General features: G+C 41.2%; 2 protein-coding genes across 10 annotated transcripts; one reads left to right on the forward strand and one right to left on the reverse strand.

The window, feature by feature from the left end:
- Positions 1 to 897: 897 nt before the first annotated feature.
- On the reverse strand, positions 898 to 71,044 carry LOC119732391 (protein polybromo-1-like). Of its 9 annotated transcripts, none has more exons than XM_038205870.1 (37): positions 70,861 to 71,044; positions 70,174 to 70,308; positions 68,670 to 68,767; positions 66,417 to 66,564; positions 63,952 to 64,098; positions 62,387 to 62,551; positions 59,880 to 60,128; positions 58,097 to 58,275; positions 56,566 to 56,896; positions 55,473 to 55,637; positions 53,022 to 53,159; positions 51,882 to 52,013; positions 48,550 to 48,703; positions 46,806 to 47,041; positions 45,140 to 45,307; positions 43,218 to 43,459; positions 41,785 to 41,914; positions 40,516 to 40,674; positions 38,712 to 38,811; positions 36,781 to 36,850; positions 34,604 to 34,742; positions 33,326 to 33,505; positions 31,597 to 31,755; positions 29,817 to 29,977; positions 27,654 to 27,826; positions 25,607 to 25,938; positions 23,154 to 23,207; positions 17,810 to 17,926; positions 15,268 to 15,529; positions 13,967 to 14,030; positions 13,365 to 13,460; positions 12,379 to 12,530; positions 9,308 to 9,529; positions 7,329 to 7,421; positions 5,394 to 5,505; positions 4,034 to 4,258; positions 898 to 3,089 (listed from the first exon to the last, which is right to left on the reverse strand). In XM_038205870.1, exons 2-37 carry the CDS (start codon positions 70,297 to 70,299, stop codon positions 3,041 to 3,043), a joined length of 5,727 nt encoding a protein of 1,908 aa, XP_038061798.1. In that variant the 5' UTR covers positions 70,300 to 70,308; positions 70,861 to 71,044; the 3' UTR covers positions 898 to 3,040. The 9 variants fall into 9 exon arrangements, with proteins under 9 accessions (XP_038061798.1, XP_038061799.1, XP_038061800.1 ...); XM_038205871.1 differs by having other exon boundaries at positions 59,880 to 60,125; positions 62,387 to 62,554; XM_038205872.1 differs by having other exon boundaries at positions 46,806 to 47,005; positions 62,387 to 62,554.
- A 149-nt stretch (positions 71,045 to 71,193) lies between these two features.
- LOC119732393 (guanine nucleotide-binding protein-like 3 homolog) lies at positions 71,194 to 94,562 on the forward strand. Its single transcript, XM_038205878.1, has 15 exons — positions 71,194 to 71,411; positions 72,783 to 72,838; positions 73,283 to 73,420; positions 73,940 to 74,056; positions 78,525 to 78,753; positions 80,618 to 80,721; positions 82,190 to 82,334; positions 83,244 to 83,331; positions 84,394 to 84,505; positions 85,269 to 85,334; positions 86,425 to 86,567; positions 88,125 to 88,261; positions 89,955 to 90,187; positions 93,553 to 93,754; positions 94,197 to 94,562. The coding sequence occupies exons 1-15, from the start codon at positions 71,390 to 71,392 to the stop codon at positions 94,304 to 94,306; spliced, it is 1,902 nt and encodes a 633-aa protein (XP_038061806.1). The 5' UTR covers positions 71,194 to 71,389; the 3' UTR covers positions 94,307 to 94,562.
- The last annotated feature ends 12,880 nt before the right edge of the window (positions 94,563 to 107,442 follow it).

A 107,442-nucleotide genomic window follows, 5' to 3' on the forward strand; every position in this document is an offset into this window, starting at 1 on the left:
ACACAACACACGGGACCTATGGCTTTACGCCCCATCCGGAGGACGAAGCAATAATGGTAAAGTGCCTTGCTCAAGAGCACAAGCACCATGTTCCCACGGTCAGGATTCGAACCCATGTACCACGGCACACGAGTCGAACACCGTAACCATTGGACCACAGCACCCCACTTTTAAGCGAAAAGCGAGTGAAAATTTAGTCCAGCAGGTTTCGAGCCCGTCTCAGTTCATAAATGGGACGAGTTTCAGACTTTTATCGGGTTTATCTAAGTTGCAGGATTCTGAACAACTTCCCCACAATCTTCCCGCAATTAAGGTATCAGTATTGGCGAGTCTGGGACAAATGCAGAGCTTCTTCTCAACAAAGTGAATGATTCTACCCACAATTTGTCCAGAACTCGTACTGGATATAAATTGAGACAAGTTCTTCCCCATTTGGTTTATTTGATGATTTGAAGTAAGTTTTATTCTCTCAGAGTGATCTGGACTACTATTTATCAACTTGAAAGCGTTGTTAAACTTGCAGGTCTCATGATTTGGGCCAATTGATCTATCGCCGTTTATGAGTTAGCCACGCCCCTTAGACAACCGTATTGAGTTTTTGTACTGTAAGTTTTGTTTGAATCAGACTTTGGGCATGCTGCGTCCATTTGTATACATGTATCATGTAATTTGACAATATTTCACAAGCTGCGTTGACGTGATTCTAACGCGATAGGTCAATTGAACCCTTCACTTTTTTGTATGCCTAATACCACTTTTCTGCAACTTTGTATCATCAAATGCTGGAAAGAAATCTCAAATCTGGGAAGGTTAACATTCCAAACAAACATCGGGATATTTTGGGAAGTCGAGCGTTAGGAGATAAAAAACGAAGACTAAGCAATAAACACATGGAAATAGCAGACAGGCAGACATCTTTATTCACTTGTACTCCGAAGCAAAGTAACTTCAATAGCTTTAACTAAGCATTCCTGAAAATGGAGAATCTCTCATCTGGAATGTACCATACAAGTAGATGCTTTTGTAGCGATTTATTCAATATTGCAGTAGATTAAAGTACTGAATACTCCACATATTTGTGTTTAATCAATTCATGACAGCTTGCTATACTAGGTTGTGTAGCCATGCACCATAGTGCTGTGTAGAGAGAAGACAACATTTCAAGTACATGTCTCAAACTATAAAGCATTTGTACAAGAAACTCAAGTTAACACATTAGCATATCAGGCCAGCATGAAACGTTTGTAACAAACACATATTCATAAATACATGTACATAAGACAGTTTACCCATTCCTACTGGTCGAGAGCCCGTCACGAGAGTGGTTTTAAACTTTTTTCCTGGCACAGCTGCATTCTGCGCCACATCGCACAGTATGCGGCAGGCGTACCAATCTCCATATCAGGAGTGTTTTAGTACTACTCGCGCGAGGCACATACCATAAACATAGCCAGAGGGGTGTTTCACAAAACATGAAGTAAAATTGTTAAACAAAATCGTTGGAAATTTATTGTTTTGACTTGTTGACAGAATTGTATTTATGAATGGGAATAAATATGCGCTAGGCCGGGAATAAATATGCGCAAGGCCGGTAATAAACAAGTACATTTAAAACCAGCTAGGGGCCTCGACTCGGGCCATATTATCGGCGACCAGGCCTATACCGGCAAAGCATGTATTTATTCCCTTATTAAAAGTCTGTCCTGCAGTTAGCTAGTCATTCAATAAAAGGATAGTACTAGTAAGCATAGGTTACATATGCAACCCCCCCTCCAAGCTTGTTAGCCCCACCTCTACCACAATTTCAGCCTTCCAAAGTATTACAGGCCCAGCTATGGATCCCATTAGCAGAAACTATTGCTTAGCAAATATATGGACTGAGCAAATATCAACAAAGTACCAGTTACAAGCAATACACACTGCATGGCATTTCGACCGGTAACCATTTTTGCTAAGCGACTATTGTCTGTGCTTACCACAATATCCGCGCTTAACAGCTCCTCGAAATTGTGCTTAATTCAAATCACCAATGTGCCCACCTGCCTATTACTAAACAAACATTCATCTGCAGTACTTGTCAACTTAAAAACAATACAACAAAACAGAACCACTTTTAAATAAGCTACAAAAATGCAACAAGAAAACTAAAAGACAAAAAATATTTACACAGGAATGATTGGTCAGACTTCGGGAAAGTATCCCAATTGTATTCTGAAGACCTGGAATGGAATAGACCTAGGACATAATGACGTCACGCTTTTGTTTATATGTGCGCTTTGCTATGGGAGCCAGGTGGAGACGATGGGTTCAGCAAAGCACACATATAAACAAAGTGTGACTTCATTATGTCTTTTCAACCAAAGTTTCAAATAATAATGTTCCAAACCACTTCTTTTTCAAAGCAGAAAAGTTCATCGCACGGTTATCTGCAATCAGTATGAAACAGGATATTTTAGTTGCCAGAAAAACTTTGCACAAGGCAAATAAAAATTGCCATGCTATGACAATACACTGAAAATACTGACATAAATAATGTTTTTTTTTATTAAAGCTGAAAGCAAGTTCCGGCTCTAGAGTCAGCTGAGTTTGACTATAACTTAACTACTTTTCTACCACTTGCAACTCACAATACCAAAATCGAAGATTCAGTTGATGCTTCTGGACTTGGACATATTTATGCAACAATCAAGTTGTGTTTTGCTACTTAAAACGTTCCACTTTGGCACACTTTTGAGCGCAGTTTTTTTTGCAGTTTGTGCTAAGAACCCCATGCATTTAGCACCTCTTCAATGGCGCCCTCTATTGTTCCTGGACAATAGAAAGCCATTCTGGCGCCCTCTATTGTTCCTGGACAATAGAAAGCCGTTCTGGTCACTTCTACAAAGTTTGTGTTTACAGTGGGCCACCATTTTTTTGTTGATTTTTCAGGAATGTGCAATTGTTTAGCGATCGGGAGCCAATTGCAGAGCCTTTTACTTGGAATGACAAGGGGCTCAGTAAGCTTCCATGTGATTGGTCGATTCAATTTTTTTGCAGACTGCTATGTCTCGATAGTAATCACTTCAGGTTTTTCCTCTTCCTTGATGTCTCTGAAAATGAAAGAAAAAAATTAATAATTTACCAATATTTGTGCTCAAAGCACTTCATTATTATTACCCCTGCTTATTGAGCAAATGAAAACATTTCTGAGGCCATCTCAGTTCCCTGGAGAGAACACAGCTCAATGCTGCTATTTCGGCGCAAACAGCTATAAATTCAAACACAGCAACCATGTCTGCACCTCAGAGGAAAGCATTCTCTTCCTGGGTTTTGGAGAAGCAAATAATGACAAAGTGTCTTGCCCAAGGGCACACACATACACTCACCCAGCTCGTTTTTACTATTCTCATGAGGACCTGCCCCTTTCCTTCTTTTGTTCCCTTTTGTTTGCACTTTAACTTTTTCTTGTAGCTAGGTCCCATAAGGTTTGTACACAAGTTCTCCCGAGGACTAGTTCCAAGGTCCTCGGACCCATTGAAATCACACACCCCCCACTGTTTTAAGTCCTCAGTCTGAATGGATAATCAACCCACACAAGTGTGTAATAAACACCAGCAATCGTGGACCCCCTATTGTCCCTAATCCTCATTCCTTTGTTTGTACTTTTTAGGAAGACCTCCCATATGTTTTGTATACAAATTTCAATTGTGGACGTTCGGTCAATGGTGGACCCTTTGTTTGTGCCCTTACCCTTTTGTCCCTAGTCCACGATTGCCAGTGTTTACACACGCACACACACACACCACAAACTAAACTACCACATGCGGCTACCACACTACCTTGTAATTCAGTTGGCCATCCACCATACATCTATTGTTATCAATAAGAGTGGTAAGACATCTGCACTAGTAAGCAGAAGGTTTGGGTTCGAGTCCCCTTAGTAAGCTTTTGAATTTTTTCATGCAAGCCCTCGGACAACAGTGCTTATGAAATGAAGGGCAAAGAAACGCAACGTTTTTCCCCTGATGCCAAATTCCATCAGCCAAGAACTCACATGTTATAAGCCTTGCTTATCCTGAGCGAGTCGTGTAGCATGAGGTCTCGTAGCTTCCACAACGCCTTGACTGTCTCGCTCTCCTTGCTGGGTTTGTTGGCAAGCCAGTTGGTGGGCAAGCGGGCCCTCTGCTCTGGAGTAATGGCGACGTCCTCGGGACGAACGGTCAGGTTACGCTGCCAGTCGCTGACGTTCTCGGTGTTGGTGCTCAGCCCTTCGATGTATCTACACGGCGACAGGGGAAGATATGACACGGAAAGTTGTAATATTAATAACCTTAATGATGTGGTGCTAATATATCACTTTATACCAAAGTCCCAAAGCATTTCACAATAAGCCTCTGTACTGAGGACGTCACACTTTCTTTACATGTGCACTTTCCTATAGAGCCAGTGGTGCCCATGGTCCACTGAGCACCATAGGGAAGCACACACGTGAACAAAGTGTGATGTCATCAGTACAGAAGCTTATTATTTCCGCTGTTCATCAGGTCATGAGACCATTTTCTTTGCAGCAGCTCGAGATTCAGCGCAATCTGGTGTCTACCCTCACAGGTACACATTTATGCTCCTGGGTGGAGAGAAGCAATTGTAGTAAAGTGTCTTGCCCAAGAACACAAGCACCATCTTTCCGGTCAGGATTTGAACCCACACACCATCACACATGAGTCGAACACCGCCCATCCTCGTCGCCAATATGATGCCTGACTAAGACTAAATGAAGATAAATATCGGAGCCGAAATGAATGGACAAGGGAGACACGATTGTGCAGTATGGATATCTCGTGTGAGAGTGTGTAATTTAGTACATGCCATTCAGGTCAAGGGTCATAAGCTTATACTGCTCTAGAACACATGCAGAAGAAGGTGGCTATACAAATGCATTGCAATAATGTAAACATTACACACTGGACCAATGCATCTCATGAATCTCAATTGTACAAAGTCACATTAGAAAATCAATCATGTTAGGTTACAAGTAACAGGGACTGAATGAAGACAAATTAATACTTTTGTCACAATCTATTTGAATAGCTTGAGGCTTGATTTAAGACTAGTTGACTCATGATTGACCAGTGATACCCTGTGAAGACTTGACTTTATGACCTTTCGTAACTTGAAAGGGCCCATATAATGTAGTTTTTGGAATGGAATCCTTAAAAATGCACCTTGGTGTCCCATTTAATATTATTTTCGATGAACATTTTGCCATTTTTAAGGGCATTTTGGTGCTTTTTGGTTTTCATGCAAATGCAGGTTGCCATATTCATTAGCAAAAGTGTGATGTCATTTCGGGCAGGAGTAGAAAGTTGCACAAAATGTGTTCCTAAGAAAATCTGATGGGGCTATAAACACTGTACCTGATGTATGCCTCCGAGTGCAGCAATCGTTGAGTCCTTGGGGGCGGGGGCACAAAGAGTGGAGGGGGCGGCACCATCGGCTGTTGCATTGAGGAGCCTTGACTCTGCATACCTATTAGAACATTAGTAAATTCAACAGAGCTTAGCAAGTTTTGGATACTGTCATTTCATTTAAGACTGCAGACAAGAGAAGTTCACTGTCAAATTTGTTACATATCTGTGATAAAATTTCAACTGGGTCTCACGCCACTACCGGTAGTGCCTGTACCTTCCCAAACCGCCCTGCCTGTTATTCCCTATGGGCTCCGTGCGCCAACAAAAGAGGGCGCATTTTTTCCACTTTTGAAAGCTCCATGGACAGGAGCACGTTTTGGCGCTGTGACCGTAAACATGTCTCTGGTTCGCGGCCGTTTTGGCGCTTCGGTTACACTGAAATGACGTCATTGTTTCGACCAAAGTTGAACCGAGGTTTTCCGGTCGGTTCACTTATGTTTCAAGATGGCGGAAAGGTAAACAAGCTTAGCAGACGACGTTACCTTTTACAATAAATGGGGTTTAAATAGTGGGTTTTTACCTTCAATTAGTATGAAAGTTGATACAGAATATCAGGCCTACTATTTTTAGAACTTTAGGGGAAACGCTATAAAAAAACCTCCCACTTCTGCTTTGAATGTTATTGTTAATCATGTCCGGTCGTCGCGTGATTTTTTTGGGGGGTTGTGGAGTAACGTAGGCAGTAACATGACGTCATGAACAATTTTCCGGTCAGTCGTTTTCGCGGTGCACAGGAAACATGTTTCAGGTCACGGCTGTGACGTCAGAAACATGTTCCAGTTCAAGGGCTGCCAAAACGTGCTCCAGGACACACAGCATGCGCGTACTGTACTGTACTGGTTCGCGCGTGAAGTACGCACGACTTCCTGAATGTGCCAAAGCTATTAGCCACAGCGTCTTTGCGTGAGCGTCAGGCGTCGTCGGCATGTGAATACGCTCAAATTTAACTTGCGATGGTCTCCCAGACTACTCCCCCCCCCCAATTACTTTGGATCACTCAAAATACACAGTGGATGGACCGGGAACCAGTCTAGGTCATTCCCAACTCTCCTTTTCTGGCCGTTGAAGGGGTACTTGTGCACGGAGCCCATACCAGCAGAAACTACCACATCGTTCATCAGGGAATAGATATAGTGTTAAACAATGTAATTAAAAAGAGCTAATCCTGTGCTATACAGGGTGAGTAAAAAAAAAATGCAACCCAAATGGCAGGACCAATTTTTGAATGAAGTTTTGCCTGTAGCACTTTCAAAATCTAGGATATGAAAGCCCAGTCATTAAGCTTTCTTTTAGAACAAGAATCATTCAAATCACTTATGTACTTTTCAAGTTACGGAATTTTAAACACATCCACCGTTTTTAAGTTCTGTCCACGGATCACAAAAAAGGTAAGTGTTTTTTCAGCAAAACGAAAACAATTCTCATAGGGATGAATGTGAATTGTTTTCGTTTTGCTGAAAGAACATTAACCTTTGTTGTGATCGGTGGACAGAACTTTAAAATGGTGTTTATGTTCAAAATTCCGTAACTTGATGAGTACATGAGTGATTTGAATGATTCTTGTACTAAAAGAAAGCTCATTAATTGGGCTTTCACATCATAGATTTTGAAAGTGCTACAGGCAAAACTTCACTCAAAAATTGGTCCTGCCATTTGGGTTGCGTTTTTCGACTCGCCCTGTATTTGAGTTTCACTTTTAGCAGGAAAATCTGCGCATGTTTATTTACGGTACTTGCAGCCCAAAATTAAAGCCTTTTTTTTTAAAACTAGTTGTAGATGTCCAAATAAAAGAAGGTATTATTTTGTTAATCCTAAGTCCTTTAGGAGGAAAACAAGTGTAATTTGTTGAACAACACGGGCAAAGTGACTGGTGGTTGATACCTTGGTTCAGCGCAGGGCTAGGCGCTCCGCGAGGGCTCGGAGCGATGCCTTGCTGACCACGCGGTGACATCATCAACCCCTGACCTGCAACACCTAACATCAAAACATAAAAAAACGGGTTTTCTTGCCACGTGAAACCACAACCACAAGTCGCAGTGTTACGGAAGCCGAAACTTTGACCAAACAGTTTAGGACATTATGATGATATGACAACATGCAGACAAGCACAGTGAGGTGCAATTATGGAACTTGCAAGCACACATTCATAACAAAATAATCAGACCATGCTTTCGCTTACATTGATTGTGTGAACCATGCGGGTTGCAATGCTTCCAATCAGTGAAGAAATAGTTCGATAAATTTTAATGATCAAAACTGTCCCTCCCCCCCCCCTCAAAAAAAGTAGAATATGAAACTCTACTTTCCATACGAAAAAGTAAAGTCTGTCCCGAGCCTATACGGCCCATCGGGCGGGCGTTTATCTCCGGTTTCAGTGGCATGAAACGACTAAGAATATTTCTATTCCCCCTGGACAGGATGCCAGTCCATCGCAGGTTACTCCCTAGCTAATACCGGTACCCATTTATACTCCTGGGTGGAGAGAGGCAAGTGGGGATAAAGTGCATTGCCCAAGGACACAACGTATGGCCAGCAGCTGGATTCGAACCCCTGACCCTCTGATCATGAGTCACAAACCCTAACCGCTAGGCCACACTTCCCAATACGAAGGCCCCTTTCAATGGCGAAGCGTTGTGCTAGCTATTGCTCAGATAATCCGTCACGGGCAATTTGCTTTGTACAATAGCACGCACAGTGGTTTCTCCGTTGAAAACAGGCCTTGTCTGTGTACAGTGATCCTGAGCCCGGATTCATGTCGAATCTTGGTTTACCACAGCTTACAATTAGATTTGCAGTTAGTCATGGATAATTCTTATAAATTTGTAAAAATGCCAAATCCTTAGATATTGTATTCGGTGCTTAGAGAAATCTGCTATCTTTTTTGGCACTTGGCACATGTTACTGCATGTATTATTTTTATGTTGGCTTGCGTCACAGAGTGGAAACATTCAAAGTTTGTGCACATATTTTAAGCCACTGTTAAAGGGACACTGGGTCCTGGAACAGCCCAATTGGGCTACAAAACCTGCTCTGATTGAGATGATGTTAATCGGAACAAACTTTTAAAAGTAGGATATAAACATCCACACAACTATCCTTTAAAAACTGGGCGTTTTTGTGTTATTCCTGTATTATGCGTGCGAAAACGAATTTCGGGGTCCACTTTTGCGACCCCATAAATTCGAGCTGTTTTGATGCTAGTTGTGATTTCATTCGTAAAGTGTTCGCCTTTTGCGGACGTTGAAGAAACCATATTTTTTTGCATTGGTGATTGGTCACTGCTGTTCCCGAGACACACAACCTGTATATCATACACTGAAAACGACACGAAAAACGTATTCGTACTCCGTCGTGTCCGATGTAAACAACTGAGTCTTTTTCGTCTTTCCTCGGGAACGGTCAGACATTAGGTTGGTTTCCTTTCAACCAAGTATTTGAAATAGGATAAGTAAATAATCCAAAACATGAAATTTTCCGGGATTTCAGGACCTAGTGCCCCTTCAAAAAGATCATGATATGACTTCATGTACTGCGTAATAATGATTTCATTCATTACAAGCCCTGTTAGACATTTTGACACATGGTGGACGCAATTGGAAGGTGCTGATTGGTTTAAAACCTGTTTGCAGCAATATAAACAAATCGTAACCTTCTATTTTGCTTCCATATCTCATAAAGGATGATTAACACATTCACTGCTTCACTTAGGAGGGATTGATATGGTCATAATCTCATTTAGTTACTGTACGTGCATTTCATGCTGCTGGGCACCAGGGTACTGGTACCCAGCAAGACAACTATGATGAAATACATATCAGTGACCAAAACGTGACCGTGAATTACAAGCACGAACATCTCACCTGCTTGCTGTACATGCATTACATGCTGCTGGGCACCGGGGTACTGGTACCCGATCCCGGCCGGTTGCATGCCCATGGACATGGGTATAGCGTGCTGCATACCGCCAGGCTGGGCCATGGGGGGTACCATCCCTTGCATGCCAGTGGAATGGTAGACCCCGCCCATGTGACCGTTGGGGTAGGGGTGAGCGTGCATGTCGAGCATCGACGGCATTGCCATGCCTAGAGGGGTGGGGAAGTTAGGAGAGGGGGAAAGGGGAGGGGGTGGGGAGGGCAGATGGGTAAATGAACAGACACACACAAGGAGGCAGACATTTGGTTATCAGGCAAAAACATAACACATACATGCTGTTGGTCAAGACATGGCCTTACAAATGTACTCCATGCAAACACTTACTGGGTATCAGTTTACTTGTACTTGCCTGAGAAGGCAACAGTCATATTTTAGTGACATGGAACCGTTTTCTTAATAAGTTAAGGGTGGATGATGTTATTGTTAAGTTTGTTTATGGGTAAATTCTAAATGGGGCACTTTATAAGATTTCCACCATTTTCGAAGGCTTACAATTGTTAGGATATTGAAGAAAATCTTGAACAGCAGAAAAGCTATAAAGTATTTTTGGAATTCCTTTGCAAGTAAGTAATCAATGGTTTCCATAGAAACATCAAAATTTTAAAATTTTAAAATCAAAATGAACAGTTTAGTATCAAGCTGTCAAATAACGGCATTAGTATTAAACCAGAATGGTTTAGCTTCTTAAAAAAAGACGTTTCAAACAGCAATACACTTCCTCTGAGCCCCCCCCCCCATATTTGGCTTTATCAATAAAAAATTTGAAATGAATTAGTTTCAAATAAAGCAACAAAAACTTTGATTCACTATATTTGTTCTGACCAAACACAGAAGTTTACATAGCGTAAATATGAGTGCGAACTTTCACTGCGGCCTTCAGACCCTAAACATGCTTTATTTTTAAGTCTTTGTCACCCCCCCCCCCAAAAAAAATTTGTCTACAAGCATAAGTTCAGCAGTACCAAGTACCACCCAAACATTAAACAAATGCATTTTTGAAAATTTTTCAATGTCCAGAATACTTCACCCAAAATTTGTAAATGAAGATCTTGATTTCAATTTTGCCCAACAATCCGTTGGAGTAAAATTCATGTAAACAACACAGTAGTGCCAAAAATATTGCTTAGCGTTTCTTTGCGATGCTAACGAAAGCTGGAAAGCATGCCAACGTCAACAGTGCAAATGCCACGAATATCACAATATTGAAAGATTTTCCAAACAAAAACCAAGCAAATAATGTCCGCAAGCCAGCAGCTAATTAAAAAAAAAGAAAAAAGAACACACCAAATATTATCCAGAACTGTGCATAGACCATTAAACTATTGGCCTGGTCAAGGCATTCAACAATTGTCCTATGATCTATGGTCGGCCGCTAACAATAACAGTAGCTGCACGCTTTGCACTCACACGTACTGTACGAAGTGCGAACAGCGACCTAACGGGGCTAGGCTACAATATGCAATCAGTACGTACTGGTAAAACACCTTGGCACAACGGTCGCTTTGGCCTATTTTTTTTCGGTAAATTTGCATTTTTTGTCGCTGGAGTTACATCCAGTTATATTTGGTCTGCGAACTCCAAACTTGTTGGAGAATGCAGCCACACTTTTCAGCTCTATGTCCATGTAAAATACTAGCCTCCATGACCAAGTACTGAATAATAATCTCATCTTTATTCACATACGAGGTCGTCACTGGAAATCCAGACAAACATAAACCGTAAAACCAGCACCAACTGATTTGCATATCGTAGCCTAGCCGTGTGAGGTCGCTGTTCGGGCTTCTTACAGTACGAGTGAGTCATATCACAGGTTAGTGGCTGGCCATCGATCATCGGACACTGTCGTTGAATGCCTTGACCAAGGATATTAAACTAAAGGCCTTGTTGTATTTTAAGCAAATACTAATGCGTCACAAATGTGTACCATTAACAGCAAACGTTTGCGTTGCCAATTAAGAAAAGCTGACGGCATTCTACTCCAACAAATTTTCACTGTTAGGCCAAAAAAAAAAAAATATTCGGTCTCTGGTCAGACCAAAGTTCCGGAATTGACGCGGCCACGCAACTTTTTTTTTTTTTTTTGCTTTTTTTTTTTTTTCTTCAAGCTTGGATTGTACAGACAAGGTGGGGTACTATTTTGCTTTTTTGGTTTCCTCATGTACATTGGTGTCCTCCATAATTTGCCTTTGGTGCTTTCGATCATTTGCCTTGGTGCAATTTACCATTCTTTGGTAAAAAAAATTGAGGAGGTGCGCAAATAGAGGGTGCTGTTGGAGCTACCGCGGAACATTTTGGAAAAAAAAGATCGACGCGCATGATTAAAATCGACGCGCGCGCTGACCAGAGACCGACTTATTTTTTTTTTTGGCCTTAACGTCCATAAATATTGAACTCATTTCAATTTTACATTTGTAGCTTAACTTTTCATTGCCATAAAAAAAATAATAAACAAATAAACAAAAAAACAAAAAGCCATGCCTTGGGGGGTAACGTTAAAATAATAGTGGAGAAAATTAATAAATTATAAAATTTGCTTGTGTTTTTCTTGAGGGTGTTAGGGTTATTCGGTTAATGTTACAACGAAACGCAACTCATAGGAGGGGGATATTTTTGGGGGGGAGGTTTGGTCGAGAATGGGTTATGTGTTATCCCATGATGGGAGGCTGGTGGGTCATATTAGGTGCAGCTGCGGTGCAGTGGATACGTTGTCTTAACTTCCAGGGCAAAACGTTTTGAACCTAATTCGCTTAAAAACTAAACTATCCATGTTCAACGTATCAAAGATAACGTGTACCTATCTTTGGCAAAAAATTTAAAAGAATATTTTTTAGGTATACAACAAAACTCCTATTCATTTCAGCATCTGATTTGCAAAGAAAATAAAATTTTCTGCAGGTCTGGATTTATTCCTACTAGCAACAGATTTGTTTTTAAATCCTTTTTACCTGTGACCCTTGACCTGGTAGCCATGGCAACAACAAATCCACAGTGCACCTACCTTGCATGCTTGCATGAGATGAATGTGAAAGCTGTTGGGTTGCCATCCCCACGGGGGTAGGGGGACCGACAATACCCATGATAGCTCCCCCACCTGGTGTGCCGGAGCGTCCCTCCTCCTGGCCGTGAAGGGCGAAGCGCGAAAAGTAGTTCCTGCGGGAGAAGTCAAATTTATCAAACACAAGTTGAAATCAAAAATTTACATTGGGGTTAAAAGAGAGGCTGTGCTGGCCTATCTGTATCTTGACCAATGAGGCTTCAAGCGAATTCATGAATATTTATGAGCAACACTGCCTCATGCATATTAACCTACTGACATCCTGAGGTAGATATGTATTTTGCCTGTTGATGCAAAATCATGAATATTTATGAGCAACACTGCCTCATGCATATTAACCTCGACATCCTGAGGTAGATGTATTTTACCTGTTGATGCAAAGTCATGAATATTTATGAGTATTACTGCCTCATGAATATTAACCTGTTGACATTTGTGGAGAGATGTCCTTGTCCTTTCATGCAAAATCCAAAATATTAATGTGTTTCACTGCCTCATAAATATTAACCTACTTGTGTTTTTACGCAAAAATCATAAATATTTATGAGTTACACTGCCACATGCATATTAATCTACTGACATGCTGAGGTAGATGTATTTGCCTGTTCATGCAAAATCATGAATATTTATGAGTAACGTTGCCTCATTAATATTTACTGGCTGACATTCTGCTGATAGATGTTCTTGCCCTTGATGCAAACTCATGAATGTTTACGAATTTAAACTGCCTCATGAATAATTACCTGCCGACATTATGATGATAGATGTACTGCCCAATGAGGCTTCAAAGCAGAATCTTGAATATTTATGAGTTACACCCCCTCATGAATATTTAACTACTGACACTCTGGGGATAGATGAACTTGCCAATGAGGCTTCAAAGCAAAATCATGAATATTTGTAAGTTACAGAGCCTCATGAATATTTACCTGCTGACATTCTGGGAATAGATGTACTTGCCCGTTGCCGCCTTCATGTGGACTTCCTTGCAGTGTCTGATCAGACGAGACAAAGCCGGGAATGGCCTGGTATCAAACAAAAGAATGAGCAAAAATCAACGGTTGCTATGGCAATATGCAAATGTAGTCTGAACGCAGCCTATAAAACTCGTCACTGAAGCAGGAAGGACTCAACAGCTTATAATTAACTGGTCATCACTGGTTGACAAAAATTACTCGCTTAATCATACTCTGGTGAAAGAGATTAAAACTACGTTCGCGATGATTTTAACGTGCCATTTCCATCGACTTTTCATCGACTTTTCTTCGAAATTTCTTCGAAATTATGATTGAACATTTTGTGAGAAAAATCCTTACACAAAATCAAATTTTGTGGGACACACTGTAAAAAAATCGGAAATTTCGTTGGAAAATTCAAAAAGTCGGTTTTCCGATTAAAATCGGAAAAGTTTCATCTCTGCACTGCGGATCCTGAACATGTTGAAACTTGTGCGACTTTATTTGAGTTTCGTGGAAACAAGGTCTGATATACATCAAGGATATTGTGAGTTTCTGGTGGTCTCTTGACTTACTGGTTTTTGCGGTATCTGACGCAGCTCTTCCAGTAGCAAGGGTAGGTAAGCTCATTGGGTTCACCTGAATAAAAAAACAACAAAATATGAAAAATACTCAAACCATATCAACCAAAACAATGATTTGAAGCTTTGCATGGTGAAATCAGCAGTAGGATTAAGCCAGTTTCTGTGGTAAGCAGCTTCACCAACTTTGGTGAAGCTGGGCCCAATGTCATGCCGCTGCTTCACAGTAAGCAGAAAAGTTGCGCAAACTATAGCAGAAAATTGTGCTAAGCTTAAGCACTATTTCATGTTGTGGATGTGCTAATGCCTGCGCGTGCATGGCAACTTCCATCGTTCTGTCAGTAATTGAACCCTAACCCTCCAGGGTATTTTGGCTAGAAACCCTGCCAAACGCAGCAACATGCAACACTTGTCTAAGCGTGTAACCTTTGTCTAAGCGTCAAACTGCCCAGCGCAGCAAGATCCATCAGGCCAAAAAATCTCAAGGCCAAACTGCCTCAGAGTCTGTGGTCACCCAATGCAGCAGGATACAACTGTGGCATTGTTCAATAGGACTAGCTCTCATTGTCTCAGAAGTGGCCGTTTATGCACTGGTGTTGATAGCTGAATGCATCAAAGTGCACCAGACTCTTCCACCTGATGCACTTTGTTGCGTCTGACAGGATTAGGGTTAAAGCTATAGTCCATCATTTGCAATTAGTGCATTTTGTTCGTTTGAAGCAACAAAAGTGTTCAAAATCTAATGAAGGATACCGAACAACTTACTTGATGAAGTTTCAGCTCAGCTTCAGCTTCATATTCCGAGAAAAACAGCATTCTAGGATCTCAATTTAAAATCAATAGTTGCTAAATCATGTTTCGAATTGTTTTGAATTGCAGCTTTATGCGATGTCGCGCACTGATCCGACGAATTATAGCAATGGCGCGCGCCTGTGCGTCGTTCCAATGCTTGTGCGCGCTGCGCCGAATAACAAAACGAACAACTAATTTAAATTTTCCTACAGTGCTTCTTAAGAAGCACCGTTGGAAATGCCTTCTTTCGTTGATTTCTTCAAAATGAGAGCTTGCCAGAAAGGATAATTTCACAGGGAGTTTAGTCCCCTTACTATCTTTCAACCAGTATGTTTTTCAACAATAATTACGCCAGTTACTTTTTTGGAAAGCTGCAAATGATGGACTCGGGCTTTAAGCAACTTTTTCCACTGAGTTAAGCGGGCCTTTTGTGAGCTTACTGCTTACGAACTCCATGGAATAGATGGAGGTCTCGTTAGCAGAAAATTGTGCTTAGCGCTTACCGACTGCCTTGAGATGGTCGCCAGTCTCCACGATGTGATTCAACAGATCCTCCTGGTCTTCATACTGATGGTCGCAGCCGTCCCAGCCGCAGTCAAAGATGTGGATGGTATTGGAGCCTGGGCCCTTTGCTTGGCCAGGGGTCTGGCCCGGTACCGGGGGATTGGCAGCCTCTCGGGATGCCCGCTCTATGGCCTTGACCTCGGCGATGGCCGCCGCGCGTTCCTCGTACTGGTTCTTGTCAGTCGAGGGCAGCTGTCGCCACTGTTTGCGAAAGGAATATTCAACAAAAAGTGTTGATTTCACGCTGATTCTTCCATAGATATTCAATTAACCGTTGATTCAGTTTTGAAGTCACAGAAAGGTCAGTGAACACCACCTCTGAAAGGGGTCAAGGTTTTTTAAAATTGATGATTGCAGATGGTGAAATTACATGGACGGTCAGGCAACAGATAATTTCTGAGAAATTTTCAGACAAGAAAAAATAAACCAATTTCTCATTTGCTCGCTTCCTTTTTCCCACCCGCCTTTTTTTCCCCCTGTATTTTTTTTCTAATCATACATTTCCATTCAAAATCTGGTAGAAAGGAGTGAAGGCTCCTTGGACACATAAGTATCAGCAAACCAATCCCGTTAGCTCGGTGGTCAAGTGGTAAGACATCTGCACTAGAAAGCAGAGGGTCACGAGTTTGAGTCCCACCCGAGTGATTTTTTTTTCAACTTTCACTTGGGAGGTAACACACTGAGTATACGGTGTTTATACAGCGTGAAGGCCAAAACCTAATTTGATTTATCACTGTAAGAGAACCAAGAAAATGGAAGGATCTATCTAGTCACCTTGGAAAATCTGCCATCTTGAGGGGGGGGGGGAGGGAAGGCTGCCTCCCTCCTTTTTTTTAACAGCTGGGAGGAAACACTATTTTTCCCACTTGGCCTTTTACCTGAACATTAATAGATGTGGTCAGTCACATTTGTGGTCAGTCAAAAGTGTCACCTGAGTTTGTCAAGGAATTGAACCCCTTAAGGATGGGGCGTAATGGGGACATTCCTCCATACATAGAGCAAGTGACCCGCATGACTGCACAGCCTTTGTGTGGTAGCGGGACTGCACAAAAGCAGCAGCTGTGGGAACTACCCACTGGCTCGTGCCACGGTATACCACAGCTGGCAACTGCATTCCAGTGAGGATAAGCGGCCGCGGCCATGACCGCTTCCCGTACCCGAGGGGTTAAACATTCTTCATGTGACAGCTCAGAACTGACTTGTGCTGGTTCTGTATGTCCGAACACTGTTTGTTTCTGATTTCAATGAGTGCATCTTACAGATCATACAATGCTGCCAACCTGGGAAATGGCACTTTAAGATCACTCAAAGAGAGCACATAAATTGAGTATTGTTTTCCAGGTTTGTGTGAGCAACTTTTTTTTTTTTTAGGGATGTTCATTTTAGGATTTTTTTATTTAAACCCTAACTCCCTAGGCCTTTTTGCTAGGATGTAGCCTCAATCCTGCAAAATCCTCCAAGTGGCCTCATGGAAAAATAGCATATCGCCTCAATCCTGCAAATTCCTCCATTATTTCTTGAATGTGGTCCGTGGAGGGGTGACCACTGCCTGAATCCTGCAAATCCTGCAGCAGTGACTGTCAATATGTTCAGGCTTGGCCAGTGACATCCTGGAGCAGTGCGGAGGATTTCACGCATAATCAAGGCCTATATTAATGCATGGCTGAGCAAAACACAACACAAGGTCTGGCCCAAGACCTTGACAAAGTGCATCCTTCAAAATCAGTAACCCAGTTTTGCCAAGTAACCTCAATCCTCCAAATTCCTCCAATTTGGCAAAGAAGAGTTTGAAGAATTCAGGGCGGTTAGGGTTAATTTGAAAATGTGTCCCGTATCGTATTGTCTTTTTTCCAAACACTGAATTGTTATAAAAAGGTACTTGCGATTGCTAACGACTTAATTTGCATGTTGACTGTACTTGCATCATAACCTCAATCCTCCAAATTCCTCCACTTTGGCAAAAGAAGATTTTGAAGGATTCAGGGCGGTTAGGGTTAATCTGAAAAAGTGTCCCATATCGTATTGTCTTTTTTTCCAAACACTAAATTGTTATAAAAAGGTACTTGCGATTGCTAACAACTTAATTTGCATGTTGACTGTACTTACATGTACATCATAACCTCAATCCTCCAAATTCCTCCACTTTGACAAAGAAGAGTTTGAAGGATTCAGGGCGGTCAGTGTTAATCTGAAAAAGTGTCCTGTATCGTATTGTCTTTTTCCAAACACTGAATTGTTATAAAAGGTACTTGCAATTGCTGACCGACTTAATTTGCATGTTGACTGTACTTACATCATAACCTCAATCCTCCAAATTCCTCCACTTTGACAAAGAAGAGTTTGAAGGATTCAGGGCGGTTAGGGTTAATCTGAAAAAGTGTCCCGTATCGTATTGTCTTTTTTCCAAACACTGAATTGTTATAAAAAGGTACCTGCGATTGCTAACGACTTAATTTGCATGTTGACTGTACCGGTACTTACATCGCTCCCAATGAGTCGACTGATCTCCCCAAATGACATCTTGGGGTTATTCTTCTTAACGTCGGCTCTCTGCTCACTGGCAAACAGGATGAAACCACTGGCATGGCGAGGCTTGGGCTGTAAGTACAAGCAAACATGAAAACACATGAGGAGAAAATGTGAAAACTACTGAAGTTGATTAGTACAATGATGAAACTTCATGTATGGGTTGTTAAGCATGGCTGTCGACAGGATTTTTTCTGGTTGGGGAAAGGAGGCGGGGGGGGGGGGGGGGGGGGGGGGGGGGGGGGGGGGGGGGGGGGGGGAGGCGGGGGGGGGGAGGCGGGGGGGGGGGGGGAAGGGGAGCAATTGATGGCCATGGAAAAAGTTGGGGGGGGGGGGGGGTGGACATCATTTGATGCTTGAGGCGCTGTTCAAAACTGAATAAACTGAATAAATTTATACCGAACATTTCATGGCCCACTCTGTCAGTTTTGATAGTTACTCATACAAAAAATTACAGTACTTAAACCATGTTCTTTTCTTTCGCTCCTTTTTGACATGGGCTTTACAGAGGTTTGGGTGTTTGTTTTGCTTTTACGGCAAGAAAGATGCGTGCACTTTATGTAATTATCGCAGGATGTCAACATCTAACATGCAAAATCTCCAAATCCAAGTTGTTTTAGTATGAAATAAAAAATGTTAATACTGATGTGCTCAGTGTGGGGAACGTAATAACTGTTTCAGTTTCAAGCAGATTGATTTGGGCAAAGCGAAGAGGAAATATTTTGGTAGATCGATATATCTGGTCAATGTTTCTCATTAGAGCACAAGACAATGAGACAGACAGATAGATAAACAGTCAGACAAAAACAAAATCACATAATTATTGGTGAAATGGCTGGTTAGGCTATGAAAAGAAGAATCAGTTACAATCAATATTCTCAGGCACTCAAGATACAATGTTTGTTTCTACGAGATGGCAATATATTTCCAGATATTTTTGTTTAGTGAAAGGAACCAAATAACATAAATTCTGTCCTTTGTTTATGTATACCTTAGTAAAGGTCCAGTGCTGTTGACACCGTTGACCATATTTGGCCTTTTGTAAACAAACATGCATATCTAGTCCTACACAACACAATCATTTGTTACGCAGACAAATCGAATGAATCTGCAATCGTTTATTGCTTAACTACACAAACCATGCACAAGTCCTGCCTACAAATATGAATCCATATTTGTTTATGGTTAGGCCAAAAAAAAAATATTTGGTCTCTGGTCAGACCAAAGTTCCGGAATTGACGCGGGGACGCGGCTTTTCTTTTTTTGTGGCTTTTTTTTCTTTTTTCTTCAAGCTTGGATTGTACAGACAAGGTGGGTACTATTTTGCTTTTTTGGTGTCCTCATGTACATTGGTGTCCTCCATAATTTGCCTTGTTGCTCTCCATAATTTGCCTTGGTGCAGTTTCCCATTCCTTGGTGCTCTTTGGTAAAAAAAAATTGAGGAGGTGGGGCAATAGAGGGCGCTGTTGGAGCTACCGCGGAACATTTTGAAAAAAAAAGAAAGATTGACGCGCATGATTAAAATCGACGCGCGCGCTGACCAGAGATCGACTTATTTTTTTTTTTGGCCTTACACGTAATTGGTTAATGCTCAAGTGTGATCATAAACACTGCAGTAAAAGAAAGTCCACACACATTGGATGGGTCATAATTTGAATCTGATCGTCCTATGATATTTTTATTCATATAGATCTTTGGGGAATTTTGTTGCTCAACATTTTGATACCCTGTTTGCTACCAAAGACTGTAATTGTCCAAGATCGACAAGGGTTTATGCAAAATGATGCAGTCTGAAAAGGCTGCAAATTTAAAGAGTACGCGAGTGAAAATTGTTGCATGACAATGTCACACTGACTGAAACGAACGGCAGGGAATACCGATCACACAGTGCTTGCATGCATGGGAGCACGCAAATTGAATTACCCGCGCTTTGTTCGGGCACTGAACTTTCGAAACTGCATCATTTTTCACAAACCTTTGTCAATCTTGGACAATAAATTTACAGTCTTTGGTAGCAAACGGGGAATCAAAATGTAGCTAACAAAATTCCCCAAAGCTATAAATTACGTTATCGTAAGATGATCAGATTTAAAATTATGACCCCTCCAATGAGTGTGGACTTTCATTTTTTGCGGTGTTTAGTATGCATAATGGATCTGTAGTGTTTGAGTTCCACACATATCACCACAGTGCATTTACTGCAACACTTTTGCAGTTTTCTTATTTTTGGTATCATTTTTGTTTTGTTTCTGCCGTATGCAGTTTTGGTAAATAATGTCTCAGCCATCAAATTCTATCATACAAAAAATAGGTTAGAGTGATAGAAAGCACAGGATTGGACGAAGAAGGTTAACCACTAGTACATGCACATGTAGGAAAAGTCGAGTGAGAAAAGGATTGAAGACATCGCATTGATGTATGAGCAGAATCACAAGGGATTGAGATTACAGCTAGCTTATAGACTCTGTGCATTAAGAACATGTACCCCCTCAATGGTGACGAGAGAGATATGACCATAGAGCTATATTAAATTACTAGAATGCTAACTCGCTGTACAAATGAAGCCTGCTGGGCGCATCCATGTTTGTGCACAAACCTATGGAAAACACGAATTTTAGTACGGCTTCAGTACGGTTCTGTGTTTGTATTCTATACCAGTGCATTATCGAAGCCGATACACCAAAAACTGCAACCCACATTCAGTAAATGAGCGTTTCATTTTGCTCTGGGCAAATAACGCAAACATACGCATGCTGCGCATATACCCGCTGCAAATTATTTTGCTGTGACTTTTTTAACCGTCATTACGCGCTTAAGTTGTTTGCGTAAGTTGTATTTGCGCCTTGCATTTTTAGTACACTTTCAAAATTCACTCCATAACCAATTAATTTCATTATGTTCTACAAACACGCACATGAATTCAAAATGTCTGCTCCCAGGAAGGATTCAAAGTATCTCCGCGCGTAAGAATGAGGAGTTAGCACTCTAGTAATTTAATATAGCTGTAGAACAAAACAATTGCAATTTTGTTAACTCTTCATCTTTTTTGTTTTTGGTTTGGACTGAAAAGGTATCAAAAGTGGTAAGAATGTGATGGAGCAGTTTAAACGTGATGTTTAAATGAGCATTTCATTTTGCTCTGCGAAAACTTAAGCAAACGCAAATGCGTCTAGGCACTGCAGATGATTTTTGCTGTCGTTTTTTTTCACCCTCATACTCACAGAAAACACCCTTAAATTGTGCATTTAGGTGAGGGTGAATGGAAAGTTTTCTGCCCCCTGTACAGTACATGCTTACTTGTGCATCCAAGCATTGTGACCTGCTCTTGCGGCTCTTATGTTTAGGAACATGTAGTCTTTTTCCAAGAAAAGAATTGCTTTTTTGCTCCCGTACTAATGCGACTGGTTCCAATCCCTGGCTAGCATTGTAAAGTCACCGTGGGGCTACAGGGCATCATCAACTGGACAAAAATTAATCAAATCCTGTTTTGGGAACTTTGGTACTGCTACCCAAGAATTGCTGAGCATACATGCCAGCTGCACTGTGTATGCCAGTAGTGCTTGTGCATCGCAGTGTTGTAGTCGAGACCAGCACAAGACCAGCAACAAGACCAGCAACAAGACCAGCAACAAGACCAGCAACAAGACCAGCAACAAGACCAGCAACAAGACCAGCAACAAGACCAGCAACAAGACCAGCAACAAGACCAGCAACAAGACCAGCAACAAGACCAGCCACAAGACCAGCCACAAGACCAGCACAAGACCAGCAACAAGACCAGCACAAGACCAGCAACAAGACCAGCAACAAGACCAGCAACAAGACCAGCAACAAGACCAGCACAAGACCAGCAACAAGACCAGCAACAAGACCAGCAACAAGACCAGCACAAGACCAGCAACAAGACCAGCAACAAGACCAGCAACAAGACCAGCACAAGACCAGCAACAAGACCAGCACAAGACCAGCAACAAGACCAGCAACAAGACCAGCAACAAGCAACAGGACAAGAACAATGACAAAGGAATGCTTTTGTCACAGTTCATTTGAATAACTTGTGACTTGACTTGAGACTGAAGGTCTTGTGTTGGTCTTGTGATGGTCTTGCAGGGTCACACTGGCATAAGGTAGGCTCAGGATTTCTGAGGATGGTGTGTCAATATTTCCAAGACTGGATATGATTAATCTTTTTGACAGCGCACTCTACCACCTTGATGGCTTAATGATCTTGACAGAAATTGGGAATGGCTGCAGTATGGGATCAAGTTAGGTCCAAATTCATGACATTAGGTAAAGGATCAAGGCTAGTTGCAATCAGACTAATGAACTATTTCTGCACAGGGTCCAAACAGAAGTAGTAATGGAGGTTGTAGATACAACCCTGACACGTGTTGGGTATGACATTTTATTGGGGAGGAGGGTTAATGCCGATGCTGAATTACATCCAATGTTATTCAGTGGGTTTGTAAATCAGTAGTGCAAATGTGTGATGTGTTCTGGCAAAATGAGACAGAACTGGGCAGAGGTCGAAATGAGGGTTTGCAGGTATTAAACTTCTCTTTGCAATACTGTTTGTTGCACTTCAATCGGCCATTCTGTTGACAAGTTATGGCTGTTTAAACTTCGCAATATCAACATGTCCAAAAAGTAAAATACTGAGAAAAAGGCCATGAAAGTTTCAAGTTAAGTATTCATGAAAATGAAAGATGCCGATTGTTTCCCCTTAAAAACACTTTTATTCCACATTTTTATACTAAGTTTTTAACATATGTGTAGTAGACATATAATGATTACAAATATGAATAAATCTGAAGATAGAAAAAAAAAATCAACCCTATTTATAGTTTCTTGCATGTTTCCCCACTATGCCTTTGCCCATTTTCATCTCGTTTTACCAGAACGCCTCACATATAAGATCAAGGAGAACAGGAAACTTCCATGGCATTTTTGATGGATCCTTTCTGAATCCTACCCCCCCCCCCCAAAAAAAACCCCCCATTCATTCAAAGAAACCTGTGCCATGTTCTTTCAACTTTCCAGTGGTATCCAGCCCAAAGTAAAGTAATAGTAGCTGGGCTCTACCTTCCTCAATCCTACAAAATCCTCCAAAAACCTTCTGGCAAATGTTGAAGGTTCTGTGAATGTTAGGGTTAATATTACCAGATGTGAATCTTATTAGAACCGTTAAATGGAAGTGAGGATCAAGGTTTTGGTGACGTCTGTGAGTGGGAAGGTTAAAGTATGGATTTAGAGGCGGTTCGTAACCATGGAAACTGGAAAGGATTAATTGTTCGGTTACCGCTTTCTGACTACTCGATGGCCGAGAGTCCACAGTAGGGCTTGCCTTCCAAACCTGAAAGACAGTAAAACTCACCATGAACTCCCAATTTGCATCACAAGTAATTTCCCTTTCCCAAAAGTTGGGTATTTAATTAATTTTCTACATGTAGGTCTTGTCAAAACAATAATTCAAACAGTACTTTTATTTGGCCATGGAAACTGGAGGCGTTCCTTAAAATCTAAAACAGTTTTTGGGAAGAAAGATAAAGAGATTATTGAACAAAGAAAATTACACAAATATGGATCAAAACCTGGAACTCTGTTAAACTGAGCGATGTCGGTACTGTCTCGCCAACAGTGGGCTTGGTAGCTCAATTGGAAAGTATTTGAGAGGCCGCTGGTTCAAATCCTGATTAAGTCAATTTTCTTTGTTCAGCCACAGATGAATCCAAAGTGAACCAAATCAGTTTCCCTTTTGGTTTACTGAGCAACTAGCCCAATTGGGAGACAATTGGTATGTTTTTCAGAGGGTGCAGGTTCGAACCCAGTGTCAGCCAATTTGTCCTGGTCAACTTTGGTCAATTATGACAACATTTGGTGTCGTTCAAAGGTACCCAGCTATTGAACGACACCAAATGTCGTCATTCTTGTGTCACTTGCATTTATTGTTTGAACCTTCAGACCGAAAGAAATTAGTTTACAGCACCCCCAACATGTTACAGATACAAAAGAAACCCAGAAAAGCTGATCAGGTTTAATAATGAACAGAGATAGCTTTTGCACATTTAGATGATGGAAAAAGTGCGTAACGTTTTCCAGGAGCAGAACAACAAGCTTCTCTAAAGATGGAAATTGCCTGTTATGTAAAATGGAAATTCAAAGGAAAATTGTTTTCTGTTTTTGAGACATGTAAAGACCATTAGAAGTAATTGGGCCAATTACACATACATGAAAGCGTACAAAAATGAGAACGTGATCTTGAAAAGATATAAGAGAATCAAAAGACACTTTTACGTTTTGGGACTTAACACCCATAACATTTGGCGATGATACAAGCAGGCACAGTCACATTATGCCTTTGGCATCATCTTAAATAGTTTTCTAAGATACCATGTTCAATATCAACCAGCTTAAGTTTGTGGAAAGAGGCCGGGGTTGTGACTTATGAACGGAACTTGTACAATATGAGGTGTTCTAAACTACACGATTTCCCAAAAAGCCGACAGAGAGAAATATTCACAAGACATTTAATGATACAAAGGGAGTCAAACACCATATTCTTGACTACAAATTGGAGAACAAACACAATATTTTTTGACAGAGCACAACACAAATTGTCCTCTACTACATGGGAATTTTACAAGGGATCTGTGTGCAAAATGATTCGGCAAAGTATTCCAGTTGACCATCATTCTGTTTGGAGCTTTTGCTGATCAGTTTCTGCAATGTAGGGCTGTGCAGTTTTGAATAATTCAAGTATTCTGCCTTGTACTTGATCGTATATTCAAACATTCCAACAAGGATAAGCAAGATTAAATGGAATATGCAACATTTGCAAACTTCAAAAAACAAAACTACCAAATTATTATGAAATACCTTACTGGACGGTTAGTGAATGACAGGCTAAAGCATCCTGTAAAATCATGGCAGCTGATGTGTTGACATTTTCAAGAAAGGTTGCATTTTACGGAAAGGCGTAAAAGTAGGTCAAGAGACATTTTCATTTTCACGAAGAGCCACACATCTTTATTACATTATAAGTTGCACGCGCGAAATACTTGTGCTCCTCCCATTTGGAAAAACACGTTCAACAGAAAGGTGCATAAATGTGGGAAACATGGACTTTCATTTTCACCAAGGAACACATCTTAACTAATTAATTTTGGCTAATTAACTATTGTGCTGATTCTAATTACTGGGTTTACCAAAAAAAATTACCTTTCAAAAAATCATGTGAATGTTTTCTTACTGCATAAAGGTGCTGCAAAGTAGTATTTTTTGCGGTTCTAAAATGGGAGCAAATTCTCTGGCGATTATTTTGAAAACGTTTTTTCTTCAACATCCACATGTGCGGCTCTTCGTGAAAACAGTGACGATATGGCAGACTGGCAAAGTCAGCGTATGAAGATCTGACCTCGTATCACAAGTGTTTATGAGGCCAGCAACACTCTCAAAGCTTTTGAAAATGTACATGTTGCAGCTATGGGCGCCGTGCGCCAACAAAGACAGTTCTTACCACTTTTGAGAGCACCGTGGACAGGACACACAGCGTGTGCGTGTACTGTTCCGCGTAAAGTTCACGCGTAAAGCACGCATGACTTGCACGACCCGAATCATGTTCACAAAGCTATAGCCATAGCGTCTTCACGTGAGCGTCAGGCGTTGCCGTCGCGTGAATACGTTTGAATCTACTTGCGATGGTCCGAGCAGTTCTTCTGTCTAACGTCACCCTTTGCAGCTGACTAGACTTACCTTAGGAACTTCTTTAGGTGTAGCCAGAACTGTGCTAGCTTCCGTTTCCTCCTCCGTGGTCAAGATCACTGTCTTGTCGTCATCCTCTTCCACTCCCGGTTTCTCCTTCTCCGCCTCCCCTTCCTCGCTGTCCTCCGAGGCCAGCTGGAGGAGCGGGGAGGCTTCCTTGAAGGGCGTGATGGGCTTCTTGAAGAAGTAGACCTCGTCGTCGATGACTTTGTTGGAGACGGAGTAGCGCTTGAGGCTCTTGACTTTACGGATCTGCCGCTCGGCCTCCTTGTACTGGGACTCGCAGACGAAGATGTCGGCCTCGGCGTATTCTGTCGGACGACCTGCCGGGAGGAAAGGATTGTGAAGCCAGCATGACCAAACAAGCGAACAGTTCATGAAAATAAAACAAACAAGTGTTTGGTGTTATTGGCAGTGTCGTAGTTGTGTCCATCACAAGTCGGATCACAAGCAAATCACAAGTCCAGTCACAAGTGTATCTTGTGTATGATCTGAAACTGAGTGGCACGTCAAAATTCTTCAGAGTACCATGCAAGTTGCACATCAAATAAACCATTATCATGTTACGGCCATCTTGATTTTTCCCCATTCAAATCAACATAATCAAAGAGAGGCCGGAAGGAAAATAGTCTGGTTCCTTTTAGCACAAAAAACATTATCATTCAGTACTGTTATTGGATACAGGGAACATGACTGAAATGGTGGCAGCATGATAAAGGTCTATACTCTAGCCTGCAGTACTGTTATTTCACCTCATGAATTTAATAATAATAATAATTTATTCACTTATAAAGCGCAAATTCCAATATGATTTTGTTCAAATGCGCTGTACAGTAAAATATTAATTAAAATACAAGAAAATACACTCATAAAATGTACCATGACGTGCTATTACACACATTAAAAATAAAAAGTAACAGCAAAAAATTACTCGCAAGGAGCTTAGAACGACCCACCATTTCACATGTTAAAATACAAAGAAGTAACAATAAAATCAGTAAAAGGCCAACTTAAAAAGATGAGTTTTTAACAGAGACTTGAAGTTATCAACACTGTTAGCTCTCCTAATGTGAATCGGGAGGGCATTCCAGAGTGTAGGGGCAGCATTAACAAAAGCACGATCCCCAAAGCTAACTTTGGTACGGCGAAAAGGGTAGCCCAGGAGAGTGTTATCGTGAGAACTACGAAGATTGTAATGAAACAAATGTGACTTCTTTCCGTGGTTGAGTCCAATGTGTTGGGAAGTAAATGTAGCCATCCTACACAAGCGGTGCATGTACCATTGCAATGTACCACTGCAGTAGTACTATGAAGTCGCAGCATCCCAAGATTAGCTCCCAGAGTCCCAACTATGCAACAGTAGTGATCACAAGTGAGGTTGCTGGTGGTACCACACTAAAACCTTCACGACAAACAAACCTTTGCACATGTATTCCATGTGTTGGAATTCCCATAGAATTTTTCCACTTTTGATAATGAAACTCAATAGTTGGGAGGTGCAATAAAACTACAGTACACACATAGAGCTATATTAAATTACTAGAGCACTGGCTTGATGTACAAAGTGATGCCTGCTGAACGCATCCATGTTTGTGCACAAACCTATGGAAAACTAAAAATTGTGTTTACGGCTTTTGTACGGCTATTTGCATATCTGCGTTTATATTCTATACAGGTGCGTTATCAAAGCCGATATGCCAAAAACTGAAACGCACGATCAGCAATTAAGCGTTTCATTTTGCTTGGCGCAAACCGCTGCAGATGCTTTTTGCCGTGACGTTTTTTTAACCGTAATGACACGCTTAGGTTGTTTGCGTATGTTCGACTTGCGCGTTGCATTTAGCGTACACTTTCAAAATTAACTCCATCTAATTTCACAATGTTCTACGAACACGCTCATGAAATCAAAATGTCTGCGTGCAGGACAGCTTCAAGTATTTCCGCACGTAAGAATGAGGAGATATCTCTCTAGTAATTTAATACAGCTCTTATGAGTACACAGCACCTTACCACACCCAACTTGACGGCTTGTACTTACTAGAGACGTAATCCTTATACAGCATGACGTGGCACTTGCCGCAGATACTGCGCATGGGGTTAGTATCTTCAATAGAACTCAAGAAGACTTCGTTCTTGTAGAACAGACGAGTCGGGGGATGAACCGTCTCCGATGGACGCACGAACCACGGGCCGTTGAACCAAGGGTCTCCACTACCAAAAGTAAAGTTTCATGATTTTAATAACACAGAAACCATTTTTCAACTACACTTGGTTAAAGGTATAGTCCATCATTTGTAATTTGTGCATTTGTTCGTTTGAAGCAACAAAAGTGCTCAAAATCTAAAGAAAGGTGCTGAACAACTAACCTGATGAAGTTTCAGCTCAGCTTCAGCTTCAGAGAAAAACAACATTCTAGGATCTTGATTTCAAATCAAAAGTTGCTGAATCATGTTTTGAATTGGGCCTGAATTCAGTGTCCGAGACACGTTCTCACTGAGCCGATTGCAGCTACGCGATGTCGCGCACCGATCCGACGTGTGCTTCGTGTCAACGCTTGCACGCGCTTCGCCGAATAAAAAAACAAAATACTAATGAAAATTTCCAACGGTGCGTCTTAACCCTAACCCTGCCAGACGCAGCACAGTGCATCAGGTGGAAAAGAACTGGTGCACTTTGATGCATTCAGCTACCAACACCAGTGCATGAATGGCCAGCTCTGAAACAATGAGAGCTAAGTCCCATTGAACAATGCCACAGTTGTATCCTGCTGCGTGGGGTGACCACGGACTCTGAGGCATTGTTGCCTTGAGACTTTTCCCCTGATGGATCTTGCTACATTTGGCAGGCTTGGCTCTTAGTCAAGTGTTGCATGTTGCTACGTTTGGCAGGGTTCTAGCAAACATACCCTGGAGGGTTAGGGTTAAGACGCACCGTTGGAAAGGCCTTCTCTTGTTGATTTCTTCAAAATGACAGCTTGCCAGAAGGAATAATTTCACAGGGAGTTTAGTCCCCTTACTATCTTCCAACCAAGTATGTTTTTCAACAATAATTACATCAGTTACTTATTGGATAGCTGCAAAGGATGGACTATAGCTTTAATGAAATAATTTTGTAATAAAAAAGGAAGCCTTTTATGGAAAGATAACCTTTTGTTGATTGTGATGAAAAAAGTAAACTAACACCAGCCACGTTCACGTCCAAGATCAAGAAGACGTGGGGACAAAAACTTTAAAACTTTCTTGTTTTGGGGAAGGCATTATTAACCCTAACCTTCCCAAATCATCTTTGCAAAATAGAGGATTTTGCTTGATTGAGGTTATATGGCAAAAATGTGTGGCCGATTTTGGAAGATGCACCGTGTCAAGGTTTTGGGCTGGACCTTGTGTTGTTTATGCTCAGCCGAGCTTAAATTTTGGCATAGATTATACTTGAAATCCTCCGCACTGCTCCAGGATGTCATTGGCTCTGCCTCAACATATTTACAGTGATTGACGGAGGATTTTGCAGGATTGAGGCAGTGGTCACCCCTCCTAGGACCAAATTCAAGAAATAACAGAGGATTTTGCAGGACTGAAGCTGTACGCAATTGTTACATGGAGGCAGTTGGAGGATTTTGCAGGATTGAGGTTACATCCTAGCAAAAGTGCCTAGGGAGTTAGGGTTTAGAAATCACATGGCAGTGTTCAGTGTCCATCCATTTTACTGAGACCATAAGCAATACCACATCAAAGAGCATGTTAAATGTTACATGAAAGGAAAAATTTGTTTTAAAACCATGCCACAATGATAGAAATCTCCATGGGTGTAGAACGCCATGGTCCAGTGGTTACGGTGTTTGACTCGTGTACGAAGGAGCATGGGTTCAAAACGTACCAGGAACATGGTGTTTGTGTCCTTGGGCAAGACACTTAACTACAATTGCCTCTCTCCACCCAGGAGTATGAATGGGTACCTGTGAGGGTCGAGACCCGAATGTGCGCTGATATCGGCTGCTGCATGGTCCTGTGGCCTGATTAACGGGGTAATAATTGTAAAGCGCTTTGAGATTGTCGATACGATGGAAAGCGCTATACATTGTGTAAGCACAATTATTAAATAAGCTCTAAATATATACATACCAGTATAATTTTCCTGCTAAGTTTAATGCCATAACTTTCTGTCAACCATTAATTAGAATAAACTTGTTACATGGATTGCTTACTTGGCATCTTTCCATATTTTGTCAATGCGGGCGATGAACGGCCTAGCTTGGTCTGATCTCAGGTACACGCAGTCTCCAAGCTTGTAGACATGACCTTCAAATATCAGCTGCTCAAAGTATGTGTTCTTGTCTTCTTCTGTGGGAGTTTCAACGATAACATCCTGCAAAAAACAAAAACAGAGTAGACAATTGCACAAAAATGGATCTGTGAAGGATTTATAAGGCCGAAGCTTGTTGAAGGATGCTTAAAGTAGAGTAGATCATATGCAGCTATCTTAAAAGTAAGTGTCAAGCGACGCAAACAAATGTGTCAAGTGACCCATTTTTGGAAATTTAGGTTAGTAGTTGGTTTGTAATTCGGTGAATGCGTGAATGGGTGCACGGAACATTGAAACAACGCATGCGCGGGTGCGGTTGCTTTTATTCAGTGTGCGGTTGCTATTATGACATCGCGCATCTGCAATCGGCTGAATGAGAACGCATCTCGGACGCTGATTTCAGGTGCAGTTCAAAACATGACTCGGAAACTCTTGAATTGAAATCGAGATCCTGTAGAATACTTGGGATGTACAGCATTCACTGAGCTAAAAATTTCAACAAGTTAGTTGTTAAGCACCCGTCTTTAGATTTTCAGCACTTTTCTTGCTTCAAACGAAAATAAATACACACATGACAAATGGTCTACCCTACATTTAAGCCCCATTACCACTGTGTGTTTACACTCAAAATACATTCCTACCACACAAGATGTTACACACATACTGAAATTTGTATCCTTGTGGAGACATTTCTTTGTTCTCGTGTAGTAAAGTTTTCGAGTTTGAAAGTACAGTTTGAAAATGCTTTAACCAGAATTAATTTCCTAGGATGAAATTCGGCCTTAATATCCCTTTTCTAAAACTCTTCCATTTGCGACAGATCAACCCACCTTGGAAATTCCTACTTTTTGAGTAAAATCCATATATCTATTTCGTGAAAACCTTGTGGAGACATATTCATCTATAGGAATTGCCCTGTGGAGACGTATACAATCTTTTGTTCCCTATTGTGTGCATGTCTCCAGAGGGCACGGTGTATCAGATCAACTCTGTGCGCATTCAGTCTACTCTATCCGTGCCAGACTTGTAGTCCATTACAAGTGAAATCACAAGTTAGGTCACAAATAACAGGGGACGAACACTGACAAGCGATTGCCATTGAGAGAACTAAATGACTTGTAACTGACTTATGAGCAAGGGCGTCAATCGCTTCTCTAAAGTGTGGGGGGGGGGGAATACCTTGATCAGAAATTATGTGAGCACCAAGCCCTTACGGCGTGGGGTTCGGGGCCTGTTTGAGGGCCCGACACTTTTTGGGTTCCAGACTCTCTGTGGTGCGATCTGAGGTAATTTCTGACCACTTTAACTAATTTTTGAGCCAAAAATCATTATTTAAACACCATTTTTGAAATTGGAGATTCTGAGCTATAGAATCAAAATATATGCTACAATTTTTATTCGGGATGAAAAAAGCGGGGGGGGGGGGGGGGGGGGGGGAATGATACAATATCTCCCCCCCCACTTCAAAAAGTGAGGGACTTGTCCTCCTGATTGCCGCCCAGGCTTATGAGGACTGGTTGGGACAACCCTGATTCGGAGAATTAACTTTTCAGGTTCCAACAAGTGATTCGCTATTTGTCAAAATCTCCAATGAGTACATTTCCAACTACTAATTCCCTATTTGTCAAAATGTCCAACGAGTAAATTTCCAACGAGTAATTTGCTATTTGTCCAAATCTCACCTCTCTCTCCTTGTCAAAGACTTGGTACACCCCATCAGTGTTGTCCGAGTCCATGGTCTCTGTGCCCTGGCTGTCAGCGAAGACGGAGGCGACGCGGACACGCGACAGCGGTTCCTCGCGAGGAACGATCTTGACGTTGCTGGGAGGCATGGCCCAGATCTGTGCGCAAACATAAAAAACAGGTTTTACCATCCATGTATGCTTTCTTAAGCACATGCTTTCAGATGCCACTTGGCAAATGGATGCACTTTTCTTAAGCCATAAATCGACTCGCAGGAAACTAGAATTGGCTACTACAAAGATTCATAAGATGAAATTTGCGTAGGGGCAAATTCCATCTCGGCGCAAATTCCGTCTTGTGAATAATTTCATTGCGGTACCCACTGCTACTTCAGATTCGAACCAGCCAATCGATCCCGCAGGCTCGGTGGTGGAGTGGTGAGACCCATGCACTAGAAAGCACGAGGTCGTGGGTGCGAGTCCCACCCGAGTGATTTTTTTTCTTCTAACTTTCACTCGGGAGCTAACAGTTAGTAACACACCGAGTATACTGTGTTAATACGTTGGTGAAGGACAAAACCTAATATTGATTACTACAAAGAGTTGATTCCTACAACTAATAGCAACGTGTGAACGTCTCTAGTCAAACGCTGGTCAAAATGTCATCGCAAAACTTCTCGGTCCTGGCTCCCTGCTGCGGATGTATGAGGTGTAATAATCAGTAGAAACATTTCTGCGATGTGTTCCCAATAAGCCGGATTCAATCGCAGTCGTGTAGCCAATCAGCATGCAGCGAGAACGGCTGAGCAGCTGGTGTGGCCATGGAATGTCATTTGATTGTAATCAACATGCTTTCACTATTGTTAAAGGGAATATACATCATTTGCTTTTGCTGTAATTTTCAGAAATGGATGGAATTGGGGGGTTGGAAATATATAGCAAATATTGTTACACTGACTTTTTTGAGGTTTTGGGTTCGAAAATGCTATAAAAACCAAGAAAAACAATCGTTTTCCTGTAGTCTGGTTCCCTGACTCCAGATAAGAAGAAACAGAGCAGTTTACATACATTGGGGAATTGTAAGGTCAGGGAACCAGTCTAGCTGGCTTGTACCCGTTCATAGGTGTGTAATCGATTGCAAACAAGTGCGATGGTCAATTGGGGCCAGTATTTGAAAAAAGCCAGTTTTTTTTCCAACGCTGGTCGGCCGACCAGCATTGGAAATTGATACAAACATACCACTTTTCTTGAAAATGACAGTATACCAGGTGCCATGATTTTACAGGATGCTTTACACTGGCATTCACTAACAGTCCAGCAAGGTATTTCAAAATGATTTGGTAGTTTTATTTTTTGATGTTTGCAAATGTTGTATTTTCCCTTTAAAGAAGTCACATGACTGTCTATGCCGTGGCATCCTTGTCGTGTCGTGGGTGACATGAGGATGGTTGCGATTATTTTGCATCCAGATGCCGCTTGTCCTAAGACAATCACACAATTTCTCAGTTTTCTCACTTGAGCATTATTTTTGTATTTGATGCTGACGGCTTTGTCGTGGCGCAAGTGAACCGCTTGTCAACCGGAGGGCACCTTAAGTCTTCTCTGAATTCGAGAATTTTTTCAATTTCCCCTGAGTTCCCTCACTGGAAAAATGGAAATCCATTTTCAAGTTTTCTCTGAGTTCAAGGGTGGCTGGGAACCCTACTGGAATGTACTCAGCCCAACTTACTTTGATCTTCTTGAATGCCTTGGCTTTAGCCGAGTAGCGAGACTCCAGGGTGTAGACGTCTTCCTCATTGAAACCCTCGGGTTTATACTTGAAGTAATCCTTGACAGACATGACGTGACACTTGCCGACTACGTGCTGTGAGATCTTTACTTTGTTGTAGTAGTCACTCTTAAATACTTCCTGAAAATACAAAAAATAAATGTTATTTCAGGCCCCCCAAAAAGTCTGCAGTTTCTGGTATGCGCAGGCGTCGCCGTAGCCATGCCCGTCGGCAAAATTAAAAAGTTTTTTTTTCAATGTAAGATGATGTCTCAAAACCGCCAAACTCACTGGTTTGACTGGAATCCTGCTGCTGCACAATTCTAATGTGCTTTTAAGATGGGGTTACGATTGAGTATAAGCTTTATGTGGCCTCTCTAGGCGCCCATGCATTTTTCACTAAATTAGTCGGGCACCATTTGCAGTCATCGGCCGAAATTTGACGGGGAAAAAAAAAAAAAAAAGAAGCTGCGTCCCAGCACCACTTTTGGGGCAAGCTCCATACCAGAACATGGCAACACATTTTTAGCTGAAACAGACTTTGTTTTTTGTTAGAGGTTTTTTTTCATTCTTATTTACTTTTTTCAGACTAGGCTTTCTCAGCACAGATGTTTATCGCTCTACCTCATGGTATGCATGGGAGCAGCATAAACTATTCCAATATTACCAGCAAATTTGTGTGGAATCTCGTTACTGAGTGCAGTGGTTATCGGCCCTTAGAAGCATGTTTTTCTCATAGAGCTACATTAAATTACTAGAGCGCTAACTCGTCATTCTGCGCATGGAGACGCTTTGAAGCCGTCCTGGGCGCAGACATTTTGAATTCATGTGCGTGTTTGTAGAACATAATGAAATTAGATGGATTGACTTTGAAATTGTACTCTACATGCAACGCTCAAGTAGAACATACGCAAACAACTTAAGCGCGTCATTGACGGTTCAAAAAAACGTGACGGCAAAAAGCATCTGCAGTGAATACGCGCACGCGTTGCGCTGTTTGCGTAGAGCAAAATGACACGCTCCTTTGCTGATCATGCGTTTCGGTTTTGGGTGTATTGGCTTCGATAACGCACCGGTATGGAATACAAATGCAGATATGCAAATAGCCGTACAAAAGCTGTACAAAATTTTTAGGTCTCCATAGGTTTGTGCACAAACATGGATGCGCCCAGCAGGCATTACTTTGTACACGAAGTTAGCGCTCTAGTAATTTAATATAGCTGTTTGGTTTTTCTTTACCTTCTCAAGGAACTTGCGGGTGGCCAGATGGAAAGTCTCGTTGGGTCTCAGAAACCAGTTGCCATGGAGCCAGCATTCCCCGTCCGGATCGCTCCATAGCTTCTCGATGCAGACGATGTGCAGCTTCAAATTCTTCTCACTACCATCCAGAAATAATCGGTAAACCAGGGGAAACATATTAAACAAGACAAAGCTAGTCCCAGATCAATCAGGGGTCAAAATATTCATCAACGTCAACGTGTTGGGCCAAGGTCAGGGGCCGTATTCACAAAACGACTTGAGTCATCAAAACGTAAGCACCCCACTTAAATATGCGATTTAGACGAGTCTTAATATTTAAGCAGTATTAATGAAACATTTTCACTAAGTGCGCCTCTTATTTTCATGACTTAAATCTACGTGTGGTCGGACTTGTCTTAAGTCAAGTGGGGCACTAGGGTGTCATGGCGGCTTCAATTCTGTCCGCTGGTTTGTAAATTTTAGGCACAAAATTGGACTTTCTATTGAATTATTGTAGAAGGAAGCCAAGTTGAAGTTAATGTGTGACAGCGCTAGATTTGCAGTTCGTTAAATTCTAACGGATATTTTCGATTCATTTGTTGATTTTTAGGCAGGCGGGGTGGGTGCTAATGATGACATGTATCCAATGACATGCACTGTTACCACAGTGACTGACGACTATAAAATGCAAAATAACTGTCTTACCTTTCAGCATGTATGAGAGAATGGGAATAAATCACCATTAACAATTTGTTTCACACTCGATAGTAAATAAAACGAACATTTCACTGATATTTGGGTTGAAACAACTAAAACGTTGGGAAATAACTGCATGCACTGAGTGCATACGATGTGCATGACAAACTCGTTTGACACAAGCGTGACGCAGGCATGTTCCGTGCACTATCTTGGGCTTGGAGACTGCGTGGCTAAATATGCACGCTCATGATTATGTTAAAGAAACACGTACAAATCGCTTGAACTGCCTCTGTGTAGGAATGTTAATGACGTAAATGTTTTTGTGCATGAGCAAGAATCATTTCTTTCAACGCTTAAGTTAAGCTGAGCACTAAGATAAGTGGGGTGCTTAGATCTTTCGTGAATACCAAATTAAGCACCCCACTTAAGTCAGCAGGGTGCTTAGATTTAAGTCGGACTTAATTATTCTCTTAAGTTTGAGTTTTGTGAATACGGCCCCTGGCCTACGTAAGTCTAATTCACAAGCGGCAGTCGTCAGTGACTCGGTCAGTGAGATAGGTACAAAGGGGACTGTAGATTGGTCCTGTAATTCACAAGTTGCGGTCAGTTAGAGAGTAAGTCCGGCATAAAGAGGACTGAAAAAATAAAAAACTTCACCAAAAGCTTGTTAGCTGCAGCTGAGCAGCTCTGCAAGTAGTCATGTCAAGCAATATAGCAATATTTTTTTTTTCTTTTCTTGATGTTACAAGATAGATCCAAATTTTTCGTGTTCACTGAATCAATCTTATAGCAAAGCATTCACACTGTACATGTAGTTATAATAGTTTTAACATATACTGTATTTATAATATTTGCTTAACACCTATGCATTATTCAAATAATGTTTTATCTCACTGTATTGAATTTTATTGTATTTGTAATGTATTGTATAATCATACATGTTTGTAGTCATTATTTATTGTATGCAGGGCCCCAATGGAAACCAGTTTTAAACTGTTTGGGCATACCCTGGGTAAAGAAATGGAATAAATAAATAAATGTCTCTCCATTGGTTGGTTGGTTGGTTGGTTAGTAACAAACTTCACAAAATGCCTTTTTTTGGCCATCAATCACCTTGTTCCTTAGGCCCTCGCCACAACACGTGCTTCAGGTCTCCACTGACCAGAGCTACCAATTTATTGCAGTCATGGAAAATTGGGTCATGAGGTCACTCATTTTGCATTGGGGCTAGCAATGTACTGCACACAAATTGGGTGTTCGACATGCTACAAAACGCTCCATGCACCAAATGCCGATCGAACAAATAATGTGAATCTTTTTCAATTGACAGTCACAACCACATGATGACTTATAGGCTACAGCAGGTCTACAGTTCGGCCGCAGCTTCAGAGATCAATTTGAGCTTGTTTTGTGTGTGAAGATACTAAGCTACCTTCAAAATATAAGACAACTGGCAAGACATAAAGTTACATACTGACCTTGGTTCAACGTATACAAAGTCGCCAACACGGTATGTTTGCCCATTCACATTTAAGCCGTTACTTGCCTGCAAACACAAAAGAAAATGCATTTTGTTCAATGTTGAGGCAATGCCTGTTTTTTTTTATTTGAGAAAATTATTTAACAAATCTACAAATGAAGTTACCAAAGCCAAAAGCTAAACTTTACCCCAAACATACCCGAATCCATCAAAATCCTTTTTTGGAGGATTTCGGCCGATTCAGGAAACCTCCATATTGAAAAAGTTGGGGGATTTTGATGGATTCAGGACAATAAGCGTAGCGGTACTGCAGGATTTTGATGGATTCAGGATACCACCATATTGAGCAGTTGGGGAACTTTTGATGGATTCAGGATCTCAACAGTTCAACTCCTTGGCTATATGTTTGGTGTGCACGAGGTCTACCACACTGCTGGATTCTGATGGACTCACTGGTGGATTCTGATGGACTCAGGACACCAACATTTTTTTTGCATGACAAAATTGGTGGATTTGGGCGGATTCAGGATACTTTCTAGTAAAAGTGCTCAACGGGTTAGGATTAATCCAACTGGACAACAATTATCATAATTTAAGATTTGAGGCTTTGCATGGTGGGGTATCGGTATCATTTCGGTTTGCGGTAACACCATGTGGTAATAACTACTGCTTAGAAGATATTAGTTCTGAAAAGAAGTTGTCCTGCTTATTATCAACTTTGCTAAGTAGTTTTTTTTTGTTCTGTTAAGAACAGTCCTGCTGTAAGTTCTAAACGAACTTGTCTTTGGTCTCAACGTTTCGACTAGCCTGCTCTAGTCATCGTCAGGAGACTGAAGATAGTTGGAGATGCTACTCCTCAAGTAGGATTTGTTAGGATTGGGAGTGCTTGCTGGGCATGCCCTGCTCGCTCGGGTGTGTCAGTTGGTTGTGAGCCATGGGCATTGTGTTGAGGGATGCCCGCTGAGCGTCCTGCTCGCTCGACTGTGTCAGTTGGCTGTGAGCCTTGGGCATTGTGTTGAGGGATGCCCGCTGAGCGTCCTGCTCGCTCGACTGTGTCAGTTGGCTGTGAGCCATGGGCATTGTGTTGAGGGATGCCCGCTGAGCGTCCTGCTCGCTCAGGTGTGTCAGTTGGCTGTGAGCCATTATCATAATTTATCACAATCCACAGTTGCCCTGTATTTGCCAGACACCGACAATTACCACATCTGTGGTATACTGTGGTGGTAGAAAGAGTAGTAGCTCATGGATATGGAAACTGGCATTAGTATAAAAACCAAAAAGGCACCAAATAGATATATCATCGAAAATGGTCAAACAAAAGTTAAAAATAGGGTGTTAAATGGGACCTAAAGGGGCATTTTAAGGGATGGCGTTAAAAAATGCACATTAGGCCAAAAAAAAAATAGTCGGTCTCTGGTCAGACCGAAGTTCCGGAATTGATGCGGCGACGCGTGTTTTTTTTTTTTTTTTTGGTGGCTTTTTTTTTTTCAAGCTTGTATTGTACAGACAAGGTGGGTACTATTTTGCTTTTTTGTGTCCTCATTATACATTGGTGTCCTCCATAATTTGCCTTGGTGCCCTTTATCATTTGCCTTGGTGAAATTTCCCCATTCCTTGGTGCTCCTTGGTACAAAAATTTGAGGAGGCGCAGCAATAGAGGGCGCTGTTGTAGCTTCCGTGTTAATTTGAAAAAAAAAGAAGGTTGACGCGCATGATTAAAATCGACGCGCGTGCTGACCAGAGACCGAGTTTATTTTTGTTTGGCCTTACATGGGCCCTTTATCCCTAACAGAACTCAACCCATCAAACCCCAACAGCATGTTTTGTTGGAATCTGTCAGGATGGGTACAGTACCCCTAAACTGACATTGGGTTGGCACACCTCCGGAATCAAAGTCAGAAATATGTGTGTGCGGTCATATCAATCTTACCAGTTCATTCATCTCCTGTGCATCCTTAGCTTCTCCTCCTGCTGGGTCTTGCTGCAGCTGTTTTGCCTCTTCCTCTTTCTTCTCCGCATCTTCTTTCATCTATCAAAACGAGACGGTCAAAACAAATTCCCAATGGGTGCAGGCTTAAACACAGTCACAATGTCTATCTACATGACCAAATTTTTCATTCATACACATCCATAAGCGCATTGTTTCATGGTTTGCTGGAAGAACACTTTATGTGATCCGTGGACAGAACTTTAAAACAACGATTGCGTTTAAATTCCGCAACTTGAAAAGTACATGAGTGATTTGAATGATTCTTGTTCTAAAAGTTAGCTTATGAATTCCTAGAATTTGCAAGTGCTACATCAAGAACTTCACAAAAAAATTATATGCACAAAATCAATTTCCTGCGCCCACACAAAACATGAATTTAGTCAGAAAAATGACTCTACTTTATTTCACACAAAAGGTAGTTCTACACAATATGCGATAGTGTCATTCTTGTTCCCCCTTTCATCACTCTATTTGCAAAAGTCGACAAGTTGTTGGTGTATAATTAAATTTTGTACAACGTAAATAAGTTATTTTTATTAAACCTACCCACATATCAGAAATCTATTCAAATCTGTTTCTACAATAGCGGTTTACTTTCTGAAACTATAAAGCTAGGCCAACATTCGTCGTTACCGAGAAGATATTGCAATGATTTTCAGACAATTATACAAATTAATGCACGCATTAATGAGATAAGATGACCCTCAGACCGGTCTTAAGTTAAGATGAGTTTAGCCGAGTTGCTAAGGAAGTTAAAACGTGTTGAACGCGTCTTAAGTTTAATAATAACAATAATAATTTGGGAGGCTAATCATCCTTACTCACAGCTGGTATGCTGAATTGCGAAGGACGCGGCTACAACGTGGTCGGGCCGCTGGCATGTAAAGGCGCCTATGGCTGCCGACCCATATATGACCACGGAGCACAGCCTGAGATCGAAAGTGTTTGATTTTTCGGGAGGGAGGAAAACCGGAGGGCACGGAGAAAAACCCTCGTGGCACAGGAGAGAACCAACGCACAACTCCACTCACATGTGATCCGCGGCCAGGATTCGAACTGTGGTCACCTTGGTGAGAGGCGAGCGCTTTACGCACAAGCCACCCATGCCAAGTTTGGTGAAATCGACCCTATGATGAGTCGCGAGATAAGATGAGTAACATTTCCTAAGACGCGTCTTAGAGTTTCGTGAAATCGGCCCCAGGTCAGCTTAGGGACCCTGACCATTCAGCCCTGGTATGAAAAGGGCCCTCCGGTACCTCGTCCGGTCCAGGGCCAGTCCGGTCTTCAGCCCAATCTCGTCCGGTACATGGTCCTGTCTGACCAGAAGTTTTGAAGTCAGTCAGGCGCATCAATTTATTGCCCTTCGGAGAACGTCCAGAGCAGAACAATAGCAGACTTACCGGATTAAAGATAAAATCCTTCCAAATGCCTTGGTAATTTACGGTCCCATTGTGTGCAAAACCGCCTTCCAGGGGTTTTGATCTGTGCCGACAAAAGTGTTCTATTGTTTTGCGCTGAGAGATGAAAACCACAAGCAGGTTTCTTCTGGGATATATTACATGTGTCAATACTTGCAAACAATAGACCCCAGGATAGAGGAGTTCCTGATTAGCAACCGGACCAGCTCCTGGGTCGGTAGCTGGGACGGTACGAGAGGACTTCTTGGGAGGGGACGAGCTTACCAGGGGGCCCTTTTCATACTTGGGCTGAATGGTCACAGGCCCTTACAGAGACAGAACTGACCTCTTTGGGTAGTTTCTCCTTCTTCTGTTTCTCGATGTCATTCTGCATGTGTCTGTGAGTATAACTCAGTGCCGGGGACAGCAGGATCTCCCCATTCTTACAGATCTCATCTCGGATGTTGATGAAGAACCTCTGCATTTCAAACGCATCTTCATACACCTGTGGGAGTCCCCGATAAGACAGTATAAGGCATTCACATCGGTTATCAAGTTAAAAATATTTGAAAGCAAGTATAATAATAATAATAATAATTAACCTGGATTGGACATTTGGGAGACATCCCCATAGACTTGTGCACCAAATTTGTCAAACTTAAATGTGCCCTAACCCAATATTCCCTTGTCCTTTTTTCCCCAGGAATTTCAGCATGTTACTAATTAGACCACAAGCAACACATAAAACCTAATAACGACAGTAAAATTGTGCCTCTAAAGGGGGGCTGTGACATTAGGGAGACATGAAAATGTCTCCCTAAGGCCCCCAAAAAAGTCTCCGGTTTCTGGTATGCGCGCGCGTCACCGTAACCATGCGCGTCGGGCAAAATGAAAAAGTTTTTTTTTCAATGAAAGATGATGTCTCAAAACTGCCAAACTCACTGGTTTGACTGGAATCCTGCTGCTGCACAATTTTAACGTGTTTTTAGATTGGGTTATGGTCGAGAATAAGCTTTATGTGGCCTCTCTGGACTCCCGTATATTTGCACTAAGTTTAGTCGGGCACCATTTGCAGTCATCAGCCAACATTTGAAGCAAAAAAATCAGGTAAAAAAAAACCCCAAAAGCCGCGTCGCCGCACCACTTTTTGGGCAAGCTCCATACCAGAAACCGGAGACTTTTTTTTTTTGGCCTAAGGGTACATTAACAGGAAAAATAATTATAATAATAATTTGGGGAGGCAGCTGGGAGCTGGGTAGCTAAATTGCGAAGTTTACGTGCGAAGGACGCGGCTACAACGTGGTCAAGCCGCTGGCACGTAAAGGCGCCTGTAGCAGCCAGCCATACGACCCATTATGACCACGGAGCACAGCCAGAGATGAAAAGTGTTTGACTTTTCCTGAGGGAGGAAAACCGGAGGGCCCAGAGAAAAACCCTCGTGGCAAAGGAGAGAACCAACTTACTTACTTATGGCATGTATGGTCCGCGGCCAGGGTTCGAACCAGAGCCACAGTGGTGAGAGGCGAGCGCTTCACGCACAAGCCACCCATGCCACAAACATTTGGACACAAACATTTTTGAGATAGAAACTCAGTGGCCTTAGACATGAACTGACCTGGGAGTCTGTTCGGCTGAGATTGCGAGCTCGTTCCAGGACTCCAAAGATGTGATCCTGGAAGCAGTCCAGACGACGGTAGCAGCCCTTGTCAAGAAACCTCCTGAGGGTGTCCAAATCCAACGGTTTCCTACAAAAACAAAAGCCAAATAACTCTCCGACTTTTGCCGACAGACTGAACGAAGCCCTCTCAGAATCAGGATTGACTGGCTGTGACTGTTCGTTACTCGATACAGTTGCTATTACTGTTGGTGATTGATATAAGCCAGCTGTATTTACCAGCTGCAGTGGAATCTCGATAAGTCAAACCTGAAGGGAATCGGCTCAAATTTTGAGTTAAGCAGAGTTTCGAATTATCCAATGGATTTTTATTCAACAACAATTGACGGGATTAAGTATTTACTTTGAGTTAGAAGGGTTTTTGATTTAACAAGTTTTGACTTTAATCGAGATTTCACTATACCTGCTTTTGTCTCTCAATTTGGGCAATTCACAATGCAGTGCGCCACCAAGAGTTTACCATGGAGAGTCCATTTTTCGAGTTTACGGTCGACAAAACATGGCCCATTTGAATGAGTGTCAGTAGACAACTTGAGCTAATATGTTAAAGATTGGGACATAGTGTTCTGCCGCCTTAAAAAGAAAAGGGCAAACAGTGTCATGGCCTAGCGGTTAAGAACACCGTACTCATGCCCTGGTGTTTCAGAGGCAACAGTGGCGTGGGTTCGAGCCCGCAGGGTGGACACTTGTACCCTTGAGCAAGGCACTTAACCATTATTGCTTCGTCCTTCGGATGGGACGTTAAGCCGTAGGTCCCGTGTGTTGCATAAATGCACGTAAAAGAACCCAGTGACACTTATTGTTAAGAGAAGGGGTTTGCCCCGGTGTTTTTAGGAGATGAACCAACCAAGAAGAACCAAGATACCTCGAATCATACGCTTACGCAACTACTGTCCGGAAAAACTAACAATTTCAAATGTCTCGCGCTGCGAATATGTCGACCATCTCCCACAATGCACTGGGAAAAATGAACTCTCCGTGGCAAACTCTTGGTGGCGCACTGCATTGTGAATCGCCCGAATGGAATTTGACTAGACGCAGTACTAACTGCAAATGTGATCTGACTGTTGGTGACTAGCTTGTGTAACAAGCAGGGTTCCCACATAATGAAATACCATGGCTTTTTGATGACTTTCCCAAAACAAAATTAGGGCTCTCCCAATTCCTATGCTGTTATTGACATCTTAGGGGCCTATTTTACTACACACTGGCCAGTCATCACACTGAGGCCTTTCAGTTTGACACAAGACCACTGAGCCCCACAAAAGCATCACACCATGCAAGAAGTATAGAGCAAACATACACACATTGTACACAGAAAGTACAGTAAACTGGAATTTAAAGTGTAATTAATGATGACCCAGTGTGTTTACTTCTGTCCCTGCTGCTGCGGCTGTATCTCCCCCTCCGCCCCTGGCTCCTCCTTCACTGGAGGCACCTCAGACAGCGAATCACTGAAACACCTCCCCTCCTCGTCCTGATGATTGGCCAACGAGACGAAGAGATTGGTCAGGATCTCTCGGACGGTGCTCTGGATGTCGGGCATTCCGGAGGTCTCGTCGCCCATCAGCTCCGATTTGGTTTGGAGGAGGACTCGTTGTAAAGTCAGAGCATCCTAATAATGATGATAAAAACGCCGATTTTTTTTTGTTGCCACATACCCATTAGGTAACTGTACAGCATAGTTATCTTGCCGATCAGGCCCATACAATATTCTGAAGACTATCTCAGCTCCCTGGTAGTATAAATGCCATGGTCCATTGGTTAGGGCCCGTGACCATTCAGCCCCGGTATGAAAAGGGCCCCCCGGTTAGCTCGTCCCCTCCCAAGAAGTCCTCTCGTACCGTCCCAGCTACCGGCCTAGGAGCTGGTCCTGTTGCTAATCAGGAACTCCTCTATCCTGGGGTCTATTGTTTGCAAGTATTGACACATGTAATATATTCCAGAAGAAACCCGCTTGTGGTTTTAATCTCTCAGCGCCAAACAATAGAAAACTTTCGTCGGCACAGATCAAAACCCCTGCCATGCGGTTTCGCGCACAATGGGACCGTAAATTACCAAGGCCTTATGGAAGGATTTTATCTTTAATCCGGTAAGTCTGCTATTGTTCTGCTCTGGACGTTCTCTGAAGGGCAATAAATTGATGCGCCTGACTGACTTCAAAACTTCTGGTCAGACAGGACCATGTACCGGACGAGACTGGGCTGAAGACCGGACTGGCTTTGGACCGGACGGGGTACCGGGGGGCCCTTTTCATACCAGGGCTGAATGGTCACGGTCCCTTACAGTGTTTGACTCAAGCACAATAGTGTGTGGCTTCCAATCCTGCCAGGAACGTGGTGTTTGCGCTCTTGGGTAAGACATTTAGCTACAATTACCTCTCTCCACCCAGGAGTACAAATGGGTGCCCATGAGGGTCGAAGACCATTGAGCGCTGATATCAGCTGCTTTGTGGTTTCATGGCCTGATGAACGGGGTAATAATATTCAAGTGCTTTGAGATTGAAAGATTTGAGATTGATAGGATGAAAAGTGATCAGCGCTACGATTATTATATAGCTCGGTGCTGCCATTTTTTAGCCACATCCGGCTAAATCAGTTACAATAACCATTTGACCTCTGGGTGGAGAGAAGTAATTGTGACAAAGTGTCTTGCCCAAGGACACACACCCTTCAACCTAGAGACTGACCTTTAACCCCCAAGCTGCAGAATAACCAACTGCTTTAGCGTTTAATGCTTCAGACTATGAGCCTACACAGTTTTTTCGCACGTGGGGCATCTTGTCAGATTTATGTCTGACACTGCTTTCCTTTATTCTATAATTTGCTCTTCCCTTAAAGGAAAAGGTTAATTATTTTCGTCCAAATTAGCGATTCTCTTTTTTTATCTTCGTTTGTTTTGTTTCTCTCCCTCTGAGCCTTTCTTAGTAGTTTTTTTTAGCCTTTTTATGGGGCAACTTCAATGAAAAACATGATTTGCTATTATTATTATTATATTTCTGGTAGTGAAACCAAGGATTCCTCAAAAGTGCCCTAGGCAATGTAACTCGCAAGCCTGACAGCAGCCTGTACAGAGAAGACAATGAGAAGAAAGTTTTAGAGGTGGAAGGAAAACACCCAGAAGAAAATTCTGGGAAAAAAAGCCACAGAATCAGATAGGGACTGAAAACCCAACCCCATGTGGACCAGGGCAGGAATCGAACCCGGGTCACAGAGGTGGAAGGCGAGGAATGAACCGCTACGCCAACCTGAATCCTTATTTGTTTTACTCAGCAAACCGCACCGCGCCATTTTACCTTGTAAATGAGTGAGTCGGGCTCGTTGAACTTGCAGGCATTGTCAAACATGAGCAGGAAGTCGGTGACCATGTCGTCCAGCTGCTCGTACTGCTTGGCACCAAGCCGCTGCTGAATCTTCTGCATGTCAATCGGCTTCTTGATCACTTGGTAGTACTCGGGGTATTCCTACACCAAAAGAAAATAGCGCCAGGGCGCGGCGTTAGTCACACGCACTGGAACAATAGACAGATGCATTACCCGATAGATTTTGACGTATACGGTAACTCCGTACAGATTGTCACCGGGGGAGGGAGGATTAGTCTTGTTAACAGCACCCGTAACCACTGTGGTGGATACACTACGCCTGTTACGGACCGGCTGATTAGGGAAAGTAAGCCCAAATCCTTGTACCAAGACTACAGGGTGACCCCAAAAAATGCAACCCTGAAACATTTGCCTTTTTTTTTAAACACATAATCGATGAATTTGTATGTTTTGGATATTAGATTGAAGCTGAGAGCTTTTTCTTTCAAATACTGAAAAAAATCATGGAAACGGAAACAGAAGTGATTTTTCACCCTTTCCAAATGTGATTCAAACAATGAATCATGTTACTGTAAGCCCACTGTGCAATTGTCTTTCATTCGTGCAATTTCTTTACTATTTTGACATATTTATTATGCCGTAAAGGTTTATTAATAGAACTAAATAGGATAAGATACTTGTTCAGGTGAAAAATAAAAGGTTATTTCCATCAAATTCACTTGTACTCTTGTCGTATTATGTGCAATGTTGTTTGTTGTTTGTAAGGATTAGGACAAAATGCGCCACATGTATTTCATGCACATATAGGTACAAGTGTAAATCCCTTTTCTGTGGTAATGTCACTTGAACATGTTGAATGGATTAAAAAGGAATTGTGTCACATAACTGGTCTTTTTCAGCAACCCAATGTGCTGCTTTCATGATTGAAAGAAAAAGCTCTTAGCTTTATTCTGATATCCATAACAAAATATTCACAGATTTTGAAAAAAAAAGGCAAATGTTTTAAAGGGAATGTACATCATTGGCTTTTGCTGTAATTTTCAGAAATGAACTATTTGAGAGGTAAGTATAATATATCAAATATTGTTACACTGACATTTTTGAAGTTTGGTGTTCGAAAAGATTGGAAAAACCAAGAAAAACAAAAATGTTCAAGTAGTCTGGTTCCCTGACTCCACAAAAGATAAAATGTATCAATTTATAGATGATGGAAAATTGTAAGTCAAGGGAACCAGTCTAGCTGGCCTGCACCCATTCATGAACATGTAACCAATAGCAAACAAAATTTGAACTGAAAAAATGGTAAATTTGGAGCAGTAGTTGAAAAATAGTTAGGTTTTCCCAACGCTGGTCGGCCGACCACCGTTGGAAATGTTTACAAAAATACCATTTTCTTGAAAATGACTTCACACCAGGTGCCATAATTTTACATGATGCTTTAGACTGTCATTTACCAACATCCTAGTATTTCGTAAAAACTTGGTAGTTTTATTTTTTGATGTTTTTGCAAATGTTGTATATCCCCTTTAAGGGTTTTTTTTGGGGGGGGTAACCCTGCACAGCTTTTCAAGCCACAGAGTTAGGGGCAATTTTGATGAAGAATTACCAGAATAATAACAAAAATGCTAAAAAAATTTACGTTTTTGGTTGGCAGTCTGATGAACGGGGCAGCCAGCTCCCTCCCATTGGAGTCCGAGTAGTCAAAGATGGTTCCGTACAAGTCGTTGAGTTTCTGCTCCAGAGGGGTCATCCCTCCCATGGACCGGGGCCGCTTAGAAGGCAGTCGCTTGGGCGGGTCCACGGGCGTGGTCTTGCTCTTGGTTGGGCCCTTGGCAGCGTCTGAAACGCAAGAAACCATTGCTGGCTCTGATTGGACTACCAGAATGGGCAAAACTGGGGTTATCAACGAGAATTGAGGATTTGAATGGCGAGAGAACAGCTCAGAAGAAGCTGCCCGTTGCATCATGTGTGGTCACAGAAACAAATGGTTTTGAGAAGGACAAGAGGTGTTAAAAATGGTTTGTGCTTTTCAACAAATTAGACTTCTTTCCCTCATTAACCTCCCTAGCTCCACCAAAATCCATCCCCCATTTTGGTGGATTTTGAGGACTTGGTCCTGCAGGCCCGGTTGGACTAACAATTGACAAAGTATGATGGACTTGGGCCTGGAGGCCTAAAGCAAAGTAAGTAAAGTGTTCTTTTAGCAAAACGAAAACAATTCACATGCATCCCTATGAGAAATGTTTTCGTTTTGCTGAAAGTAAACTTACTTTTTTTTGTGATCCGTGGACAGAACTTTATAACGGTCTTTGTGTTCAAAATTCCGTAACTTGAAAAGTACATGAGTGATTTGAATGATTCTTGCACTAAAAGAAAGCTTAATGATTGGACTTTCATATCCTACATTTTGAAAGTGCTACTAGCAAAACTTCATTCAAAAATTGGTCATGCCATTTGGGTTTCATCTTTTTTTACTCACCCTGTATTGATAGCAGAAAAAGCAATTTACAAAAACATATCTTTTTGAGGATGAAATTTGAAACTAGCACGGACAGTATATTTGGTTTGGTTTATTTGGCACTCGCATAAAAATACAAAAGAAAAGGGAAAAACAATAGACAGAGATACATTTAAACAGTAAGAAAAACAACAAAACAAAATAGAGCACAACTACAGTATACTAAACAAACAAAAAAAGGGAACAAAATTAAAGAAAAAAAACTGATGCCTGGACAGCTAATAAATCCAAAGGGGTATTTCCAATGGGGTCCGACAGGCCTTTTAAAAAACAAAACAATGCGGGCGATTCACAATGCAGTGCGCCACCAAGAATTAGCCACGGTCAGTTCATTTTTCCCAATGCATTGTGGGAGATGGTCGACAAATTCGCAGCGCGGGCTATTTGAAATTGCGAGTCTTTCCGGTCACTTAGTTTCGTAAGCGTATGATTCGAGGATCTGTTTACCCTGTCCTTTTCTTCTTATCAATATGGTGTATTTTGTAAGGCAGCAGACACTATGCTCCAACCTATAACAAATTAGATCAAGTCGTCTTCTGACTCTCATGCAAATGGACCATGTTTTGTCGACCGTAAACCTGAAAAATGGACTCTCCATGGCAAACTCTTGGTGGCGCACTGCATTGTGAATCGCCCGAATTGTTGTTTTTGTTTTTTTTAAGAATATTTTGGTCATTATGCTTTGGCAACTGGCTATCATCATCTAGTGATGGTTCTCAGAGCTAACTGAAATGTTGAGCTATCACCTAGGGATCTTCTCGGCCCCATTTTCCTGTGAGTGAAATTCACTTCACACGGTGCACCTGCGAACATCTCCAAAGTTAAAATTGGGTTTGAATAAACTTTGGTATTTTTTTTTAGATACCTGCCACGCAAATACCCAATTCCCGGCATCTGTCTTTGAGGAGTCTCTCCAGTAAGTTAGCGTCTTCATACACCATTGAGCCTTCTTCGTTGTACTGCCTAGCGTTGTTGAATAGCAAGTCAAAATCGTTCAGCACCGTTTCCTCATTGTTGTACTGCACAGTGGAGAAAATGCAATACACACGTTATTAATCAAAACAAGCGACGCGACATTTTTTCAATTGTATTTATTTACTCCTTTGGCATTATTTAACAAAATCGTCCAAAACTTCCTGGATGATTGCGAATCATCTGGGAAGGCTACAGATCAGGGCTGTCTCGAATACAGGGCGAGTAAAAAAACCCCGAAACCCAAATGTCGGGACCATTGTTTTAGTGAAGTTCTGCATGTAGCACTTTCAAAATCTAGGATATTAAAGCCCAATTCATAAGCTTTCTTTTAGTACAAGAATCATTCAAATCACTCATTTACTTTTCAAGTTACAGGGTTTTAAACACAACCGCCGTTTTTAAGGTTCTGTCCACGGATCACGAAAGCGTTCAATGTTCTTTCAGCAAAACGAAAACAAATCACATAAGGATGTGTGTGAATTGTTTTCGTTTTGCTGAAAGAACGCACACCTTTTTTGTGATCCGTGGACATAACTTTAAAACGGTGGTTGTGTTTAAGTACATGAGTGATTTGAATGATTCTTGTACTAAAAAAAAGGTTAAGAATTGGCTTTTTATATCCGAGATTTTCAAAGTGCTACATGAAGAACTTCACTACAACAATGGTCCCGCCATTTGGGTTTCGTTTTTTTTAATCACCCTGTATACCAAAAATTCAAATACTCGATAATCAATCAAATATTCAAATAGCTTTTTGCCGGTTTGAATATTCAAAAACACAAGAAACTACGCACATACACACACGCTTGTTATGTTATTTTATCACAAAGTTGCGGTGCTTTGTTACAACTGATAATGTAGTAACCAACTGATAACGTATCACCAACCACAAATTGACTGATATTGTATCACTAAACCGATAATGTAACAGAAAATGTTGGATACTGTAGTAGATGTTACTACACTATCAGTCAATTTTTGTTACATTATCAATTAGGGCTGATCATGCAACAACTGACTGATAGTGTAGTACCATTACTACACTATCGGTCAATTTTGTGTTACCGGTTTCTGGTATGCGCGCGCGTCGCCGTAGCCATATGCGCGTCGGCAAAATGAAAAAGGTTTTTTTTTCAATGAAAGATGATGTCTCAAAACCGCCAAACCCACTGGTTTGACTGGAATCCTGCTGCTGCACAATTTTAACGTGTTTTTAGATTGGGTTATGGTCGAGAATAAGCTTTATGTGGCCTCTCTGGACTCCCATATTATTTGCACTAAGTTTAGTCGGGCACCATTTGCAGTCATCAGCCGACATTTGAAGCAAAAACATCCGGTAAAAAAACAAAAAAAGCCGTGTCGCCGCACCACTTTTTTGGCAAGCTCCATACCAGAAACCGGAGACTTTTTTTTTTGGCCTTACTGTCAGGTGGTACTTTTTTTTGTCGGTTGTAACTTTTTTGTCGACGGCGGTTCATTGTTCACATCTTTTCAGCAGGTTAATTCTCTGTGTCCTTGGACTCAATCCCTGTGAGTTTTAATTAATTTGACATTGTGACAAAGGTCCTTGCCTCGACCAATTTTAGTGCCTTGTTATGTACGCTGTGTAAAATCCTTCATAATGTGAAAAAGGGCTGCGGCTGTGATTGGAATCATTTGCCCTTGAGCATTAAACTGAGGTCTTGCCATGATGACTGACAACCATGATAATAATAATAATAATAACACAGTTTTTATATAACGCATCACACCAAGGTCTCGATGCGCTTCACAGGAAACAACAATTAAAAGCAATTAATGGAACAGGTAAGTTTTAAGGAGTGTTTTAAATTCATTTTCGGCATTGACAGTTCTTATATGGTGTGGGAGAGAGTTCCAAAGCGATGGTGATGCATGCATGAAGGAACGATGTCCATAAGTCTTAGTGCGAGTGACCGGTGTACTGAGCAGCAATGTGGAGCTAGAACGGAGGGTGCGTTGTGGCTGGTATACTTGAATAAGTTCTCGGAGGTATGCTGGTGCTGAGCCGTGGATGCATTTGTGAGTTAGGAGTAGAATCTTGAAGGCGATTCGCTCATTGACAGGTAGCCAGTGAAGGGTGCGAAGAATAGGGGTTATATGTTGCCTGGATGATGTACGTGTAACAAGTCTGGCGGCGGAATTCTGAATGCGCTGAAGTTTCGAGGTTTGAGAATCAGGAATACAGTGTAGGAGACTATTGCAGAAATCGAGGCGGCAAGAGATAAAAGCATGGACAAGCTTTTTCGTTGTTTGTTGGTCGAGGAAATTTCAAATTTGTCCTATCTTGTGGAGAGCTAGGTAAGAAGAGCGGCATATTGATGACTGATAGCCAGGCTAATAATTCCAAAACCCCACCACGGCCCTTTTTCACAACATGAAAAATTTCACACATCTTACATAAGAAAAGCCCTGAAATTAATTAAGGCAAGGAACTTATTCACAGTGTCCAAAAATGTTGTTTTAATCAATTGACCATTGTGTAGTGAGGCGCGAAGGAAATTAAATAACATTCATAGGGATTGAGGCCAAGGATTAGGAGTATCTACACAAATAAAAATATTCCTCGTGGTCTTGTTGTTATTCAAAAGTATTTAGATGGACACTTTTCCCCCGGACATACTGTACATTAATATTTCACAGATTTGTGGTGGGATCATTGAGCTATATTAAATTACTAGAGCGCAAACTTTGTGTACAAAGTAATGCCTGCTGGGCGCATCCATGTTTGTGCACAAACCTATGGAGACGTAGAAATTTTGTACGGCTTTTTATATCTGCGTTTGTATTCCATACCGGTGCGTTATCGAAGCTAATATGCCCAAAACCGAAACGCACGATCAGCAAATGAGCGTGTCATTTTGCTCTACCCAAACAGCACAACGCGTGCGCGTATTCGCTGCAGATGCTTTTTGCCGTCACATTTTTTTAAACCGTCAATGACGCGCTAAGTTGTTTGCGTATGTTCTACTTGCACGTTGCATGTAGAGTACACTTTCAAAATTCAATCCATCTAATTTCATTATGTTCTACAAACACGCACATGAATTCAAAATGTCTGCGCCCAGGACGGCTTCAAAGCGTCTCCGCATGCAGAATGACGAGTTAGCTCTCTAATAATTTAATATAGCTCTATGGGTGGGATCTAGTTGCCCCCTCCCAAAGCCCCAAGATCTACCAGTGTCTACCCATCACCCTCCTCACCTTGTCTGATCTGATGTTGCTCTCAATGGTCTTCATGTCGATGGGTTCACTGATTACTTGGTAGTAGTCGGGGTACAGTTTCTTAGACGGTTTCTCCATGAAGAGAGTGATTGGGTAGCGCCCAATCTTGTCCTATCCGAACAATAACAAAACCATCAAGAACAGACTCTTCTGGGTAAAGATGAGATGTCTACATGTTTTCACGTTTAAACAAAAAAAGCTAAGTATCCGTTCATAAACACTAACAATTGTTTAAATGGAACCAAATATTTTTCTTAAAGGGACCCTGTTCTTTATTTATGTGATCTGACTTCCAGTTTTATTTTTCAATGAATGCCTGTAAACCTTTTCAGTTTTCAAAGAACTAGAACTGCATCCTGGGAAAATATATTGGACACTTTTTGGAATATCATAAAAAGATTTTTGGGTAAGAATTCTTATGAAAATAACTATTTCACACAAAAAAGATCTTTTGTAATTACGGTATCTTTTGAAGGAAAAATACTGCTCAACAAGATTTTTAAATGGATGAGTGAAAACAGCAAGTGGGTAAGTACTGGATAAAGGGTTTAAAGGAAAGATACAACATTTGCAAACATCAAAAATTGAAATGATCAAATTATCACAAAATACCTTACTGGACTGTTAGGGAATGACATTCCAAAGCATCCTGTAAAGTTGTGGCTCCTAGTGTGCTGACATTTTCAAGAAAAACAGTATTTTTCCAACGCAGGTCGGCCGACCAGCGTTGGAGAAAACTATTTTTTTTTAAAAATTGTTCCTGATTTTTCACATTTAGTTTGTCTGCATTTTCTTTTCAATTGATTACACACCTGTCAAGAGGTACAAGCCTGCTAGACTGATTCTTTGACCTTACAATTCTCCAAAGTCTATAAATTGCTCTGTTTCATTTTAAGTTGGGTCCGGGAACCAGACCACAAGAATATGATTGGTTTTCTTGGTTTTTCCAGCATCTACGAACCAAAAACGTGAAACAAGTCAGTGTAACAATATTTGCTATAGCAAACCAGTCCTCCAAATCCATTAATTTCTGAAAATTGCAGCAAAAGCAAATGTTGTACATTCCCTTTAAAAGTTAGAATGCGAGGCTTGCTGGATTCTCTACTGCAGTCAACTGACCTGGTATTGTACTAAGGTGTCACAGACCATCTGCAGGCGCGTCTTCAGATCCAACTCACTGTCGGGCCCCTTCTTGATGCTGCTCCTACGCCGTTTGCCGCCTCCTCTGTCACTCTCCTCATCGCTCTCGACATCTCTCTGTAAAACAAAGAATGAAACAAACAGACAGACCGGCATCAGACAACACAATGGCAGATGTTCCAATTAGTTTTTTACCTTAGTTCTCTGTGTCTAATTTTAGGGTATGCATCGGAACCGGGTGCCCGAGTTCCCGACCGCTGATGTCAGGAACCGGTTCCAGATTATGGGATCGGGTATTGTAACCAATTTTACAAAGTGCTTCTTCCCAGACAATGAAAGAGAAAGATTTGAATGCCAGCCTAGTTTTCGGTGTTGAAAATTCCCTACAAATGGCATTTGTAGGGAATTTTCAACACCGAAAACTAGGCTACATGGAAGAAACCAAAACACATTTCACGTTTATGTGCATTTTAATGTTTGGCAGATGACGCGATGATTTGCAGTTCACACCGTAAAGCTATAAAGCCCTTAAGACAACTTCCGGTACTTTTTAATTTTTTTTGTTTACGGTAACCCGTGTTTTACTTCAATTGTTATTTATTAGTATTATTATTTATTTCTGGTAAAAAAACCAGGGATTTCCTCAAAAGCACCCTAGGAACTATAGCTCACAAGCCAGAAGAAACCTGTAGAGAGAAGACAATCAGAAGCAAGTACAGTTTTAGAGGAAGGGAGGAAAACCCCAGAAGAACATTCTGTGGAAAACCCACGGAATCGGGCAGGGACTGAAAACCCAATCCACAATGGGGTACCCCGTTCCCATAATACCCATAAATAAGCACCACTAGTCTGATTTTGTTGGCAGTCAGTTAGATCCCACAATGCACTCCAAATGGCAGTGTTGCAGTCACACTTGACAGTTGGATACTGTATGTCAATTCACTCCAGTTTAAAGAGGTTGTGGAATGCTCGAAGACATTTCCGTCATTTTTCGGGTATATGTAGCCTAAGGTGTGATGAAATAAAAACGACTATTGTTTCTGTCATAAAATGAGTACAAAAGGTACTTTTGAGAGCTGTTTTTCAAGTCCTGTCATGCCTGTTTCGACCCGAACTTGCAGAGTAGCATAAACGAGTCCTGTTTATTACGTCACGATTTACTGTGTTTTGTTTGCTGCCCGCAACGACGACTTTTACACAAATTGCACGTTCGGGTCGAAACAGGACCTGAAAAAGAAACAATAGTCATTTTTATTTCATCACACCTTAGGCTACATATACCCAAAATATGACGGAAATGTCTTCAAGCATTCCACAACCTCTTTAAGAATTGAAGAAAGGTGCTTTGGCTCACTAGAAGACCTCCAACTAGATTAACCCTCCCTCTCTGGCTGGCAAATTCAACAAAGCCAGCCCAGCAGTCAAAACAAATCAAGTGACTGTTCTATAAAACAGTTGACTGCTCCCTTTTCACATATAAAGCAGGATTGACTGGCTGTGATTGTTATGAAATTTGATACAGCTATGCGTTTTGGCTGTAGAAGATTGATAAATTGAAAACAATTTTGATTTGTTTTGTAACCAAAACCTGGCATTTTATCTGCCTTACCTAGTCAGACTCATTAATAAACACCTAATGTAGTGTAATAAAATGGTTATGTCTGGATGTAAAACAAAATGCATTCTTTTTATCACTATGTGATAGAAAGGGGTGTAGATGTACAAAACACGGTTCTTTTTTTATCTAGTCTGGGTAGCATTTTAACATTTTTTAACCCTAACTCCCCAGCCTAATTTACTAGGAGCCATACCCATTCAGGCAAATTCCAACACCCACATGGGAAATTGTACACACACACTGTTGGACTTAGTTTCTGGAGGTATGCCAACCCCAGTGTAAAAGACCATCAGTTTAGGGGTACTGTACCTATCCCAACAGATTTAAACACTAACCTACTGTTGGAGTTTGATTGGTTATGGGCTGTTAGGGTTAATCCACGTTTGTATAAGAGTCTTTCTAGAATATTTCTCTGTTTTAACATTATGCGTAAAAAAAAATAATGGTCTTTTTAGAATACTTTAATGTTGAACATATGTATAATTTTTTTTTTTTCCAATGATTTCTGTTAATTGTAAATTGTAAACCATCGCAATTCAGTCTTCGGACTGCGAGAATGGTACGAACAATAAAAAAAAACCCTTCAATTCAAAATAGCCAGCGGTGACTACCAGCTACCTGCTTTTGGCTGTTGACGGAGTACGACTCGTCACGATGACCATTGAAATATTATCGGACTGTTGGTGACTAACCTGCCTTAAAGGCATGGAAGGGGAGGTGGAATGAACTTTTGACTGTCTGTGACTGGTCAAACAAAAGGAGAGTTGCACAAGATTGTGACATTTAATCGAAAGTGTCTAGGAGCGTCTCACCATGGCTTCCATTTTCTCCAGCTCCTTGTACTTGGCGCTCATGGCCTTCTGGAGCTTGTCGGCGTCCTTGTATAGTCTGGAGGACGGCAGGTTGTAATGCTTGGCATTGTTGAAGGTCAGGTCCAAGTCCTGGGCTAGTTCAGCCAGCGATTCATATCTATCCATCTGGAAAATATTAAAATAACAAAGAAAGAAAGAAAGTCCTTGGTTAAAAATATCATTATACTGTGTAATTCATTTTACGAAAAGGACATTGTCTTTAAGGTCGGATATTAGATAGTATTATACAGGGCGAGTAAAAAAGAAAGTGACCTGGATTAAAGGTTGATTTCTTAAAGGGAAAATACAACATTTGCAAACATCAAAAAATAAAACTACCAAATCATTTTGAAATACCTTGCTGGACTGTTAGTGAATGACAGTGTAAAGCATCCTGTAAAATCATGGCACCTGGTATACTGTCATTTTCAAGAAAAGTGGTATTTTGGTATCAATTTCCAACGCTGATCGGCCGACCAGCGTTGGAAAAAAACTGGCTTTTTTAAATACTGGCCCCAGTTGACCATCGCACTTGTTTGCAATCGATTACACACCTATGAACGGGTACAAGCCAGCTAGACTGGTTCCCTGACCTTACAATTCCCCAATATATGTAAACTGCTGTGTTTCTTCTTAAATGGAGTCAGGGAACCAGACTACAGGAAAATGATTGTTTTCCTTGGTTTTTATAGCATTTTCGAACCCAAAACCTCAAAAAAGTCAGTGTAACTATATTTGCTATATATTTCCAACCCCCCAATTCCATCTATTTCTGAAAATTACAGCAAAAGCAAATGATGTATATTCCCTTTAAAAAGCAGTCAAATTTCATACACCAATGAAGTATGTCTTCCACTCATCTGACATGTCTGAAGAAAAAAAATTCAAAATCGATTAAAAAAAAGATAAAAATTAAAGTTATGCTTTAAGGGTAGATGAAAACTGATCTGTTCTTTCCACATAATCTGTAACTTTGTCCCTGGAATTGTCCTTAGCCGCGCATTGTAACTGCGCTATAAATCATGTTATTATTATTATTATGAATAAAATTTACCTTGAGTTTGCTCCTAATCTTACACAGAGCCATGGGATGCTGAATCTCCTCGTAGTAATCCGGGTAGAATCGCCTGAAGGGCAGCCTCATGAAGGGTTCCGACAGGAGCTGGCCCAGAGAGTTCTTAGCGTTCAGCACCGTGTTGAACAGCACGTGCTTGGCGTCGCTGGAGTTGGCCAGGAAACTCTCGGCCCCCGACTCGTCATCGTTTTCCTCGTACTTCATTTCGTTGAGGGTACCGCCCTCTTCGTTGTCTTCGTCCGACGGCAGGCTGGCAGCGACCTGGATAGCTGATTCAGTCTGGTCGGCACTAACAGGGGGCGCTGTTTTACTGCACAGAGGTAGAAAAAAAAAAAAACAGGGATTGTGAGTTGTAATTGTGACGGGTTCTGTCAAAATCAGACACTTCTGCGCACTGCTTGTAAGGTCGGCACTAACAGGGGGCGCTGTTTTACTGCACAGAGGTAGAAACAAACAAAAACGGGGATTGTGAGTTGTAATTGTCACGGGTACTGTTAAAACCAGACACTTCAATGCGCTGCTTGTAATGGCGATATGACTTTAAAAAAAAATGGGGCTTATTTTGTTTTGAGTTCCAGTTTTTTCAAAGTTGTGATTCTAACCATGTTCAGAATATACTGTAAAATTTTACAGTTTTAAAACCCACTGTCACATGAAAATCCGACTCCTATGAAAATCGGACCCCTATTTCCCTATTATTGGTTGATCCCTCGCACGTGACAGGTCACTCTCCCGAAACGATCCTAAAAATAGCATAGTATTGTACTCACGCGTGCGCAGTACTACCAATGAGTCCACATTTCATGGAGTCGGATATTCACGCTACACCCACCTCTAAATGGGATGTTTGGATGATCTGTTAAGGTGTAATAATTTGAAAAATGCATAACCCGAAACTTTTATCAGACAATTTTTTGTTTCCGCGTTTGTGACATCACAAATAAATAAACATGAAGTATGGGTATCATTTTGCTGAGAAATGTCAATTTTCGAAAAATTAACCATCATTGTAAAAAGGGAAGATTTGTATTTTATCAATATTAAAAAAAAAAAAAACTATTTTTGGCCAGTGGTCCCTTGCTTCTAATCATTGTGCAACAGTAGTAGCAGTAACAGTGAAATTGCATTCCTCTATCTTAACCACTTCGTGCGGAGATTATTTTTGCTGAAAATTTTGACTTTCGCAAAAAGGCAAGATATAGCAGCCAACTTTTGATATACAGCCAAATGCCACAAATAGTGATTCGCAAGACTCTTTTTAACAGTGTTTTTAGACGTCATCTGGAGGCGAGATGAGACACGCTTGACGTTTTAACCCGTCAGCCGTGCCGGTGCATAGAAACAGCAAGATCGTGTTAACACTCATCCGACGCAAAGTGGTTAATATGTTTTTGATCATTCACATGCATTCCTGTGCCCGGGATGTGTTCAAACTAATCACAACAAGGAAATGAGGAGTTAGCACTCTACTTATTTAATATAGCTGTATGATTATGGAGAATGTTCTGACCTTGCCATCTCTCCCATCCTGACGGCTCTGTCCAGCTCCTGCTTGGTACTCGCGATCAGTTTCTTTAACACCATGGCATCCTTGTAGACCTGGGACCCGGGCTCGTTAAATGTCTTGGCATTCTTGACCATCAGTAATAGGTCCTTCTCCAGATCAGTCAGGGTGGCGTAGTGACCAGACTACAGTTTGAATTCAGGAAAAACATTCCAATAAATCGGAAAGGGAAACTTACTAGCTGTATTAGGCCAAAAAAAATAATAAGTCGGTCTCTGGTCAGCGCGCGCGTCGATTTTAAGCATGCGAGTCGATCATTTTTTTTTTCAAAAATATTCCGCTGTAGCTCCAACAGCGCCCTCTATTTCCGCACCTCCTCAATATTTTTTACCAAAGAGCACCAAGGAATGGGAAATTGCACCAAGGCAAATGATCAAAAGCACCAAGGCAAATTATGGAGGACACCAATGTACATGAGGACACCAAAAAAGCAAAATAGTACCCCACCTTGTCTGTACAATCCAAGCTTGAAGAAGAAAAAAAAAAGCAAAAAAAAAAAAAAAAGCCACGAGGCCGCGTCAATTCCGGAACTTTGGTCTGACCAGAGACCGAATATTTATTTTTTTTTGGCCTTATAATCATTTTTTTCACCTTGAATAAAGAAATTGACTTGAGTAGAGTTTGAAATTGCAGATTACCGTTCCAGCGCTCTACCAACTGAGCTATCCAGCCCTATGTTGGAAGTTCCCAATTTTGTCAATTTCTTTGTTCAAGGGGTGCTAGTCAGAAGCCACAAACCATTATGCCATGTAGCCAGGGATCACGCTTAAAGTCACAATGCTAGCAATATTAGCAATGCTGCTAACTTTGGAAATAGCAAACAGTATCACTCAGAGAGGGAACAGGGTTTATCACAAATTTTCAAATAAATCACAAATTTTCAAATAAATCACAAATAAATCACTTCCAACACAGGGGCGAATCCAGGATTTTTTGCAGGTTTTTTTCCCATCAGCAAATCAATGCTGAAATGTAGACAGGATTTTTTTTCTCCGGACACTTGGCCTGCGTAAAACTATTAGGGGAGGGGGGGGGGGGGGGGACTTGTACCATACTTTCAATCGCAGCGCTGTTTTAATTTGACTATCATGAACACTATATCTAACAGAATAGTGTACAAATACCCCCATACCCCAGCTGGCTTAGTCTGAATGTTGAGCACAAGCGGACATTATTACCAGTATATTTGTCATATTTGTGTCATTATTTTTTAATGTATTTCTCTGAAAAAAATTTGAGTGAGAGCTGGGAGGGGGGGTGGGTTGTTTTGGACCCCCCCCCCCTTCTGGATCCGTGCCTGCAACATAGGGCTGGATAGCTCTGTTTGTAAAGCGCCTAAAAGGTTAATAATAATAATAGTGGATATTTATAAAGCGCACGTATCCACCAGGACTGGTGCTCAAGGCGCTATATCATTATTACCCCTGCTCATTGGGAACATGAAACATTCCAAATACCATCTCAGCTCCCTGGGGAGTATACAGCTCGATGCAGCCTGTTAGGCGCAAGGAAGCTAATTCAATCACAATAACCATCTCTGCCCTCACAGGTACCCATTTACTCCTGGGTGGAGAGAAGCAATGAGTGACAAAGTGCCTTGCCCAAGGGCACACGCACCATGACTCGCCAGGACTCGAACCCACAACCTGCAGCTTTACCCGCAGACCACGAATCAGTGCCCTTAACCACGAGGCCACAGTACTCCGCGCTGATAGGTTGATAGCATTACCCTTATGTTCTTGGCAATGACTTTCATGTCGATGGGGTTATTGATGATGTCGTAGTAGTCCGGAAACTGGGACCTGGGAGGCAGCTTGCGGAATATCAGACTGATGTTTCTACCGGTGTCTTCCTCCTTGTGGGCCATGACGGCCGTGAAGAGCTGCTCCAAGGGATCGGAAGGATTCTCCATGGCAAACTCACATTCCTGGGGTTCTTCCTTCGGTACTTGAGCTTTGACCTCTTCCTGGACAGACTGCTGAGATGTACAAATAAGATGGCAAGTTGATAAAAAAATGAAGTAAACAAAGTTAATTGAATGCAGCCTTTTAAAGGGAAAATACAACATTTGCAAACATCAAAAAATAAAACTACCAAATCATTTTGAAATACCTTGCTTGACTGTTAGTGAATGACAGTGTAAAGCATCCTGTAAAATCATGGCACCTGGTATACTGTCATTTTCAAGAAAAGTGGTATTTTTGTATCAATTTCCAACGCTGATCGGCCGATCAGCGTTGGAAAAAAATTGGCTTTTTTTTCAAATACTGGCCCCAATTGACCATCGCACTTGTTTGCAATCGATTACACACCTATGAATGGGTACAAGCCAGCTAGACTGGTTCCCTGATGACCTTACAATTCCCCAATGTATGTAAACTGCTCTGTTTCTTCTTAAATGTAGTCAGGGAACCAGACTACAGGAAAATTATTGCTTTTCTTGGTTTTAATAGCATTTTCGAACCCAAAACCTCAAAAAAGTTAGTGTAACTATATTTGATATATATTTCCAACCCCCCAATTCCATCCATTTCTGAAAATTACAGCAAAAACAAATGATGTATATTCCCTTTAAAGTCAAGTGAACCGCGACGTTACAAAATAAATCATGCTGTCTATAAAAACGGCAACTTGTCCTTTGTAGATCACCAGCCGGTCTCACCAATATGGCGTCTAATTCATTCATTGTGCGGCTCTTTATTAGCTATCCAGTCTTTATATAGAGATCAGTGGATGAAACGGAGCAATTTATAGACGTCATGGAATTGTCGGGTCAGGGAACCAGACCAGCTGGCTAGCACCCATTCATGGATGTGTAACCGATTGCAAAGAAAATGTGGACTAACTAAATTTGGTAAATTGGGGGCAAACCATCACTGGAAATTGATACAAAATTCCTGTATTCTTGAGAATGACAGCACACCAGGTGCCATGATTTCACAGGCCAGGTCTGGCAATGACTTTTACACACCCTGTACAGCAATAGCTGACATTGTTTAGTTTAATAAAAAAAAGACAAAAAGGACATAATGTAGGAAAGGAAATGATGAAAGTGAAAACAAAATATGATTACTTAAATAACAAAAGAACATTAGGAACTACTTTCACATATACAAAGCATCTACCACATCTACTATACTCTACAAATGTTTGCATGCATGCTACAGATAACAGTTTGTAGGTCAAACTTTTAAAAAGATGTGCTTCTCTACAGATCTTTGTAGATTACCAAAAACAATTTTTCTTCTTCTATAAAAACAATCATAACTTAAAGCATTTTGTTCCAGTCCTCACTCCAAAATTCCAATTGTTTCTTTGTAATTTGCAAGGTTCATGTTTGTTTTAGGGAAAGTACATGTATGTACGATCTTACGAAATTATCAGAAACAGTACTGTTAAGCCCCAGTCACACATTCATGGTTGGAGCTACGAATATCCACGGTTTACCAAGAATCAATCGATCACGATGAACCATCGACGTTCGGGGAGAAATCGACTTTCTAAGAATGCGCTACGGTGTAAGAACAGATACATGTAGCCACCACTGTCCTATAAGGTTTCTCTACGAATACACCATGGTTTGTCAAGAATATGGACAGATTGTTGAAGAATATCGACGGTATTACTAAGAATAATGACGTTAACGCCACGGATGACCAAGGTTTTCCTACCGGTACTAACAAAGCATACATATTCATAGTACCTTAGCAAAATCCTAGCATATCCGCGCATATCCGTAGGACATTCATAGCTACGAATCTCCAAGAATATGTACGCATAGCCACGAATAACACTACAAATTAGTACGGTTGTCCTACATGATGTCCTACGGTTGCACCACGGATTGATTTTCATGACGATTCACCACGGAAGTTTGGAACAGTTTAAAACTTCCTTAGCCCCTCCACGAATACCCAAGGATGATGACGGATAACCATGGAGGTACTAAGGATGAATACGGTACTCCCATGGTTTATCACAAATTTTATACCGTGGATATCCGTAGCTCCAAACCGTGAATGTGTGACTGGGGCTTAACTGTCTACATTGGAAGAAACTACCGATACTTCACATTCTAAACAACACAAAAATGACATAAACACAATGGGTCTGTGATGAAAATGTAACGAAAAGGAAATGAAAAACAAAAGAAAAAGTTTTGTGATTGATACTACAACACTGATTGACAGACACAATAACACTTCTGACGTCATGCCACGAGACTCGTTACACTACCTCGTTGTTCAACGGCGGTTCGCTAAGCACCAAGCTGTGAGCTCGCAGGTGCCTAGCTGGTCCAGCAATGTGCTCAGTGCTTGGACCTGCTGCAGCTTGCAGCAGCCTGCAGCTTGCCGCTGCGGTTGCGTCAGTCGCGTCCTTATCGGCAAATACTTCGCATGACTGCTAGGAGAGAGGTTTGTTAAACAAACATCTGACTGGCGGAATAAAGCAATTCGGGGTGGACATTCCTGGTGGTGATTACTGGTCACAGACGGACAACCTAGTGTCATCTTCGTACCTGATTGAGTTACACACTGACAGACTCATCTCAATAAATGAATGCCACTTGTGACTTAGGTTAGATTAATCTCACTAACTGACTGTGTATGAGAGTCCTAAACTTAACCCGAACCTCTCCAACTCCATCAAAATCCACCTCCCCAATTTTGGAGACTTGGTCCTGCAGGCCTGGTTTGACTTAATATTGATGGAGTATGATGGACTTTGGCCTAATGGCCTGAAGCAGTGCTAGGGGTATCCGATTGATACTGCTATTTTAATAAAAAAAACCATGTGTAGCAAGTCCATGAACATCAACCAGTGCGTCAGTGGTGGATTCCATTGTGTCATGTACAGTTTTGTATTGGAAGCACAGTGATTGATGGATTTTGATGGACTTGGTCCAGTTCCTAGTAAAAGATGCTAGGGTTAAGGTACTGAAAACATGCAGCACAAGAAAATAGACTACCACATGAAACAACCAGTCCAACAACCCTTTAGTACTGCATCAATCAACTGTGTGAAAAGAAACATCTGGTGCACGGTCTCTATTTCTACACATCTTTCCATGGTCTGCTACCAGACCACAGAAGGGGGAAATCTTTTCAAACAGTTGGACATGTACCAGTCTAGTCTTTAAATGGAAATCACTTGGCTTCACTCTCAGGTGCAAAATGATAAAGAAAAGTCTCCATTAAAAATTGAATTGAGATTTCAAACTTGGCTGGTGAAATACTGAGGACCTTGTCTAAGTTGCCTCATGAACATTTTGGAGAATTTTGTCGGCTAAAAAGCAAGTTTTAAAGGTCATAAAGACAATAAAGTGCTAGCTGCTCACAGACTCTATAGTGAGAGCAATAGGCCATATTTTTGAGAGGGGCGCTTGACAATGCCATTTTGGGGCATAAACGGATGCGACTCCCAGGTTACTGACATAAATTTACATTTTTCTACTACGAAAAAAAAACCCAAACATCTTTAATTTTTAAATTGAAGTAAAGTTGGTAAATTGCTTCAATTAACGTGATATTTCTACTGCCTGAACCCAGAAAATTGCATTGCTAGAGTGCCCTGTTTGCTGAAATGTGTTGCGAAATCTCGGGGCCATATCAAGACTAAGGGTATGGCAACAATAAAACGAGGAAAGTCCAAACCCCACAAGACTTTGTACAGTATTTTTTCAATTTGTAATGGCATTCATGAGAAGTAAAAAAACAAGGAAATCAGCGGATCCGAGGAAAAGTTCGGTGCCTGTACATCTCTTTTTGCTCAGAGTACAGACTAATCTGAGTTCTCCATACCTCTTCTTCTCTCTCTTGCTTAACCTCCACGGTCTCCCTCGAAAACTTCACGTCTTCTGTCGTCGGGTCATCCTCAAGGAAATGGTGTTTGGTTCCAATGAACAGTCGCCAGATATCGCTCGCATCCCTGTACTCCTGGGAGGTTTTCTGTCGATTGACCATCAGAAATTCAGTAAGAATTGTTAAATGAGATTTGAAGGCTTCGTATGGTGGAGAGTACAACTTTGGAGAAGTTTGCAGATACACCATGTCAAGAGACTACGAGTATCCATAAAAGAAAATTATGGTTCCAACAACTTTCTGGTTCTTCACAGAACCATTTGTGAGGCGTTTTGACAAAATTAGGCAGAACTTGGGCACAGGTCATAGTCATAGGGGAGAAACATGCCAAAGACTCAACAGTCATGAACTTTTTCTGATGTTCAGATTTCAGTTTTAGTCGCGTCAGTGCAACTGACGCGACTTAAAGGGAAAATACAACATTTGCAAACATCAAAAAATAAAACTACCAAATCATTTTGAAATACCTTGCTGGACTGTTAGTGAATGACAGTGTAAAGCATCCTGTAAAATCATGGCACCTTGTATACTGTCATTTTCAAGAAAAGTGGTATTTTTGTATCAATTTCCAACGCTGATCGGCCGATCAGCGTTGGAAAAAAACTGGCTTTTTTCAAATACTGGCCCCAGTTGACCATCGCACTTGTTTGCAATCAAGTACACACCTATGAACGGGTACAAGCCAGCTAGACTGGTTCCCTGACCTTACAATTCCTCAATATATGTAAACTTCTCTGTTTCTTCTTAAATGGAGTCAGGGAACCAAACTACAGAAAAATGATTGTTTTTCTTGGTTTTTATAGCATTTTCGAACCCAAAACCTCAAAAAAGTCAGTGTAACTATATTGGCTATATATTTCCAACCCCCCAATTCCATCCATTTCTGAAAATTACAGCAAAAGCAAATGATGTATATTCCCTTTAAATAGTGTTTACTTTATATCAAAGTTTTAGAATGTCATTGTCAAAAGGTTGTATCTCGCTTAAAATTACCCGGATGTACAAGCAAAGTCAATGGACCTTGAGATACAACGTTGTTGCACGGAGCGTATTCGCGCGAAATATGACACGGTTGCAGAATTGATTTACGACCGTGTTGCACTGACGCAACAATTTATAGATATTTGTAATCTTTGATATGCCTACTCCGCATATTTTAAAGAAATAGCATAAAAATTGTAGCATAAAAGCATATTTAAGGCATCTTTCATTTTCACGTATATAAAACTTGAACGCTAAGACCTTTTTCTCGTTTTTAAAAACTGTTTTGACATGTCGTTAAATGCGAAAGTTAAACAGCCATAACCTGTCAATGGAATGTCCAATTGAAGTGCAACAAACTGTATTGTAGTGGTAATTTATTCTCTTTCCTAATACCCACAAACACCCATTTCGATCTCTGCCCAGTTCTGTCTCATTTTGCCAGAATGCCTCAAATTTCTCCGCTGAGCATGTTTTCCCAACACCTATAACTTCCCATGTTCCAGTGCTGTTTTAAAGCCACATAATCAAGTTTGTGAAATTTAAATTGAAACGATAGATATACATTTTTGAGTTTCACTCCAAAAAACAGATTGTATTTTTCAAAATTGCTACTTTTCTAGCTATACAAAAATTGTTTACTTTTGAATGAGACACTAAACAGAAAATTCGGCACAATTTTGTCTGTGGAATAAATACTTTACAAATTTCAAACTATAAGCGGCCCAACAATAATTCAATTCTCACAGGTAGACTGGTTCCTTGCCCCTATTAGAATCGTTATAATTTAGGAACCAACATGCAGGCTGGACCTGATAGTGCACAAAAGCAACCCAAAAATGAAAGTTACTTTGAGAAGGTTGTAGACACCAAAAAAATGGGAAAATAGTGTTTTTTACTCGGTAAAATAAACAAATACAAGTCGCCAGGAGAAAACATACTTTTTTGAAGAGCACAGGCAAGTACATCTTTAACCCTAACCTTCCCAAATCCTCCAAAATCCTCTTTGCAAAATGGAGGATTTTGCAGGATTGAGGCTATAATATGCAAAAATGTGTGGCCGATTTTGGAGAATGCACTGTGTCAAGGTCTTGGGCCGGACCTTGTGCTGTTTATGCTCAGCTGTGCATAAATTTAGCCCTTGATTATACTTGAAATCTTCCACACTGCTCCAGGATGTCACTGGCTCTGCCTCAACATATTGACAGTGATTGCCCGAGGATTTTGCAGGATTGACGTAGTGGTCACCCCTCCAAGGACCATATTTAAGAAATAATGAAGGATTTGCAGGATAGAGGCTGTATGCAAGTTTTACATGGAGGCAGTTGGAGGATTTTGCAGGATTGAGGTTACATCCTCGCAAAACTGCCTAGGGAGTTAGGGTTAATGGTACACAACACAGAGTATAAAAAGCCGGTCTTCACCTTATAATATGCCAGTGCATTGTTGATCATTAGTTCAACATCTGACTCCATCTGTTCCACTGTATCATATTCCTCCATCTTCATTCGCTGTTGTATCTTCAGCAGGTCAATGGGACTGCTCACTACATCATAATACTCTGGTGCCCCCCTGGAAAATCAACAGTCATAGTTATTACAATAACAGTGATGCTATCAATGCATCCATTTTGATTCAGCGTTTGGATTAGTAAAATTGCCCAGATGAACTGTAGGAATCTCAAGTTTCATGTTTAAACATATGTGAAAGAGAGTTACATGTCACCACTGTCTGTTAACTTTTTTAACCCTCCTGCTATTTAAACAGTCACAGACAGTCAAAATTTTCACCCACTTCCCCTGCTATATACTTCTAACACAGGCTAGTCACCAGCAGTCAGATAATATGTTAAGCAAGCACTGTGACTAGTCAAACAGTCAACAGACAAAGCAGGCAAGTTGTGGGAACAGCTGGCTTATCAATCACCTACAGTCAAAGCAAAGCTGTATCAATTTACATGGGCAGTCACGACCAGTCAATCCTGCTTCATATGGGCTGGGAATTCTTAAAGCTACAGTCCATCATTTGCAGCCATCCGAATAGTAACTGTCATAATTACTGTTGAAAAACAAACTTGGTTGAAAGATAGTAAGGGGACTAAACTTCCTGTGAAATTATTCTTTCTGGCAAGCTGTCATTTTGAAGTAATCAACGAAAGAAGGCCTTTCCAACGGTGCGTCTTAAGACGCACTGTAGGAAAATTTAAATTAGTAGTTCGTTTTGTTATTCGGCGAAGCGCGCGCAAGCATTGGCACGACGCACACGCGTGCGCGCTTGCTATAATTCGTCGGATCAGTGCGCGACATCGCCTACAGCTGCAATCGGCTCAGTGAGAACGCGTCTCGGACGCTGAGTTCAAAACCTGATTCAGCAACTTTTGATTTGAAATTGAGATCCTAGAATGCTGTTTTTCTCGGAATAAACAGCTGAAGCTGAGCTGAAACTTCATCAGGTTAGTTGTTCAGTATCCTTCATTAGGTTTTGAACGCTTTTGTTGCTTCAAATGAACAAAATGCACAAATTACAAATGATGGACTATATCTTTAATAGCTGAAAACAGTCACTTGATTGATTTTGGGTCATAGCTCCCCACAAGGGCATGTGGCCCCCTTGTGCTCCCAACTTAGAATTTGGGAGAAGGCAAAAATGAGCATTTCTCTTGGTTAAAGCCACTGAGGGCTCCCCCTCCTGTTTCAGAAAGGCCCTCCCCCTTATCCCCTGCAAATGTAGAAACCCAGTTATACCGCTGCTTACCCAGTCATCATTTCTTATTGATTTCCCTACCATCTGACCATGAGATGACTGAAATGGGAGGTCTAGTCCCTCTGGATGGGATGCCAGTCCATCACATCTTATTTCCCACCAAATGCCCAGGTACACAATATACAAACAGCAGATGGATTTGAACCCCGAACCCTCTGATCACCAGCCCCCAACTGGCATGCTCTGATGGTCTTCTTCAATTTTTTGGGTTTAATTCGGAAGTTTCTAACCCGCTCAACCAACTTGCTCGCCTACAAAGACTCCAAAATTCTGCCGCTCGAATTGTGACCCTGACACCCTCTAGAACCCATATCACCCCGATTTTGCAGTCTCTGCATTGGCTCCCTGTTGCTGACCGGATTACGTACAAACTGTTACTGCTTGTTTTTCATTGCTTTCATGATTCAGCTCCTGAATACAACATAGACCTATTAACTCCATATAATCCATCCAGGCGATTGAGATCTTCTGATGCTTCTTTGCTGGTTGTCCCTCACACTCACAAATCTTGGGGTGATCGATCATTTTCTCACGCAGGTCCTCATCTTTGGAACAAACTAGCCCTCGCCATTCGCAATATCTCATGGCTTTCTGAATTTAAAGTTGCCCTAAAGACCTATTTGTTTCAGACCACTCAGAATATTCTTGTTTAGTTAAATTTAATTGTTTTGTTATTTCCGATTTGATATAATTTTTGTTTGCGCCATGAGCGTCATTTATGGCGGATAATGGCGCGGTATAAATTTCCGTTATTATTATTATTTTGACATCCACATTGTACTCCAGGCAACAGGGGTAAATTGGTTTTCCAAGTGACACATCATATGACAAGCAGCTGTATTGCAACCCTAACCACAAGGCAACATTCCTTCTAATGATATCCACACATAAAATCTTTGAAATCCAAATGCTACCTTCGTTTGGGCACTCTTATAAAAGCTTCACACAGCAGCCGGCCATCGTCAGTTTTGTAGTTCCTGATGGTATCATACAAATCTTGGATGATATCCGCCTGTGAAAGATTTACAACGTCAGCAAATAATCATTACTCAGCACTAATATATTTAAGCTGCGAGACAATTTGCATGCCAAGACAACCGTACCTTCGCTCCACCCCAACCACTGCTTTAACTAACTTTTGAAAGATAACCAAACCCTTGTTCAGCAGAGGATCGTGCCTCACGCTATCTTGTACCCATGATGAATAGTGGACATTTTCTGATCCCTACCACGTAAATACGACATAAAAGCTTAAAGCTATAGTCCATCATTTGCAGCCATCCGAAAAGTAACTGGCGTAATTATTGTTGAAAAACAAACTTGGTTGAAAGATAGTAAGGGAACTAAACTCCCTGTGAAATTATTCCTTCTGAGAAGCTGTCATTTTGAAGTAATCAACGAAAGAAGGCATTTCCAACGGTGATTCTTAAGAAGCACCGTAGGAAAATTTAAATTAGTTTTGTTATTCAGCGCAGCGCGCACAAGTATTGGAACGACGCACACGCGCTTGTTATAATTCGTCGGATCAGTGCGCTACGTCGTGTATAGCTGCAATTCAAAACAATTCAAAACATGATTCAGTAACTTTTGATTTGAAATTGAGATCTTAGAATGCTGTTTTTCTCGGAATGTACAGCTGAAGCTTAGCTGAAACTTCATCAGGTTAGTTGTTCAGTATCCTTCATTAGATTTTGAACCCTTTTGTTGCTTCAAACAACCAAATTGCACAAATTACAAATGATGGACTATAGCTTTAAATGTGCCACAAAAATAAATGAAAGATGTACAATTTGTATATTACCTACTCATTTTGAGTGCCTTTTGATTCATTTACATTGTGGAAGGTCATGTGAGCTTGATATATACAAGGAAAGTACAAACTGTACCTTCTCAGTCCTTCTGATATGAAAATCACAGGCGTGTGGAAAAAGGCACACCTGGATTTTTCTAGGCGTGTGGTTTTTCTAGGTGTGTGACTTTCTGGGTGTGTGATTTTCTAGGTGTGTGGTTCTGCATGGGCGTCGCCAGGATTTTTTCTAGAGGGGGGCAAATATTGTTGCCAAAAAATGCTGTATTTCTCAACACATTCTCGATTTATCAGTTTTAGAGGGGGGCAGGGACATTTTGCCCCCCTCCCCCACCATTAAATTTGCACCACTATGACTTCGCGCCTCTTTTTCTTTGCTTTTTTCTCTTTTTTTTTTTCTTCCTTTTTTTTTTTTTTTGCTTTTCCAGGAGGGGGGGGGGGGCAAGTGCCCCCCTTGCACCCCCCCTCGCGACGCCCATGTGATTCTGTGATCCAGGGAAATTCAGGCGTGCAATTATGTACACTTCTCTGGAGCTTTTAGGCGCGCCTCAAACCAGAAGGACTGCCTCTGGAACAATATTCATGTTTTTCACAATCTAAGATCTACTCACTGGATCCTGAGACTGCACCGACTTCTTCCTTCTTTTGATGGGGAAATGGAGCAATGTGGAGGAGGCAGTCTCTTCCTCTGGCTCCTTGACGTCAGTCGATGTGGCTGATCGTCGGCGCTTGGTCATGCTTGCACACTGTAAACCAATCATGTGTAATAATGCAAAAGGATGCTAAATTTACTGCACAAACCGCGCAGGAAAATCGTGATTTCTTCCCCCAAGAAACTGTTCAAAATTGCAAAACAGGTGTCATTAGAATTGAGAAAAGTCGGCTTTTGATTGTAAATTTTGTAAAGGGGATTTTGGAGCTATAAAAAACATTTTTGACTCTAATTTGTTCAACACAAAACAGGGGCCCTACCATACACGATCGCCGTATTCTGCAATTGTGCCCCCCCCCCCCCATCACCCGTTAATACCACCCCCTCCCCCCCAATCACCGCCCCCCCCCCCCACATTTGCTCAACACAAAACAGGGGCCATACACTACATGATCGCCGTATTCTGCAATTGTGCCCCCTCCCCTTCAATACCGCCTCCCCCAATCACCGCCCCCCCCCCCCCCCCCCGGGCAATTAAGCGCGCAAGAGACCCAACGGTATACCGCCGGCCGGCCGGGCGTACACGGCCGGTCAGTCAGTGTCGCGCACTTGCGATCAGCAGTCTCCGTTGGCCCATAAAATTCACCTCAATTTGCAGATCTTTCAGTGAATGTATAATGTGTTCATTGAAGAGTTCCCATCTACTTCTGCTGCTTAAGATTCTTCAGACTTTCCAGAATCAAACAATTTCTAAGACTTTATTTGGAAGCAAAGGCAACAAAGAACAACAGTTTGTACGAATGATCACAATAGTCTGCTTATTTTCATGCCAATGGCGATTTACCTTACGTTATCGTCTTTTGGGTCTGGGGAAAAGACTGTCAACCTTTTTCCCGATGTATTTGTATGCACCGGTGTGTTTTATGAACAGATAGGCCTATGATAACTTTTGTTGGGCTCGTGGTTGAAATTGATTTCATTGCACGTGGACTGGCGATTTAATTTGTGCACATCAGTCGGTCGTCGGTCGCCTCGTTCGTCGTTCTGTCTTATATTTTATACTACTGGCACTGTAACAGCGTTATTACTCGACAGCAGTTTGTGAAATTGTGCCTTTTTCGATCTGACGTCTCCTACATTTTTCGTTATAGTGGTTTTTGGTTAGCAACAGAAAAATGGTTAAAAAGGGAAGACCACGTAAGTTTAGTTTATTTTCTGCGAACATGGCTATAGGCTAGCGCTATATGCGCAGCATGTGAACCTGCGGTGAAGGCGGGTGAAGTACTGTACGTCATGTACGTGCGCACACGCGGTGCATGCTACGGTCATGACGGTGTACGTCGCCGTAACACTCAAAATAATAACAATTCTGGGATCTGCCTCTGCTGTGTACACCAGTGTTATACATATAAAAAATATAGTTTATTTGTGCCTATAGCCTATGGTGATGTAGTCTGAGTATCACCCGTTATCCACAGCTAAAGTCCAGTCTCCTGTATCTACTAGTATTGGATCGCATAAAAAATTAATCTGCATGCTTAGATTATATCAATATAACGTCTGATATATCTAAGCATGCAGATTTATTCGATCCCGCGCCTCAACCAATCGGAGTCGACTTTACTAAATCCTGACGTCATTTCATTCCCAAATCAGGACTAACTGTTTGATTGGTCAATTCGAGTACAGTGTTTTGTAATACAACAATTACGGCCGTGCATTGAACGATAAAACCTAGACAGGCTTGCGCGTATGTGACCACAGACTTTGTTGCTGTGTCTAGGTTTTTTTTTTATCCTTGTCTATGACGCTACAACGGGTGAATGACCGAAGACCTGATATAGAAAGTGCCTGCTGATTGGTCAAAATCTAGAGGTCAAGAGGCGGTTGTCTTGCATTTATAATCAACCTTAACCGAACGCAACCCATCAAAGTTCAACAGCAGGTTTCGTATAAATCTGTTGGGATAGGTACAGCCCCCCTAAACTGATGGTCTTTTACACTGGGGTTGGCATACCTCCAGAAACTAAGTCCAACAGTGCGTGTGTACAATTTCCCATGTGGGTGTTGGAATTTGCCAGAATGGGTATGGTTCCTCGTAAATTAGGCTGGGGAGATAGGGTTAATCAGCGAACCTGCTCACATATTATTACACAGACTAATGGTAATGATGGTCGTTTGTTGAAAGTTTTAGCTCACTTTGATCCTATTTTTGTTTATATTTTGTAATAAGCTAGTCTAAAGAACTTTTGACTTATCTCCAGTGGGGCCAGAAGGAAAGTGCAATTTTAGTGGTGGGAGGAAAACCCTGGAACGGCATTCCAGGGAAAACTCTTCCACTATCTTAGATGTTGGGAGTCCATGTTATAAAACTACAAGTACAAGAGGCTGCATGTTGGGTGTAAACCCAAGAAATCATTTCATATAAAAAGGTATGTTCATTATGTTAGCCTAAGTTCGCAGTAGGTATTAACCAGAATTCTTTACTTTATTTGACTTTGCTTAAGGTCACTTTTGATGTTGAATGTCTTCCGTTATTTATTTATTTATTTATTTTTTTATTTGCAGGTAAGATGAAGAGCAAGCGTGTTCTTGCTAAGGTTCGCTACAAAGTACAGAAGAAGGTGAGATTTCTATGTAGCCAAAACTAGCCAAAGTTCTCTGAGTAACTTGAACAAAAATGCCGGGTAACCACTTCTATTTTGTCGGTTTTGAAACCAGCGCTCTTAACGTGCAACTTAACTTTTTTTATTTAAAAATCAGTCAAAACCATTCTGTTTTCAGTTCTGTACCTATGGCAATTTCTGATAATAGACCTTTATCATGCTGCCACCATTTCAGTCATGTTCCCTGTATCCAATAGCAGTACTGAATGATAATTTTTTTGTGCAAAAAGGAACCAGACTATTTTTCCTTCCAGCCTCGCTTTGGTTAAATTGATTTGAACGGGAAAAAATAACAATTGGCTGCAACATGATAATGGTCTATCCCTGTAGCAAACCTACTGCTTTTTGCCCCCATAAATAACAAATGCTGACATGCGTGGAATTCTGATGTGTATCGTTCAGGTGAAAGAGCACAGACGGAAACTCAAAAAAGAAGAAAAGAAGAGAAGTCACAAGGAACCCAAGAAGGACATCGGCGTCCCCAACCTAGCTCCCTTCAAAGAGAATATCCTAAAGGAAGCACAGGATAGAAAAGCCAAGGTGAGTGGCGCAAATAAACAACAACAAAGAAGTCAAAATAAAAACATGAGTTATCAAGATGTTAGAGGCATTAATGTACCTTGTGTAATTGTTCATCCGATGTATTGTCATAAAGGGCAAATTTGGATTTTCAGGCATGCAACTTTTCCTCGGATTTAGCTTAGTTTCCACTTTTTTATTCGCTTCCCTTTTATGCCATGAACAATTTTGTAAACACAGGGAGGGTCATGTAAAGCTTGGAATTTTGTCTTTTTGTGTGATTTCCATGCTGCATACTAGATGTTGCAGACTATGCTTTCTCCTGCTATCCTATGACCCTAACATCAAAATCTACATAGTACCTGGAGGTTTTTGTAGGATTTTGTAGGATTGGGGAAGGTATAGTGAGAGACTAGTTGCCCCATTGGGGTTAAGGAAGGTTTCTTAAGGAAGGTTTCTTGGGAAAAAAAACAGACAAGGGAGTTAGCATTGAGAAATCAGTAAAACATGAACCGCTTTTGTTGTTTCTTTTTCCCCCAGGCCGAAGAAGAGAAGAAGCGACAGAAAGACCGTCGTTTCAAGGAAGTCATGAAACAGAGGAAGCTGGGTGATCTGCGGAAGAATGCCGAGATGAGAGGCAAGGAATTTGAGAAGAAGGTGAATTTCCCTTTAAAATAGTTGATTGTCAAGGAGTCTAAGTTGTGGCTTTTATAATGCGCACTTTGCGCAGGATGTCAAATGGGAAAAGTAAAATGGCAATGTTAAAGTGAGACATTTAGCTGGTATGTTGTGGTTAGTATAGGGTGTCAATGCACCTGAACCAGAGTAGTCAGTAAGATTGTGGGTATACCATGTTATTAATCTCTGTTGTGAACAAGTTTAGTTCTTGAAAAGAACCGTTTCCGACCTTTACTCTTTGACTACAGATAGTATACGGGCCAAAAATGTCAAGAACACTTCTGACCACGGTGTCTTTTCAGAACCACATTTCTTCACAGAAGAGATTAATTACACGGTGTACCGCAAACTTACCACTTATTGCACCATACTATCATTGAAAGTTTCAACCCATATTTCAGTGATCTCAGTTTCAGAATTGTCACTGTACTGCTCTCATATTTTGAGCTAGACACACTATCATTTCTATCACAAAGGCCTCCTTCAGTGGCGATAGAAAATTGTGCTAGCTATGTTGTTCAAATAATCCATCATTGGGCAGTTGCTTTGCACAATAACGTACACAATTGCTGAAGGGGGCCCTGTGAATACAGTGATCACATGCCCAGAATTCATCTTGCCTGCATGTATCTCATTTCACAGATATTGGCAGGGAAATAATGTTGCAACCTGACGCCACTTTTTTCTTCACACATGTATATCATCTCAGTGAAGGTCATTCATTGCAAAAATGATAATAGACATGAATCTGGGACTGAGAAACATTTCCAATTTTCTTAGGAAATACTTAGAAAATATTTCTTGACTCTCCATAGACTTTGTATAGGGTCATTCCATGCCAACTCAACAAATGGTGCACACCATCACCTCTTGGATTTTTTTTCTTTTTTGGTGTACTGAAAGATACTTAGGAGAAATGCAAATTCTGAAAATTTGGGGTCTCTACGACTTTTCGTTCTTGCGCAACAGCATTTTGAAATTTGAGGTGGGCGGGGCCAAAAGTGCGTCGCGTCATGAAATTCAATGTTTAAAGGGCCATATATTTAAAACTATACCACCCAGACATTTGAAACTTGGTAATCTGGGCTATTTGTTGCTGTAGATTTCAAATATTTAAACAGAAAGAAAGTAGCTTGTTTCATTTTTAAGTTAGAGGGGCCCCAAAATGGCCCAAAACTCATCTGGACCAATGTTCGGGGGGTGTAAGTCAAAAATTGAAAAAGTTTTTTCCACCAAATTTTTTGCCTGTAATAGCCCCCAATTGAAACTACTTTCATGTAAAATCTTACACTTATATTAACTTCATTGAATGAGATATAGCCCTTGCAAAAAGCAAATTGTTTATTTTTACGATAACTTGACCCCCCCCAAAAACCAACGTCAGACATTCCGCACCAAATTTTGCTTCACATATGTTTGAGGTTGGTCCTTAGTGAAGTCCTCTGAAAAGTTTCATGTTGGTGTCTAAATGTCTTCAGTGGATAGTTGGGCTTTATAAAGAGTCTATATCTTATGATGCTGCAGGTTCCTTAACATACATACATGTACATGTACATGTACTTGTATTTTACGGAACCAGCACAACAAAATCCCCCGACTGTTGAAAGACTTGGGTCAAGACTACCCATTTCCTGCTCAATAAACAGTTGCTTGTAGACCTACATGTGCATTATATGCAAATTAGGTTAAATGACTTGAGAGTCTTATTCTTTCCATGTGTTCATCACACAGCATGCATGTCATGTATGTAGTAATTAACCTGTTCTCACTTGCACAGCATAGTATAGCACTAGCCTGAACCAAAGAGAAATGATTCAGTTTGAGTAAAGGGTCTATGGTTTTAACCTGATTGATCTTAGTTTTCATTATGGATAAGGGGAAACCTAGTTCATCCAAGGAGTTGCATGTATGGCATGCTCAAACTCATCATGCACCAATTGTAGCAGCTGACCTCAACCCAGGAAAATATGTTTGTGTGGTCTATGCATGATGTTTGGTACATTGCTATTGTAGAAGATGTATCACAACTTCATGAGGATGTGTATGTCCGCTTCATGTACAGGACGGAAACAACAAATACTCTCTATTGGCCACAAAGAGAGGATAAATGTAACATTCCATTTGTTGATGTGTTGTGTTGCGTACCAACACCAGAACTTCTACATAGCGGTGGAAGGCAATACAACCTTAGTGTCAGCCAGCCATTATGCAACTCACTCAACTTCATCAAAACTACATCACAAGGAATGCATAATTTCACCTGTGAAACTGTAAACAATTATATCAACTGATCAAAAGTCTACATGTATAAATGTAAGCTAAGTTTCATACCCAACTTGTTCTTTATGTACCGACTGCTGTTATTCTAGGTACCGGTACGTGTACTTGTATGTTACGGAACCTGCAGCATCATAAGATATAGACTCTTTATAAAGCCCAACTATCCACTGAAGACATTTAGACACCAACATGAAACTTTTCAGAGGACTTCACTAAGGACCAACCTCAAACATATGTGAAGCAAAATTTGGTGCGGAATGTCTGACGTTGGTTTTTGGGGGGGTCAAGTTATCGTAAAAATAAACAATTTGCTTTTTGCAAGGGCTATATCTCATTCAATGAAGTTAATATAAGTGAAAGATTTTACATGAAAGTAGTTTCAATTGGGGGCTATTACAGGCAAAAAATTTGGTGAAAAAAATATTTTCAATTTTTGACTTACACCCCCCCGAACATTGGTCCAGATGAGTTTTGGGCCATTTTGGGGCCCCTCTAACTTAAAAATGAAACAAGCTACTTTCTTTCTGTTTAAATATTTGAAATCTACAGCAACAAATAGCCCAGATTACCAAGTTTCAAATGTCTGGGTGGTATAGTTTTAAATATATGGCCCTTTAAACATTGAATTTCATGACGCGACGCACTTTTGGCCCCGCCCACCTCAAATTTCAAAATGCTGTTGCGCAAGAACGAAAAGTCCTAGAGACCCCAAATTTTCAGAATTTGCATTTCTCCTAAGTATCTTTCAGTACACCGAAAAAGAAAAAAAATCCAAGAGGTGATGGTGTGCACCATTTGTTGAGTTGGCATGGAATGACCCTATACAACCTTGGAAGTGGTGTCAGGTTGCAACATTTCTTTCCATTGGCAATTACCAATGGTATTGATAAGTAATATCTTTTAATTTTACCAAACCTTATTTCAGGGACTATGCATTGCCGAAAGCGCGTGACGCTCATGTGAAGACACATCTGTACCTTGCATATCTTGTGTGGACATTCCTTTGTTTTTCGCGCAGTTAAGAAAAGAAAAAAATCAGTTTACTTGCACTGTGAACACTCTTTTAACCCAAATTTTGTTATAAATCATGATTTCCTTTGAGTGTTCGTCTTCATTTCGCAACGGATAACCCTAAGCCCAAAATGCCTCTAAAACTGTTTTTCAGAGGGGGGGGGGGGGACCCTTGTGTGGACGTGGGCAAATCCACACGTCTTCACTACCTGCACTGTGTGGACATCTTTTGTTCAGAGGTCCACACAATGACAACACAGCCTGTCCACCATGGCCAGGCGTTCAACTTGGAAAGAACGTTGCAACCTGACGCTACTTCAGCGGTAGTGTACAAAGTCTATGGAGAGTTAAGATAATTTTCTAAGCATTTCCTAACAAAATTGGAAATATTTCTCAGTCCCAGATTCATGTCTTATCATCATTTTTGCAATAATTGACCTTCAGTGAGATGATATAGGAAGAAAAAAAGCAGCGTCACTGGTTGCAACATTCTTTCCAGCAATTTTCCTCGGATCAGCTGATTTCCTTGTTTTTCACTTCACACTTGTGCCTTTAAAAATTGAAAAACCCTGTCAAAAAGCTTGTAAAGCTTGGAGTTCCATTGTTTCTTGTTTCTTCCAAGTTGCTTGCCTTCATGGCATAGCGCAACACTTGTGCTAGTGTGTCACTACACAGCAGTGAAACCATGCAGAGTTTTGATACCGCCACTATACATGTTAGGCCAAAACAAAAAATTAAAATTGACGCGCGCACTGACCAGAGGGTCAGCGCGCGCGTCGATTTTAATCATGCGCGTCAATCTTTTTTTTTCCCAAAATGTTCCGCGGTAGCTCCAACAGTGCCCTCTATTTCCGCACCTCCTCAATTTTTTTTACCAAAGAGCACCAAGGAATGGGAAATTGCACTAAGGCAAATGATCGAGAGCACCAAGGCAAATTATGGAGGACACCAATGTACATGAGGACACCAAATAGCAAAATAGTACCCCACCTTGTCTGTACAAAACAAGCTTGAAGAAAAGAAAAAAAGCCCCCCAAAAAAAAAAAAGCTGCGTCCCCGCGTCAATTCCGGAACTTTGGTCTGACCAGAGACCGAATATATTTTTTTTTGGCCTTATTCAATTTATTATTTTTTAAAAACTTGTGGTTATTAATAGCAAGCCGGACGGGGCCCCAAAGACGACTCCACCACCCACAGTCCCAGAGACACGGAGACCTCCCGCAAGACTTACTACAAGGAGTTCAAGAAGGTTTTAGAGGCATCTGATGTCGTCATACAGGTCCTTGATGCAAGGGATCCTCTAGGCTCTCGCTGCCCTCAGCTGGAGCAAGCAGTCCTGTCGGCCGGAGTCAACAAGAAAATGGTTCTCCTCCTCAATAAAATCGGTAAAATTAGTCTCTGCATCATCAAATAAACCACAATTGGAAAGTGACTAGATGCATAAATGATGGTTATAGAATTGAACACAGAAATGTACTGAACAGGGTTTGAACCTGCGACCTCCGGATAACCACGCCAGTGCTCTACCAACTGAGCTATCCAGCCCTATGTTGGCGGCTCCCCATTTAGTCAATGTCCTTGTTCAAGGGCACTAGTCAGAATCAATCATACTCGGGGATCACGCCCAAAGTCAAGATGCTAGCAACCTTACCAGTGAGAAAACCTGAGAAATAGCAAACAAACTACTAATCGTCAAATAAAGCACTAGGGAAAACCAACTAGGTCAGCACAGTTATGGTGTTGCTAAGGTCAGAGTTTCAAATCTCGTTTTAGTCAGTTTTTTAGTCAACTATATAATAATTAGTTGAGTTTTAAGTCTGCATACATCTTCATAGTTTTGTAATCAAGTACATCACAAGTGAGTCACAAGTTGATCAGCTCTCTTGGGTCAAGAGTCACAAGGTGATTCGCTCTCTTGGGTCAAGAGTCACAAGATGATAGCTCTCTCGGGTAAAGAGTCACAAATTGATCGACTCTCTCGGGTCAAGAGACACAAGTTGATCAGCTCTCTCGGGTCAAGAGTCACAAGTTGATCAGCTCTCTCAGGTCAAGAGTCACAAGTTGATCAGCTCTCTCAGGTCAACAGTCACAAGTTAATCAGCTCTCTCAGGTCAAGAGTCACAAGTTGATCAGCTCTCTCAGGTCAACAGTCACAAGTTAATCAGCTCTGTCAGGTCAAGAGTCACACGTTGATCAGCTCTCTCAGGTCAAGAGTCACAAGTTGATCAGCTCTCTTAGGTCAAGTGTCACAAGTTGATCTGCTCTCTCAGGTCAAGAGCCACAAGTTGATCAGCTCTCTCGGGTCAAGCGTCACAAGTTGATCAGCTCCCTTGGGTCAAGAGTCACAAGTTGATCAGCTCTATCAGGGCAAGAGCCACAAGTTGATCAGCTCTCTCAGGTCAAGAGTCACAAGTTGATCAGCTCTCTCAGGTCAAGAGCCACAAGTTGATCAACTCTCTTGGGTCAAGAGTCACAAGTTAATCAGCTCTCTCAGGTCAAGAGTCACAAGTTGATCAGCTTTCTTGGGTCAAGAGTCACAAGTTGATCAGCTCTCTCAGGTCAGGAGTCACAAGTTGATCAGCTTTCTTGGGTCAAGAGTCACAAGTTGATCAGCTCTGTCAGGTCAAGAGTCACAAGTTGATCAGCTCTCTCAGGTCAGGAGTCACAAGTTGATCAGCTCTCTCAGGTCAAGAGTCACAAGTTGATCAGCTCTTTCGGGTCAAGCGTCACAAGTTGATCAGCTCTCTCTTAGGTCAGTTGTCACAAGTTGATCATCTCTTTTGGGTCAAGAGTCACAAGTTGATCAGCTCTCTCTTAGGTCAGTTGTCATAAGTTGATCAGCTCTTTTTGGTCAATAGTCATAAGTTGATCAGCTCTTTTTGGTCAAGAGTCACAAGTTGATCAGCTCTCACAGGTCAACTCTAAGGATGGGAATTCACTTTTTATTTGGACGTCTTGTATATTGTGATAGATAGAAGGAGGTCCTTTTAAGAGCTTTAAAAAGGGAAAATAAAAAAATAAGTTTTTATTGACAAACGCTTGCATGATTCTTTGCACCTTAAACACAAATAAACGAAACACTCGGAAAACTGGTATCATTTTCAGACATGTGACTTAAGTCGCACTTGGACCTGCTACACTGTACAAAGTCTGGTGTGGCTTGGAATTTCCGCGTTTTTTCTAAATTCCCAGTTTCATGCCTGTATCAAGTTTATTAGATTTGAAGATTTGACTTGGTTTATTTTCCAGATCTGGTACCAAGTGAGAATGTGGAGAAATGGCTGAAGCATCTCAGGAATGAGTTTCCCACGGTAGCATTCAAGGCGTCCACGCAGTTACAGAGACAAAACTTGGTAAGCAGAAATTTCCTGTTATCTGGACCCAATGTCATGGAGCTACCAGGTATACATTTTCTGTACACGGCCCCAGAATCTGGAACAAACTTCCAGAATACATTAGAGATACCACCTCACTGCATACATTCAAGGCACTCCTGAAAGCTCACCTGTTTCAGGAGGTGTACCATCAATAATTTTTCTTCTTTTTGGTGCCCCATCAGCGCCTTAGAGCAAACTTTTTGATTTTGGCGCTTTATAATTTTTTTTTTTTTTGATTGATTGATAGAAGGTTTTGCTTAACCAGTTTATATGCTAAGCAAAAATTAGCTGGGAACCAGTCGCAAGCAATGTACATTTTGGCTGGTAACCAGATTTTGCTTAGCAAATAATTTTGTTTATGCTTAGCATATTTTCATGCTTTAGGGCTCGGTGATGTTTGCCCAAGATGAAACTCGATGTATACTTGTAAGTGCGCTCAACACAAGAATTTTTACAGATAATTCAGGATTTCCGCGCACAAAGCTGGCCAACAGCCTTCGCTTGTGGTTTAAATAGAAGTTCTGTGACAGTTTACTTTCTTGATAACTCGAAATGCTCAGTTGAGAAAAGAAAGTAGGACTTGAAAATTGTGACTTTAACTCCTCACCATTTAGAGACACAAAAGAAGCGCTCTCTTAAGAAAGCCACACAGTGCCATTCAAACACCTACACCAACTCCAAACGTATCTACTGGACTAGGATTTAAACGAGTTATACATTCGCAGTGCTGTTGTCGGGCCCATCACAAGTCCTCACAAGTCCATCAATTGGGTGCTGTGGTCCAATGGTTACGGTGTTCGACTTGTGTACCATGGTACATGGGTTCGAATCCTGACCGTGGGCACATGGTGCTTGTGCTCCTGAGCAAGGCACTTTACCATTATTGCTTCGTCCTTCGGATGGAACGTAAAGCCGTAGGTCCCGTGTGTTGTGTAATGCACGTTAAAGAACCCAGTAACACTTATCGCTAAGAGAAGGGGTTTGCCCCGGTGTTTCTGGCAGTGGCTGCTTAAGCGCCGCAACACCTTGTAAACCATTATTAAGGTGCTACATAATGGTTCTCATATTTCTCATGTACTTCATTTACCTGTCTCCAATAATGGACATAATTTCCAGCGCCGTGAGTAGCTAATTGTTGGTAGATATGTGCGCTATAAGACTTCGGTATTAAGTCCTTCAATTCATAGTCAAGTCAAAAAGTTATTCACATCGATTGTAACAGTAGCATGTCCTTGTTTTTGTTCATCCCCTGCTTATACTGTGAGTGGACGTGTGAAAGTGTGCGATTGGGCTTGTGGTGGCTTGACCAAAACACTTTACATTGACATTCTACATGAAATTTTTAGTTGTGTCTGTTTTGGAATAAGAAAGCCATGAAATGCCAATCATCCTATCTGTGTTTAACACAACTTAAAATATATCCATTATTGTGATTATCTTCCAGGCTCAGAGCAAAGTGCCTATAACGCTCTCCACCAAGGACTTGCTGCAGTCGAGTCGTTGTCTCGGAGCTGAGACACTCATGAAGTTACTCAACAACTACTGCAGAAATGCTGACATCAAAATGGCCATCACTGTAGGAATTGTGGGTAAGTATCCTAATCAACGTTTCAGAGAGGTGTTCTTGAGATCGTAGTTAATATTTAAATTAAAGATGTGCTTTTTCCAAAGGGAAACACATGCCCAAAATATAAAAAATAGAGCATACAGGTTAAATTTTTGTGATGAGAAAAATAGAACAGGGACGTAAATCCTTCTGCGATTACCTGATTTCAGGTTTTTGTCAAATCTAAATAACATACAGTGGAACGTCACTATACCGAACACTGCTATACCGAAAATTTGGGTTTGCCGAACATCGTCCTTGGCTCTTGATTTTTGTGTACAAAATGTACCGAATATCACTGTTCAAAAAATGTCAATAGAAGAACGAAAAGTGGCTATTATTTCCCCAAGGAATAGAAGGGGAAAGCCACCCATTGCTTTAGGCACCGGTAGTAAGCTCACTATCTGTGTTATTACATTATTCAATAGTCAACACGTGTTCAAAGTCATCTTTCAGTAACTAGAAGTACCAGAGCGTGCAGGGTGAAGTTCTGAAGGGCGATTTATTGAAAAATGAGTACCGGAGCACCGGCAGCTTAAAACTGCTATAACAAACTATCGCTATTACGAACAATTTCTGTGGATCCTGTCATGTTCTTTATAGCAGCGTTCCACTGTATTGGCAAATTACATGTGTGTATACTTTTCCTTTATACATCAAATTTCAGGCAAAAATGTCAGGGTCCACTTACATCCCTGGATAGAATTAGTTAACGAGCACAGGACAGGTGATACACCTGTAACTCGTTTGATTCTCAAAGTGGATAGGGTGTCAAAGTACCTTGTGGATATCTGACATTTGATCTTATAAATTGATGTCCATGCAAGTTTGTACCTTTGAATGCTGTTGGTGAATCTGTGACCGGTTTTGCATTCTTTGAATTTTATTGTAGGATTTCCCAACGTGGGTAAGAGTAGCGTCATCAACAGTTTGAAGAGAGCCAAAGCATGTAGCGTGGGATCGCAGCCTGGAGTCACAAAGTGAGTCGCCAAAATTCTCCATTACCATACTTCTGTTGTTCGCAAGTTTTCTTTTTCATTAATTTGAGCAAAAATGTTCACCTCCAATTTACCACACGTGAACACCAAGCACCGAAAACTAGCGTGATTGCTAAGCAGCGTCACAGCATTTACAGTTGAGAAGGCATACCGGTGAAGGCAGGGTTTGTATAGTAGGCTGGTTCTCGTTACCCACATCATATTCTAGTCTGTGACAGGAGATGGGAACCAGTGTAGAAGTGTGACCTCTTAAATATACACAGGGTGAGTAAAAATAAAGGAAACCCTAATGGCAGGACAATATTTTTAAATAAGTTCTGCATGTAACACTTTCAAAATCTAGGATATGAAAGCCCAATTCATAAGCTTTCTTTTAGTACAAGAATCATCCAAATCACTCATGTACTTTTCAAGTTACGGGATTTTAAACACAACCACGGTTTTAAAGTTCTGTCCACGGATCACAAAAAAGGTAAGTGTTCTTTCAGCAAAACAAAAACAATTCTCATAATAAGGATGTATGTGAATTGAATCCTGTATCTTGAAAAGTACATGAGTGATTTGAATGATTCTTGTACTAAAAGAAAACTTACTAATTGGGCTTTCATATCCTAGATTTTGAAAGTGCTATATACAAAACTTCATTACAAAAATGGTCCTGCTATATGGGTTTCCCTTTTTTTTGGACTCACCCTGTACATTATTATCACCTGTTGATCCTAACTATACCAGATCATGTTTAAAGACAATAATACAGCAATGTTGTGTAATTCATGCTGGAAACCAGTTTAAGTGTGGTGCTGCCAGGTTGTATTCTACCATGTCACTAGGCCCAGCTAAGGCCCTAAAACACCTTGTTTATTATGTTTTTTGCTGATTAGCAGTGCAAAATTCCTGTGATATCCTTAAACATTTCCGAACCTTGCCGAACCGAACTGAACCCCAAACTGGAGGGTTGACTTACAGCACAAGTAATGGCATGTTCAGCCGACTGGCACAAAATAACACCTCGTCTTTAATTCAGTTTTCCTTTTTTCTCCCCAGATCTAAGCAAGAGGTGCAACTAGCCAAAAATATCAAGTTACTGGATAGTCCGGGCGTTGTCATGGCTACAACAAACAGTGAGGTTACCATGGTGTTGCGCAACTGCATCAAGGTAAAAATTGTATTCATTTAAATACATATAGTTCAAAACTGTTTATACCTTTACCTATATCGCACTGACAATCACAGCATAAATACCTTCCACGTATTTAGATACTTACAGTAGAATACCACTGCGACGTGCAGAGTCATACCAAACATTTTAAATACATAATGAATAGAAAGGTTTCACAAGCCAATGGATACGGTTAGCGCAGGACTTTGTGTGGTCTTGTGACCTTTTATGCAACTTCCTATCTGCTACGCATGTACATTGGACGGATATGTCGCGCACTACGTGTCAGTGTGAAACGTGTAGTAAATTGTCGATTTTTACCCTCTTCTGTGTAAATTTATTTCAACATGTATGGTTTTCTTTAAATAGGCTGAATTGCTGAACATTTTGTGTGCTATTTGTCTGTGTTTCGTAGAAGGATTAGCCGCACAAACTAGGCTTGCATTGGACATGTTGGAGACTATCGTTTTGGATTGCTGTGTTGTTCAGATGACTGTAAGCGTATGCGTACGCGTACATGATACGAAATAACGCAACGGCCGATAACGGTTATGGATAACTAAATGTATGCGCACACGTATCTGTTCAGATGCGAAACTTCTCTAATGACCACTGCTGCTAAACAAACGCTTCACCCTGGCGCTCCAGAGTTGCACCAAATAAAATTATTCTAAAAATTTAAATTCCGTTCTGCCAAGGGTTTATATATGTATAACCTCTCTAATTATGATTGAGTGTTTTTGATTTCAATCCTTTACAGATTGAGGCTCTCGATGATCCCATTTCTCCAGTTGAAGCAATCCTCAGAAGGTGCAACAAGCAACAGGTATGAACAAATCTTTGAAGAATGTCTTCCGTATTTTTTGCAAGGATCTTCAGTATCTATTGGCGATTGTGGCATAAAGGTTAGAGTTGTGACTCAAGATCAGAGGTCAGGGGTTCACATCCTGGCCATATGTTTTGTCCTTGGGCAAGCCACTTCACCTCCACTTGCCTCTCTCCTTAACGAGTATAAATGGGTACCAGCATTACCTGGGGAGTAATCTGCAACGGACTGGCATCCCATCCAGGGGAGTAGAAATATTCTCAGTCGTTTCATGCCACTGAAACCGGAGATAAACGCCGGCCTGATGAGCCATATTGGCCTGGAACAATATTTTTACTTTGCTTTAGTATCTGCCTTAAGGTAAGCTGCCATGAATACGAAAATAACAGCAGCAACCATCTGATAAGCAACATGAGTGTTGCTTTAACCCTAACTCCCTAGGCCTTTTTGCTAGGATGTAGCCTCAATCCTGCAAAATCCTCCAATTGGCCTCATGGAAAAATAGCATAGCCTCAATCCTGCAAATTCCTCCGTTATTTCTTGAATATGGTCCATGGAGGGTCGACCACTGCCTGAATCCTGCAAAATCCTCCGGCAATAACTGTCAGTAGGCTGAGGCAGAGGCAGTGACATCCTGGAGCAGTGCGGAGGATGTCAAGTATAATCATGGACTAAATTTATGCACGGCTGAGCATAAACAACACAAGGTCCGGCCCAAGACCTTGACACAGTGCGTCCTCCGAAATCAGCAACGCACCTTTGACATGTACCCTCAATCCTGCAAATTCCTCCACTTTGCAAAAAGGATTTTGGAGGATTCAGGGCGGTTAGGGTTAATATGATGCTGTCATTGACTCACCCCATTATGAGGTCTGTACCGACCAGCTTTTTATCCTTCAGTTGTTCCATGTAGATGATATTGGCATGCCTGGCTGACTGCCAGAAATTACAGAAGGGTGTTGCAAATCTTAACCTTACATGTCAATGATGTCACAAAGTGTAAATTTGACAGGTGACCATTGTATCCAATACGCGATGTAAAAATTCAATTTACTTAGAATCCTGATGATTATTTTCAATGCTTGCGCAGATCATGTTGCACTACACGATTCCAGACTTCAACGACGTGAATGAATTCCTGTCCCTTCTGGCCAAACGGCAAGGGAAACTGAAGAAAGGCGGAGTGCCAGACGTGGGCAAGGCAGCTAGGGGGACGCTCATGGACTGGAATAGGTCAGTGAGAGTCCTGTAAGATTGAGTCAATCCTATAGGCTTGCGTGACTACATGTCAATCAGACACCTAACCGGCTTTTAAACATCACGTTTATAACTGCTCTTTCACACTATTGGGCCATTCTTTGGTCATTGTGTGACATAAAATTGGGCTCGTCTGATTTTTTAAGCTTTACACTTTGTTAACTACTTCTGATATATTACTCTCACTGATTCATCAGGTTAGTACTTTTTACCCCCTACCTCAGAGTATGGTTTCTACTTTCACAAAATGGGTCGAACTTTTAGGAGGGGTCATCAAAGTTTGGTCACGTGTGTGACATCAGACGAAAAAATGTTATCGGGCCCATACTGGAAATTCATGATTTTTTCCAAAGTTCTAAGGACACACGCACCCACACTTATTTTGGAGTAAGACTAGTCCTCTGTGATTTACAGATTGCATAAACAATGTACACCCTCTGCTTTAGTTTTACTAAATGGGAACTGTTCTGTGGTCACGTGTGTGACATTTTGCTCGGTCACATGTGTGACATTTTGTTATTAAATTTATTCTAATTTATGCACGGAAAGACCAACTTATGAAACATCTTATGAAATTTGCATTTTTACTTACTTTCAGCACTTAAGTGAACAATAATCATTTGTATTTAATACATCACACAAAAACTCCCCCCCCCTCAAAAAAATATTATTTTCAATTTCTGAAGAATCGCCCTATTGACCCTTTTTCATACCTTTTCAGTCAAAAGCATAAAAAATAAATGAGTTTACAAACTTGCAATTTTTTTTTTTTGTTCTACCATTTTACTTTGTGTTCTGAGCATTTCTGTAGTGCATGTGTTGTGTGCGGTTTATTCAGCACGGATCTCCTTATATAACACACACGCGGTTGTTGTCCACACTGTGCGGAGTGTACTACATGCACGTGGCTCGGAGTGCAGGATCTCGTGCCTGGTCTTAAACACTGCCATTTAAAAACAGTGTTTAAACGACAATTTAATTAATTTGTTTTATTTAATTCTTATTTTAACTGGGTGGCCCATTCAGTGTAGTCCACTGATCTCCCATAGGGCCCAGTATTAAGAGAAGACAATGTGAAGAAATTACAGTTTTAGAGGTGGGAGGAAAACCCCAGAAGAATATTCTGAGAAAACCCAGGGAATCAGGTAGGGACTGAAAACCCAATCCGCATATTGGCCCAGGCAGGAATCGAACCTGTGTCACGGCAGTGGAAAGCCCGGTTCATACTTCACGCGAAAGCTAGTGCGAAGCGAAATTCATGTCGTCAACAATGGTGGACGCGCTTCGAATGTATTGTTAGACGTCACGAATTTCGCTTCGCTTTCGCTTTCGCGTGAAGTATGAACCGGGCTGAAGGCGAGGAAAGTACCGCGACACCAACCCGACTCCTGACAGCTTCGCCAACCTGACTCCACTTAATTCAAAACAACCCACTCGGAAGGACTTGTGATCAATAGGAATGGGTAAACTGGTCCAGGTATTGAAATAAAAATTATTTTCTTTAATTTGTCATGGAATTGTTTGTTTTGACAGTGGACGGATATCATTCTACACGCATCCCCCAGAGCAGCACAGTCTACCCGCCCACATTGATGCTAAGATCATATCTGAGATGGGGAGAGCGTTTGACATCGGGTCCCTGGAGCAGGATGACAAGCAGACATTGGGAGGTAGAGCATTTCCTTTCGCTGCTAGCAGTGTTGTCCTTTCACAATAGACCCCTCTCATAGACAGCCATCTTTGTAAGAAAATTACAACTGCCAGTTCAATGCCATCAGGTATGTGTGCACGCAGTGTGCAAAAGGTTCTAAACACGCGCTCATGTTGCATTAAAACTACCCATGCATCAGAAATCTTTTCAAATTTGTTGCTACAGCGGTTTTCTTCCTCGAAACTATTTAACCTAGGCCGACATTCGTCTTTCACGGCAATGAGATATACGATATACAAAAATTAACGCATGCATTAATGAGACGACCCTCAGACCGATCTTAAGTTAAGACGAGTTCGGCCACGTTGCTCAGGAAGTTAGGGCGTGTTGAATGCCTTTTTAAGTTTGGTGAAATCAACCGTGGGAGAGTCGCGAGTTAAGACAAGTTAACCTTCCTAAGACGCATCTTAGCATTTTGTGAAATCAGCCCCAGGACCTGCTGCATGGACCAAGACTTCCCCTTTAACTCTTTCAGTGCCCGCGACATTTCAAAAGTTTAACCCTAAAGTGCCCAACTTCGAGCTTTTTCTTTAATTATTCAAAATTCTATTAAAAAAAAAGTAAATAAGTTGTAATCACCAAACTTGTTGTATCTTGCTCTCTGGTATTTTCTTGTTACCTTCAAAAGTCAATATTAGTCATGCACCTAGTAATAAACCCTGAAACACTCTCCTGAACACAGGGGAATTCCGCACTTTTGCAGAATATACGTGTGTCGCGTCAGATACCCCTCCTCATACAAACTCTGTTCATTATCATAAATATTGTCATGATTGTCACTTTTAGCACGATCAGTATCATTTGTATCGGCATCCCAATTTTCGTCTTCTGACTCGCCATCCAGTTCTGAAATATCCATGGATTATTCTGAATCAGAAAAGTAATCCCTTACCCTGTCCAAATCGGCGAAAAAATACACTGATTTTCTCTGGAGATAACACGCGAGCTCGGTTGATGGGCGCCACCATTTTGTCAACAAATCGAAACTCAGTGTGACTCCCTCTCACAAGAACTTGAATATAAAAATAAATACAGGTCGTACATGCATGAAAATGGTGCCATTAGAAAGAGCGAGAGCGCCCCCTTTTGATAACATGTTTACTCTACCTCGTACATGTACGAGGTTTGGCGATTTTCAGCACGAACATTACCTGGTACATGTACGAGGTTGGCGCTTTTGTACTAACAAATATACCTCGTACATGTATGAGGTTTGGCGATTTTCAGCACGAACATTACCTCGTACATGTACGAGGTTGGCGCTTTTGTACTAACAAATATACCTCGTACGTGTACGAGGTTGGCGCTTTTGTACTAACAAATATACCTCGTACATGTACGAGGTTTGGCGATTTTCAGCACGAACATTACCTCGCACATGTACGAGGTTGGCGCTTTTGTACTAACAAATATACCTCGTACATGTACGAGGTTGGCGCTTTTGTACTAACAAATATACCTCGTACATGAACGAGTTTGGCACTGAAAGAGTTAAAAGATTGAGTCAAGTGACAGAAGATTACGACATTTTATTTTGAATTTATCAGCTCAATTCTATTGTGGCCAGTGGCAATTCATCGGACACAATCCTCGTACATTACTGCACAGCACAACTTCTTTTCTTTGCTTTTTCCCCCCATTACCCTGGATAGTGTTACCACCAGTGCGACCCAGCAACACGATACTAGTGGAGTCTGCGGGACTGACAATGGGCGTGACCGATGAGGAGATGGGGAGCAGTACAGATATGGAGGCGGAGAAAGATGACAGCGACATTGATGATGAGGGAGATGATGATGACGATGACGAGAAGGCGGAGTTTCAGGAGGGGGAGGACTGGGAAGACATGGAAGATGTTGAGGACAAGCAGACGGAAGACGCACAGGTGATGATAGTGATGTTTACGAAATCTTGGCTTTATCTACAGATTTGGCTCTTAATTTCATTGAGAAACCTTCATGGTTCAAACCTAGATGGAACTACTCTCTAAATTTAAGGATCCTGAACTAGAACTCGGACCAGTGTTGCGGTAGAGATCCCAAAGTCATGGGCCTCAACAATTTTCTGAGGCCAGTACCAGACGTGAAGCCTAACCTGGAGATGAATCCTAGATTTTGACAACTTCCAACATTATCGGCTGCGTGCAGCAGAAGTAGAGGGCGCTCTGAAGTCTACTGAGGAGAGCATTAAAGGGTCCATTAAATGAATTTTTCTGAGGATTTTTATGACTAAAGTACATTAAAAACAGCTTTCTTGCCATGTAATTATGACTTTCCCACCTCCTTTGTAGCAGTAAAAGGGAGAAATTTCAACATTTTAGTTTTTATGCTCATGAGCCAAAGCGCGATGTCATTCAAGGCAGAACAGTAGTGTCTCCATATCTTTGTGTACAAATATATATCAAACTTTTCTTCGTTTTCTTGGAGTAAGTTCCACTTTTTACTTGTTTATCATTTTAACAACTTGTTTGGACAATAGTAGTGGCCAATATTTCTTCAAAATGTTCTTTGTGGGTACTTTTGAAGGACTAGTTTTTTGTACTGTTCATATATGCACTTTTGACAAGGAGAACCTTGTGTGATAAAAGCAAAATAGCGCCCTCTTGCATGTATTGAAGAAAGGATTTGCTAATAATTGAAAAACTACCACTTTCTTGTCACTTCCACACAAAAAAAGAATTAAGATCTTGTATGTTTTGTTGCAACACATACAAATGTGCATGAAAACAAGATGAGCTGAATGTTTCCTTTAAGATTCATTCTTGGATTTGTTGACAAGAGCAATTATCTTCACAAGCCTCTTGATGCATTGCCACAGCAACCTGATGAGCCCTTAGGGAATCCCATATTTGAAGCTTCGCAAGGACCGAAGCTACCTAACAGAAACAGAACTTTGAATCAAAAGAAAATGACAAAAGCAAGCTATTGCATTGTACCAAAGAATGTGACTTGAAATAACCAACTAGTGGAAAATTTAGGCAGTCACTGTACCAAAGTCATATAAAAGCCCAAGTCTTAAGGGACCGTGACCATTCAGCCCTGGTATGAAAAGGGCCCCCCGGTACCCCGTCCGGTCCAAAGCCAGTCCGGTCTTCAGCCCAGTCTCGTCTGGTACATGGTCCTGTCTGAGCAGAAATTTTGAAGTCAGTCAGGCGCATCACTTTATTGCCCTTCAGAGAACGTCCAAAGCAGAACAATAGCAGACTTACCGGATTAAAGATACAATCCTTCCATTACACCTTGGTAATTTATGGTCCCATTGTGCGCGAAACCACATGGCAGGGGTTTTGATCTGTGCCGACAAAAGTGTTCTATTGTTTGGCGCTGAGAGATTAAAACCACAAGCGGGTTTCTTCTGGGATATATTACATGTGTCAATACTTGCAAACAATAGACACCAGGGTAGAGGAGTTCCTGATTAGCAACTGGACCAGCTCCTGGGCTGGAAGCTGGGACGGTACAAGAGGACTTCTTGGGAGGGGATGAGCTTACCGGGGGGCCCTTTTTATACCGGGGCTGAATGGTCACAGGCCCTAATGTTAAGAGCCCGTGCTTTTAAGTCTAACTGAACTTACTTTTTCCAGGGCCCAATTTTTTGGCTCTGCTTACAGTTAGCGAAAAAAATCCCTGCTTAATGCATAGCTGCCAACTAGTACGATTTTTTCGTAATTATTACGAATTGTTTGTTAAATTACGAAAATACGATTTGCCACTAAAACATTACGAATTTCCCATTTTCTACCTAACGAAAAAAAAATACTTGTAAAGTATCGTTTTTGACCAAAAACTTCTGGTGAAATGTCGCGATAATGGATGGACTGGTGACAAGTCTATTAAGAATGCAGTCAAGCACCTGATAGACATCAATGCAGTGTGCGCAGTGGAGTACTTGAGGACCAGACTACAAATATTTTTCAATGGTGTGTCATTTGTGTGCATCTCGTGGATGTGTGGTTGTGTGTACTGTATGTGAGTACTTTTCAGTGACGATCGTGAGCACATTTGGTCGCTTATTGCCGGGATGAGACCCATCAGTGCGAGATTTTAATCATGGAATTTAATAAGAGTATGGTTGGAATAATTGCTAATAGAGTTTGAGTTTGTCACAACGTCCAGAAAAGATAAATCAGCATGCGTTTGCAAGGTATGTTGGCGGGATATTTCTATTGCATACGGTGGCCCTAAATCATTGTTGTGTAAAAACATGATACGAACTCGAAACTCCACATCGATAGCATGCATCTTAAAAAAAATATGCGCACATGTTATTGTTGTTATTATTTATTTGACTTCAACAAACAAATACAGACATTAAAACAAAATTAATTTTAATTTTTTTTTTTTTTTTTTTTTTAAATTATCTTTTGGCCTACAGTACATTATTATTCACAACAAGAAGGGTATGCATATGTATGTGTACATGTAAACCATGTACCTGTACTCGATGTTGGTAAAGCTTTTGATAAAACGAGAAGTTGAAAATGACCGCGCGGGTTGATTACTAATTGGGATTTTGAAAAGTTGGCAGCTATGTTAATGTAGCAAAAAATTCCGTGTTTATTATAAGCACATTTCATGCGTCAGCGAAGAATTTTGGCTTGTGCGCATGAGTACATCCCGTAACTAAGGATTCTGTGCTTACAGGGTTAGCACAGAATTTTTCTGCTTGCACGGTTAGCACAAAATTGTGATTGTAAGCACAAAATTCTGTGGTTAGCAGAGCAAGAAATTGGGCTCAGATCACACTAGAGTTTACAGAAGCCATTTCAAGCTTAACAGATGACAATTGCACTCTCAGCCATCCCCACCACGCCGTTGTTTTATTGGGAAAACAGTTTCAATGCTCTAGGTTCTAGGTTGGTTCGTCTCCTAAATACTCGTACTCCACGTAGGAGTTTATACAGGAGACCAGAAACATCGGGGCAAACCCCTTCTCTTTAGCGATAAGTGTCACTGGGTTCTTTTATGTGCATAGGATTACACAACACATGGGACCTACGGCTTTACGTCCCATCCGAAGGACGAAGCAATAATGGTTAAGTGCCTTGCTCAAGGGCACAACTGTCCACCCGGCGGGCTCGAACCCACGCCACTGTTGCCTCTGAAACACCAGGGCACGAGTCCGGTGTTCTTTACAGCTAGGCCATGACACTCCACCTAATAAATAATAAAATGAAACGTGAAGTCACAACCCCAAGCAATTTCAAAAGCCTGACCCCCACACGTACTTTGCTTTTTTCTTTTTATACAGTTGGGCAATGTGTCAGTCTCGCTGAAGTCCAAGACGTCCAATCAGACACCAAGCAAGAGTGCTGTGTCAAAGGTCACAAGGTCAACCAGGTCAACTGTTACTCCCAGCAAACCTCAGAAGACAGCGACTCTTGGCAATGATCAACAGAACAAATCCAAGAAGAAGGAATTCAAGCAGATACTCAAGAAAAGAAAACGATCCGGTGAGTAATAAAACTTTCTTTAAAGCTATTCTTTCAATTATTGCGTCGGGTAATTTTAAGGTCAAGGAACCAGTCTGGCTGGCTTGTACCTGTGCACAGATGTGTAACTGATTGCAACAAAATGTGGACCAACTAAATGTGATAAATTGGGGACAGTATTTGAAAAAAAAATTTGCAGCGATGGTCGGCTGACCATCGTAGGAAATTAATATAACAATTCCACCTTTCTTGAAAATGTCAGCACACCAGGTGCCATGATTTTACAGGTGCTTTAAACTGTCATTCAATCAAAGTCAAGTAAGGTATTTCATAATAATTTGGTAGTTTTGTTTTGTGATGTTTGCAAATGTTGTATATTGCGTTTAAGCACCTGATTGAGATTGGCCCGAGTTCAGTAGTTCACATCGTTGAGTTTGGCTAATTTCTCTTATTTTCTCAACAGATAAACTGGCTACAAATCTCTCCAATGAACTCACTCAGGCTATGGACTTTCTTGGTAGCGCCAGCGACAAGGGTGACGAGCTCTACGACTTCAATGAAGATTTTGTGTAGATGACAGGCCGACTACTCAGCCCAGTCAGCCTCACATTTTTACAAATCAATGACTCATTGATGATTTCATATGATTTTAAATGATTTCTCTGTTAACCCTTTCCTTACGATGGGCGACTTTTGCGACAAGAACTACCCCCCTGCTGATTCCCATGGGCAACTTTAGTCGACCAGGAAACCACACACAGAACACACTCAACACAGATATATTTACTACTTTTCAGAAAGGTGGCATGTTGATATGTTTGGCCGCCCAAACTTTACACGGATCACAAAAAAGTTCAGTGTTCTTTCAGCAAAACGAAAACAAATCACATAAGGATGTGTGTGTGAACTGTTTTCGGTTTGCTGAAAGAACAGACACATTTTTTGTGATCCGTGGACAGAACTTTAAATCGGTGGTTGTGTTTAAAACTCCGTAACTTGAAAAGTACATGAGTGATTTTAATGATTCTTGTACTAAAAGAAGGCTTATGAATTGGGCTTTTATATCCTAGGTTTTGAAAGTGCTACATGCAGAACTTCACTAAAACAATGGTCCCGACATTTGGGTTTCGTTTTTTTTTTTTTTACTCACCCTGTACACTTGTTGCCTACTGTGGCAGGGTCCATAGTGTTTTGTACGCCCGAGGGTGCCATTTACCCCCCCCCCCCCCCCGGGGGTAAAAAAACCATGAACTCTGTCACAGCAGGCAACTATTGTTTTGTTATACCACGGTAATAGATTACTGTGGGTCTCTTCCTGTTGCACTACAGACTTGGTAAACTTTTCGCACAGAATTTTCCATTTTTCTTTGTACGGATGCTGTCCTGTTCAAAAATCAAATTTCTGATCTTGTCTCTGGAACGAGAGAGAAACCTCTTCTTTGGAGGCGACCTGTTGTCATCTGCCGACATTATTACGGTGAAATTACGGTGAATTTTGCACAGTTAAAAAAAGCAGACGAACAGTGACGCATGATGTAACTAACAATGGCGGTCATAGCAGAAATAGTGCTTCACTGTCCCCCATGGCACATCTCAAAAAAACATACATCCATTTACGTAGTACCAGCGTACTACAACCTCGAACCTGAGGTCACACGCCTATAATACAACGCGGTGGAAACAACATTTTCAACAACGGGGAAGAAAAGGGTAATGTACCCTGTGGGGTACATCACTCATGTACCACGCGTGCACGGCCTACATCGCTGTACATGCGTGTTTGTGGCATGAAACATGATCGATGATGGACCAATAAAAATTCACAATCTATTACAAAGGTATAACAACAATTTTGTTCTGAACTAATTGCATAGGCCTTGCGCATTTTCCATAAAGATGTTTTCACATAGATATTCAATTGTTCACCTGTTGAGTACAAAATTAATGATGGGTACATTTTGATTTTCAAATTAGTTTTACAGACTTTTGCATAATCAGTTTCCAAAAATAGTTGGATATTTTATTGGACATTCTCTTAAGAATGTTTCCAAATTCAAATAAATTACAAAACTTAATTTCCTAATTTTAATCAGTAATTTTCCTAGCTGTCTCCAACAGTTATTTAAATAACATATTTTTTTTTTGGTTTCCAAAATAAGTAGCGTAAACAATCTTGTTTAATCATGAAACCAATCTAATAAATACTAGATTGCATCTGTGGAAATAATCTGCTTCAGTGAAATGGTTTTCTACACTTTTATATCCCCCCCCCCAGAAAAAAATGAGAATGGCAAATGTTTGAATTTGGGTCCCTAAATGCTACAAAGAAATGTATGAATGAATCCGATTGGATCACATAAACGAAGCGTTCTGCACAAACATTTCATTGATTGAGCTAAAACGGGTGAAGGGTAAATGAACGTACATGTTGCGGTGCGATGTGTCCCTTTTTGGCATGCGAGATAAGCTAAGCTATGCTGCTGCGACCACCAAAGGCGAATAATTGAGTTGGGCGACGATAGGCCCCGTGTCGTGCCAAAAACCGTCCGGTGCCAAATAGTGTCCGCTAATTAGCATAATGCGATCTGATTGGTCATGCGTCACATTGTTTACGGACGCTTGCCAAATAGTGTCCGCGCTTAGCGTGCATCCTATTGCGTGCCTTGTCGAGCTGTCAATACATCGTATAGAAAAAATCTCTTTTCACCTGAATTTGCTTTTTACAATCTGTTTTAACGTTTTCCTTGTTATCTGGATAACTATTTGACTGGGTTTCCCTAATACTAATAATGCAAAATGTTTGTGTGTTTTTTTGCGTCAGTTCACCTGATTGGCATGCAGTACGTACGTAGGCCTATATCGCCGTGTGAAGTGTGTGTAGTACACGTACTGTGCTGCGTGTAGCATTATAACCAAAGTTATATTTTACGGTTTCTCCCACCTATACTGTCCGATTTTTCCTGCCAAATATTGTCCGATTTTTCCTGCCAAACTGTCCGATTCCTCCTGCCAAATATTGTCCGATTCCCCCTGCCAAATACTGTCCAATTTTTCCTGCCAAATACTGTCCGATTTTTCCTGCTAAACAGTGTCCGATTCCCCCTGCCAAATAGTGTCCGATTTCCCTGCCGGCGAAAAAAATGTCCGATTTTTCTTACTAAATACTGTCCGATTCCCCCTGCCAAATATTGTCTGATTCCCCCGCCACTGAATATTGTCCAATTTTTCCTGCCAACAAATACTGTCCGATTCCCCGCCCTGCCAAATATTGTCCGATTCCCCCTTGCAAAATACTGTCCGATTTTTCCTGCAAATACTGTCCGATTTTTCCAGCTTAATACTGTCTGGCACTGGACGTACGTACGTGCGCCCTTGTTCTCGCTCGATCGACGGCGCCCGGACAATATTTGGCACCGGACACTATTTGGCATGTATTACATGCCAAATAGTGTCTGGCGCCTACCGCGCATGCTCAGCGGACACTATTTGGCACCGGACGATTTTTGGCCTGAACCAACCTCGTCCCCAGTATCGTTTCGGTTTTGCGGTAACACCATGTGGTAATAACTACTGCTTAGAAGATATTAGTTCTGAGAAGAACTTGTCCTGCTTATTATCAACTTGCTAAGTAGTTTTCTCAGAACTAATATCTTCTAAGCAGTAGTTATTACCACATGGTGTTACCGCAAAACCGAAACGATACCGATACCCCACCATGCAAAGCCTCAAATCTCGTCCCCAGTGCTTACTTTATTTCCAACCGCGTTTCCAATAGTAAACCCTGGATAGGAAACTTTCTTCCTGTATCCTGATTGGATACCGCAATTGGCTAGTAATGGATTTGTATCGTGTACTTGGTGCTATATATTCACAACGTGCAGTACGTGTTTTCGCGATCATTCGTCCACGCCTTCTCGAAAATACTAATTTCCTTTCCAATTTGCTCATATTAATATGAAATATGATACTGCATGTTGTATCGATAAGATCGTAACAGTTTGATTTCAAAAATCGTGTTTTCGTAACTCACGCCGTGCTCGCGCTGCTACGAATTGACTCTGTTTTTACCCCAGACACCGCATACAAAAACAAACGCTAATGTGTAACGCATATCCAGGCACCAGACTGTTCCTCATTTGCATACGTGTGCAAAAATCTTGCACATGCAAATGATCCAATATCAGGGTGAGAGGGCCGGTAGTGGTGGGCGCGTACTGCTCGACACCCTGGGGACGAGGTTGGCCCTGAACCTGCTCGCATGAGGATGTGCGCATGCGTGTGAACCATTTGCTGAGGTATGTTACCAATCGTACGCCAAATAAGGCATTCCTGCAAATCTGTTAGTGGAAAATGGAAGCATTTAGGGACATCCAGAAAAATGGGGGATTGGGAGACTTTAGGAGACAGTAAAAAAAAAAATACTATGCTCCTATTAATTGAGTTTATAATAATTTAGTGTTCTGTGGTTATAAAGTTCCCTCACTGTTCTAATAGGTACAAGGTAACAGATCAATAAAGCTAGCACTTTATATGCTACCCCAGCCCAATAATATTTTCGTCCGTTTGAATGTGACGTCACAATATACTGCACATGCGCAGTACACTCACATGTTCGAGGGTGCACGAGAACTGAAAATATAATTAGAGCTATGTCACCGATGCTGCTTCGTTTTTATTTATGGGCACTTGGCATTTATGACCCGGACGTTTGGAGCCTATTCTAAACGTCATTAAGTTTCTATAGCCCTACAAAACTACATATTTCCTTTGGTTCATCATACAGGTCCAAAAGTTTAGTCTATTGGTTATGCTCTTGAAAAGTTCCAAGTAAATAGCATGGCTAGTTTCGATTTCAGGATCTGAAAGGGCCGCAAAGCGATGAAAAACAAACAAAAACCACCATATAAATGAAGGAACTAGGCCAACTACCATCATTCTTTCACAACACGCGAGCAGAAGATCAGACGAACGCATTGGAATAAAATAGAGTCACCGAACCAGGATAATGGGAGCGGTACCGCCCATTGCATGTGCAGTCATATACCTTTTGGCCTTATTCAGCCATGTAGTAGACGCTGAAGGTAAGGGATGTTTTTTCTACATTTCCAATATGTCAAAATTATGATTTTAACCCGAGGATAGTGTGTACACGTATCATTTATTATTTGACGAGATTTGTAGTCGCTGAAAAATATATTTCCGCCCTAGTTTGCAAAAGGATAACATTCATTACCTGCTGGAGACGCGATATCAGCTAATCGACCATTTAAAATGGTTTTCAAGCGGAAAATGTTCAAATGAATATAAATTTTCTTTTGATGACGATACACGTCATGCCAAAATCGCGTTTATCAATCGTTCGGCCCACCCAGTCAATTAAAAACAAATCAATAATGACACTGGATATTTTTATTTGGGTAATATACCATTAAAAGGTGTCGATTGCCAACAGACGTAAAATAGGCCACGCTTGTTTTTTTTTTCTATTGAAACCAATTTTTATAACAATATTTCGACATTAAGGAAGCAAATGGTGTGTCGTATTCGTTAACATTTTCCTTTTAATCGGACCAGGAAAGGAAAAAAAACGACGACGAGTGTCCGATGTTTAACACATTCGGTACTAGGCTGCGTATCGAAATAATCATGATTTGACCACTTGTTAAAGACTTTGTGTATAAATCAATCTTTATTTATAATTATGTAAATCAATTTAATTGTGATCTATGTCTCACATACCACTCGGCCGGTATGTGGGACACCGACGTGCTATTCCGTGTTCTACCTGCGCTCGCGGAATAATACTACAAAACGAGGTGATTTGCATGATATATTCTAATAATTATGTTTTAGTTTTATTATAGGTTTTTTCCCAGTTATTCCCCAAAACTATATTTCAATTTCGTTTAATGAAATCATCGAGCTCAATTCTTAAACCACTTGATTCTATTTTGTCTGACCCTTTTATGGGCGGGCCATGACATTAAAAAGAGGGGTGGGGTTTCGCCCGCAAAAAATGGGGCCACATGTTAAAAAAGTGGGGGTAAATGATGTTAAAGGGGCACTAGGTCCTGAAATGTCATGTTTTGGATTGTTTACTTTTAATCATGAGCTTGAAAGGAATCCAACCTAATGTTTTACCGTTCCCGAGAAAAGACGAAAAAACCCCGGTTGTTTACATCGGACACGACGGAGCACCATTAGGCCAAAAATAAAAGTCTCCGGTTTCTGGTATGCGCGCGCGTCGCCGTAGCCATGCGCGGCGGCAAAATGAAAACGTTTTTTTTTAAATGAAAGATGATGTCTCAAAACCGCCAAACTCACTGTTAAAGGGAAAATACATTTTCCGCAATTGCGTGCGGAGGGACTTCCCTCAATGAGAAATAATTTTGCGGAGAGCTCGAGTGGGCGATCGATGAGAAATTCGGACACATGTAGGAGAATGCTGTACGCTAATGTCAGGAACTCAGGAATGACAACCCTGCTTCCTGAAGTGAGACAGAATGGTACAATTTCGGGGGACTAAAGTTCCAGGAATACAGAATGTACACCACTCCATGTACATGCATTGAGACATCCTAACATTTGGGACTGACTGACCCTGGGGGTTTTGTTTTGGGGGTTTTCTATTCCTACCTCCATGATATGACTAAGCATCCGATTGGTAATAAACCGTAGTGATCGAGAAGTGATTGATTGGTATCCAGCTTTCATCCGTGGTTAATCAAGGACGGATCCCAGCCCTAGAATTATAGTAGGGTAGATCACCACAGTAAAAATGGCGTCGTAGACAGGATGCTGGGAGTGATTGTCATCAAGCTACCTCTACCGAAGAGACCCCCAGAGTCGGACTGGATGATGGCATGAGGCCATACGCCGGTATCGGCGTGTAGCCACTTTGACATTTTGTCATGTAGTTGTACTTGTGTGACGAGCACAAGTCTGTTTGTATTGTTGGCATATGCCAACTTGTTTTCATTGTGTACAGCCATGGGTATTGTTGTATAACCCTGCTATGTCAGACTTTTTGACAAACTCACTATTTTGGCTCACAACAGAAGATTTTGTGTAGTGTGTTGTTGGAAAGTGCCAACATTTTGTATTCACGTACTACTTGTAAGGTGTGCTACAGAAATTTTCAGAGAAATTGCAGCCTAGAATATTCTTTTGTATTGGTGCGCTTTCACTGATCTATCCAGGGAATTTTTGCATTTGCATCCCCTGTTGACTCTTGTATACAGCTTGTTTGTATTGTATGGGTCTACTCTTTTCTGTCCAATTTGTTCCGAGGTGGAAATCTGTCAACATTTTACCTTCCTGCTTTGTATGCATGGAATTCTAGTTCTAAATTTGTAGAACTATATTTGTACTCACTGTTGAGTGGTTTTGTGAATAACCCATTGTGAGATTTTGTTTGGCAATTTCACCAGAATATTTGGGACCTTGTAGAGACATATTTTGTGGTCAGTGAATAGTTCACTTTCATGGCTAGGCTTTTCCTTATGTTTTGACTGGATTTTCCCTCTTAAGCGTACACATTTTGATTGCATATATTGCATCTAGTCTTATTGTAGACATGTGACATTTTGTATTTGAATTTGGCCCTGATTGTGTTTACATCAGCTGAGATTCTTTGAAGCTAATAACTTTGGTTTGAATTATGGCCACAAATGAGGTCTTGGTAAATGTTGTTGTGGAATCTCATAGAGCCTTTATTGATACTATTGTTGGAGCACTGAAAGGTATCAGTTGTCCAGTGCCTCCGCAAATTCAAGATTTGAAATGTGATCAATCAAGTTGGGAAAGTGACCCACCTGTTGTAGAAAGGGCAAAGTGTAGTCCATATGGCCCAGCAATTATATCTGATTGTGACATAGATGTAGATCACTTTAGTTCAAGTGACCATGATAGTCTGTTACCACTACTCGAAAGTCAAAAATACTTAATCGAGTTAGTAAACATTTTGGTTTTGCAGCAGCAACAAATTAATGAGCAGTTAGATGATCTGCAATCCAATATAAATATTCTGCTTGAACTTAGGGCAGAGGAAAAAGCAGGGAACCCACTGGATGAGCCTGCGTATTACCCTCTTGATGAGGTGAATGATTCCAGTACTTTGAACAAACCTCATGGTGATGACTTAGTGATTTTGACAGAGAGTTCTGTTGTTGATTGTCAACATTCTTGTTCACCTTGTATTTTGTGATGAAAATTCTGATTTCAATGATGAGAGTGAGTGCTCATCTGATGAGGATTTAATTTTGGTCGTTCCAAATGTTGATGAGGTTGAAAACAAACCTCCTGTAATCCGTAATTTCAGTTCGATTAAGGGAGCGAGTCAAATTGGATCTTACATAGCTCATAGGCCAAGTTACACCTGTACACTACCTGTAGTTGGAACACACATGTTCACCCAATGTCCAGAGGAGTTTGGATTGAGGCCCTCTGAACGTCGGACGAGACTTTGGGGTTGCTGGCCAAATGCAATTACCTAATTATTTATCATTGATTCTGCTTGACGATCAATTTAAGTAATGGGTCCTGGTGCTCCTATTATAGGACATGGTTTGACCAGCCTGGCACCCTGTAGCTTGCTACTTGTTCATGTTTTATAGTTACTATAACAAAGTTGTTGGTTTACAAAATATTTTGATAGTGTGATAGCTATATTGCTATGCTAACGTTTTCCAATATCTTATAAGAAGCATTTTGTTTTCTTATACTGTGTAAAAGTTGAAGAGCGAGTTTGAATTCTTCTGAAATCTGTTTAACACAGTTTGTATTATTGAAAGTACAACATTGTAACTTCTTTTTGACACCAGTTTTCTTTAAACACTGTATTCTATACAGAAAAAACAAGATGATAGCTTTACTACAGCTTGAAGTTAAAGCTTGTAACAGTATAAAAGTAAGGACTGATGTGTACCTTAAAAGAAACTGTGTATTTTCCACTTTAAATGAGAGAACAAAGAAAGATTGTCTATAGCTTTTCATTTAAGTTTACTTTTGATTACAAATGTGATCACAAGAGCGGGTCCAAGTTAGAGTAAGGATGCTGCATGAGTATCTCAAACTCAAACATTCAATTTGTTAAAGATATTTATTATCTCCACTGCTTGTTTTAAAGGTTATTGATTGTAACTAATGTAAACTGATGTGCATATCTCCTTGGGTCATTATGATGCTTATGTACGTGCCTTTCGTGTATGGTGTGTTTATCGTGAGAGCTTTTTCTCTATGGCACCGCGATTGCGTGCGGAGGGACTTCCCTCAATGAGAAATAATTTTCGGAGAGCTCGAGTGGGCGATCGATGAGAAATTCGGACACATGTAGGAGAATGCTGTACGCTAATGTCAGGAACTCAGGAATGACAACCCTGCTTCCTGAAGTGAGACAGAATGGTACAATTTCGGGGGACTAAAGTTCCAGGAATACAGAATGTACACCACTCCAAGTACATGCATTGAGACATCCTAACATTTGGGACTGACTGACCCTGGGGGTTTTGTTTTGGGGGTTTTCTATTCCTACCTCCATGATATGACTAAGCATCCGATTGGTAATAAACCGTAGTGATCGAGAAGTGATTGATTGGTATCCAGCTTTCATCCGTGTTTAATCAAGGACTGGACCCCAGCCCTAGAATTATAGTAGGGTAGATCACCACAGTAACTTACAGTCACACAAAATAATAGCACAAGATGACCAAGGTAACCTATGTACACTAACAGCTCTACCAATTTATTTACAAATCATTTACAAATTATTTACACTCTTGACTACTCCCGGGATTTTGTGAAATGAATTCTACCAATTTATGACTCAATGTTATCAAACACAAATTCTCTAATAAAACACGTAGCGACGATTCGACTCAAGGATATCCGCTCCGTTCCCAAGTACCCCCTCACCGGCAAAGAGAGAACAGTTGGGGGTGACCGAACGACGAGATCTTGCCTGACTGCAATAGACCTTTCTACGCTTGGTTGGCAAACTGCATTTTTGCCAACCACGGGTTGCAAAACTATGGAAGGCCCAACACTGCAAAAATAAAGAAGAGTTATTACAGATAACCAAAATATTATTTGATTGTTGGAAATACAACATTGTCAACAAGCTACAACATAATTCCTAAACATGCCTTTTTACTTTGCATTGAGGGCGTTGGGGGATTTTTTTTGGGAAAAACATGTTGCCAACCACGGCTTCAATATATGCGCTTGCGGCAGCCCATATAAAATGGCGCCAATGTTTACAAACAAAAGAAAGGTCTATTCGTTTGCCACGAAGCGCGGCCACTGCGTGTACATTACAAATCCCCTGGTGTATGTGCGTCACACACAAGGAGCGGTACGCGTCAACCAGCGAAATGTCCCACCCATGGGTGCACACCGGTAAATCGATCAGCCAAGCTCATGAATAAAAGTTATACCCTCAAAATATTCTATATTAGAGAGTTCTGAGCTCCGTAAAATTGGGGAATTGAAGAGATATGGTAATGAACCTCTGGCCCGGACTTGGGGCTTCCAATTCTGAGCATTTTGGATGCTATTGGGCTCGAAAGTGGCGCTATTTTGCCATGTTGTTGAGGGATCGTTTTTCAAGATAGCTACTTTTCCGCTTTGGGGAAAATAGGGGTTGTCTTCTTTGGGTGAAAATATCTCGAAAAGTCAATGGTCAACCCACCAAAAATTGAAAAGAAAACGAAAGATGACATGTCGATTATCATTTTTCTGTGCAGCTTGAATACCTGTGAGAGTTTTGAGTATTTTTGAGTTTTAAAAGAATTTTAAAGAAAGTATGGGCATTTAGCACTAGTGTCTATGGGAGTTTATTTGCAGGTATGCATCCCCATGGGACGTCGTTGCTAGGTAAAAGGGCGCCCTCTTGCGGCGCACGGAGCCCATTGCGGACCGCTGGGTTGATGATTGGTTTGCCGGATATCTGGCTTCAGGTTGGCCTGATGAGGTGTACCCTTGGGTTCGATGCAGTCTGTCTGGCGAGCACTGCACAGCGGCTCAACCTCCTGGCCCTCCCTCGATCTATGGACTAGAGTCCTGCCATACACGGCCTTGACTGGAGACTGGACAACCAGTCCGTCACACAAAAGAACCCTGAATATAGTAGCCAGGGGCGGCGGAACAAGGGGGGGGGGGGGAGAAACTTGCCCCCGATTTACCCAAGTGCCCCATTTGCGGACCTAAATGTGCCCCCTGGAGCATAAATGTGCCCCCTCGAGAGTGAGAAAAAAATGCCCTACAATTTGTCGACATTTGTTTGAAGTAACCATTTCCCAAAATGGTATAGATAGTTTTGATATGAACGACGAATATGAAAACCAAGCCCCAAAAGCCTCACAATGCGCCCTGAAAATGGGCACATTATGCTGCATAATGACCAGCCCCCCCCCCCTTACGGAGGCCAAGTGTCCGGTGAAAATACGTGTCAACCTTTCAGCACGGATGTGCCCCCCCCCCCCAAAAAAAAAAATTAGCAAGTGCCCCTTTACGGTGATGACCCCCTCCCCCCCCCCACCCAGTTTGAAAACCATTCCGCCGCCGCTGTAAAAGCACAAATGTTCCCACTCTAAGCACCAAGTATATCTGCAAAATAGTTATACTGAACCTTGCGCAAATTTATGCTTATAACTCAAATCATGCAAACTCAGGCTACTCCAAGCAATTATCACAACTCAACGACTATTTAAAAAATGTCGGCTATTTCATGTCTCATTACAGATATTCTTTGAATTTAGTCGATTTAGCCACGAATCACGTATTCCCAATTATCAAATAAACTTACAGGTTGGATGGCAAACCTGGTTCTCGAACTCTTGAGTCTCTTGCAAATGGTTTATGGCGTATTTCAGGCGATCAGAGGATGACAAAATCGGCTACCGATAGCACTCATGTAAACCGCTATTGACTAGACGTCCTTCAGCTCAATGTGGCTGGTAAATCTCAATATAATTCAAAAATCATCGAGGCTGGCAAAGCTTGCCCTCTCCTCGGTAATCTCAGACGCAAGTGCTTCACACCCAGAACATTTTCCTCTCCGCCTCAAAAATATCCAAACCCCGCGAAAATGTCTGTATCCGTGACTACCCAAACCTATTGTTCTTTAACCATGGTAAGCATCTACTCAAGCGATAATGTAACTGACCAATGGTGAAACTGTATTCTCTTCCCGCGAAACTAACTGATTTACATGACAATATTGTATAACGTTGCAGGCGCACTGGCCAAATAAACTCAATATTCTGTTTCTCTTACAGACTCAAAATAATGGCACCGACAGAGTTTAGCAATATGGCATAACAAATTATGTTTCTCAATTATTTACAACGAAGAGTTATTTCTCACATCAACTTAATTTCACTTCGTGACACACTCTGGTAGAAAAAACGCACCACAGTTTCTCCAAAAAGTAAGCATACATGGTGAGTCAGAAAAAGCGGAACCCAAACCCCCCAAAATACATTTCTTATTTAACCCTAAAAAGGCCGGGCATTTTTAACCAGCTGTCAGCCGGGGGGGGGGGGGGGGGGCGCCCAAAATCTCAACCATCGAGCGACGAAAAATTATGAAACTCAGTATATGCATAGAACAACTTATCATAAACGTACCCACGAAATTTCATGACTATAGGTCAAAGGGTTTTGGAATTATGGCTAATTAACTATTCATATGCACGAATGGTAATTCTGCTCTGTGTACACTACGTATATGAGGAAATTCAGTTCGATTCAGTTCGATTTTTATGTTTTTGGTATCAAAAGATGCGCAGAGCTCGAGGCTAAAAAGTCATAACGCTCAGTCATCGTGATTTTTTTTCTTCTCAAGGCTATCTCGGAAAAAAAAGGGGGGAGGGCGGATTCCGCCCCAGGCCCCTTTAGGGTTAAAAAAAATAAGTAGCACCAAAAATAATAATGACTGGAAAGCCAATTTCATGAGCTACTTTTAGGTGAAAACAAAATACTGAAATTGCTCAATCCGGTCAAAGAATATCACCATTAACACGCAATGACCCTAAAACCTGTCTCGTCTTTAAAAAGCAGTTTATTGAGTGTTTTGACTGTTGGAACAACAAAGAAAGTGGCACAGAATACTTGTCTCAACAACTGTCACCAACTGTAGTACAAAACAAATTAATGAACAACCCTGGTTTATAGGCAAACAACATAATTTATAAAATCCACTTAAAAAAAGATTGGCATTCAGCAGGACTTTGTTGAATATTTTCAACGTTTAAACTGAGATTTTATCGCTGGTGATGTTTAAGACAATTGTGACGACGATTCTTGAAATATTTTTTTTTGGACGAGACAGGTTTTGGGGTCATTGTGTTTAAATGGTGATATTCGTTGAACAGATTGATCAATTTCAGTAAGTTTTTCATCTAAAAGCAGCTTATGAAATTGGCTTCCAGTCATTTGGTTTGGGTTCTCAATATGTTTTTAAAGATAAAATATAATTTTGGGGGTTTGGGTTCCGCTTATTTTGACTCACCCTGTATATGCTTTCGTGGTGTGCTTACTATGGGATAAAAACTCCTTAAAAAGTTATTCACTAAATAATTTGCACCTTATATAGTATATAGTATGTAGGTGCAAATTCAAAACCTCAATAAGTAATTGAGCCAATGACGTTCCGCAACGATATCGATATCTTTCCATGGAATTTAAAAGTGTTAAAATATATTTTATTAT

This window comes from Patiria miniata, unplaced genomic scaffold, assembly GCF_015706575.1.
Source record: "Patiria miniata isolate m_02_andy unplaced genomic scaffold, ASM1570657v1 HiC_scaffold_24, whole genome shotgun sequence".
NCBI classification, from domain to species: Eukaryota; Metazoa; Echinodermata; class Asteroidea; order Valvatida; family Asterinidae; genus Patiria; species Patiria miniata.

Excerpts from the sequence above, each read along its gene's own strand:
- LOC119732391 (XM_038205870.1), bottom strand. The coding sequence starts at position 70,299 with ATGACCAAGCGCCGACGATCAGCCACATCGACTGACGTCAAGGAGCCA. Across the intron at positions 31,756-33,325 it reads AGGCATTCAAGAAGATCAAA|ATCTGGGCCATGCCTCCCAG; the intron begins GTAAGTTGGGCT and ends GTTTGCGCACAG. Across the intron at positions 23,208-25,606 it reads CACCTAAAGAAGTTCCTAAG|GTTTGGAAGGCAAGCCCTAC; the intron begins GTAAGTCTAGTC and ends ACTGTCTTTCAG.
- LOC119732393 (XM_038205878.1), top strand. The coding sequence starts at position 71,390 with ATGGTTAAAAAGGGAAGACCAC. Across the intron at positions 78,754-80,617 it reads TCTCCTCCTCAATAAAATCG|ATCTGGTACCAAGTGAGAAT; the intron begins GTAAAATTAGTC and ends TTTATTTTCCAG. Across the intron at positions 93,755-94,196 it reads CAAGAAAAGAAAACGATCCG|ATAAACTGGCTACAAATCTC; the intron begins GTGAGTAATAAA and ends TTTTCTCAACAG.